At 49.6% G+C, this 140602-nt stretch overlaps 6 protein-coding genes across 6 annotated transcripts in view; 4 read left to right on the top strand and 2 right to left on the bottom strand.

Annotated features, from left to right (window-relative positions):
• The window catches only part of LASP1 (LIM and SH3 protein 1), a gene marked incomplete at both ends in the record, with an annotated part of 41172 nt that extends 20498 nt beyond the window's left edge, over positions 1-20674 (bottom strand). The window contains 3 exons of the mRNA XM_080713308.1: positions 4126-4210; positions 13984-14078; positions 20606-20674. Coding sequence (XP_080569434.1) covers positions 4126-4210; positions 13984-14078; positions 20606-20674 — 249 coding nt within the window. The remainder of the gene's footprint in view (positions 1-4125; positions 4211-13983; positions 14079-20605) is intronic.
• An 11109-nt stretch (positions 20675-31783) lies between these two features.
• RPL23 (ribosomal protein L23) lies at positions 31784-35813 on the top strand. Its single transcript, XM_080712327.1, has 5 exons — positions 31784-31800; positions 32398-32481; positions 32779-32907; positions 35468-35581; positions 35694-35813. Exons 1-5 carry the CDS (start codon positions 31788-31790, stop codon positions 35774-35776), a joined length of 423 nt encoding a protein of 140 aa, XP_080568453.1. The 5' UTR covers positions 31784-31787; the 3' UTR covers positions 35777-35813.
• A 2559-nt stretch (positions 35814-38372) lies between these two features.
• On the top strand, positions 38373-42749 carry SPMAP1 (sperm microtubule associated protein 1; the record flags this gene model as incomplete). The annotated part of the gene is made up of 3 exons (XM_080712222.1): positions 38373-38579; positions 41631-41730; positions 42592-42749. 3 exons carry the CDS (start codon positions 38373-38375, stop codon positions 42747-42749), a joined length of 465 nt encoding a protein of 154 aa, XP_080568348.1.
• An 8878-nt stretch (positions 42750-51627) lies between these two features.
• CWC25 (CWC25 spliceosome associated protein homolog) lies at positions 51628-76967 on the top strand (the record flags this gene model as incomplete). Its single annotated transcript, XM_080713534.1, has 10 exons — positions 51628-51645; positions 54562-54734; positions 66440-66676; positions 68028-68097; positions 69301-69428; positions 70668-70731; positions 71332-71543; positions 71846-71944; positions 73871-74032; positions 76853-76967. 10 exons carry the CDS (start codon positions 51628-51630, stop codon positions 76965-76967), a joined length of 1278 nt encoding a protein of 425 aa, XP_080569660.1.
• A 3036-nt stretch (positions 76968-80003) lies between these two features.
• Positions 80004-112100, top strand: PIP4K2B (phosphatidylinositol-5-phosphate 4-kinase type 2 beta; the record flags this gene model as incomplete). The annotated part of the gene is made up of 10 exons (XM_080712154.1): positions 80004-80162; positions 98715-98812; positions 100563-100659; positions 104869-105021; positions 106095-106241; positions 107554-107592; positions 108253-108366; positions 110537-110795; positions 111147-111250; positions 112020-112100. The coding sequence occupies 10 exons, from the start codon at positions 80004-80006 to the stop codon at positions 112098-112100; spliced, it is 1251 nt and encodes a 416-aa protein (XP_080568280.1).
• Positions 112101-116953: 4853 nt separating this feature from the next.
• Positions 116954-127820, bottom strand: PSMB3 (proteasome 20S subunit beta 3; the record flags this gene model as incomplete). Its single annotated transcript, XM_080713414.1, has 6 exons — positions 127760-127820; positions 127277-127461; positions 125236-125343; positions 120025-120202; positions 118857-118951; positions 116954-117002 (listed from the first exon to the last, which is right to left on the bottom strand). The coding sequence occupies exons 1-6, from the start codon at positions 127760-127762 to the stop codon at positions 116954-116956; spliced, it is 618 nt and encodes a 205-aa protein (XP_080569540.1). The 5' UTR covers positions 127763-127820.
• Positions 127821-140602: the final 12782 nt, after the last annotated feature.

Here is a 140602-nt window from a genome sequence, read left to right as displayed (position 1 = left end):
CTTTATTTGAAACAGGGTCTCACTAAATTGTAGAGGGCCTCAGTAAGTGGCTGAACCTGCGATCCTCCCGTTTCAGCCTCCTAAGTACTGGGATTTCAAGTGTGTGCCACCGTGCCTGGCTCACTCACCCCAGCAAGAAGCAGGCACAGATAAGCATTTGTGGAACGAATGATGAATGACTCAGACACAGGCACGTCAGCCCCAAACAAACAAAGCAACATCATTTGGCAAATAACTGCTTTAAACACCCGACATAAAGAAGATCGTGACTTAAAAACAAAACACATGAACCAAAAAACCCATTGAGCCAGGCGTGGTGGCACACGCCTGTAATCCTAGTACTCAGAAGGCCGAGACAACAGGATCACAGGTTCTCAGCCAGCCTCAGCTACTTAGTGAGGCCCTCCACAACCTCCCTGTTTCAAGAATAAAACTAAAGTAGAACTGGGTTGTAGCTCAGAGGTAGAATGCCTCTGGGTTCCATCCCCAGACCCGCAAAAAAAAAAAAAAAAAGAATAAAAATAGGGCTGGGGTGTAGCTCAGAGGTCCCTTGGGGTTCAATCCCCAACACTGAAAAAAAAAAAAAAGGGACATTTGTCCAGTGTTGATTCTATGCTAGGAATACACTTATATCCTTATAGCCACCTTCAGAGATAGGTAACTCCTGGTTCCCAGTTCCCAGTCATTAAATAGCTTGTCCAAGGCCACAACAGGAACGGTGGCAGATCTGGACAGTGTTGCAGGGGGAGCGCCACCTTCCAGATGCACTGCCTGCCTGCCTGCCGCACTGGTCACAGGACCCAAGATGGGAGAGAGAACCTCCCCCAGGACACAGTGCAGGGCTCTAAGGCTCTCACCCCACACTGCCCGCCCCGAAGTGGCCTTTCCCACAGCTCCATGAAGCTGGCAATGAAGGCAAAAATAAAGATAGACGTGCCTGGAGCTTCTTCCAGGGCTCTGGCCACGCGGTGCCTCCCCCCAACCCCACCCGGAGTGTCCAGAGAGCCAGAGGCGGCTGGGACCACTACCTGCTCCACAGGACCACACAGGGCCATTTCTGGGCAGCTCTGATTATCACCCCTGTCGGGAGGCTACAAGTATCTCAAACACCCAAAGTGCCACTTTGGAGACCAATATAGACACAGGAAAACAAAGAGAAGTTGAAATAGCATGGGCAGCTTCCCAGTGACAGAGGGCTGAGACACACCAAGGCTGGCCCAGGAAGGGACCTTGGAAAGAGGCGGCTGACACCCTGGCGTGGAGGGGGCAGGGCAGGCAGAGGCTCCGACTTCCCTTCAGCAGGCCACAAGCCGCTCCAGCCTGCCCGCCCCCGCAGCAGCCACAGGAACCAGAACCTGCCACCACCCCCAGGCGGCTGGCCCAGCCCTTCCAAGCCTCAGAACTCCAGGACCAACCCCCAGCTTCTAGGCAAATGGGTTTCTGTCCCCATTTCATCAAGGAGAGGCAGAAAAAATTCCATGTGAGTAAAAAAAATAAAATAAAAAGGCTCCACTCTGACCTGCATCTCCCCTCTGACCTGATCTTAGCCTCAGGCCCCAGAAGAACCACCAGGGGGTCAAATACAGATTCCTGGGCCCACGAGCAGTGCCAACCAAAGCCCTCTGGTCCGGGCCCAGGAATCTGCATTTCAACAAGCCCATAATATTTGCTGGGGACCAGTGCTTCCTGCAGGCTGAGCATCACAGCAGTCGGCCCTGCAGGGCCATTAGAATCAGAGCACCCTGGTCTGGGGGCCACATCAGCTGGGCTGGGAATCTGCCTGGCTCAGGGCCCCGAGCGAGGGGCGTGGCGTCTACAGACCTTGTTGTCTCTACCTGTGCTCTGGGGCTAAGGGTCCCTTCTTCATCAGGAGCCCATGAAGCGTAAATGAGATCAACAAGCATACAAGCACGGCCTGGCCCTCAGTGTCAGTGCCGACCGACGAGAGAGTGACTCATTCTCCTGCTGGAGAACCCAAGAGGTGAGGGCCAGGCCAGGCCCAGGAGCAGAGGTGGGGTGGCAGAGCCTCTGGATCCGTCAGCGGAGTGAGGCAGGGGAGCTTCCTCCTGCAGACCCCGCCCTGCAGATCAGGGAGCTTCCTCCTGCAGACCCCGCCCTGCAGATCAGCTTCCAGGGGCCAAAGGAGCTGCAGCCTAGCTTTTGTGGGACTGACAAAGGCTGTGGGTTTAAGTTTCTCCTCCTGAGAGTGAGAAGAGAGAGAGAGAGAAAGAGAGAGAGCGCAAGCACTTCCTTTGCTCCTGCCCACGCACATAGGCTCCCTCCAGGCCCCTCTCTCTAACACCCTCCACCTCCAGTCCCAGTGGCCTTCCACTGGATGGGGAGTGTGGGGCCTGGCGGCGGCGTGGCAAGCAGCAGATGTCTCTGCCCCTTCTCACTGCCCACTGGACCATCCTGCCCTCCTAGGCTCCTTGGCAACTGCGGTGAAGCTGGGGTGGCAGATGTGAGCTGGTGCTGAGGTAGGTACACACCAGCTACCCCCAAGTGTATGAGCCCCAGGCCACACCAGGGGTCAAGGACCAAGCCCAAGTCCTGGAACCTTATTTACTGTGTATCCACAAGCCCCTCAGCCTTGGTTTCCCCTCTGTGACATGGCGCCAACCCCCCCCCACACACACACACACAACAGGGATAAGAGAGATAAAGCAACCCAAAGCACTCTCTAGGCTGCAAAAGTCCTCAGCTGCTCAGGGTGCCTACGATTAAGGCGGCGACTTCTCCTTACTGAAGGGATGGAAAACTGGACAGCCGACCTCTGCGTCAGCCCCACCTGCACTCAAAGCCACGGTGTCTACTTCCTCTCCTGCACGGCAGGCACTCCTCCAGCTGCAGCCAGCTGTGGTGAGGATTAAATGAGCAGCTACTTGCCGATCTTAACAAGTCCCTGAGTGTCTAAGTCTCAGTGCCTCAGTCTTACAATGGGAAAAACAGCCTCTTCCTCATAGAGTTGCAGAGAAGACTGTCTGAGAGCGGATGAGGTTACACAAAACCAAGTAGGTTACACAAAAATCTGACAGCAGGCATAGTGTGGTGGCTACTCAGGAAGCTGAGACAGGAGATCTCAAGTTCAAGGTCAGCCTAGGCAACTTAGACTTCCACTCAATATAAAATAAATGAGCTGGGCATGGTGGGTCAAGCTTGTGATCCCAGTACTTGGGAGGCCGAGACAGGAGGATCATGGGTTCGTGGCCAGCCTCAGCTACTTAGTGAGGCCCTCCACAACTTAGTGAAACCGTGTTTGAAAATAAGGAATAAAACAGGGCTGAGGCTGGAGCTCAGGGGTAAAACGCCTCGGGTTTCAATCCCCAGTACCAAAAAAATAAAATAAAATAAAAGACTGGGGATGTAGCTCAGTGGCGGAGCATTTTGCCCTGGCTCTGGGTTCAACTCAATACTGCCCTGCTCTGGAGGAACCAGGGAGGGGCCCGCTCTGTGACCAGGTGGGAGTTCCCTGGGCACGGTGCCCACTTGGTAACCCCTCACCAAGTGTAGTCTCACTTAATCCTTTAATCCTTGCCCTGCCCACCACCGGCCAGGTTTGTCCCAGGCAGGGCTCACTGTTCAGGTCTCGGAGCTCCAGCCCCCCTCCCCCGGCCTATTGCCCAAAGTCCCCAGAGTCCCCTAAAGACAAAGTTCTCCCTGGGCCAGGAACCATCTCTTTCCCTAATGCAGGGGCTAGTGCCTCTCCTCACCTGGGGCACTCAGGAAAAAGGCAGGCCTACGGAGACAGAGGAGGAAGGCCCTTCACACCCTCCCTCTGAGAGCTGGAAAAGTGGACCGCGTAACCGCAGATTGGCATGGGCCTGGAGAGGTGGGTTCCAATGGAAAGATGGAGGGGACCAGGGGAAGCAGCCTCTGAGGGGCCCCAGAGCAGGTTTGAACAGGTACCCACCCACATCTCTCCAGCCCACTCTGGGAGGCAGGTGCCATGGTCTCCCCGCTGCTCTGCTAAAGCCAGGAAGGATGAAGTAGCCAGGGCCAGGTGGGGGTGGGGAGACGGGACTGGCCCCTGGGATCGCAGCACCTTGGCCATGCTGAGTCACACACGGGAAGGAACCCTTGCCACAGCCGGGGGTTACGACAGCCCCAACAACGCCGCCCCCTCACCTGACTCTGGAGCTCGCTCTGTTGCTTGAGGCGGAGGTTTTCCGGGGTGTCGGCCACCATGGTGAAGGACTGCTTGGGGTAGTGTCTGCAAGACAGCAAGAACAGAGTGGGCATCACTTGGGGAAGGGCAGGAACCGCTGGCTTCTCAGAGTGGCAGCTGCCACGCAGCCGTGGGCAGCCCCTGCCCAGCCCCAGCGGCAGGGCCTGAGGGTGGGTGTGAGCTGGCTGGCCGAACTGGAAGTCACAGGCCTACGTGGCCAGCAGGCCAGAGAAGGCAGCCAGAGGCGGCCAAGGGGACACTCGGAGGGTTTCAGATTACTCTTTGGGGATAATCCCCAAAATTATCCTTGCATTGGGCTAAGCGAGAAACCCCAGGATTTGCAGATTGACTTCCAGGGAGGAGTGCTTGCTCCCCCCTTCCCCCTGTCCACAGTCCCCAGGCTGCCACCCTGCCCCACCCAGTGCTACTGATGCTCGATTTGACCCTCCCTTGGAGTCTCCCACAGACAGGTAAAGGGGACTGGGCCACCCAGCATAACTTAGCCAGATTGGAAAGAAAACGGGCATGGGTCCAGGACTGAGACCAATGAATACCATGATGAAAAGGAAAAGGGACGCAGGTATGGAAGGGGCAGCAGATGTCCAAAGCGTGCTGCAGCTGGGCATGCTGGAGCACACCTGTAGTCCCAATACTTAGGAGGCTGAGACAGGAGGGTTGCAGGTTCAGCCTCAGCTACTTAGACCCTCCACAACTAAGTGAGACCCTGTTTCAAAAATAATAAAATAGGGCTGGGGTAATAGCTCAAAGGTAGCCCACCCTTGGGTTTAACCCCCAGTACCACATACACAAAAAAAGCAGTGATAGCCGGGTGGTGCGCGCTTGTAATCCCAGCATTCGGGGAGGCCGAGACAGGAGGTTCACGGTTCAAGGACAGCCTCAGCTACTTAGTGAGGCCCTTTGCAACTCAGTGAGACCCTGTTTCAAAATAAAGAATAAAAAATAGGGCTGACTCAGAGGTAGAATGCCCCTGGGTTCCACCCCCAGTACCACCAAAAAAAAAAAAAAAAAAGCAGTGTTGGGTGGGGCCGACAAAACCCAGCCTAATTAGAGGGCAGGTAAAAAACTAACTCAGGGTAGAAAGGAAGTCACCTTCAGGCGACAGGAGCAGCAGCTGGTGCTGCTCTGAGCTGAGGGCTCACTGTCTCAGTTCTTCAAAGGTTCACCACCACCCTCCTTCATGGCATATGACAGGCACCTATTTGACAGGCAGGAGAGCTGAGTCCAGAGAGGCTCAACCATGTGGCCAAGGCAGAGACAGGAGGTGGAGGGTCTGGACTCACACTCGGACCATCTGTTCAGAGCCCAGCACGTAGAACTCCACTGTCCTATCTCCAGACATGGAACAGATCAGGGTCCTGGTCCCCAGAAAGAGCTGGCAGGGGGTGGGGCAGCCCAGAGCCCAGCCTCCGGGCCTCCAGGCCTACCCCCTCATTTCCCAGAGGAGGCGACAGCAAGTGGCGCCAGGCCCTTCTCGCCGAGCAGTCTGCAGGGCTGACTTATTATTAATCACACTGCGGAGCTGTCTCCTCTCCACTCCTTCTCCAGAAGGGGAGGGAATTTTTGGGCTCTTGTTCATTGATTCATCCCAAGCTCCCAGAACAGTGGTTGGAACTCAGTAAATACTTGTTAAATAAACAAATGTCACACCAGGCGCTGAAGCTGGGCCAGGACCAGAACTTGTGTCTCCTACATGCCCCCGGTTCACCAAAAGGTCCCCCAGCAAACCAGCCACCGGAGAGGCAGCCCTGAGTCACAGTGGTTTGTGCCCGCGTGCACACTGGGAGGTGAAGCGGTTGGAGGTCCCCACTACTTAAGGAACTAGTGCAAAGCTTCTCCAAGCAGGAGCCCAAGGCCTGGCCATTTTGGGCTCTGGATGACCACACCCAGCACAGCTGTGGCCACTGCGACTCACGGGCGGCTCCAGGTAAGGAAGAGAAGCAGAGGCCTGCTGGGACATCCTTCCAGACACAGCCCACCTGGGCTGGCTGACAGGCCCAAGAGCTGGCCATGAGCTGCACCTGCCCGTCTCTCACCAAACCCAGTCGGCCACAGCCCCTGTAAACATGTGACGTCCCTCTAGGCCACCAGTGCCCAGGGCAGGACCTGGAGTAAAGAACTCAACCGAGGAGGCAGGACTAGAAAGGACACAGCGCTGGGCTCCCGTCCGGCCCCTGCCCCTGCCCCTCCCTGGCTAGTCTCGCTGCCCTGGACTCGGGCGATCCTTAACTGTGTCCCTCCTGGGTCATAGCCGCCCAGTCGGCCAGCTCAAACTCCCCCACAAAGGGAGGGGAGCAGGAAGAGAAAAGCAAACACAGGTGCCTGCAGCTGGCAAGAGAAATGGCCAGTGGGTGAACGCAGAGCTAGGGCGGGTCCAACCTCCAGGCCTGGCCCAGCTCCAGGCGGCCAGGGCCACCCACAGCTCAGGAGCCCATTCCAAATTCCTGAGTGTTTCCAGGGCAGAGGAGGATCAAGTGGGAGTCTGCTCCTAGGACGAAGGCAAGGAACAGAAGGGATGGAAGTAATATCTCTAGCAGAACTGGCTGGCCCCGGTCCTAGGAGGGAGGCTCAGATATAGCCCTCCCTACAAACTGGGGCTATCGTGAGGTAAGGGCCGTGGTGAGGAGCACAGCTCTCTATAAGTAGAGCTGCACCAGCAGGAATGGGCGATACAGGAGGAGACCCCCAGGCAGCTCTGGCCCAGCTCAGGGAGGGTCAAATCGAGCATCAGTAGCACTGGGTGGGGCAGGGTGGCAGCCTGGGGACTGTGGACCGGGGGAAGGGGGGAGCAAGCACTCCTCCCTGGAAGTCAATCTGCAAACCCTGGGGTTTCTCGCTTAGCCCAATGCACAGGGTTAAAGCAGGCCAGCTCCAGGGGCACGAGGAGCCAGACACACGCATCTGGCACATCCCGCCCCAATTCCGCAGCTCCTGTGCAGCACATCTGCCTCCCATGCAATGAACATACAAATGTGCCTGCTGTGGCGATGGCGTTGCCTGGACACCAAGGCCAGCGGGTCCACGCGCAGCAGCAGCGTTACCAGCCACATTGGCACACCTGCTCCACCCATACCGTGCCCCCCAACCCCAGGGAAGGCATAGGAGCCCCTCCCACATGCACGCTGCAACTGCCTGGGGTGGGTGCTGAAGCCTCTCTTTGGAGCCACCATTAGCCCAGATCCCTCCCACCCATGCCAGAATACTAATCCCATCAAAAAAGCCAGAGGCTGAACCAGCCTAGGTATTGATTTAATTTGGTGAAGGTGGGGAAGGATTTTAATCCTACATCAGATTAACTAGATTACAGAGGAGCTCCACAGCCCCCAACCTCCTGAGGCTGCCCCCTCCCACCCATCCCAGGCCAGAGGAAGGTGCAGGCGCTCAGGGAGGGCTCCGTGTCCCCTCCTCCCGCACGCTGGCTCCTCTCCATAGCCCCCAGCCCTAGTGAGACAACCCAGCCTTCCCCTTCCCCTGCTCACTGCGCTTCAGGTTTCCATGGCAACCCCATCCTCAGCTCCAGGCGGGAGAGCAGAGAGAAAGAGAGGGAGGGAGGGAGGTCTACGGAATATGGGGACAGCACGGGTGACCTCAACCAAGGAGAAGCCCAGGAGGGCAAAACCAGGAGACTGTGTGTGCAGGATCCCTGTAGACAATTGGGGTGAGGAAGACAGGTTCCCCCCCTTGTTTCTAGAAGAGAGGGCTGAAGAATGCTAGTGCCCCTCCCCCCACCGACCTGCCCGGCTTTGAAGAGGGTTCCAACTGATCTGACCTCCTTCCAGAATCAACTGCTGGGAATTCTACCTGTTCCGCCCTCTGTGTTCTCAGGCTGAAGCTAATGTCACCCATCACCCCCAGACCCCAGTCAGGAGGGGTGGGCGTGTGTGTGTGTGTGTGTGTGTGTGTGTGTGTGTGCGCGCGCATACCACCATATGTACTGAGGCAGAGGGGAACACCCACCCAGCTGGAAACGCAGCCCACACAGAGCCGGGATAGTGAAGAACAGGGGCCCTGGTAAGGGGACCTAGCATACAGCCGCCCTATGACCCTTCCTGGGTCGCCTGTGGGCGGAGGGCTTCTGGATCATTCCTGTGCCGACGCCTCTCCATGCTCCTCCTGCTGTCAGTGGCTCTTGGGGAGACTGCAAGGATAGAAAACCTGAGGAAGAGACCCAGTCCACAAGGACTAAGCCAGGAGAAGCCTCTGCTGGCCAGCAGAAAGGAGGATGGAGCAGCCTTGCCCTCAGAATCCAGGCACACAGAGCGGTCTCTGTAGGCCATGTCTGTGTTCTTTAGCAAAGCTTGCCATAGGCGTCTCAAGCTAGAAAAGGCCGGTGTTATCCTGTCTGTCTTACAGACGGAGAAACTGAGGCTCGGCATCAAGGACAGAGATCTTGTCCAGTGCACTGGCCCCAGAGCCACCCAGCCAGCTGGCCGCAGCCGTCCTGCCCAACAGCTGCCCAGAGCTCCGGGGAAACACACAGCAGGGAAGGTGCACCATCAAGGGCTTCCTCCTTCAACTTGACTGTAGGAAAGACTCTCTGGGGTCCCAGCCACCCGTCTCCAGGAGCTGCCTGTTCCTCAGAGCTTTCCAAAGGCAGGCGTTTCCACTGGGTACGCCTGTAATCCCAGCAATTTGAGAGGCTGAGGCAAGAGGATTCCAAGTTCAAGACCGGCCTGGGCAACCTGCTGAGACCCTATCTCAAAATAAAATAAGGTTTTAAAAGGGCTGGCGGTAGAGCTTGGTGGTAGAGCATTTGCTTGGCAGACTCGGACAGGGGCCTCTGTGAGCAGCAGAGGTGGCCTTTGTCCCAGGGCAGGGGTCATCCCTGAGGACCTCTGGGTCGCCCTCCTGCTCCTAAGGGTGTGAGGTCCGGGAGGATGCTGAGAAGCTGCAAGGTTCAGAGGCCCCCAGGAGACAGACACAGCTAGCGGGCCGCAGCTCACTCCAAAGGCTGAACAAGGAGACAGCAGAGATCCTGGAAGCCCAGAGAATCTCACCCCTTCCAGGCTCAGACCCCTTCAAAGCCCGCAGCTTGTGTTCACAGAGGAACAAAGATGCATCAACAAAAAAAAGCAACTAGGAGCTTTGGGTTTTACCAAAAGAGGGGGAAAAAACCACCAGCTGACATCCTGCCTCTGGTTAGAGCTGCCGATTCCAAAAGCCCCTGCTGGGAACACCGCCCACTGGCAGGCAGGAGGCTCCTCTAGTCCACTTTCTCACCAGTCCCCCAGGCCCAAGGGGCTGAAGCGGTGGGGACAAGAATAAACAAGGCCTCCTTGTTTAACCAGTAAGAAAAAAGGAGCAGTCAAAAAGAGCAGGGGTAGACTGCAGGAAGAACTGACCCGCCCCAGGGATGGCAGGCAAGACCAAAAAGAAGAACACAAGGCCTGCCCGGTCCCTACTGGCAATACTTAAAGAGAAATGATTCTGCCAAGTTAAGTAAGCCTTGGGAAGGCTGGGCCTCAGCTTTCTCATCTGTAAAGTGGGGATGTCAGGAGGCAGAGTGTACCCCCGAGGTTTCTTGAAGCCCTGACATTTCTTGAGTGTAGGGGTTTGGGAGTGAGAGAGGGGGACTTGCCTTCCCCACCCCAACATACAACACACAGGCCCCTCCCACTCCAGTGGGTCCCTAGGCTCCCTAAGACACCTCACACAATTTTCCCTGGAAGAAACAAGAGAATTTTGGGGAGGCAGGAAAGCCCCAGGCCTGGATTTTCCCCACCACTGCTCCACCCCTTAAATACAACTGGGATTAGGCAGTGACACAGACCCAACCCCACTCCCATCAAAAGCCTGGGGAAGGGGCTCCCCAGAAGCAGAGACATCGCCCCCTCCTCAGCCCTTTACCCCACAGCTCAAACTGAAGGATGAACCCCAGATGTCTACAGTCAGTACAACTGAGCCCCCCACCTTCACTTTCCCTCCCCAGCCATGCACAGCCCTCACCTGACACCCCCAAGGCCAGCCAACAACCCAGCCTCCCATCTGCAGCCCCCAGGGAGCTTGGAGCAGGCAGTCTTACTCCATCCCCACCCCCAGCCTGGTCCAGGACCATTTGCATGGAGACAAAGAAGCAGGTTTGTATGGAGCCAGGGCATTGGAAAATCTAGTTTACAAAACAAATAATAGAGGGCATAAATATTTCTCTAACCAAAAGAGTAGGCTCACCCCACCCACCTAGAAGCTTCAAGAAAGAATTCTATTAGCGGTTCTTGGGCTATTGTACAAAGAATATGGCCTCTACGTTGCCACAGTGATGCCAGCAAGGTGAGAAATAAATGTGGCCCACCCAGCATGCCTTTCTGGGGGCACCGCAGGCACGTGAGTAGCTCTGGCCGACTTCCACACCCCTGCCTCACCCCGAGCGTGTCTGACGCAAGCACAGAAACAGAAGCAGCCCTCTGCTCTGGAGTCCGGAACTTTGACCTCAGTCTCCAGAAGCCCCATGGCAGGGTAGACAGGAAAGACGGGCGCTTTCTTCTCTCTTGATCCCCACCCCCACCCACAGCCTTACAAGATCCTAGCTGCCCGCAGATTGACCAGGGCCAGGCAGCACACCAGCACACTCACAGGGTGGGCCCAGCCTATGGTCCACAGGTCCACAAAGGGTAGCCAGAACAGGACCCAGAAACCCCATTGGGCTCAGAACTTGGAATGTCACTGAAAGAAGGAACCAGAGGCAGGCAGAGAACAGGAGGGAATGTCGGCAAACGCTTGGCACGGTGCCTGGCACACGGCAGGGGCTCTTTTTGGTCTAGGGTCTAGCATCCCTGGGAAGGAATTTTTAACGACAGGGAAACCCAGGCTCCAACAGGTACAGAGGATCCTCATTCCGGATGGACAGCCCCACCCCCACCCCGCCTCACTGGCCCAGACTAGCTGCCGGGCAAGGTGCTACTACAGCTGGAGGGAAGCAGAGCTGGGTCCCAGTTCCACCAGATTTCCCCCCTCATCCCGGGTCCCTCCTAGCCAACACCTGGCTGTGCCAGAGGTCAAAGCTCCACTGGGTCTGGCTGAAGCTAGAGAGAAAAGGAGCGGGGTCAACATGCCTCCTGGGCTGGATGCCAGTGGACGGAACTTCTGCCTAACAGTTTGGAAACAGTTTCAGGAAGGAAGGCTTCATTCCCTGCCTCTCCCAGCCCCAGGAATTCCCCATCCCCACTTGCTGCTCGTCTCCCCAGAAGACCGGGAGAAAAGAAAGCTGGATCTTTAGCATGAGGTTGAGAACATAAAGACAAATCTGTTTTCTCCCAACTTCTGGCGCTCACTGAGCCCCAGGCTGCTGGAGCCTTAGGAAAATCATAAAGCACAGGACCCGCCACTCCCTGGGCTCAGTCCAACTTCTGCTGGGAGAATGGAGGTCCCCAAGATGCCTTTAAAGGAGGCTCAAAGTCCAGCAGCCAAGGGGTTAAGGGCCCAGCTTTTCTGAACCTCACCCCACTCCCCCAAAGGAGGGAGGAAGTGGCAGAGAATCAGGGCTTGTGTGAGCCCTTAAGAATGTCAGGAATGTCCCATTTCCCTTGGGGCTGGGAGGGGTGGGTGGGGGTGAGGGGAGCAATGGAAGTCTCTAGAAGAGAGGGGCAGCAGGAGGAGCCCAGTGCAGGGACAGCCCAGAGGTGGCCCTTCCTTTACCCCCCACAACCTGCCCAGTTCCCCTGTCCTTCAGAAAGGTGTACCTTCAGTGGCCTCTTGGACTTGAGATTTTACCAGATATTGGTTTTCCCAGCACCTGGCACAGGTTGGCAGAGAGGAGTAGACAAGCAATAAATGATGAGTGTCCACGCCCCCAAAGAGACCGGCAATGGCCTCAGGAGGGGCCTGGGAGTGTGCTCTGAAGGAGCAGGAGGAGCCGGGGCTAAGTGCCCCACTTCTTTTAGGAGTCCTAAGTTTCCCTTCTCATCCTCAGCGAACTTTGGCTGCAAAGAGCCTCCTGAGTGAGAACTAGAAACCGGGAGTCTCATGCTCCCACGCCTTAAGCATGTCATGAATTATATGTGTTTCTTTTTCCTGTTTAAAAAAAAATCTGGACTGAAATCAGATCCTAAATTTATCTGCACACAGATCTTGCCACCTACTTGAGAGTGACTAGACCTTCCGAAGCTCCCACGCGCCAGGGACTGACATTGAGCTTACACTTGACACTCAGGAGGTCACCTTGACAATGGAGGGCTGCAGCTCGCTCAAACTGTGTGAGATGGAATTGATACCCCGGCTCCCTTAGTGGGGGACAACCAACTCTCAACTCCTGGCAGGCCAGGCTGCAAGACTCCCCACACAAGGAACAGGGACCATGCTAAATACAGAAAAAGGCAGTGTCCATAGGCAACCTCACTAGGCTGGGAAGAGACCTGCCACCCTCTTCTTGCTGCTTCCACTTCTCAAGAAATGAAAACCAGAGAGCCCGGTGTCATAGTGCATACACGCTTGTAAGCCCAGTACTTGGGAGGCTTAGAGAGGAGGATCGCAGGTTCATGGCCAGCCTCAGCAAATTAGTGAGGCTCTCAGCAACTCAGCGAGACCCTGTTTCCAAAGCAAAATAAGGCTGGGGGTATATCTCGGAGGTAGAGGGCCCCTGGGTTGCATCCCCAGTAACACACACACACACACACACACACACACACACACACACGGAAGAAATGAAAACCAGAAGGACTGATGCAGCCAGGGTCCTGAGAATCTTTTAGAAGGGAATCAGGTAAAAGGCGCCCCCAAAGCCTAGTAAGTACCCAGGTGAAAAAAAGAGCCTGTCAATTGCTCAGCTGCTCCAGGGCAGGTTGCTTATTTCTGAAACATCTCTGAATCCCTTTTTATTTTTATTATTATTATTATTATTATATATATTTTTTTTGGTGTGGTACTGGGGGTGAAACCAAGGGGGCCCTCTACCTCTGGGCTCTACTCCCAGACCTATTTTATATTTTATTTGGAAACAGGGTCTAAGTTGCTGAGAGCCTCACTAAGTAGCTGAGGCTGGTATTGAACCTGTGCAATCCAAAGCCTCCCAAGCACGGCAATTACAAGGGTGCGCCACCAAGCCTGGCTCTGAATCTCTTTTTAAAACAAACAAACAAAAAAAGCCAGGCGTGGTGGTGTATAATTTTAATCCCACTACCTGAGAGGCTGAGACAGGAGGATCCTGGTTCATGGTCAGTAAAAATAAGAACCGGGTATGGTGGGACACACTTGTAATTTTAGTACTTGGGAGGCTGACACAGGAGGATTGTGGTTCTCGGACAGCCTCAGCTACTACTTAGTGAGGCCCTTTGCAACTCAGTGAGACCCTGTTTCAAAATAAAGAATAAAAAATTGGGCTGGGAGTGTAGCTCAGAGGTAGAATGCCCCTGGGTTCAATCCACAGTACCACAAACCCCAGCACCACAAATAAATAAATAATCTACTTATTTAGAGGTGAGGTCTTCCTATGCTGTCCAGGCTGGCCTTGAACTCCGGGCTTAAACAATCCTCACACCCCAGCCTCCCAGGTGGCTGGGACAGGATCAGCTAGACCCCTCTCTTACAACAGGGTACAAGGGCAGGCCTGCTTTGCCGCCCAGAGACTGGGTTTGAACTAACCTCTCCCCAGCTGTGCAATCTGCAGGAAGTCCCTTCCCCTCCCCAATGCTCAGTCTTCTCAGCTGCAAAATGGGGATAGTAAGAACCCTGGCACTACCCAGCTGCCATGAGGACACGACCTGATTACCATGCATGAGGCATGGTACGCAGGTGCTGGCAAGGCCGCCTGTGGCTGTCAGAAGGGAATGGAGCGAGGTGCCCGCCCGGCCCGGCCCCGCAGCACTCACGCATTGCAGTAGGGCTTCTTCTCATAGCCCTTGTAGTTCTTCATGTTCAGGGTCATCTTGCAGGTCTCGCAATGGAAGCATGCTTTATGCCAGAACTGGGGGTAGAGGCAGAGGAAGGACATCTATCAGACACCAGGACTTCAGGCAGGGGCACATGGGGGAGCTCCACCCGGGGGAATATTCTAGGCCCATAGCTGTGGGGAAACCATGGTGTCACCACTGGTGAGCAGGGGGCATCTCAGGTCACAGCTCTGGCGGCTGATGACGCTCCCCGCCCTCACCAGACAGCCAGCTGCTGATTGATTCCTCAGGAAGTAGAAGGGCAAGCCCACGATAAAGACAGCAGCCCCAAGACCACTCCTCCTCCAGCTCAGAGCTGGATGCCTCATTGCTTATGCAAAGCCTCATTGCTTATGCAAAGCGGTACTCAGGTTGCTAAGTAGCTGAGCTACACAGGAAGGGGCAGCTCCTCCAGCCTCAGCGCCTGGAGTGGAGGAAGGACCAACCCCAGCACGCGGGACCAGAACCCAGGTTCTCCTGGCTCCCACGCACACACACGTGGCCCCCCAATTCCCTGGTGCACCCCATTTTCTGCCGAACTCCCATCAGAAAGGTGAGGTGAGAGCCCCAGGCTCTAGGCACCCCACCCATGCTCTACCTAAGCCCCTCATGCCTCTGCCACCCAGCTGGATAATGGGTCGGGAGAGTACCCAGGAGCTGGCCTCCCACTGAGGTAGCAGAGCTTTGCTTCAAAGGCTTGGAGGTGCTCACCTCAGAGTAGACATCAAAGCTCCACCCGCTAGCTATATGACCTTGGGTCCTCAGAGCCCATTTCCATTTCTATGGAATGCATATATCTAGCCCAAGGAGGAGGGAAGAGGATTAATGAGAAATCACCAGTAACGCCCTCAGCACCACCTCCCTGGACTCAAAGTTAGGCGCTGGGCAGGGCACAGTAGGGATGAACCTCTCTGAACAAGTGTGTGTATGTGTGGCCTTCGCTCCAAGCTCCAGTATGAGCTGCAGTATGCGTGTGCAAATGAGGGACAGGTAAGGAAGGCTCCAGCAAAGCCCAGGGGCCTGGAACTCAGCCACGAGGACCGATCTAGGGAAGTTGATGGAAGGAGAATCCAATACAACCCATTCCTGACAAATGTTGATGCACATGGCATGGAAGTTCACCAAAAGATGAAGTAGCCCGAGATGAGGGAAGCCCCAGGATCAGCACTGATCCAGAATCCAAGCTGCCTGGGCGCCCAGCTGTCAAAAGAGACACTCCAGACCCTCAAAGGAGAAGCCCTCAGGCCAGGGAGCCTGGGAGACTTTCTAAGGTAAACCAACTACAGCCAAGGAATCTCCCCAGGCAAGGCTTTCCAAAGAGTGTTTCCTAAACTCAGACAGAGGTGGGGCTTCCCAGCCACCTGGAGGAGGGAGTGGAAGAAACTGAGAAGCTGGGATTCAACCGCCAGAGACCCCTAGGGGTAATTCAGGGTGAATCAACCTCTAATGGGATACTTTCCAGATCAAAGAGACCAAAGAGAAATCTAATGGTGGAGTATTAAGTAAAGTGATAGGAGAGACCTCTCTGGGAATCTGGCCAGCTTGGGTCTGCTGGTCAGAGCCAGGCCCCAACCCCAGAGCCCCAGCCCCCACTCCCTCCTCCAGCCACTTCCAGCTTCTAAGGGCATACCACCCCAGCACACACAACCCTCCAGAAAGCCAAAACAGGGTGGTCCCTGCCTCCACAGGCCCCCAAAGTGACAGCCCCGCTCCCTCCCCTGTAATGGGAGGAGTTGGCAGAGTGCCCTGTACTGTCACCACCCAGTCTGCTGGCCTCTGCCTGCTGCCGCACATGCCCCTGCCCGGGCCCCCTCCTCCCCCACCCCCGCGGGGGCCTGCCAGGAAAAACATTCTCGGGAATCCAGACCATGACCCACTTTCGCACACATCCACACACGCAGGGATACGCACTGTCCTAGGCTGGGGGCCTCCAAGGTGGCCTGCTCGCAGGCACAGGGCAAGAGACAGACACCCCTACCCTAGCAAAGAGCCAAGCCCTGAAGAGAGGAGAGCACAATATATATTAGCCAGGCTGGGGGTGCAAGCTCAATACCTGATCTAGAGGTTCCACAAGACCCTCTAGGAGACAAGGGGATGGACCTTGTTCCCACCAGGAGGTCTCCCCCCCCCCATGGATCCCTTGATCCCAGCTAGATACAACAAAATCTGGGGCAACAGAGGGGATCACCTGTCCCTTTAATGGGAACTCAGGAGGGGAGTGATGGAGTCAAGAATGGACTGAGTATCTGCAGGGCACTCACTGAACTCAGTGTTCACATCTGTAAAATGGAGCTAAACCAACTCCCGGGGGCCCTGTAGAGGGCTGAGGGAAGAAATGCAACTGAGGAGGCCTGGCGCCCCTAACGCTGCCTGCCGCGCCCCTCGCTCCCCGGGAAAAGGCTCAGAAAACTCAGGAGTCTTCTTTGAGGAGGCAGGAAATGGCCAGTCACTCAATAACCCCTGTGAGCCAGCCAGGGCGGAGCACCAGGACCCCAAGATGAAAGAAACCCTGTCCTGCCTCCAATCCGTCCAGCCCCACAGTATCCCCGTCTGCCTCCTTGCCACCTCCCAGGTGCCCTGGCCCAGAGCTCCCCTTGTTCTGAGCCTAGGAAGGACTTGATGGAAGCACCCAGGAACCCGGGGAGCAAAGTTCACTTCAAGGCATGCAACTCTGCTCCTGTCCGATGTCCCTAAAGTCCAAGGCACCCTAGTCTCAAAAACCAGACAGCCCCGGGCCAGAGCTCTGGGGCCAGGGAGAAGCCTCTGGGCCAGATCCCAGGTTCCGGCTGTACAGAAAGGCAAGCAGGGGTTGGGGAGTGTGGGAGCCCTGCCCGGAGCCCCTCACCTGGAAGAGGTTTGAGGCAGTACCTGTGCCGGGGCCCTGGAGGGGCGTGTGTGGAGCTTCAGGTCACTGCACCGGCAGCCCGGAACCTTGCTCTTTGTACAGGAGCCACTCCTGGAGTGGAATGACTCAGGATTGGAGTATGAGACCTTCCCTTCCCTTCCTGCTGCCCAGGGTTACAGTTTTTCCCTCCACCAGGGGCAACTCCAGCCCCACCCTGGCCAGGTCACCAGCCTGGCTCAACAGGCCACCTGAGCTGACGCCTTAAAGGCTCAGATCTCCGCTGCACCTCTACAAATTCCAGGTCTTTATTATTATTCCTACTGCCTCAGTCCCTCCACTGGCATCCATCCCACAAGCCCCCAGGCCCAGAGCATTCCTCCAGACTGGAAGAGGGGGAGATCGCCTTTTAATGCCAATGCGATAGTGTAAGTAAAAGTACTTTTTTCCAAACACACTGGCAGAAAAGCTAAGCAGAAGAAACTTCGGGTGTGAATTCTAGCTCTGGTTAAAAGAGGGGGAGGGGTGATCCAGGCGTGGTGGCGCACACTTATAATCCCAGCATTTGGGAGGCTGAGACCGAAGGATCACGGTTCGTGGACAGCCTCAGCTGCTTAGTATGGCCCTCCGCAACTTAGTGAGACCCTGTTTCAAAATAAAGAATAAAAAAATAGGGCAGGGGTTGTAGTTCGGAGGTCGAATGCCCCTGGGTTCCATCCCCAGACCCGCCAAAAAAAAAAAAGAGGATGAACCACATCACCTCTCTGTGGCTCCATTGATGGCGTTAATTTACAGGAGGGGCAGTGGCTGCTTTGTGAGCTGCTGTGTGGACTGAGCCCAGTACACTGCAGGAAGCAGTGGCCATTATGAATGAAGATCACAGGTGATCCTGGGGTATTCTAGGCTTCAGCGAGGGAGCCACCAGGCTGTTGTCCCTTTGGGGTGGGGGGAAAGGGGCACTCAGACAACCAGAGATAGGGAGGCCACCCTAAGGGGGCATTCCACAGGACCTGGCAGAAAACCAACCCACTACCCTTCCTGAGTATCTCCACCTGGTTTCAGGAGCTGGGGGAGCCAGCCAGGGGAGAGAGACATGGCAAGACTACTCACAATGCAGGCCCCACATACAAAGTAGGTGTTTAATAAATATTTGCTGAATGAATGAGCAAATGAGGTCATTGTTTCTCCCCCAGATCTAATCCTAGGAATCCTTCGGGGAAACAAATCTCGACCTCCTTCCTCAAACACGGTCATCAGCAATACGCATTCATCCAGCGTGCAGAGCACACCAGGTACCGCGTGTTGGGGGCAGGGCAGCCTTCAGAGGTGACAAGGCCTTTACCCACCTGTGCCTTTGAGAGATAAGGCTGGGGAGGAGAAAAACTTAACACAAGGATAGCTTGTGCTCTGGCCACGTTGCGGGCCATGTGCCATAGGGGACTGTCATGAACCAGGCCAGCCTGTCGACTCTCCCTTACTGGAGATGGGAAGCCTTGGGAAGTTGGTTAGCAACCATGCCTTTGGGACTGGAAGTGCCACACTCCCAGGTGTAGGCTCAGCATCCTCCAGGCACCAGCTCTCCATTCTCCAAATCCTTACTGCCTGGAGGAAGAGGAGAATAGGCCTGATACCTGGATATCCCAGTCCTCGGGCTGGGGCAGGCAGAGAGAAAGAGAACCAGGTCTTTCCAGGGCCACTTCCTGTAGGAAGAGTTCTAAAAACAGGGAGGAACCACCTACTCCTGCTTCCCAGGGCAAGCCCCTCCTCAATGTCCTCTTGCAGCTAGGGCACAAGAACTGGAGAGGGCACCTTGCAAGATCCCTGCCCCCTCCCTCTGACACACAGCTCCTTAGGTCTTCATAAGGTAAGTGGGGGTGGGGCTGCACAGAAAGGTCCAGAGGGCCCAGCCTAGGCCACGCCCCCTTCCAGACACTGGCCTGAACTGCCCACCTCCAGGGCAATGACGTCATCACACCCATCCATCCAACGTAGGGGGAATGCCAAGGCCCAGGGGGAATGCCAATGCCCGGAGCTGCACGGGGGCAGACCTGGAACTAGCACCAAGCCTGGGCTAGCACTCCACCCCCCTATATTGCCTCCACCTCAGTCAGTAAAAGTGTGAGCTACCTCGTTCCAATTTATCACTGTGGACAAGAAGGGGAGCCCAGAGCACTGCAGGTGCAGGGCCCTAAACTCCCACCACCAGGGAGGGCAAAGGCTCAAAGGGTCAAGGAGTCATTTCTCCATTTAGTAGCTCCAAGCTCCATGGCCAGGCCTCCAGAAGCCAGCACCCTCTCTCCTGCCCCACAATATGGTCTTCCTTCTGGCCAGTCTAGCCTGGGAGGGTTGGTGAAATAGCAGCAAACCCCTAAGTCCCCTTCCTGCAAGAGCAAGTTCAAACCCCACCTCCTCACCCTGGCTCAGGCCCAAAGGACACTGGGGAATTGCCAATCCCAAGAGGGGGAACAAAGTGTCCAATGAACTGTCCTTTCCCAAAGGACACCCGCACCCCTCTTTCATGCTCTCCCACCCCACTCCTGCCAGTTAAGACATAAGGGACGGACACTAGAACCTGGAGCCAGCTTGGGGTGGTGGCTGAAAGCACAGTAAGAAGGGAGTCAAAACAGACACCTCCCCTCCAGACAGGGAGGGGATGCAGGTTTGCCTGTGGGTCTTAGAGCTTACAAGAGCACGGGATCCTACCCCAAATCCTGCTGGAAATACCCCTTTACTCTGCGCTCCCCTCCAAAAGTATAATGGCAACCAGATGAACACGTCCAGCATAAGCGGGGTGGGGGGGAGAGGGCACGCCTAAGGGCCCTAGGGAACAGAGAATTTCCAGAAGGCCACTCTCCCCTCTCCCCCAAACCTCCCGCTTTCTACGGCTTCACCAGAACTCAGCCAACCCCACCCTCCATGGGAGAAACCTGCTTTGAAAAGTTAGCTCTTTGTTCTACAAGCCGGTCTTCAGGCCGAGCACAAATTTCAGGGGATCTCAGCGAAGCGTTCCCCACCCACCCTATCCCAGCACCCCACCCCGCCCGGCTCGGGCTGGGCTGCCCGGTACCGGGAGTTGGCTGGTAATTTGTGGTGGGGGTGGGGAAACTATGGAGGTGATCTGCGGGTCCCTTGACCACCAAACCACCAAGGGGGCCGCAGGTCGTTCAGAAAGAGGGTCTCGCGGGGGGGCTCGGTCCTCACCCGAAGCCCCCTCCACCAGACACGACCCTCACCGCGCGATCGCCCGCGCCGGGGCTCGAGGGCAGGAGCCGGGCCCCGGGCCGGCGGCGGGTTTCGCTGGCCCGGCCGCCGCCCCGCCCCCGCGCCCCCTCCCCCGCGCCCCGCGCTTCCGCCTACTTGGCGCTGGGCGCCGCGGGGAGAGGGAGCGGCCGGCTCCGCACTCCCCGGGCCCCGGGGGGCGGGACTGCACCCCAGCCTTGCTCCCAGGCTCCGCGGGGCCTGGCTTCCCTGCCCCCTCGCGCCCCCAGCCCGGGCACGGAGCCCACCCTTCTCCCGCGGCGGCTGCCACCTCGCCCTGGGTCTTCGGTCTCGGGTCTGGGGTCTGGGGGCCGCCCCTGTCCGCGATACCGCCCGCCCCGCTTCCCTTCTCCCGGGATCGCAGCTTAGGGCGGCGTAGGACCCAGCCCCTCTCCCTCCCCCAGCTCGCAGCGGGGCCCGGGGGTCGCCCAGACGCGCCTCCCGCTCGGTCCCGGAACTCACCTTGTCCAGACAGTTCACCTTCTCCGTGGGGTACACGATCTTGCCGCACCGGGCGCAGTTGGGGTTCATGGCTCCGGGGGAGCTGGGCGGGCCCCGAGCTCGCGCGTCCTCACCCCGGCGGGCTGGCGGGAGGCGGCTGCACGGCGCAGACGGCGGCGGCGGGAGCTGGGAACTGGCCTCCGCCTCCGCCCTCCTTCCCCTAATAAACACAGCGGGGAGGAGGGGCTGCACCGGGGCGGGGACGCGCCTCGGGCGCGCGGAGGTGCGCGCCCCCGACGTGGGGCTGCGCGGGGCGGTCCCGGGCGCGCAGCGGGCTGGGGGACTGCGGCCCCGCGCCCCGGTCCCCGCGGGCCCCCGGCCCGCCGCGCAGCTGGGGCGCCCAGGTTCTGGGGAGCGGGCAGGCCCTCCTCGGCCGTCGAGGTCGGGTTGGAGCCCTCCGGAACGCCCAAGCCGATCACCAGATTCGGGGACTTTCTTTCCTAGGGGTTGGTACCCGGGCGAGCCTGCAGACCCAACGGGAACCCCTCTGTGCCCACCCCCAGTTAGCTCCCTTCCCGCCTACATCCTTTCCAGCATTTGTTGGGCGGAATCTGTCTCTTCCCGCTGGACTCGGCGCCTGGAGCCCCTGGCTGGTTTCTCCTCCCGCTTCTGCGGTAAAGCTTTCCCCAGGTCCCTAGAATCCGGGCACCTTCTGCTTTCAGCTTGACCTCTTTCCGCCTTCATCTTTTCTCGTTATCCTAGCACCCTACTTCCCTAGCAGCTGCAACAGTGTCTTAAGCACCCAAAAGAGCCACCTCCGAGCACGGCACCGGTGCGGGGGTATAGCTCAGTGGTAGAGCATTTGACTGCAGATCAAGAGGTCCCTGGTTCAAATCCGGGTGCCCCCTCGGTGACTTTTCCTCTGCTCCGTAACTAGAGCGATCCATTTTTCATTCGTTGATTCTTATATCTTAATGTTTGGTCGTAGGTTAAAACAAAAGAGAAAATAAAAAGGCTCTTTCTTCCTCCTTTTCCAACTTTAGCAGAAAGCTTTCGGTTTTGCTTTGTGTCCAGCGGACGGAAGAGGGATGGGCACGTGCTCAATCAGGTACAAAAGACGCGCACCCCCAGTACTAACGCAGGAACCGATTTCTGCTGCCGGCGCCGCCAGCGTCAGGTGTGTCAGACAGTTCAAGATGCCGGGTGCAGAGGACAGGATGACTCCCCCAGGTTGGCGTTTGTTTCCGACACCAGGAGGGATGAGTCAAGAGGCGGAAGCCAACACACAGAGCCCTTGGAGGTCTTTGTCATTTTCCCTTTTTATTTATTTATTTTTGTTGTTGTTCAACTTTATTACAAGTGACATGACTTGCTGTGTTCACCTTCCCAGTTGCTCAGGAGTAGAAAGAGTAAAAGCCCTTGGAGAACGTTAAAGCGGGCAATGCACACCTAGCAGCTTGTTTTGTGTGTGTGTGTGTGTGTGTGTGTGTGTGTGTGTGTGTTACTGCGGGTGGAACCCAGAGGCTTTCACCTCCGGGCTATACTCCCAGACCTATTTGTTTTTTATATATTTTATTTTGGAAACAGGGTCTCACTAAATTGCTGAAAGCCTCACTAGGTAGCTGAGGCTGGCTTCGAACCCGTGCGATTCTCCTGTTTCAGCCTCCCAAGCGCGGGGATTACAAGCGTGCGCCACCACGCCCTGCAGCAGCTTGTTTTAATGTACAAAAATAAAGTTCTGTCCCGTTGCAAACCGCTGTAAATGAAAGAAGTGGTTTGCAAGTTTGAGCATGGCACCAGAATTACCCGGAGGACTCGTTAAAACGCTCTCAGACCTGGGCGTGGCGGCACGTGCCTGAAATATCCGTGGTGGGAGGCTGAAACCAGGGGATGGCAGGCTGGAGACCTGTCTCAGCAATTTAGCGAGACCCTGTTTCAACACACAAAACTTTAAGAAGGCTGGGAGTGTGGCCAGGAGGTAGAATACCCCTGGGTTATATCCTCAGTACAAAAAAAAAAATTGTAGGCCTTGAGTGGGGCCCTTCCCTGGAATTAGATTTTTTAACAATTCCCCAGGATATGCTGGTGCCGCTGATTCTGAGACAGACCACGCTCTGGAGAACCACTGGACTGACACTACGAGGCCACGAAGTTTCAGATTCTAAAGATGGGGGCTGATATCTGCTGGCTGCAAGGCTGGCAGTATCACTCTTTGGTTGGAGGAATCTGATAAGGAGGGAAAAGCAAGGGCGTCCCCCTCCACTAGGTTTTGCCCATAAAAAGGAAAAATAAAGGAGACAGGCAGAAGCATGCTGCCTGGGTCAGGGGGCAGCTGTGATATTTTAAACCCGGCATCTGGTTGTGTCATCCCTGGGGACCCCAAGGGAATACTTGGGCACATTTTTCCCGTGGTTCCCATTACAGTGAATGATTAGACTAGACAGATAGAGCTGAGAAGCCTAGGCTGCAGAAATAGCAAACCAATGTTTCTTCCCTTTCCTGGACACCAGCCTTGAATAACCTTGTGCGTTATCAGACCAAAGCCTTGCCTGTGTTCCTATAACCTATCCTATATCTATAGGGTGTGTGTGTGTGTGTGTGTGTGTGTGTGTGTGTGTGTGTGTGTCTGAGAACTGAACCCAGGGGCTTCTACTTCCAAGCTACATCCCCAGCCTATTTTTCAGTTTTTTATTTGTTTGTTTGTTTTGTTTGTGGTACTGGGGATTGTACCAGGGCATTCTATTTCCAAGCTACACCTCCAGCTCTTTTTTTTTTTTTTTTTTTTTTTTTTTTTATCCAGGGACATTCTAACTTCGAGCTATACCTCCAGCCCTATGTTTTATTCTTTATTCTGAAACAGGGTGTCACTAAGTCACAGAGGGCCTCACTAGGTAGCTGAGGCTGTCCGCAAACCACAACCCTCCTGTCTCAGCCTCCCAAATGCTGGGGTAACAAGTGTTCTCCACCACACCTGGCTTTTTTAAATTTTTTGCACTGGGGATTGAACCCAGATGCATTTTACCTCCAAGTTATACCCCAATCCTGATTTAATTCTTACATGAATTGCTGAGACTGGCTTCAAACCTGTGATCCTCTGTCTCAGCCTCTTTGACATGCCTTTAAAAAAAAAAAAAAAAAAAAAAAACCCTAACAAAAGTATTATAAAACTGGGTGTGATGGCGCAATCCCAGTACTTGGGAGGCTGAGACAAGAAAATTGCAGCTTCAAGGCCGGCCTCAGCAACTTAGTGCAACCGTTTCCAAATTAAAAATAAAATAGATCCGGGGGTGTAGCCCAGAGGTAAAAGGCCTCTGAGTTCCATCCCAAGTACCACCACAAAAAAAAAAAAAAAAAAGTGTAATTAACCAGTGAGTTCAATTTATCTATGAAGAATACAGGGGAATTTTGCCCCATAATCGGAGTATAGTGCTATAATGTTCAAACCCACTGCTTTGTTGCTGCTCTTATTTAGGTAACTGGAACACTCCAATGGGGAAAACCAGGAAGGTGGAAGAGACAGGACATCTTCCAAGAGTTTAGAGCTTGAAATCACTGACTGACTTTAGGTTATTCTGAGTTATCCCATGAAAAACGTAAAGGTCAAGTGAGGGGGCACCCGGATTTGAACCGGGGACCTCTTGATCTGCAGTCAAATGCTCTACCACTGAGCTATACCCCCTCTGCTGGTAGAAGGCTGGTAAATTCATTATACATTGAATTGCAAAGGTTTTGTTGAATCTTGCTTATCTATTTAAAATTAACTTCTGGCTTCTCCAAAAGGGATATAAACACCAATTAAAAACTCAAAAAGAGCCGGGTCGGGCGTGGTGGCACACACTTGTAATCCCTGCGCTTGGGAGGCGGAGACAGGAGGATCGCGCAGGTTCAAAACCAGCCGCTTCAGGTTTAGGAGACCCTGTTTCCAAAAAATAAAATAGGTCTGGGAGTGTAGCCCAGAGGTAGAAGGGCTTCCAGGAACCCCAGTACCACCAAAAAAAAAAAAAAAAAAAAAAAAAAAAAAAAAAAAAACTAAAAAAGATACTTCCAAGGCCGGGTGTGGTGGCCCACGCTTGTAATCCCCTTGCTTGGGAGGCAGAGACAGGAAGCAGAGACAGGAGGATCGCGCAGGTTCAAAGCCAGCCTCTCTGGCTTAAGAGACCCTGTTTCCAAATAAAAATATAAAATAAATGGGTCTGGGAGTGTAGCCCGGAGGTAGAAAGGTTTCCAGGAACCCCAGTACCACCAAAAAAAAAAAAAAAAGAGAGAGAGAGAGAGAGAGAAGAGACTTCCACTGAGAGGCCTTCCTACTATACAATCTAATGGCTCCCCTTTTTTTATTGGGCAGAACAGAATTTCAATAGAAAGATGCAAAGGTTGACTTTACAACCTGGAAACAGACAAAGTAAATGCACAAGCAAATAAACAAGGAAATAACCCAGAAGTGATCTAGGAAATCATAAAAAAAAAAAAAAAAAAACAAGCCGGGCGTGGTGGCACATGCTTGTAATCTCAGTACTTGGGAGGCTGAGACTGGAGGATCACAGTTAATCCCAGTATTTGGGAAGCTGAAACAGAAAGATGGTGATTCGCAGATAGCCTCAACGAGTCCTTCTGAAACTTAGTGAGACCATGATTCAAAATAAAGAATAAAGCCGAGCATGGTGACACAGGCTTGTAATCCCAGCATTTGGGAGGCTGAGACAGGAAGATCGCAGTTCTCAGACAGCCTCAGCTACTACTTGGTGAGGCCCTTTGCACCTTAGTGAGACACTGTCTCAAAATCAAGAATAAAATATAGGGCTGGGGGCATAGCTCAGAGGTAGAATGCCCCTGGGTTCCATCCTCAGTACCACACACACACACAAAAAAAAAAAAAATAATAATAATAATAAAAATTGGGCTGGGAGTGTAGCTTGAATGCCCCTGAGTTCCATCCTCAGTACTGCAAAAAATAAAATAAAGTGACAGAATAAATTAGTGAGGGCCACAACAACTTAATGAGACCTTATTTCAAAACAAAAGAATAAAATAGGCCAGGTATGGTGGCACTTGATTTTCAGTTGTACTTATAGAATAAAAAATAGGGCTGGAGGTATGGTTTAGAAGTAGAATGACCCTGGGTTCAATCCCCAGTGCCACCAAAAAAAAAAAAAAAAAAAAAAAAAGTTATATATAAATTATAAAAATATAAAATATATAATAGGGGCAACTGGGAGGCTATTTCAACTTGAACAGTTGTAAAAGACCTTTTCTTTTTCTTTTCTTTTTTTTTTTTTCTTTTCAGTACTGGGGGTGGATCCTGGAGTATTCTACCTCTAAGCTATACCCCAGCCCTATTTTTTAATTCTTTATTTTTTGAAATACGGTCTCACTGACTTGTAAGGGAGGCTGAGGCTGTTCTTAAACCTAAGATCCTCCTTTCTCAGCCTCCCAAGTACTGGGATTACAGGCATGGGCCATAGCGCCCAGCTCCTTAAAAAGACCAAATCAGCTACTAAAAAGGCTCAGAATTAGGGTCAAGGGTAAAAATCATTCCCTGGCATGCTTAATTCCCTGAGTTCAAGCCTTTGAATCCCCCCCCCAAAAAAAGAAAAGGTCTTCTATGGCCCAGGGTTATGGCACACACTTATAGTACCAGCATTTGGGAGGCTAAAACAGGAGGGTCTTGGTTCCTGGCCAGCCTCAGCTACTTAATGAGGCCCTTTGCAACTCAGTGAGACCCTGTTTCAAAATAAAGAATAAAAAATAGGGAGTGTAGCTCAGAGGTAGTATAAAAAAATAGGGAGTTTAGCTCAGAGGTAGAATGCCCCTGGGTTCCATCCCCAGGACCCAAATAAATAAATAAATAAATAAATAAATAAATAAATAAATAAATAAAATAAAAAATAGGGCTGGGGCCGGGTGTGGTGGTGCACACTTGTAATCCCAGCATTCAGGAGGTTAAGACTGTAGGATCGCAGTTCTTAGACAGCCTCAGCTACTTAGTGAGGCCCTTTGTAACTCAGTGAGACCCTGTTTCAAATAAAGAATCGCCGGGGGTGGTGCTAGGGGTTGAATCTCCTCCTCCTTTTTTTTTGTGGTGCTAGGGGTTGAACCCAGGAGCATTTTTCCTCTGGGCTTACCCCCCACCCCAGCCCTGTTTTAGTTTTTATTTAGAAACAGAGTCTCACTAAATTGTGGAAGGCCTCACAAAATTCCTGAGGCTGGCTGTGAATCTGTGATTCCCCCGTCTCGGCCTCACAAATACTGGGGTTACAGGTGTGTGTCTCCCTGCCGGGCTCTGCCTCTTCCCTCTCTGGTCCTGTGGAATTACTTCAGGCTCACCAGGGTACACCAGGATAATCTCCCTGATGGAGGATAGAAGAAATAAGTAGGTAGAAAGGAGACAGACAGGGAGGAAAAGTAAAATGTAACTTTAATATAAGAACCTGGAGCTGAAATGCTTTAGCCTCTAATCCACAAACCAGTTCTCCTTCCCAGGCCCGACTCTCCCAAACTCCTGGGAAACCTGTAGATCCCAGAGTTAACTAAAAGAAACTATAATTGCCCTGTGCTCTGATAACAAGACAGATACGATATTTCAAGAAAACTGTAATTTAGAATACTCTAGCTTATCTGTCAGTCAGCTATGTCATGGTTTCTGGGCTGTTATGGTTTGGGAAACTGTCCCTGGGGACCTTTGTGAGGCTCCCCAAGACTATTCCCATAAAACCGCAGGTTCTTGTCCTGAGCTCAGGATAGATATGCAATAGCCCGGACACCTGCTGAAGATTTAAAGGAGTTTATTAAAAAGAAATACAGCCGGGCGTGGTGGCGCACGCTTGTAATCCCAGCCCTTCGAAGGCTGAGACAGGAGGATCACGCAAGTCCGAAGCCAGCCTCAGCTACTGAGTGAGGCTCTCAGCAACTTAGTGAGACCCTGTTTTCAAATAAAATATAAAGTGGGAAGCCGGGCATGGTGGCACGCTTGTAATCCCCACGCTTGGGAGGCTAAGACAGGAGGATTGCACAGGTTCGAAGCCAGCCTCAGCTACTTAGTGAGGCTTTCAGCAACTTAGTGAGACCCTGTTTCCAAAAAAAAATATATATATAAAGGTCTGGGAGTATAGCCCGGAGGTAGAAAGCCTCTGGGTTCCACCCCCCAGTACCACCAATAAATAAATAAATTAAAAAAATATAAAATAGGTCTGGGAGTGTAGCCCAGAGGTAGAAAGCCCCTGGGCTCCACCTCCAGTACCAAAAAAAAAAAAAAAGATAGAAATACAGAAGATAGTTACAAACTCATGTTATGCAGGTGTAACATGAGGGGGTGCTTCAAATGAAATCACCAAAGATTTCTGGGTAGAGAGTATTTTATAGTCAGTCCTCAACCAGACCCATCCCCTCTAAGGTCCGTTCTTTTGATGTGGGGGGGATTCCTTCTTGCCAGTCTGTCCTGTTTTTAGTACTGACCCACCAAATGTGTTTTGTTTTGTTTTGTTTTGTTTTGTTGGTGGTACTGGGTTCCTGGAACCCTTCTCCAGGCTACACTCCCAGACCTATTTTTTTATATATTTTTTATTTGGAAACAGGGTCTTCGAACCTGCGCGATCCTCCTGTCTCCGCCTTCTACGTGTGAGGATTACAAGCGTGCACCACCACGCCTGGTCCAAATGTGTTACTTGGTCATCAGATTCTGGTCGTACTTGAAGGCTTCAGGTATCCTCCCATGATTATAAAAGTCTGGGATCTCCTGGTTTATGGCATCCTTCCACTTCCTTGGAAAATCTTATCTTTATAATGGAAAAGACCCTGAAACTATCTCTGTTCTCTTACTAATTTCCCTTGGTCTCTGGAATCCTGCAGCTTCTTTTTCTGAAGCTCCTTGGCTTCTTTACTACCAAAGATATATTTGAAAAATTGAGCTGGGTGTGGTGGTGCACGCTTGTAATCGTGCTTGGGAGGCTGAGACACGTGGATCGCACAGGTTTGAAGCCAGCCTCAGCTACTTAGTGAGGCTCTCAGCAATTTAGTGAGACCCTGTTTCCAAATAAAATATAAAATAGGTCTGGGAGTGTAGCCTGGAGGTAGAAAGCCTCTGGGTTCCATCCCCAGTACCACCAAAAAAACATAACTACTAACTATCTATTCTTTTTTTTTTTTTTTTTTTTTTGGACCAACGGATTGCAGCGGCGGATGCCTGTAATTCCAGCACTGAGATGTTAAGACAGGAGGATTGTAATTTTCAGCCCAGCCTCAGCAATAAAAAACAAAGGGGGGGGGGGCTTGCAAATGCTTTAATCCCCAATGCCACAAAATTAATCAATTAGTTAGCTAACTAATTAATTTCAAAACCATTGGCTCAAGTAAAGAGGTGCCTTAGAAGAAAAAATTCTGGGTTTATGAGATGGCCCAGGGAAGAGATGACATTTGATCAGTGTTTGTTTTGTTTTGTTTTGTTACCACTGAGCTACACTATTTTATTATGCTTTTTGGTACTGGGGATTAAACCCAGGGGCATTCTACCTTCCATTTCCTTTCTTACTTGGAGAGTCTCCCTAGGTTGCAGAGAGTCTCACTACTTGCTGAGGCTGTCCTCAAACCTATGATCCTCTTGTCTCAGCCTCCCAGCTATAGGGATTACAGGCATGCACTGCCATGCCCAGCCAGAGCTGTACCATTCTGTGTGTGTGTGTGTGTGTGTGTGTGTGTGTGTGTGTGTGTGTGTGTGTGTTCTAGGAATTGAGCTCAGGGGGATTATACCTCCAAGATACACCTCCATCTCTATTATTTTTTTAGTTAGTCTACACCCCAGTCCGATTTTATTTTTTATTTGGTAACAGGGTCTCACTAGATTGCGGAAAGCCTCGCTAAATTGCTAAGGCTGGCTTTGAACCTGCAATCCTCCTGTCTCAGCCTCCCAAGTACTGGGATTCAGCCTCCCAAGCACTGGGATTAGGAGCATGAGCCACCAGGCTAGGCTTACTTTTACTTTGAAACAGGGTCTCACTAAGTTGCTGAGAGCCTCTCTAAATTATTAAGGCTGGTCTTGAACCTGTGAGCCTCCTGTCTTTTGTTTTTGTACTAGGGATTGAACCCAGAGGCATTCTACCTGTGCACTATACCCCAGCTGAATTTTTTTTTTTTTTTTTTTTTTTTTTTTGGTGGTGGTACTGAGGTTCCTGGAAGCCCTTCTACCTCCGGGATACACTCCCAGACCTATTTTTACATTTTTATTTGGAAACAGGGTCTCTTAAGCCAGCAAGGCTGGCTTCGAACCTGCGCGATCCTCTTGTCTCCGCCTCCCAAGCGCGGGGATTACAAGAGTGTGCCACCACGCCCAGCTCTTTATTCTTATTTTGAAACAGGGTCTATGTTGGTGAGAGCCTTGCTAAATTTCCAAGGCTGGTGTTGAACCTGTAATTCTCCTGTCTCAGCCTTCCAAGTACTGGGATTACCTATGCGTGCCACCATGCCTGGCTGTGAGCAGCATTTTGAAGATCATATAGTAGATGAAGCAGGAGAGAGTGTACTTATATGAGGTGTGAAACTGAAGGGTACCTCCAGAAATCCTAAGCAGGTTGATGTCACCTGAGTACAAATTATGAGAGGCAAGGTGGCAAACCTTGGGAGGAGGTACACCATTTTGGAAAGAGATTGCAAAGCTGTACTAAGGGGCTTGGAGTTTATTCTACATGAACTAGAGGGCCAGCACTGGGTTTTCAGCAATGAGTGGTTATGATGGACCATTTAGAGGCTGTTGCAATCGCTCTGAACCAAGGGTAGACCTTTGGGGGACCTGAGAGAAAAGTTTAGGAATTAAAAGTCAACAGAGTTTTAACTAGATCTGGGAGACTGGTAAAATAATTGTGCTCCTGTTTTCTGTTTGACAAACTGGTTGTAGTAACAACCAAAACAACAACCACCATCAACAAAAACCTGTTCTTAAAAGAGAAAGGGCCCAGTGTGGTGGCGCACGCCTATAATCCCGGTACTTAGGAGACTGAGACGGGAAGATATCGCAGGTTCAAGGAAAACCTCAGCAATTTAGTCCGACTTTCAGCAATTTAGGGAGACCCTGTTTCTAAATAAAAAATAGAAATGAAGCCGGGCATGGTGGCGCACGCTTGTTATCCCAGCAATCGGGAGGCTGAGACCGGAGGATCGCGGTTCGCGGTCAGCTTCAGCTACTACTTAATGAGGCCCTTTGCAATTTAGTGAGACCCTGTTTCAAAATAAAGTATAAAAAATAGGGCAGGGGGTATAGCATGGAGGTCGAATGCCCCTGGGTTTCATCCCCAGACCCGCAAAAAATAAATAAAGAAAGAAAGAAAAGAAAAATGGCTGGGGTGAGTCGGACATGGTGGTGCACGCTTGTAATTCCAGTACTTGGGAGGCTGAGACAGGAGGATCGCAGGTTCGCTGTCAGCCTCAGCTACTTAGGAAGCCCTCTGCAATTTAGAGAGACCCTTTTTCAAAATAAAAAAATAAAATATAGGGCTAGGAGTATAGCTCGGAGGTAGAATGCCCCTGGGATTAATCTCCAGTAACGAAAAAAAAAAAAAAAAAAAAAAGGCTGGGGCGTAGGTGGGAGGTGGAATGCCCCTGGATTCAATCCCCGGTAACAATATAAGATTAAAAAAAAAAAAAAGAGGAAGTGGGGCTGAAAGTATAGCTCAGTGGTAGATTGCTTTCCAAAGCTCAGCGCTCAATCTTAGCATAACACACAACACACCACACACACACACACACACACACACACACACACACACACACACACACACACACACGACTATCCCTCGTCTTCGGTTGAAACCACCGAGCTCCCAGATCGCTCTTCCTCCACCTCTAAGCCCTCTTGGGGATCCCTCCATGACACAAATTGTTTTATTTCTGGATCCTACTGTCCAGAGAAGTGCTTGACGTATACTACGTGCCCAAATGGGCTTGTCCAGTAAGTAAACAATTCAACGCGTCTATCCGCAGAGACTTTCGAAGTCGTAGAGAACAGCCCAGGTCTCACTCGCTTCCGCAAACCTCAACACCTCCAGGACCTCTTCGAGCCAGCGCTCCAGCGTCCGGCTCTTTTTACGTAATAAGGCGGCGCCCTGGGAGAAGGGGCGGGGCTCAGTCTAGGTCACGTGGCAGACCTGGGCGGGACATCAGGTTCATATCCCAGCGTTCCTTGCGTTTACTTCCTTTCTGTCTCTTTCCGGCCTTCAAGATGTCGAAGCGAGGTGAGGTTTTGGAGAACTAGAAGGTCTTCCTCCATCCTCCGCCATCCTCCGCGCGGCGGCGGCCGGCCTCTCTGGGAGCGGCGGCCATGGGCATCTGGGGCGCTGTGCTCTCCTCTGGGCCAGAGAGGGAGAGTAGGGGCGCCGCGAGAGCACTGTAATGGCCCTGAAAGTGGCGGGATGGGGCTGTGGAGCGTTGAGCTGGCAGGGTCAGGACTTGATTCTAGACCCCAAGCCGCTGGGGTCGCTCCGGCCACGCTGCTGCAGCAGTAGGATGACATTTGGCCTGCCTTCGACCCGTTTGGGGTGTCCTGTGAGGTCTCCCGCCTCGCCGGAGGAACTGCATGTTGCAAAATGTGGAGCGAGGATTGAGTCGTCCAGGTCCCTTAATTTCGACATAAGGATGGTAAAGTAGGAGTCGGCTGTACTCCGGAGAGTCGGGTGGGACACAGGGAGGGCTTAGGTGCAATCCTAGAGAAAGCTATTCTGTCTGCAGTCCTCCAAAGAAATTGCGATGGGTTCATTGCTTGAAAATGTGCCAGAAACTTCGAATCAAATTTAGACAGTGACCGCTATCCTGTTAACCTTTCTACCCCACAGGACGTGGTGGGTCCTCCGGTGCGAAGTTCCGGATTTCCCTGGGTCTTCCTGTAGGAGCCGTCATCAACTGCGCTGACAACACAGGTGAGGCCTTTGGCTGCACCCTGCTGTATCCCCTCTTTTATCTCCCACCCACCCCCCTTTTAAAAGCACTCAGTGGGCCTCTTACTAATGACCCATTGAGTCGTCAAGAAGGGGCAGAGAAAAGCACCGCTTTTGGGTGAAGTGGCAGCGTGTTGTGTTGTTTAGCTTCAATCGGTGGTGTGACAAGGTGCTTCCGGTACCTTGGAAATTGGGCAGCGGAGGGAGAGGTTTGGGAAGTGTTACTGTTGGAAGTGCCTAATGGGTGCTCAAAAATTTCTTGTTTATATCCTTTTATAGGAGCCAAAAATCTGTATATCATCTCTGTGAAGGGGATCAAGGGGCGGCTGAACAGACTTCCTGCTGCTGGTGTGGGTGACATGGTGATGGCCACAGTCAAGAAAGGCAAACCAGAGCTCAGAAAGAAGGGTGAGATGCTGGCCCGGTGGCCCACACCTGTAATCTTTTTACTTGGGAAACTGATAGGACCCTGTCTCAAAAAGTGTTTGGGGTAGAATGCTCCCAGAGTACCAAAAGTCAAAAGATGGATGGTAGAGGCTCTTGTTTATTCTTGGGATACAGAACATTAGTTTTGTAGTCCTGCAGTCTTAGGAGCATGTCATTTGCTTATTTATATTTTCACATATGAGCTAAGGGTGTGGCATATTTTACCTTCAACTTCCCAAGATGAGTTCATTGTAGGCTGCCTGTGTAGTTCGGTAAGTAAAAGTCTTGTTAGTGGTTGGCTTTTTTCTGGCTATAAATACTAGGCAAATGTATATACTCAGCTTAGACCTAGAACAGGTGAGATTCCAGCTTTAAGACTTAGGTCACCACATGCAACTTTTTCTGGAGTCACTGCTTTGAAGGGGAATGAGACGGTACTCTTTCTCATGTGGTTGTGGGTGCAGGTGTTAAGCTGAGCATCTGGCCCATAAATAACACTTGGTAAGCACAGAGTGGCAGGTACAATTCTTCAGGGGGTGTGATAAGGCATGATTTTGTAGGTGGCACGTATTAACGGAAGGTCTGATGTAAAAGGTTGCCGTGGTTCTGTATAGTGGACACTAAACCAGGCGGTTCAGGACTTGGTCGTGAGCTCCTACCTGCCCAAAGTATTCCCAGCAGATGTTTGAATTAACGGGGCAGGCGGCAGCACTTCGCGCTTAGGCTGCCTGGCAGCAAGAGTTCAGACATGCAGTGCACCTGGAGTTTTCAGCTTGTGTGCCACCTTAAGTCTTCCTCTGTTCCCGAATGTCATGCTCTTCCTAAGGCCTAGCCCTCCTTTGGCATATTTTATTTGGAAACAGGGTCTCACTAAGTTGCTAGCCATGAGCCTGCAGTCCTGTATTAGCCTCCCAAATACAGGGATGTATACCAGTTTTTGTTTCCCTTTATACACTTTATATGTATCGTGGGGGGGAGGACTCGGGCATTTGACCTCTAAGCTACACCCCCCTGCCTTATTTTTTATTCTTTATTTTGAAACAGGGTCTCACTAAGTAGCTGAGGCTGTCTCCGAACCAGGATCCTCCAGTCTCAGCCTCCCAAATGCTGGGTTTAACAGCATGTGCCGTCATGCCCTTTAATACCACTTGAGGGCATAGTAACACTAAGATTGTGATTTACGTGTTAATCAATGTGTTGGAACAAAAATGCATTTGCAAGACAAGGGCTTTTTTTTCCTTTTTTGTGTGTACTGGGGATGGGCATTCTACCTCTGAGCTACACCCCTAGCCACATTTTTATATTCTTTATTTTGAAACAGGATTTTATATTCTTTATTTTGAAACAGGCAAAGGGCCTCACTTAGTAGCTGAGGCTGTCCGCAAACTCAGATCCTCCTGTCTCAGCCTCCAAAATGCTGGGATTACAAGCGTGTGCTACCACGCGTAGCTTTGCTAGGGCTTTTAAAAACACTTTTCAAGCTGAGTGTGGTGGTTTATAATTCCAATACAGCAAAAAAAAAAAAAGCTCTTCTGAGAACGCTTCTAGGTCTGTTAGGTGTCCTGGGGAGGTGTCAGAGAAGAGCAGAGTACACCACTATTTCCATGTGACTTAGCCACAGAATGTACTGTTGGTCTCAGTCACTGGTGGGACAGACCAGAGAAACATGTTGTAGTTTAATAAAATGTGTGATTTTCCAGTTCCATTATGTCTTTGATTATTCTTTATGTTGTAGTAGGGTCTTGCTAAGTTGGAAAAAATTTGAAATCTGGGCATGGTGGTGCATGCCTGTAATTCCAGTACTTGGAAAGCTGAGACAGGATCACAGGTTCAAGGCTAGCCTTTAGTAATGTAACAAGACCCTGTTTCAAAAAGGGTCGCACATGGTATCCCACCTGTAATTCCAGTGACTGGGCTGGGCAAGGATCTACTTTGTGGTCAGCCTGAGCAAGTTAGTGAGACCCTATCTCAGTGTAGCTCATAGTACAGTGATTGCCTGGCATGTGTTTGGTCCTAGTGAACATTCAGTCCCTAGTTCCGCAAATAAATATACCCTACGGTTGAAACATTGGGCATAAGGTAGAGTGGACAGTCAAGGTCTCAGGCATACTTTTTTATTACATTCAAGGATTGTATACATCCACATTACCGTTTACAGATTTTTCTTCCTTGAAATGTTAGCATATAAATGGGTTAATGTTTATAAAACCTGATGCATTGTAAATATATCTGATTCCCTCAAATTCTTGGAAGCGTTCATATTTAGGTCGAGGTATAAATACTTTGGGTTTTTTGATAAATAGTGGTTAAATGACTGAGGGTTAATAGGTTATCTCTCAATTATATTTGGGAGAATTCAAATACTGGAATTGCAATAGTCCCTACCTTTTGAAGTGAAGAAATGCAGAGGGGATGGATATTTGCACTGCCTCTCAGTGCAAACATCAGTGTACTGGATATGCCTTCTGTCCAGGGTGTGAACTGTTTTTATGGGGCACTGGGGCGTAACAGGCTAGTGACTGCTGCCCTTTTTCCTCACTAGTACATCCAGCAGTTGTAATTCGACAACGAAAGTCATACCGGAGAAAAGATGGCGTGTTCCTTTACTTTGAGGACAATGCAGGAGTCATAGTAAACAATAAAGGCGAGATGAAAGGTAAGCAGGCCCCATCATTCCTTGGGTACCAAAGGTTGGGTGGTTTCACTCTGGTGTAGGGGTGCAGGCCAGGAACCCGTTATCTCACCTGCCGCTTTTCTCCTTTATCCAGGTTCTGCTATAACAGGCCCAGTTGCCAAGGAGTGTGCAGACTTGTGGCCCAGGATTGCGTCCAATGCGGGTAGCATTGCATGAGTCTCCAGTATATGTGTAAAAATAAAACTAATACCCACTAAAGAGTGTGTGCAAAAACTTGCCTTTCTGTCCATTGCTTGCTTGACACTTTTTGTGTGTGAGTACTGGGAATGGAACCCAGGGGCATTCCACCACCGAGCTACACCCCCTGCCCTAGTTTTTATTTATTTTGAAGCCGGGTCTCAACTTAGTTGCAGAGGGCCTCACTAAGTATCTGAGGCTGTCTGCGAACCGTGATCCTCCGGTCTCAGCCTCCCGAATGCTGGGATTACAAGCATACGCCGCCATGCCTGGCTACCTAGCTCTATTTTTTACTTTGTTTTTGTGGACTATTTTTTATATTTTATTTGGAAACAGGGTCTCACTAAGTTGCTGAGTGTCTCAGCTACTATTTAGGCCCTTTGCAATTCAGTGAGACCCTGTTTCAAATAAAGAATAAAAAATAGGGCTGGGAGTGTAGCTTGGAGGTAGAGTGCCTCTGGGTTCCATCCCTAGTACTGCAAAAAATAGGCAATGCCTAGCCTATTTTTTATTTGAAAACAGTGTCTCACTCACTAAATTACTGAAAACCTTGGATGCATTTCCTAGGCTACCTTTGAATGTGGGATTTTTCTATCTCGGCCTTCCAATTACTGGGATGTGGCTTAGTTTTGTTTTTTTTTTTTTTGTTGTTGTTTTTTTTTTTTTTTTTTTGGTACTAGGGGTGGAACCCAGAGGCTTTCTACCTCCAGGCTATACTCCCAGACTTTTTTTATATTTTATTTGGAAACAGGGTCTCACTAAGTTGCTGAAAGCCTCACTAAGTAGCTGAGGCTGGCTTCAAACCTGTGCGATCCTCCTGTCTCAGCCTCCCAAGCACAAGGATTACAAGTGGGCGTCACCACGCCCGGCTTTTGTTAATTTTTTGTTTGTTTTGGGTCTTTGCGGGTCTGGGAACCCAGGAGTATTGAACCTCTGAGCCATAACCACTGCTTTATTTATTTATTTATTTGCAGTACTGGGTATGGAACCCAGGGGCATTCTACCTCCGAGCTACACTCCCACCCCTAATTTTTATTCTTTATTTTGAAACGGCCTCACTAAGTAGCTGAGGCTGTCCGCAAACCACAATCCTCCAGTCTCAGCCTCCCGAATGCTGGGATTAGAAGTGTGCACCACCATGCCTGGCTTTTATTTTTTTGCAGGTCTGGTGATGGAACCCAGGGGCATTCGATACCCCAGCTATACCCCCTGTCCTATTTTTTTATTCTTTATCTTGAAACAGGGTCTCATTAATTTCATGAATGCCTCACCAATAGCTGAGGCTGTCTGCAAACCGCGATCCTCCAGTCTCAGCCTCCTGAATGCTGGGATTATAATCACGCCAGGCTAGTCTTTTTATTTTGAAATGGTCTCACTGAGTTTTGAAGGGCCTTCCTAAGTAGCTGAAGGTTGTCCGCAAACGAAACCTAGATCCTCTGTTCTCTGCCTCCGGAATGCTGGGATTACAATCAGTCGTAGGCCACCACACCTGACTTTTATTTTTATTATTTTTTTTGCGGGTATGGAACCCAGAGGCATTCTACCTCCGGCAACACCTCAGCCCTGTTTTTTTTTTCTTTATCTTGAAACAGGGTCTCACTGAGTTGCAAAGGGCTCACTAAAGTAGTAAGGCTGGCTCCGAACCTGCCCAATCCTCTCAGCCTCCCAGATGCTGGGATTACAAGTGTGTGCCACCACTTTTGGCTTCCCCAGTTCTATTTGTGGGGGGGGGGCACTGGGGGTGGAACCCAGGAGCATTCTACCTCCCAGCTCTACCCCTAGCCCTATTTTTTTTTTTTTTTTTTTTTTGAAACTGTCTCACTGAGTTGCAAAGCACCTCACTAAGTAGCTGAGGCTGTCTGCAAACCTGTGATCCTCCTGTATCAGCCTCCTAAATGCTGGAATTACAAATGTTCCACCATGCCTGGGTTATTTTTAATTTAATTTTGTTTTCAGTGCTAGGGATGAACCCCTGGGGCATTCTACCTCTGAGCTACACCCCAAACCTATTTTATTTTTATTTAGAAACAGGGTCTCACTAATTTGCGGAGGGCTTCACAGGTTGCTGAGGCTGGCTGTGTTAGTCTCCCAAGTACTGGGATTACATGTGCGCCATCTTGCCAGGCCTTTTATCCTTTGAGAAGGGTATCACTAAGTTGGGGAGGGCCTTACTAGTAGCTGAGGCTGGCTGCAAACCTGCAATCCTCCTGTCTCAGCCTCACAAGTTTTTGCTATCAAACCGAGGTACAAGCATTTCAAAGGAAATAAACTGGCCAATTATGGGATACGTTTGGGGAGCAGAGAACACCCACCCTACCCTTAAAGGAAAACTTGGCTAGCTGGGCTCCTGTGCACTGCCCACCCGTTTTCCCCCCTTCAGTCTTTTGCAGAATCTGGCTCCTCAAGCCAAGCGGCCACCCGACCCTCTGGGCCCTAGGGACCCACCCTGCCAACGCAGAACGCAGGGGACAATAGGGTTTGTGACACAGGGGTCCACGTCACCAGGCGCAGGTGCTTCCCCATCTGAGGCCCTCAGCTTCTGCCAGAAAGATCCCAGGAGGCTGCGGAGGTGGCGATGGCTCACTTCCACGAGTGTCCTCTGCGACTGGAGAAGGGCTTTATTTTGGATGGGGTGGCCGTGAGCACGATCGCCCGCGCCTACGGCAGCACGAGGCCCAAGCTGTGGTCAGCGATTCCGCCCTACAATGCTCAGCAGGACTGCCACGCCCGCCGCTACTTCCAGAGCCACGTGGTCCCGCCCGTGCTGCGGAAAACCGATCAGGTTCGTGAGCCCGGACCCTGTGTCTGCCCCGCCTGGGGAGGCTGCCCGCTGGCCGCCCGCTTCCACTCCGCACCTCCCCAAATCCCCGCGTCCGTCCGTCGGTCTCAGCTCCCTGGCTTCCCCGGCTCCCCCAGCCCCATCCTGCGGTTGCATTAGTGAAGGAAACCCCGCAGCAGGAGACCGACCTGCGCTCAAGATCTCCACCCCCAGCCCGAGCTCAAGGGCGCTCTTCCCGAAGCTTCGTGGTCCCTTGTGACGCCACAGGCCCTCCTTTAGGGTGGCGATCTCTGTGAGCTAGACAAAGGGCGCCTTGGCGTCACAGTCGCAGGGAACAGGGGAGCTTAGGAGACCTCAGTGTGCAAGGGAAGGGACAGCCCCCTCGGCAAATCACTGAACCGTGCAGCCATTCATTCATTCATTCATTCATTCACTGTACTGAGGATTGAGCCCCTGGACATTCCACTGCTGAGCTACACCCTTAGCCCTATTTTTATGTTTGTTTTTTTGTTTGTTTATTTATTTTGGTGGTACTGGGGATGGAACCCAGGGGCCCTCTACCTCTGGGCTACACTCCCAGACCTATTTTATATTTTATTTGGAGACAGGGTCTCTTAAACCAGCCTCATCTGGCTTCGAACCTGCGAGATCCTCCTGTCTCCGCTTCCCAAGCCCGGGCATTACAAGCGTGGGCCACCCAGCTTTTATGTTTATTTTGAAAACAAGGTCCCACTAGGTTGATGAGAGTCTCATTACTTGCTGAGGCTGTCCTCAAATCTGCAATCCTCCTGCCTCAGTCTCCTGAGTATTGGTATTACAGGGTACAACAACAGGCCGGGCTCTTAATTAAAAAACAAAAACAAAAAAATTTTTTTTTCAGTACTGGAGATGGAGCCCAGGGACATTTTACCTCCGAACTACACCCCCAGTGCTATTTTTATTCTTTTTTTTTCTTTTTTTGGGGGGGTCTGGGGATGGAACCCAGGAGCATTCGACCTCCAAGCTATACCCCCTGCCCTATTTTTTATTCTTTATTTTGAAACAGGGTCTCACTGAGTTAAAAAGGGCCTCACTAAGTAGCTGAGGCTGGCTGGGAACCCTGATCCTCCTGTCTCGGCCTCTCAAATGTTGGGATTACAAGCATGTGCCACCATGCCTGGCTCTATTTTTTATTCTTTATTTTGAAACAGGGTCTCACTAAATTGTGAAAGGCCTCATTAAATAGCTGAGGCTGGCTGAGAATCTGCAATCTTCCCGTCTCAGCCGCCCAAGGACTGAGATTACAAACATGAGTCCATACCCAGCTCCATCTATTTACTTATTTATTTATTATTTTCTTATTTATTTTTGTAGAACTGGGGGTTGAACCCATAGACATTCTACCTCTGAGCTACATCCTGAGACTTATTATTATTATTATTATTATTATTATTACTATTTTTTAAACAGTGTCTCACTAAGTAGGAGGGCCTCACTAAGTAGCTGAGGCTGGCCAAGAACCCAAGATTCTCCTGTCTCAGCCTCCCAAGTAACTAAGATTACAAGTGTGTGCCACCACACCCAGCTTATTTTTATTTTGAAAGAGGGTCTTACTAAGTTGTGGAGGACTCTAAATTGCTGAGGCTGGCTGGCAACCTGCAAACTTCTCTTGTCTCTGCATCCCAGGAACTGGGACTACCAGCTGTGTGCCACCATGCCTACTTTTTCAACCCTTTTTTATTTTATTTTGAGATGGGGGTCTTGCTAAGTTACCCAGGCTGGCCTTGACTTTTCTTTTGTGGTACTGGGGTTTGAGCCCAGGCATTCTACTTTCAAGCTATACCACCAGCCCTATTTTAGTTTTTATTTTGAAACGGGGTTAAGCAGGGTGTGGTGGGACATATCTATAATCCAGCACTTGGGAGGTTGAGTAAGGAGGGTCACAGATTCAAGACCAGCCTTAGCAACTCCGTGAGGTTCTCAGAAAGCTGGTAAGACCCTGTTTCAAAACAAAACAAGGAGCCGGGCGTGGTGGCACACACTTGTAATCCCCGTGCTTGGGAGGCTGAGACAGGAGGATCACATAGGTTCGAAGCCAGCCTCAGCTACTTAGTGAGGCTCTCAGCAACTTAGTGAGACTCTGTTTCCAAATAAAGTATAAAATAGGTCTGGGAGTATAGCTTGGAGGTAGAAAGCCTCTGGGTTCCACCCCATTACCACACACACACAAAAAAAAAAAAAAAACAAAAAAAAAAACAAGGTGGCATAACTCAGAGGTAGAAAGTCCTGGGTTCCATCCCAAGCACCCAAACAAAACAGGGTCTTACTAAGTTGCAGAGGGCTCCACTACCTTACTAAGGCTGGTCTTGAACCTGAGAGCCTCCTGTCTCAGCCTCCCAAATATTGGGATTACAAATATGTGCCACCATACCTGGCTTGGCCTCAAATTTTGTATCCTCCTGAGACCTCCTGAGTAGCTGGGATTACAGGCCTGCAGCACCACAGAAAGTTGGCAGACCCTTTATCTGAACTAAATCACTTAAATCTCATAGTGATCCTCCTTTTACTGATGAAAAAACAGAGGGGCTGAAAAGCTGTGTGATTGTCCCAGGGTCACACAGTTTGCAGAGCTGGCGTTGAAATCTAGTACTTTGGCAATGGACACTGAGCCTTAACTACCAAGCTACATGGCTTCTTGCTCAATAAATAAATATATGTATTTGGCGGGGGAGGTGGTTCTGGAGATGGAATCCAGGGGATTTTCTACCTCCGGGCTACACTCCCAGACCTATTTTATATTTTATTTGGAAACAAGGTCTCACTAAGTTTCTGAGATCCTCACTAAGTAGCTGAGGCTGGCTTCGAACCTGCACGATCCTCCTGTCTCAGCCTCCCAAGCGCGGGGATTACAAGCATGCGCCACCACGCTCGGCTCATTACGTATATTTAATTTGTCTCCAGTTACCTTTGGCTCTAAGCACTTTCCTCTTCCTGCGACAAGCCCCAGGGAGTTTGTGCTGTGCATCGCCAAACCGTCTAGGTGACTGGCTTCTGTATTTTCTTCCTCCTTTTCAGGATCACGGTGGTACAGGACGGGATGGCTGGATAGTAGATTATTTTCACATTTTTGGGCAAGGACAGAGATACCTCAACAGGAGAAACTGGGCTGGAGCAGGCAAGTGCCACATGGGCCCAGTGAAGAAGGGTAGTGTTCACCCCACAATTGAGAGAGAGAGAGAGACTGGGCTGCAGAGGCCTGTTAGGGGGAATAGACACAGGGACTGCATCCTCCCGGCCTTTGTTCTCATAAGTGAGGAACTGGTGCCAACATTGTGTTCCTGATATTCAGGACCTTTTACCCTTACTGAGCCTCACGTTACCACTGGAAAATGTGTGTAGCATGAAAGTGACTTGCTGAGAAGGGCTGAACTGGGATTGGAATTCCTCTCTGTCCACTCTAAAGCCCGTGTCCCCCACACTGCTCCCAGAGCAGCCTGGGTCTTGCTCATCTTCCAGGCTCAACTAAGCAAGAACAGAAAAGGGAGGGTTGAGGGTTGTTGCTGGCAGGGTGCCCTCCTCCCGCCCCGACTGCCCTCCTTTGGGCCATATACTAGTCACATGATCCTTTGCGTCATTTGGCCACATGGATCTCATCCCTATTCTCCAGATGAGTCAGGGGCAGGGTAAGAATTTCTCAGGTCTCCTGCAAGCCAAACCCAGAAGTTTCTGGTCCCTCCTGTCCCAGCACGTCATCCTCCTGCAGCTATTCGGGGGGTGGGGTTTGAGTTCTAGGAGGCCCTGTCGCTTGGACTTCACCTGCCGTTGGCTTTTCCGGGGCCAGGGACCCTGGAGGACAAGGGTTAGCCGTGGGCGTGTGGGCGTCACTGTGTCTAAGTGGGAGCCCATACCAGGACCACCGAGGGTCAGCCATGGGCGTATGGGCATCACTGCATCTAAGTGGGGGCCCATACCAGCCTACGGCAGTAAGAAAAGCGAGGGCGCCTCGTGCGGGCTCAGCCTCCGTCCCTGCCCCAAGGGCACTCCCTCCAGCAGGTGACGGGGCATGACTACTACAACGCCAATCCGAAGCTGGCCAGCGGGTTCAACGGGCGGTTTGGCTACCGCCGGAACACCCCGGCCCTCCGCCACTACCCATCCGTGTTTGGAGAGGTGACCCAGTTCCCTATCTTCTGACAGTGTCTTTTCCCTTTACAACCCTTGGCCTGAATTTTTAAGACAAATGTTCAGGTGAACTCACAAATCCACTTTCTATTAAACAGAGTTTTGTGTCTCCAGGTGTGCTGTATCTTTCCTGAGGTGGAGGAGGGGCTCCCTGGTTTCTGCACCCTCAGGGTCTTCACCTCCCCAGGAGGCCGGGAGAACAAGGGCTTTCAGACCTACACCCTGGCCAGCCTCAGCCACCAGAGGCCTCAGCTCTCTTCTGCTGTGATAAGAAGGAAAATACCTCAGAGCTATACTCCCAGCCCTATTTTTTATTCTTTATTTTGAAACAGGGTCTCACTGAGTTGCAGAGGGCCTCACTAAGTAGTAGCTGAGGCTGTCCATGAACCACGATCCTCCTGTCTCAGCCTCTCAAATGCTGGGATTACAAGCGTGCGCCACACACCTGGCTTATTGGCTTTTTATTTTTGCGGTGCCAGGGATTAAACCCCAGGCACTGGAACATACTAGGCTAGCACTCTATCACTGAGCTACATGGTCAGCTCTAAGAACCTCACTTTTCACCCTCAGCAAAGCACTATCCCAGGAATCACCAGGGCCACAGAGTCTGTCCACTGTGTCAAGAACAGAGCAAGGCCGGGCACTATGGTGCCCACCCGTAGTTCTGTAATTGTGGTGACTCTGGAGGCCACGGCAGAAGGATCGAAAGCTTAGGGAAGCTACTTAGGCCCTTTGCAGCTCAGTGAGACCCTGTTTGAAAATAAAGAATAAAAAAAAATAGGTCTGGGGGTGTCACTCGGTGGTAGAATGCCCCTGGGTTCCATCCCCAGTACCACAAAAAAAAAAAAAAGAAAAAGAAAAAGAAAGAATAAAAAAATAGGACTGAGGATGTAGGTTGAAGGTAGAATGGTCCTGGATTCAGTCCTCAGTAACACACCACACACACACACACACACACACACACACACACACACACACACACACGAGTTTAAAAAAAAATAAAAAGGGCTAGGATAAACATTCAGAAGACTGAGACAGGAGGGTTGCAGTCTGCAGAGAGCCTCAGCTACTTAATGAGGCCCTTTGCACCTCAGTGAGACCCCCTTTCAAAATTAAAAATAGGACTAGAGGTGTCACTCAAAGGTAGAATGCCCCCGGGTTCCATCCCCAGTAACACACACACACACACTCAGGGCTGGGATATAGTTCAGTGTACAGTGCACTGAGGAAGGAAATTCTGACACATGGTATGACTTGAAGAAATTAATGCTACATGAAATAGGCCAGAGCTGGACGTGGTGGCTCAAGCCTGTAATCCCAGTACTTGGGAGGCCAAGGAAGGAGGATTACAGGTTTGAAGACAACCTCAGTAAGTAGTGACACTCTCGTCAACTTAGCAAGACTCTGTTTCAAAAAAAATTTAATTTATTTTATTTTATTTTTATTTTTTTGGTGGTACTGGGGTTCCTGGAAGCCCGTCTATCTCCGGACTACACTCCCAGACCTATTTTATTTTTGGAAACAGGGTCTCCTAAGCCAGCACGGCTGACTTCGCGATCCTCCTGTCTCTGCCTCCCAAGCGCGGGGATTACAAGCGTGCGCCACCACGCCCGGCCAATTTTTTTTATTTTAATAAAATAAAATTTTATTTTTTACTTGGTGGTGTTATCTGTAATCCCAGTATTTGGGAGGCTGAGATGGGAGGATCACAGGTTCAGGATCAGCTTCAGCAATTTAAGCAAGATGCTCATGCGCCGGGCGTGGTGGCACACGCTGGTAATCCCCGCACTTGGGAGGCAGAGACAGGAGGATCGCGCAGGTTCGAAGCCAGCCGCGCTGGTTAAGAGACCCTGTTTCCAAATTAAAATATAAAAATAGGTCTGGGAGTGTAGCCCAGAGGTAGAAGGGTTTCCAGGAACCCCAGTACCACCAAAAAAAAAAAAAAAAAAAAAAAGATGCTCAGCAACCTAGCAAAACTCTGTTTCTAAACAAAGCAAAAAGGGGTGGGAATGTGGCTCAAGGGTAGAAGGACCCTGTGTTCAATCCCCAGTACACAAGAAAAAGGAGAAATCTCTAGAAAAATAGGTACATGCCAGAGATGGTGGCCCATGCTTGTAATCCCAGTAAGAGGCTAAGACAGAAAGATGGAAGATCAAGATCGTAGGTTTGCAGCCAGCCTTAGCTGCAATCCCAGCCTTCTGGAGGCTGAGACCAGAGGATTGTGGTCTGTGGACAGCCTCAGCTACTTAAGCCCTCTGCAACTCAGTGAGACCCGGTTTCAAAATAAAGAATAAAAAATAGGGCAGGGGGTGTAGTTCGGAGGTTGAATGCCCCTGGGTTCTATCCCCAGACCTGCAAAAAAAAAAAAAAAAAAAAAAACAGGGCTGGAGGTGGTAGAATGCCCCTGGAATCAACCCCCAGTGCCACAAAAGTTAATAATAAACCAAGCTGGGCATGATGGCTCACACTTGTAATCCCAGCATTTGAGAGGCTGAGACCGGAGGATCCCGGTTCGTGGACAGCCTCAGCTACTTAGTGAGGCCCTTTGCAACGCAGTGAGACCCTGTTTCAAAATAAAGAATAAAAACTAGGGCAGAGGGTGTAGCTTGGAGGTCAAATGCCTCTGAGTTCCATCCCCAGACTCGCAAAAAATAAAAGAAACCTGGGTTCAATCCCTGATACCAAAAAAGTGAAGGAAGGAAGGAAGGAAAAGAAAGAGTGAGCCAGCCAGGTATGGTGTCACAAGTTCAACAACCTCAGCAAGTAGTAAGACTCTTATCAACCTAGTGAGATTCTGTTTCAAAATAAAAATAAAATTGGGCTGGGGGTATAGCTTAGAGATAGAATGCTCCTGAGTTCAATCACCAGTATCACAAAAAATTTTTGGCCAGGTGTGGTGATACGCACCTGTGATCCTAGTACTTGAGAGGTTGAGACAGGAGGGGGATCTCAGGTTTGAGAACAGTCTCAGCAATTTAGTGAGGTTCTCAGCAACCTAGAGTGCTACCGCATCCTTTGCAGATCTTGAGAAAGCTCGATCAGGGGATCTGCAACGGCGTAGATCCCCCATAAAGAATGTCTAACATTCCTTTCTTCAAAAATTATTTAGTATGTATAATTAAAATTTATTTACAAACATTATAACTAAAACTGATAGGCAGTGGCTTATAAAAGACTCAGACAACAAAGATTTTTTCCCAAAAATAAAATTATTGTGCCAAACAATAAATTCAAACTGACCTTAATTAAAGCCACTATATAAAATTTAGTTTGAGTCAGCCTTAAAAAATAAAACAAAACATACTATGATTATTTAAATGTCTGACACCCTTGCCCTAAACTTTATAAAAAATAATAACTTTTACTGTCCTTGACAATCCTGCTTACATGGCTATGCCCTTGTTTTTCTGCCAAAAAAATAAAATATAAAAATTATAACATCCTAAATAAAATAAAAAAGATTAAAAAAATTAATCTCATATGACATTCTTCTCTCATCAGTCTCAGTTTCCCCCTCATCAACACACAAACCCCGACTCTACTAAAACTAAACCCCAACACTAGTGAGACTCTGTTTCCAAGTAAGAAATAAAATCAATTTGGGGATATAACTCAGAGGTGGAATGTCAAAGGGTTCAATTCCCAGTATCACACAGACACACAGACACACAATTTTTTTTGGAACAGGGTCAAAGTTACCATGTTCTGGATTCCAAACTGATACTCCTGTCTCAGCCTCCCAAGCACTGGGATTACAGGTTTGTGCCTTGGTTTGAGGGTGTGTGTGTGTATGTGTTACTGGAGGTTGAACCTAGGGGCGTTCCACCTCAGCCATATATATATATATATATATATATATATATATATATATATATATATATATATATTTGAAAGAGGATCTCACTAAATTTCAGAAGGCCTCACTAAATTGCTGAGGCTGGTGGTGAACTTGTGATCCTCCTGATTCAGCCTCACAGGTACTAGGATTAGAAGTGTGCACCAAGCCGGGCATGATGGCACACACTTGTAATCCCAGCATTTGGGAGGCTAAAACAGAAGGATCGCAGTTGGCGGCCAGCCTCAGCTTAGTGAAGCCCTTGCAACTCAGATCCTGTTTCAACATAAAAAATAAGAAATAGGGCTTGGGAGTGTCACTTGGAGGTAGAATGCCCCTGGGTTCCATCCCCAGTACTGGAAAAAAAAAAAAAAAGTGTGCACCATTTTGCAACAGGATCTTACTAAGTTGCAGAGGGCCTGGCTAAATTGCTGAGGCTGGGCTCAAAATCTTCAGTCCTCCTGTCTCATATTCACAAATACTGGGATTACAGGTTTTGCCACCCGTACTAAAGACCTTCTCTTAATGGTCCCTTGGGATGTGGAAGTAACAAATATTTCACCATGACAATCAATTGAAAATTCCTTGCCATTTTCTAATGGTACTGTAGCTGGCACATTTGTGAAAGAAAAGGCTAGAGGACAAAGGGGGCACCTGGATTTGAACCAGGGACCTCTTGATCTGCAGTCAAATGCTCTATCCCTGAGCTATACCCACACCCTACTTGGACTACTTTCCTTGTCCACTTATGGTGACTCAGTACAAATAAGGGTCCACCCACACTAGAGCTCTGGCAAGCTTTCTGTTCAGAAACCAACCTCACCTTCATTTGCATCCATCTTCAGCCTGGGCTTTTCTCCCAGACACCAGTAAACTGGCTGGGGAGCTTTAAAAGTCACATCCTAAAAACTGGTTGGAGAGGAAACTCACCTAGCCTGAGCAGAGCATCACGTCAGAATCCTTGGGCTGAAAAGCTCCCTAGAATGTCACTTTGTTCACTCCCTGCCTCGTGATCAATTAAGGGTGGAAAGAAGATTTTTTTTGGGGTAATTGGGTAGAACACAGGGGTATTCTACCTCTGAGTCACACCCCCAGCCCTATTTTTATTCGTGTGTGTGTGTGTGTGTGTGTGTGTGTGTGTGTGTTGCTGGGGATGGAACCCAGGGGCTTTCTACCTCCATGCTAAACTCCCAGACCTATTTTGTATTTTATTTGGAAACAAGGTCTCATTAAGTAGCTGAGGCTGGCTTCGAACCTGTGTGATCCTCCTGTCTCAGCCTCCCAAGTACTGGGATTACAAGTGTGCACCACCATGCCTGACTTATTTATTTATATTTATTTATTCATTTATTGTAGTACTGGAGATAGAACCCAGGACATTCCACCTCTAAGCTATGCCCCCAGGCAGATTTTTTATTCTTTATTTTGAAACAGGTTCTCACTGAGTTTCAAAGGGCCTCACTAAGTAGCATCGGCTGTCCGTGAACTGTAATCCTCCTGTCTCAGCCTCCCAAATGCTGGGATTACAAGAGTGTGCCACCACACCCAGCTTTTTAAAAATTCTTTACTTTGAAACAGGGTCTCACTATATTATTGAGGCTGTTCTCAAACCTGTGATCCTAGTGTCTCAGCCTTGGCTACTTGCCCTCCTTTGTGGTAGTGGAAATTGAACCCAGGAGCATTCATCCACTGAGATATGCCTCTATGCCTTTTATTTTTTAGTACTGGGGATTGAACCCAGGAATGTTCTACATCTGAGCTATACCCATAGCTCTACTTTATTATTTATTTTTTTGGTGGTACTGGGGGTGGAACCCAGAGGCTTTCAACTTCCGGGCTATACTCCCAGACCCATTTTATATTTTATTTGGAAACAGGGTCTCACTAAGCTGCTGAGGCTGGCTTTGAACCTGCGCGATCCTCCTGTCTCAGCCTCCAAAGCGCGGGGATTACAAGCGTGCACCACCACGCCCGGCTTGGTACTGAGGATTGACCCTAGAAACATTCTACAAGATACACCCCTAACCCATGTTATTTATTTATTTATGTTTGCAGTACTGGGGATGGAACCCAGGGTTATTCTACCTCCGAGTAACACCCCCAGCCCTATTTTTTATTCTTTTATTTTGAAACAGGGTCTCACTGAGTTACAAAGGGCCTCACTAAGTTGCTGAGGCTGGCTGTGAACAGTGATCCTCCTGTCTCAACTTCCCAAGTACTGAAATTATTTGGGAACACGTGCCACCACACCTGAACTTTTATTTTTATTTTATGTGTGTGGTACTGGAGACTCTGAGCTACACCACCAGCTCTATTTTATCTTTATTTTGAAATAGGGTCGCCAGGCATGGTGGTGCACACTTGCAATCCTAGCATTTGGGAGGCTGAGACAGGACGATCGCGGTTCTGTGAACAGCCTCAGCTACTTAGTGAGGCCCTTTGCAACTCAGTGAGACCCTGTTTCAAAGTGAAAAATAAAAAATAGGGCTGGGGGTGTAGCTCTGAGGTAGAATGACCCTGGGTTCCATCCCCAGTACTGCTAAATAAATAAATAAATAAATAGGGCTGGGGGTGTAGCTCAGAGGTAGAGTGCCCCTGGTACAGATAAACAAACACACAAATAGGGTCTCACTAAGTAGCTGAGGCTGGCCAGAAACCTGTAATCCTTTGTCTCAGCCTCCTAAGTGCTGGGATTACAAGCATGTGCCACCATGCCCAGTTTATATTTATTTGTTTATTTTTTGCAGTAAAGAGAATGGAACCCAGGCGCACTGTACTTCCAAGCTACATCCCCAGTTCTATTATTTTAGTCCTTTTATTTATTTATTTATTTGGGTACTAGAGATGGAATCTAGGGGCATTCTACCTCCTAAGGACACCCCCAGCTCTATTTTTTATTTTTTATTTTGAGACAGAGTCTCACTTAGTTGCAAAGGGCCTCACTAAAGTAGCTGAGGCTGTTTTCCAACCAAGATCCTCCTGTCTCAGCCTCCTGAATGTTGAGATTACAAGCATGGGCCACCATGCCCAGCGCATGCTCGCGCCCTCCTCTCTCTCTCTCTCTCTCTCTCTCTCTCTCTCTCTCTCTCTCTCTCTCTCTCTCTCTCTCTCTCTCTCACACACACACACACACACACACACACACACACTTTTTTTTTTTTAGGGGCATTCTACCTCTGAGCTACACCCCAGCCCTATTTTTATTCTTTATTTTGAAACAGGTTCTCATTAAGTTGTGGAGGGCCTCACTAAGTAGCTGAGGCTGGCTATGAACCTGGGATCCTCCTGTCTCAGCCTCCCAAGTGCTGGGATTACAAACGTGCACCACCACACCGGGCTTATTTTTGTTTTGAAATAGGGTCTCACTAGGTTGCTGAGTTTCACAAGTTTACCATGGCTTTTCTCAAATCTGTGATCTGTCTCCGCCTCCCAAGTACTGGGATTACAGGTGGAGCTGCCATGCCCGGTTTATTTTCTATTTTGAGACAGGATCTCACTAAATTGCCCAGGCTGGCCTGGAATCTGCAGTCCTCTGTGCCAGCCTCCCAAGTAGCTAGGATTACAGGCCCAACTTAATTACAGCTTTATTTTTTATATTTATTTATTTATTTATTTGGTGGTACTGTGGTTCCTGGAAGACCGTCTACCTCCGGGCTACACTCCCAGACCTATTTTTATAGGTTTTATTTGGAAACCGGGTCTCTTAAACCAGCGCAGCTGGCTTCGAACCTGCGCGATCCTCCTGTCTCCGCCTCCCAAGCGTGGGGATTACAAGCGTGGGCCATCACGCCCGGTGTATTTTTTATTTTTTGTGCTGCTGGCGATTGAACTCAAGGGCATTCTATCTCTGAGCTAGCCCCAGCCCAGTTTTTTTTTTTTTTTAAATTTGAAAAAGGGTATCACTAAGTTGCAGAGAGCCTAACTAAGTGGTTGAGGCTGGCACACTAAGTAGCTGAGGCTGGCCAAGAACCGGATTATTGGCTCTCAGCCTCCTAAGTACAGGGTTTACAAGCATGTACCACCACTCTCAGCTAATAACAGCTTTATTGATACCATTTACATTTCATGAAATTTACCCATCAAAAGTGTAGAATTCCAGCTGGGCAGAAAAGTCATATTTTTCTTCTTGTTCTTAGCTTGTTTTGGGGGTTTACTTTTATTTTTTGTCTTTTTGGAATTGGAGATCAAACTCAGGGTGGTTAATCTGCAATGCAAGCACGTTGCCACTTATCTACCTCTCAGTCTTGTAAAGGGCCCTTGCAATTCAGCCAGGTGTGGTGGCACTGCTTGTAAGCCCAGTACTTGAGGGGATGAGACAGGAAGATGCAAGCTAGAAGACTGGCTCAGAAGGTAGCGAGAATTTGTTTCAAAATAAAGCCGGGCGTGGTGGCGCACTTGGCAGATTATAAAGGGTTGGAGCTGTGAAGCTGATGGACACCAGGTTGATGGTTACCATGGTAACAAGCCGCGCCCGAGGGTAACTCAACAGCCGCGCGTGTGTGGGTTGGTAGGGGGTACTGGGGATCGCACCCATGGGTAGTCTACCTCTGAGCTACACTCCCAGCCCTATTTTATTTTTTCTTTGGAAACAGGGTATCGCTATGTGGGCTGCTGAGGGTCTGGCTAAATCGCTGAGGCTGGCTCTATCCACCTGCGAGCCTCCTTTCTCAGCCTCCCAAGTCCTGGGATCACAGGCCTGCGCCCAGCGAGCTGCGGCGTTTTATCTGACGGTTCCGGACCTCAGGCGACCCGGCGACCGAGGCGGCCAACAGGACACCGCCGAGGGCGTGACAGCGGATCCCTAAACTTGGAGAAAACCACCAGCAACGCCTCCGTCACGCAGTGCGACAGCGGAGTCAAACGTCATCGCTCGGCGACGCGGACGCGCCAGTGTTACGCTGCTCCCGGAAGTGCTCTCCAGTACGGGCTGTGGAAAGTGGCAGCAGGTTCGGGGACCAGGTCCCGCCGGGCTGTCCCTGATCTCTTTCTCTGCGTTTCCTCTCGATCTCCCCTGAGTCTTCCAGATTCGCGCAGTGAGGAGGCGTCTCCACCATCATGGGGGGAGGAGACCTGGTAAGTGGAGGAGGCCTGGGCGGGGAGAGCCGAGGCCGGGGGCCGACTGGCGCTGGGGAGGGAAATGGGCTTCAGGTGGGGGCGGTAGAAAGGCGGGTAACCATGGTAACTCGGGCTGGCTTTTGGGCCGGAAGGGGGTAGCCCCGGAGAGGGGACGAAACCTTAGGACCACGCAGGGATGGGGCTGAGACTGCGAAGGTGCGGAGGTGTGTTGTGAACCGTGGCCGGTGGTGATTGTGGGCGCCTTGACGCGGCCCTCCACCTGGACATTCTGGCGTGACTAGGGATGGCGATGGTTGGAACCACGTCAAGGAAGGAGGCTGATATTGAGAAATGTCACACAGGCTTTGTTTTGTTTGTGTGTCTTGGGACACAGCTCACTTTCTTAGGAGTTCAGAGACCTGGGTTATAGTGTAGTGTGTGTGTGTGTGTGTGTGTGTGTGTGTGTGTGTGTGTTTGCGGGTCTGGGGATGGAACCCAGAGGCATTTGACCTCCGAGCTACACCCCCTGCCCTATTTCTTATTCTTTATTTTGAAGCAGGGTCTCACTGAGTTGCGAAGGGCCTCACTAAATAGCTGAGGCTGTCGGCGAACCGCGATCTTCCGGTCTCAGCCTCCCAAATGCTGGGATTACAAGCGTGCGCCACCACGCCCCGCTGTGTGTGTGTGTGTGTGTGGGGGGCACTGGTTATTGAACCCAGGGCTATTCTACCCCCGAGCTACACCCCCAGCCCTATTATTTATTTATTTATTTTTGCGGTACTGGGGATGGAACCCAGGGGCATTCTACCTCTGAGCTACACCCCCAGCCCTATTTTTTATTCTTTTATTTTTAAACAGGGTCTCATTGAGTTACAAAGGGCCTCACTAAGTTGCTGAGGCTGGCTGCAAATCACGATCCTCCTGTCTATGCCTTCCAAATGCTGGGATTACAAGGGTGTACCACCATGCTCGGCTCTATTTTTTATTCCTTATTTTGAAACAGTTTTACTGAGTGGCAAAGGGCCTCACTAAGTAGCTGAGGCTGTCCTTGAACCATGATCCCCCTGTCTGGGCCTCTCAAATGCTGGGATTATGAGCGTGTGCCGCCATGCCAGTGAAACAGGGTCTCACTAAATTACGGAGGGCCTTACTAAATTTACTAAATAGCTGAGGCTGGCTGTGAACCTGTGATCCTCTTGTCTTAGCCTTCCATGTACTGGGATTACAAGCTTGTGCCACCACACCTAGCTTATTTTTATTTTCAAACAGGGTCTAGCTAGATTGATTACTACTTGCAGAGTGAGTAACCTCACTACTTGCTGGGGCTGTCCTCAAACCTGCTATCCTCCTATTTTAGCCTGGCATTTTTTTTTTTTTTTAGGTCTGGGGATGGGACCCAGGGGCATTCGACCTCCAAGCTACACCTCCTGCCCTATTTTTTATTCTTTATTTTGAAGCAGGGTCTCACTAAGTTGCAGAGGGCCTAACTAAGTAGTAGCTGAGGCTGTCAGTGAACTGTGATCCTCTGGTCTCAGCCTCCTGAAAGCTGGGATTACAAATAGTGAGACGTTGTTTCCTAATAAGAACTGAAACTGGGCCTAGGGTGTAGCTTGGAGGTAGAAAGTCTCTGGGTTTAATCCCCAGTACCAAGTGTGCACCACCATGCCCAGCTAACCATGCCTTTTGAAGGGGCAATTAAATTAAATTAATTAATGTTTTTTTGCAGGACTGGGGATTAAACCCAGGGGCATTCTACCTCTGAGCTCCACCCCCAGCCCTATTTTTTCTGTTTTTTTTTTATTTTGAAACAGGGTGTCACTGAGCTGTAAAGGGCCTCACTAAGTAGCTGAGGCTGTCCTCAAACTGTGATCCTATTGTCTCAGCCTTCCAAATGCTGGGATTACAAGTGTGCGCCCCCACAGCCGGCTCTAAGGGAGCTATTTTAATACATACGTGAAGATGTATATCTTCAGGTCCTTATCGACTCTCTGCATTCTGATTTGTCATTACAGAGCTTTTGTCAGTATTTAGACCACTTTTATAAGTTCAATGGCTTAGAAGTTGGCCGTGGTAAGCTGGGCAAATAGTGAGACTCTCATCAACCTAGCAACACCCTGTTTCAAAATAAAAATATAATAGTGCTGGGGGTGTAGCTTGGAGGTAGAATGACCCTGGGTTCAATCCTTATAACAATAACAACAAAATGAAAACAAAAGAAAAAATAAGAAGGGTGGGGGTATCTCAGCGGTAGAATGCCTCTGGGTTCAATCTCCACTATTACAAAAACCAAAATGAAACAAAACAAGAATTGTCCTTAAACCAGGCATGGGGGCCCGTGCTTGTAATTGCAGTACTTGGGAGGCTGAGACAGGTTTGAAGCCAGCCTCAGCAACTTCGTGAGTTGCTGTTTCAAAATAAAAAACTAGGGGGGTAGTTCAGGGTCAGAATGTACCTGGTTCAATTCTCCACACACACCCCCATACACACCTCAAGAAAAGGAAGGTTGTATTCATAAGAATTTGCTTCATGCCAGTGAGTTCTGTTGCCTTTCAAAATAAATATGTTTCTCCTTCCCTGCCCCATTCCTCCTGGCTTGTTATCACCAACTCCCACTTGAGGCCACTGAACGCACAAGGTGTGTTCGAAGTGGTCTGCTCCATCCTTTACTTGAACACCTCTCCCCCATGTGTGAGAGATTATAGGATGCAAGCCTTGTCATTATTAAAGGCACCTCTCTCCTCCCCTGCCCTTTTTGGTACTGGAGATGGAGCCCAGGACCTCACACATGCTAGGTAAGTGTTCTGCCCAGCTGACTTTTATCTTGCTCTTCCCTGCCTGCCTTGGCATGCTCTGGCTAGCGGAGGGGCGAGCGAGGCCGGGCCGGTTAAGTTCATCACCCGCTGAATGGCTTTCCCCCTCTCCCATTCACCACAGAACCTGAAGAAGAGCTGGCACCCGCAGACCCTCCGCAATGTGGAGAAAGTGTGGAAGGCTGAGCAGAAGCATGAGGCAGAGCGGAAGAAGATTGAGGAGCTGCAGCGGGAGCTGCGAGAGGAGAGGGCCCGGGAAGAGATGCAGCGCTATGCAGAGGATGTCGGGGCTGTCAAGTATGAGAGGGCTGCGGGGCCTGGGGTGCAGGGACTTGGCAGCTGGCTGCAGGTGCCTCATCCAGCTGTGGCACCATAGTTAGGTGGGAAAGGGCCGGGGTTCTGGAGTCAGGCTGCCCTGGGTTCTAAGATCAGCTTTGCATGTAGCAGTGTGGAACTCTGGGAGCCTCGGTGACCTCGGTAGAACCAGCTGAGTCAGACTACACAAGTCCCTAAGGTTCGTGGAGGATCACATAACTCATAAATAACTTAGTGTAGCCACGCTCCTGGTGCACGGTTGGGGAGGGTTTTCTCGGCCTGCCTTTCCCTGTATGTTGAGGCCTCAGAACTCCTTTGATTACGTATGGCACGCTTGTTTTACTGGGGCAGAGCGGCCCCATGGGAGGAAGCGGATGTGTGTCTGACAGTGAAAGCGCTGTGATTGTGGACAGCCCCACTGGGTGTTAGTTTCTGCTTGTATAATATAGAATAGGCGTAGCAGATAAATACTTATCCTACTCATCTCATAAAAGGAAATGGGAATAATTTTTTCTTTTTTCTTTTTGGTACTGGGGATTGGAACCAGGGACACTCTACCACTGAGCTACACCTTCAGCCCTATTTTATTTATTTATTTTTGTAGGTCTGGGGATGGAACCCAGGGGCATTCTACCTCCGAGCGACACCCTCAGCCCTATTTTTTATTTCTTTATTTTGAAACAGAGTCTCACTGAGTTGCGGAGGGCCTCACTAAGTAGCTGAGTCTGTCCGCAAACCGCGATCCTCCCGTCTCAGCCTCCCAAATGCTGAGATTACAAGCATGTGCCGCCATGCCTGGCCTCAGCCTATTTTTTATTTTGAAATAAGGTCTTACTAAGTTGCGGAGGGCCTCACTAAGTAGCTGAGGCTGGCTGTGATCCACGATCATTGTGTCTCAGCCTCCCAAGTACTGGGATTACAAGTGTACACCACCATGCCTGGCTCTTTGTAAGTGTGTTTTGAGAAAATAAAAAGCATAGAATTTTCCTGGATTCAATCCCCAGTACCGAAGCCAGGCGTGGTGGCACACACTTGTAATCCCAGCATTCGGGAGGCTGAGACTGGAGGATCGCGGTTCGCGGACAGCCTAAGCTACTTAGTGAGGCTCTGAAACTTAGTGAGACCCTGTTTCAAGTAAAGAACAGTAGGACAGGGGATGTAGTTTGGAGGTCAAATGCCTCTGGGTTTCATCCCCAGACCGGCCAAAAAAAAAAAAAAAAAAAAAAAATCCCCAGTACCATAACACCCCCACCCCCACCAAAATAAATAAATAAATAGCATAAAATGTGCAGTATATTCCTAATGTCAGAGTGACATAAAAACTACAACTAGACTAAAACTGAGTAATTCCTACTGTCATTCCTCGTGTTCCTGTCCTCGAGGCAGAGGCTTCAGGGTGGTGTGCGGCTCACTCCCTCACCTCCCCGTTGGATATGTGGGCTTTTACTTATTTCACGACTAGAGGATTTGTGACATTCATAGTTGTGTGTGCGTGAGGATTTTGGAACTAAAGTAGGAGAACAATCACATTTTTTTAGGAAAATGAATTGGAGAAAAGGCCATTCTGACTTTTTGTGTTGTATGTGTGGTACTAGCAATTGAACTCAGGGACATTCTACCTCCAAGCTATACCCCAGCCCTATTTTTATTTTTATTTATTTTTTTAGTATTGGAGATTGAGTCCATAGGCATTCTACCTCTAAGTTATACCTCCAGCCTAGTTTTATTTCTTATTTGGAAACAGGGTCTCATTGAGTTATGGAGGGCCTCACTAAGTTGCTGAGGTTAACTTCAAATCTGTGATCCTCCTGTCTCAGCTTCCCAAGTACTAGGATTATAGACATTGTGCCACCAAAAACATTGGTCTTTTTATTTATTTGTTTAATTAATTATTTATTTATTTATTTATTTTATTTTTTGCAGGACTAGGGATGGAACCCAGGGGCATTCTACCTCTGAGCTACACCCCAGACCTATTTTTTATTATTTATTTATTTACTTATTTACTTATTTATTTATTGGTGGTACTGGGGATGGAACCCAGAGGCTTTCTACCTTTGGGGTATACTCCCAGACCTATTTTATACTTTATTTGGAAACAGTCTCACTAAGTTGCTGAGAGCCTCACTAAGTAGCCGAGGTTGGCTTCAAACCTGCGTGATCCTCCTGTCTGAGCCTCCTGAATGCTGGGATTACAAGTGTGCACCATGCCCGGCCTCCAGCCCTATTTTTTTTTTTTTTTGCGGGTTTAGGGATGGAACCCAGGGGCATTCGACCTCCGAGCTACACCCCCTTTCCTATTTCTTACTCTTTATTTTGAAACGAGGTCTCACTGAGTTGCAGAGGGCCTCACTAAGTAGCTGAGGCTGGCCACGAACCACAATTCTCTGGTCTCAGCCTCCCGAATGCTGGGATTACAAGTGTGCGTCACCACGCCCGGCTATTTATTTATTTTTAATAAGTTTTTATTGGTGCATTGTAGTAGCCCCTTTATTTAGATTGAATACTCATTATGAGAATTTTGTTTCCTTCTTCTGAAAAGTACTTTTTTTGTGTGGCACTGGGGATGGAACCCAGGGACATTCTTCCTCCAAGCTATACTCCCAGTCCCCCCCCTTTTTTTTTTTTTTTTTGATACTGGGGATGAAATTCAGGGGGATTCTAACTCTGAACTGAAGCCCCAGCCCATTTATTGTTCTTTATTTTGGAATAGAGTCTCACTGAGTTGCCAAGGGCCTCACTAAGTAGTAGCTGTCCATGAACCGCCATTCTCCTGTTTCAGCCTCCCAAATGGTGGGATTACAAATGTGTACCACCCATGCCTGGCTTCAGCCGTTTTTTTTTCTTTTTTCTTTGAGGGTTTGGGGATGGAATCCAGAGGTATTCGACCTCCGACCTATACCCCCTGCCCTATATTTTATTCTTTATTTTGAAACCAGGTCTCACTGAGTTGCAGAGGGCCTCACTAAGTATCTGAGGCTGTCCACAAACCGTGATCCTCCGGTCTCAGCCTCCCGAATGCTGGCATTACAAGCATGCACCACCACACCCGGCTTCAGCCCTATTTTTTATTCTGTATTTTTTTTTTTTTTTTTTTGGTGGTACTGGGTTTCCTGGAAGCCCTTCTACCTCCGGGCTACACTCCCACGGGCTACACTCCCAGACCTAGTTTTTAACTTTATGTGGAAACAGGGTCTCTTAAACCAGCGAGGCTGGCTCCGAACCAGCGCGATCCTCCTGTCTCTGCCTCCCAAGCGCGGGGATTACAAGCGTGTGCCACCACGCCCGGCTTATTCTGTATTTTGAAACAGGGTCTCTCTGAGTTACAAAGGACCTCACTAAGTAGTCGAGGCTGGCCTCAAACCTCAATCCTCCTGTCTCAGCCTCCCAAAGGCTGGGATTACAAGCATGCACCACCATACCCAGCTTCCCCATCTATTTTTTATTCTTTAAACTTTTTACTTTTTAAAATTTATTTTTATTTTTATTTTGGTGGTACTTGGGGTGGAACCCAGGGGCTTTTCTACCTCCGGGCTATATTCCCAGAACTATTTTATATTTTATTTGGAAACAGGGTCTCACTAAATTGTTGAGAACCTCACTAAGTAGCTGAACCTGGCTTTGAACCTGTGTGATCCTCCTGTCAGCCTCCCAAGTGCTGGGATTACAAGCGTGCACCACCATGCCTGGCTTTTATTCTTTTTTTTTTGTTTTTGTTTTTGTTTGTGGTACTGGGGCTGGAAATCAGGGGCATACTACCTCCGAGCTACACCCCAGCCCTAATTTTTATTCTTTTTTTTTTTTTTTTTTTGTGGCACTGGGGGTGGAACCCAGGGGCTTTCTACCTCCAGGCTATACTCCTAGACTTATTTTATACTTTCTTTGGAAACATGGTCTCACTAAGTTGCTGAGAGCCTCACTCAGTAGCTGAGGCTGGCTTTGAACCTGTGCGATCTTCCTGTCTCAGCCTCCCAAGCACTGGGATTACAAGCCTGTGCCACTACGCTCGGTTTATTCTTTATTTTGAAATAGGGTCTCATTGAGTTGCAAAGTAGTAGCTTAGGCTGTCTGTGAACTGCGATCCTCCTGTTTCAGCCTCCCAAATGCTGGGATTACTAGCGTGCGCCACCACACCTTGCTCCAGGGTTTTATTCTTTAATTTTTTTTTTTTTTTTTTTTGTGGTACTGGGGTTCCTGGAAGCCCTTCTACTTCCGGGCTACACTCCCAGACCTATTTTATATTTTTGAAACAGGGTCTCTTATGCCAGCGTGGCTGGCTTCGAACCTGCGCGATCCTCCTGTTTCCGCCTCCCAAGCGCGGGGATTACAAGCGTGCGTCACCACGCCCGGCTTTATTCTTTAATTTGAAAGAGGGTCTCACTAAGGTGCAGAAGGCCTCACTAAGTAGCTGAGGCTGTCTGTGAACCTGCGATCTTCTTGTCTCAGCCTCTCAAATACTAGGATTACAAATGTGCACCACCACGCCCGGCTAAAAATTATTTTGAAAGCTGGGTGTGGTGGCGCACGCTTGTAATCCTAGCATTTGGGAGGCTGAACCAGCCTCAGGTACTTAGTGAGGCCCTCTGCAACTTAGTGAGACCCTGTTTCTAAATAAAGAATAAAAAATAGGGCTGGGGGTGTAGCTTGAAGTTAGAATGCCCCTGAGTTCCATCCCCAGTACCACAAAAATAAATGAATAAATAAATAAATAGAAAGAAAGAATGATGAATGGATAAAAAAAAATAGGACTGGTTATAGTTCAGAGGTAGAATGCCCCTGGGTTCAGTTCCCAGTCCTGCAAGACAAGCTGAAAAACAAAAGTCAGCATGTGGGTACCCCCCCCCTTTGCTCTTTACTGCGGTTATATTTAGATAATCTGCTTATCCATCTGGCTGGTTTGTATAGTTCTTTGTGAAGTGTCATACTGTTAATTTATTCCATAAATCACCTTAACTATTTAATGACTCACTTACCGGGTTAAGGTAATCTTTCCTGTTTATGTACTGTATCTCAGAACAAAGAAAACCTCTAATACACATTGTAGGTTTCCAAATCACTCTCTCTTTTCTTTTCTTTTTTTTTTTTTTTTTGGTACTGAGGATGTAACCCAGAAGCATTCTACCTCCTAGCGACACCTCCAACCCTATTTTTTATTTTTTATTTTTTGAAACAGGGTCTCACTAAGTTGCTGAGAGCCTCACTAAGTAGCTGAGTCTGGCTTTGAACCTGCACGATCCTCCTGTCTCAGCCTCCCAAATGCTGGGATTACAAGCGTGCGCCACCACGCCTGGCTTCCAAATCACTCTCTGCAATAGTGTTTCTTTAGTATTTACTGATAATACTAGAAAATTAAATTCCAAGACAGTGTTCTATACTGTGTTTTCCAACCCTTACACTGGGGACTTAGAAGATTAAATAAATAAAGATGGGGCCAGGCCCACCCAGGCTGATTCCCTGGAGTACCAAGGTATTGTATGAAGGAAGGAAGGGCATCTTTGTTTTTTTTTTTTTTTTTGGTTATACTGGGGGTGGAACCCAGAGGCTTTCTACCTCCAGGCTATACTCCCAGACCTATTTTATATTTTATTTGGAAACAGGGTCTTACTAAGTTGCTGAGAGCCTCACTAAGTAGCTGAGGCTGGCTTCGAACCTGTGCGATCCTCCTGTTTCAGCCTCCCAAGAGCTGGGATTACAAGCGAGAGCCACCACACCTGGCGGCATATATGTATTCTAAAAGTCGGCCACTCTGGTATGGTGGTGTATGCCTGTGTTCCTAGTACTTGGGAAACTGAGACAGGAGGAAGGAAGGTTGAAGGCTAGCCTCAGCAACTTAGCATGGCCCTTCGTAACTGAGACCGTGTTTCAAAATTAAAATAAAATAAAAATAGGGCTGGAGGTATAGCTCAGAGGTACAATGCCCCTGCGTTCAATCCTCAATACAAATAAATAAATAAATAAATAAATAATTAAATATGAATGCCGGGCATGGTGGCGCACACCTGTAATCCCAGCATTTGGGAGGCTGAGACAGGAGGATCGTGGTTCACGGACAGCCTCAGCTACTACTTAGTGAGGCCCTCTGCAACTCAGTGAGACCCTGTTTCAAAATAAAGAATAAAAAATAGACCAGGGGATGTACCTCAGAGGTCGAATGCCCCTGGGTTCCATACCCAGAACTGAAAAAAAGAAATAAATGAATAAAATAAAAAATTCAGAGCAAGCCAGGAGTAGTGGTATGTGTCTATGATACCAGAATTTGGGAGGCTGAGACCAGAGGACCTACACTAGTGCATGGTAACTTATAAGAAGACCTTGTTTCAAAATAAAAAGGGCTGAGAGTATCGCTCAGAGGCAAAGTGGCCCTCGATTCAATCCCTAGTGCCACACACACAAGAAAGAAACCGAAAACCTCAGAATAATCACGAGAGACAGTAGTTACTGGCTGCATTTTCCATATGAGTAAATAGGGGTGCCAGAAGTAACTTGCCCAGAGTTGCCCAGCTGGTTAGCGGTGGAACCAGAAACCATGTTCTGTGGCCCTGGGGTCCCAGCTCTCCGACCCGTCTGGTAGAGGGCCTGAGTACCACTGAGGCAAGCTGATCCACTGACACTGGGTAGAGTCATGAAATGACTGCTCTATAGAGATATTGGCCTGAACCTTTCACAGCCTTTCTGCTGTGTGTGGCTCGGTGCCTTTCCCAGAGGCCTTTGCTCCCTCGCCCGCAGCCTCCTGGTCCTGCCTGTTCCTCTAGCCACTTCCTTTCCTCCATGCCCAGCTGCCTTCCTGAGAGCCGCCCAGCTCCCCTACGCCCCTGAGCTCCTTCAGCCCGTAGCGCAGTGTCTGCTTCATGCCGCTGGCTTTCACGTTTATCCCACACAGACCGTGTCTCCTATACTCAGCCATCGAGCGGGCCTTTCTGCTTGGTGTCCCCGAGGCTGCAGGATCACCCCGGCACACTGGCGTGAGCCCCGCTGGGTGCCTCGCTGGCCTGCGTGCCTCATGCAGCTCATCCTCTTGGCCCTGCTCACCTGTCTGACACATAGGAAGTATGCTGAGGAAATGTTGACAAATGAATAAATGAATCTTGACCCCCTACTTCCCATCCCTGTTAGTGTCAGGCACCCAGGGGCACGGTGTTCCCAGTCATCTTTGACGTATTTTTATTTTTACTTTTATGTTTACTTATTTATTTTTTTGTTTTTGGTAGAGAGGGTTGAACTCAGAGGCATTCTACCTCTAAGCTACAACTCTAGCCTGATTTTTTTTTTTTAAATGTGGTAATAGGGATGGAACCCAGGGGCATTCTACCTCCAAATTACACCCCTAGGCCTGTTTTTTTTTTTTTTTTTTTTTTTTTGTGTGTGTGTGTGTGTGGTACTGGGGGTGGAACCCAAGAGCTTTCTATCTCCGGGCTATACTCTTGGATCTATTTTATATTTTATTTGGAAATAGAGTCTCACTAACTTGCTGAGAGCCTCACTAAGTAGTTGAGGCTGGCTTCGAACCTGAGCAATCCTCCTGTCTCAGCCTCCAAGCACTGGGATTATAAGCGTGTGCTACCATGCCCAGCGAACACTATTTTTTATTCTTTTGTTTTGTTCTTGTGGTACTGGGGATGGAACCCAGGGGCTTTTCTACCTCTAGGCTATACTCCCAGACCTATTTTTATACTTTATTTGAAAACAGGATTTCACTAAGTTGCTGAGGTGGCTTCAAACCTGTGCGATCCTCCTGTCTCAGCCTCCCAAGTGCTGGGATTACCACCACACCCGGTTTTTATTCTTTATTTTGAAACAGGGTCTCACTGAGTTGCAAAGGGCCTCCCTAAGTAGCTGAGGCTGTCCTCGAAGTGTGATCCTCTTGTCTCAGCTTCCCCAATGCTGGGATTACAATTGTGCATGGGCTTCTTTATTCTTTCTTTTTTTCTTTCTTTATTTTTTGGTGGTACTGGGGATGGAACCCAGAGGCTTTCTAACTCCGGGCTACACTCCCAGACCTATTTTATGTTTTATTTGGAAACAGGGTCTCACAAAGTTGCTGAGAGCCTCACTAAGTAGCTAAGGCTGGCTTTGAACCTGTGTAATCCTTCTGTCTCAGCCTCCCAAGCACGGGGATCACAAATGTGCACCACCATGCCTGGCGTTTTATTCTTTATTTTGAAACAAGATGTCAGTAGGTTGCTGAGGGCCTTACAAAGTTGCTGAGGCTGTCCGCAAACCTGCAATCCTCCTGTTTCAGCTTCCCAAGTACTGGGACTACAGATGTGTGCCACCATACCTGGCACAAGGTGTTTTTTTTTTTAAACTGTCTATTTACTTCCTCAGACATTTTTTTTTTTTTTTTTGAGATAGGGTCCTGCTAAATTGCCAAGGCTGGCCTTGAATTTGCAGTCTCTCAGAGTCTCAAGTAGCTGGAATTATAAGCAAGAGCCACCATGCTCAGTACCACATGTGGCTTTAAAAACAGATAATAGCCGGGCATAGTGGCACATGCTTATAATTCTAGGCTGAGACAGAGGCTCACAGTTTTGCAGCCAGCCTCAGCTACTTATTGAGACCCTGTTTCAAAATAAGGAATAAAAATAGGGCTGGGGGTGTAGCTCAGAGGTAGAAGGCTCCAGATTGAATCCCCAGTACCACAAAACAACAACAACAACAAAACAGATTATAGCCAGATATAGTTCCAGTAATTACATCTGTGCCTGTAATTCCAGTACATGCAAGGCTGAGACAGAAGGATTTCATGTTTGAGGGTAGCCTCAGCAAGTAGTGAGACTCATCAATTTAGTAAGACCATGTTTCAAAGTAAAAGAAATGAGTAATTTGGTGGTAGAATTCTCATTCCCTGGGTTCAATCCTTAATACCATGCACACACACAATAAAGAAGCCAAGTGTGATGGGGCACACCTATAGTCCCAGTATTTAAGAGGCTGAAACAGGCGGAGTGCAGGTGTGAGGCCAGCGTAAACTTCGCAAGACCCTAGAATAGGGCTAGGGTTGTAGCTTAGAGGTAGAATGCCTCTTAATTTAAACCCTAGAACCACACAAAAAGAAAAGATATATAGTACCCCTAAATTCAGTCCCCAGTATCACACAAAAATAAATAAAATAAAAACAGACAATAACTTGATCTCCCCAAACCTTATCATTGAGCTATATTTGACTGTATTCAAAGTCTTGAGAACAAGGCCTTATTGATACTATTGATAATCTCCAAAATGCAGGGATGATAATTGAGTTAAAGGCAACTGAGGGTGTCTTCAGCCAACTGAGGACCATTGGGAAGCTGTGCAGAGGCAGGTCTTCTCAACAAGACACCAGCTCTTTCAGTTAAACCTAGGAAAGGCCACCTCTCAGGGCTGACACTAGCCACAGCCCCTGGCCCATCTCTAACTGCAGCCAGGCTCCTGCTGATATACTACTTGTTATGTAGAGTCTAAGCCTCCCGGCTGCAGAGCGGCCTCCTCATGGGCCTGATTTTAATTGCTATCAACTTCCCTCCTGGTCTGTGGTTTACTTTCACTGGAGAAGTAGGAAAACCTTTGATCTTTGAAAGACACCACCACTTATAGTACCCATCTTACAGGCCCCCACAGTCTTCCACAGTCCCCCAGGCACAGTTCTCTCAGGCACTCCACAATCCTAACTCCAAGATGTGAACGGTGTCGGGCAGCTGCATGGAGCCTGACCCAGCCGCCACAGTCAATTCAATTACAAACTGTAATGTTTCTCTAATGGATCCTTTAACAGGCAAAAAGAAGAAGAAGGAGGGGGTAAAACACAAAGACCAAAAACCAAAGTGTCGTGACCCTCCAGTTTTGTTTTTAAATTATTCTTATTAAAATGTTTGTGGAAGGCCGGGTGTGATGGTGCGTGTTTGTAATCCCCGCACTTGGGAGGCTGAGACAGGAGGACTGCACAGGTTTGAAGCCAGCCTCAGCTACTTAGTGAGGCTCTCAGCAACTTAGTGAGACTCTGTTTCCAAATAAAAATATAAAATAGGTCTGGGAGTATAGCCTGGAGGTAGAAAGCCTCTGGGTTCCAGCCCTAGTGCCACCAAAAAAAAAAAAAAAAAAAGTTTGTAGAAGCTGGGCATGGTGGCACACACTTGTAATCCCAGTATTCAGAAGGCAGAGACTAGAGGATCAGAGGATCATAGTTCGTACACAGCCTTAGCTACTTAGTGAGGTCCTTTGCAACTCAGTGAGACCCTGTTTCAAAAAAATTTTTAAAGCCCAGGCGTGGTAGTGCACACTTATAATCTCAGCATTTGGGAGGCTGAGATAGGAAGATCCTGGTTTGCAGCCAGCCTCAGCATACTACTTAGGCCCTCTGCAATTCACTGAGACCCTGTTTCAAAATAAATAATTAAAAATAGGGCTAGGGGTGTAGCTTGGAGGTAGAATGCCCCTGGGTTCTATCTCTAGTACCAAAAAAAAAAAAAAAATTAAAAAATAAAATAAAATAAATAAAAGACTAAAAATAGGGCAGGTGTGTAGAATGCCCTTAGGTTCTATCCCTGGTACTGCAAAAAAAAAAAAAAAAAAAAAAAAGTTTGTGGGGAGCCAAGCATGGTGGTGCACTCTTGTAATCCTAGTACTTGGGAGGCTGAGACCTGAGGATCGCAGGTCATGGACAGCTTCAGCTACTTAGTGAGGTCCTCTGCAACTTATTGAGACCCTGTTTCAAAATAAAGAATAAAAAAATCGGGCTGGGGGTGTAGCTCAGGGTATAATGCCTCTGGATTCAATAATCCCACTACTTAGGAAGCCAAGACAGCAGGATCATGATTCAAGGCTAGCCTTAGCGACTTAGTGACACCCTCAGCAACTTTGCAAGACTCTGTTTCAAAAACAAAACCTAAAAAGGGCAGAGGGTGTAGCTGAGAGGTAGAATATTCTTGGGTTCAATCCCTAGTACTCCCCTAAAAAAAAAAGTCAGGCATGGTGGTGCACACTTGTAATCCTAGTACTTGCAGTGACTGAAAAAAGAGGATCATAAGTTCAAGGCCAGCCTCAGCTACTTAGACCCTCTGCAACTTAGACCCTGTTTCAAAATAAAGAATAAAAAATAGAGCCGGGGATGTAGCTCAGAGGTAGAATATTCGCCCCTGGGTTCAACCCCTACTTCTGAAAAAAAAAAAAAAAAAAGAAAGAAAGAAAGAAAAAAGACCCTATTTCAAATTAACTAAGAAGGGCTGGGGTGTCAGTGACAGGCAGACGTCTCTGGGTTGAGTTTTCAGTACTTCCCCAAAGTCCTAAGCTCCATGAGGGCACACATGTTTCTCATGCCTGCCACATGGGAGTGAATGTGAGGTGCCCCTGGGCCTACAGCATCAGTCCTGTCTGATCAAGTTTTATGGGTGGGTTTGCAGGAGTCTGCATTTTCTTTGATTGTATTTATTATATTTTTGATTGTTTTATATATGTGTGTGTGTGTGTGTGTGTGTGTGTGTGTGTGTGGTACTGGGGGTGATACCCAGGGGCTTTCTACCTCTGGGCTATACTCCCAGACCTATTTTATACTTTATTTGGAAACAGGGTCTCACAAAGTTGCTGAGAGCCTCACTAAGTAGCTGAGGCTGGCTTTGAACCTGCGATCCTCCTGTCTCAGCCTCCCAAGCGCTGGGATTACAAGTGTGCGCCACCACGTCCGGCTTGTATAATTTTTCTTTTTTTTTAACTAGGAAAAAAGAAGAAAAGTTGGACTGGATGTACCAGGGCCCTGGTGGGATGGTGAACCGTGATGAGTACCTGCTGGGGCGTCCGATTGACAAGTACGTTTTCGAGAAGATGGATGAGAAGGAGGCAGGCTGTTCTTCTGAGACTGGACTCCTCCCAGGCTCTCTCTTTGCTCCATCTGGTGCTAGCTCCCTTCTTGACATGGCCAGCAAAATCCGGGAGGACCCACTCTTTATCATCAGGTACTGTTTTTTTTTTTGGTTTTTTTTTTTTTTGGTACTGGGGGTGGAACCCAAGGTAGAAAGCCCAGAGGTAGGGCTTTCTACCTCTGGGCTATACTCCCAGACCTATTTCCTATTTTATCTGGAAACAGGGTCTCACTAAGTTGCTGAGAGTAGCTGAGGCTGGCTTCGAACCTGTGTGATCCTCCTGTCTCAGCCTCCCAAGTGCTGGAATTATGAGCATGCGCCACCCCGCCCAACAGTACAGAGATTTTCAAAGTCAAAAATAAAGGGGCTAGGGGTATAGCTTGGAGGTAGTATGCCCCTGGCTTTAATCCCTGGTAACTAATACACACACACACACACACACACACACACACACACACACATGCATATACACACACTTTGGAGTGGAGGAGCTGGGCGTGGTGGCTCACGCTTGTTATCCCAGTACTTGGGAAGCAGGCACAGGAAGATTGGAGGTTCATGGCCAGCCTCAGCAATTTAGCAAGATACTCAGCAATCTAGCAGACCCTGTTTCAAAAAAAGAATAAAAAATAGTGCTGGAGGTGAAGCTGGAAGGTAGAATGCCCCTGGTTCAATCCCTAGTACAGCCAAAAAACAAAAACAAAGAATAAAATAGGAAGCCAGGTGTGGTGGCACACGCTTGTAATCCCAGCATTCGGGAGGCTGAGACCGGAGGATCGCGGTTCACAGCCAGCCTCAGCTACTTAGTGAGGCCCTCTGCAACTCAGTGAGACCCTGTTTAAAAAATAAAGAAGAAAAAATAGGGTAGTGGGTGTTGCTTGGAGGTTGAATGCCCCTAGGTTCCATCCCCAGACCCGCAAAAATAAAATAAAATAAAAATAAAATATGGCTGGAGGTGTAGCTCAGAGGTAAAACGCCCCTGAGTTCAATCCCCAGTACTGCAAAAAATAAAAATAAATAAATAAAGGCCGGGCGTGGTGGTGCACACTTATAATCCCCGTGCTTGGGAGGCGGAGACAGGAGGATCACACAGGTTCAAAGCCAGCCTCACTGGCTCAAGAAACTCTGTTTCCAAATAAAAATATAAAAGTAGGTCTGGGAGTTTAGCCTGGAGGTAGAAGGGTTTCCAGGAACCCCAGTACCACCAAAAAATAAATAAGTAAGTAAGTAAATAAATAAATAAAAATAAAAATAAATTTAAAAAAGAATAAAAAATAGAGCTGAGGCTGTAGCTCAGAGGTAGAATGCTGCTGGGTTCAATCCCCAATACTGCAAAAATATCCAACAACAACAACAACAACAACAACAACAATAATTTGGAGAGGAAAATGGTTTAATCCTTTTCCAACATAAATAGTAGATTTTTATAATTTCTCCTATTTAGGAAGAAAGAGGAGGAGAAAAAAAGAGAAGTACTGAACAATCCTGTGAAAATGAAGAAAATCAAAGAATTGGTAAGTTGTAAATCAAATAAGTAGAAAAGGTTTATTTATTTAGCTACTTGATATTAGATATTCTCTGTTTTGTTGTTGTTGTTTGTTTTGTTTTGTTTTGTTTTGTTTTGTGGTACTGGGGATGGAACCTAGGGGCATTCTACCTCTGAGCTACACTCCAGTCCTATTTTTTATTCTTTACTTTTTTTTTTTTTTTTTTTTTTTGAGGGTCTGGGGATGGAACCCAAAGGTATTCTACCTCCGAGCTACATCACCTGCCCTATTTTTTTATTCTTTATTTTGAAACAGGGTTTCACTGAGTTGCAGAGGGCCTCACTAAGTAGCTGAGGCTGTCTACAAACTGTGATCCTCCTGTTTCAGCCTCCTGAATGCTGGGATTACAAGCGTATGTGCCACCATGCCAGGCTTGAAGTGTTCATTTAATAAGTTTAATTAAACTTGATTTCCTCTTTTGTCTTCTGTTTGGAAAAATGCCAAGTGTTTTCATGTTTTCTGGAAAAGATGGGTCTTGGCTATTCCTGTAGAAAGCAAGATCACGCAGTGTGTTCAGGAGGCCAGAGTGTGTCATTGGTTGTATAAAGCTTCCAGGATCCACTTATCATTCACATGACATGCTATGTGATTGCTCTTGGATTAGTTGGTAAGGAAAATTAAAGACTGACCTTGCAGTCTTCCTTCCTTCCTTCCTTTGTATTTTTTCTTTCTTTCTTTTCTCTTCTTTCTTGCGGTACTAGAGATTGAACTCAAGGGCATTCTACTTCTGAGCTGCACCCCCAGCCCTATTTTTTATTCTTTATTTTGAAACAGGGTCTCACTGAGTAGTCGAGGCTGGCCGTGAACCTGCTGCGATCTTCCTGTCTCAGCCTCCCAAGTACTGGAATTACAAGTGTGTGCTACCATGCTGGGTGCAGTCCTTAATTTCTTTCAGTGGAATTGGAATTCTTTTGAATAAATGAAGGGAAACGCCTAGGCAGTGATTCTGGGGTCTGTTTAAAACACACTGATTCCTAGCCTGCCTACCAGAGGCTGTGTTTGGGAGTGTAGATGCATTTGTGTATAACCGGGTTTGTTGACAGGGAACTTCTGATGATGTCCTGGACCCCTGTCAAGGCATGAGTCTGACAGTTTGTGCGTGGTCCAGTCCCCTCAGGGGACTGACAGGGCCTCAATTACCTTGTCTGATTATGTTCTGGCATTTCCTAGTTGCAAATGAGTCTGGAAAAAAAGGAGAAGAAAAAAAAGAAGGAGAAGAAAAAGAAGCACAAGAAACACAAGCACCGAGGCTCAAGTAGCGACCGCTCCAGCAGCGAGGATGAGCACAGCCGGGGGAGGTGACTCACGTGCCCATTCATTCCTTCTTGCCATGGGAGGAACTGGGCGAGTGCCCTATCCTGGGAACTCCCAGCCACTGGGGTTTCCACAGGGAGCACTCACAAGTGGGCCTGTGCCTCGGAGCTTGTCCTCTAGCCCTAGAATTCCTGGGAGATGCTAGCTGTGGGTGGGCCCTTGGAGTGCTACTGGAGGGAGATCCTTAAGAGAGCTGACTTTAGCCTCACTGATCTTAGGCTAGACCTCCTGGTGTGACTTTTTTTTTGTTTTGTTTTTGGCAGTACTGGGGATTGAGCCCTGAGTTACACCCCCAGCCCCATGTTTTATTCTTTATTTTTGAAACAGGGTCTCACTAAGTTGTGGAGGGTCTCACTGAGTAGCTGAGGCTAGCCACGAGCCTGTGATGCTCCTGTCTCAGTCTCCCAAGTACTGGGATTACAAGGATGCACCACCATTCCTGGCTAAGTGTGACTCTTTTATCTCAACTTGAGTCCTCAGAACTGATAGGGTTTGTTGCTGTGATGGTGGTACTGGGGATTAAACCCAGGGGCATTCTACCTCTGAGCTACACTTCCAGCCCCATTTTTTTTTTTTTTTTATTATTCTTTATTTTGAAACAGGGTCTCACAAGTTGCCGAGGGCCTTACTAAGTAGCTGAGGCTGACTGCAAATCTGCGATCCTCCTGTCTCAGCCTCCCACGTACTGGGATTACAAGCGTGTACCACCATACCTGGCTATACCTCCAACCCTTTTTATTTTAAATTTTGAAACGGGGTCTCGCCAAGTTACTGTGAACTGCCTTGAACCCGTGGTTCTCCTGTTTCAGCCTCCCAGGTACTGGGATTACAGGCACCTGGCTGCTCTGGGTTTTATGAAGGCTTTTTTGTAATGGATTAGTGAGCCTGTGTGGGCCCATTCTGTGTCTTTCCATCTCCCCTATGGGAGTAGTCGGCTCTGTTGCTGCTGCTGACTCACGATTTGTCCCTAGAATAGCAACATGAGGTGAGAGGAGAATGTGTTCGGGCTGAGAAGCTCGGCCCACAGCTTTTCACAGGAAAAACTTGACTATGCTGATGCATTTTCCAGCAAACACAGTCCAAACAGACAACACTGCCACGTAATGGCTGGGAGGTGGGAGGGTCAACTGGAAGCAGGTGCGTGTTTCCATGTGAGCTGTTTAAACTGACCAAGATGCATTTTTCTTTTTCACTGAGTGTGTATGTGTGTTTTAATTTCTTAGATCTCAAAAGAAGACAACAAATTCCTTTCCTGTTTTGTCCAAAGTCCCTGGCTATGGCTTACAGGTAAGGATGTAGGTTCCTCAAAAGGAGTGACATGGGAGTGGAAGATGCCACCTTGACAACTGCAGATAGAAGGGAGTTAGGCAGAGAAGGCTGGGGCCGGGGCTGCCACTTCTGCACCCTGAGCCTCTTACCATGGCCCAGGGTTCTCTGAGCAGAGGAGAAATCACTACTGGAGCACTTAACCATTCTGCCCATCCCTCTGCAGATAATTTATGTAAACTGAATACTTTCTTTTTCTTTGGTACTTGGGATAGAACCCAGGGACATTCTTCCTCTGAGCTACCTCAGCCCTATTTTATTTTTATCTGGAAAAAGGGTCTCACTAGGTTAAGAAGTCTTAACTACTAGCCAAGGCTGTCTTTGAACCTGCGATCCTCCTGTCTCAGCCTCCCAAGTACTGATGGGATTACATGCTTTTGCCACCATGCCCAGCTCTTTAAGGGGATTCTGAAGATTATTTTCCTATGTGTGTACACTCATCTGTAGTCTCTGTTGGCTCCTTACTTTCGTTTGATCTTTTCCTGTTTCACTCGATTTCCTCTTGAATGACTGAACTTTCCCATGAATAGTTTCTCTTCTCTTCCTTTTTTCATGATACAGATCAGGGACTCTGACCGCAACCAGGCACTGCAGGGTCCTCTGATGGCCAGACAAAAGGGAGTGTATGGGGTGAAGAACCGGTCCAGGTCCAGAAGCTCCTCCCCGTCCCCCTCCAGACACGCCAGCAAGAGGAGCAGCAGAGAAGCTGGCTCTCGGGACAGGAGGTCTCGATCCCTTGGCAGGAGGTCGCGGTCCCCAAGGCCCAGAAGACTGTGAGTGTGGGGATTCACTGGGGAATAACCTGTGACTGAGGCCTGGTCACAGCAGGGGCTTGCTTCCAGTGACTCCCATCCACTGACTTTCCCAAATATCGTTGCTTCACTGTTTCCTTTACATCATATTTTTCTTAAACTGCCATGTAAAGCTTGATCCCTCGAACCATGTATTCATAGGAATATATGCCCTCTCTTCTCTTCCATTTATAATTTTTGGATGAGATGGCTCTTCTCCCATCATTTGAGGGATATGTTATTAACTCTGTTGAAAAGGCTCTTCCTCTCTGTGTCCATTACAGGCATAACTCTAAGGTTAACAGGAGGGAGAGGGGCGAGTCCAAGAGCCCATCTCCTAAAAGAGAGGTCTACCAGAGGAGGCATGCTCCTGGATACACGAGGTGAGCTGGGAGCAGAGGAGGTGGAAGTTCAGCACCTACAGGCCCTAATAGAGGAGTGGCTTCTACCAGGAAAGTAGACGATCTGTTTGACCTCTGCCAAACTGTTATACATCTGCTCAATGTTTTTTGTATGTGTGGTACTGGGGCTGGAACCCTGAAATCCTTTTCCATTGAGCTACATCCCAAGCCCTTATTTTATTTTATTTTATTTTGCGGTACTGGGGATAGAACCCAGGGGCATTCTCCCTCTGAGCTACACCCAGCCCTTTATTTTGAAACAGGGTCTCAGAGTTGCAAAGGGCCTTACTTAGTAGCTGAGGCTGTCTGAGAACCAAGATCCTTTTGTTTCAGCTTCCCAAATGCTGGGATTACAGGCGTGTGCCGCCATGCTTGGCAGGCTTCTGGCATTTTGGTTTAATACTAAAGTGACATACTCTGGACACATCCACGACTTGTTTTTTTTTGTTTTTTTTTTTTTTTTTGCAGTACTGGGTAGGAACCCAGGGGCATTGTACCTCCAAGCTACGCCCCCAGCCCTAATTTTATTTTTTATTTTTTGAAACAGAGTCTCACTGAGTTGCAAAGAGCCTCCCTAAGTAGCTGAGGCTGTCCTTGAACCACAATCCTCTGGTCACAGCCTCCTGAATGCTGGGATTATAAGTGTGTACCACCATGCCCAGACCTATTTTCTTTTCTTTTTTTTTTTTGGTGGTAATGAGGATGGAATCCAGGGCCATTCTACCTCTGAGCTACACCCCCTGCCCTATTTTTTATTCTTTATTTTTTTGAAACAGAGTCTCACTAAGTTGCAAAGGACTTCACTAAGTAGCTGAGGCTGTCTGTAAACCATGATTCTCTAGTCTCAGCCTCCTGAATGCTGGGATTACAAGTGTGTGCCACCATGCCCGGCTTCCTACTTTTTTTTTTTTTTTTTAAGATTTAAAGAAGTTTATTAGAAAGATAGAAATACAGAAAATAGAAATACAGCCCCATCCCAAAATGGCATGGGGGGGTGACTCAAAATGAATACACCCGGCTCCCTACTTTTTAATTCTTTATTTTGAAACAGGGTCTCACTGAGTTGCAAAGGGCCTCACTAAGAAGTAGCTGAGGCTGTCCACAAACCATGATCCTCCTGTCTCAGCCTCCCAAATGGTGAGATTACAAGCATATTCCACCACACCCGGCCCTGTTTATAAATTAAAAAAAAAAAAAGCCGGGCATGGTAGTGCATGCTTGTAATCGCAGCATTTGGGAGGTTGAGACAGGAGGGTCGTGGTTCATGGACAGCCTCAGCTATTTATTTATTTATTTATTTATTTATTTATTTATTTATTTATTTATTTTGGTGGTACTGGGGTTCCTGGAAGCCCTTCTACCTCCGGGACACACTTCCACGGGCTACACTCCCAGACCTATTTTTTTAACCTTTTCATTTGGAAACAGGGTCTCTTAAGCCAGTGAGGCTGGCTTCGAACCTGCGCGATCCTCCTGTCTCTGCCTCCCAAGCGCGGGGATTACAAGCGTGTGCCACCACGCCCAACCAGCCTCAGCTATTTAGTGATGCCCTTTGCAACTCAGTGAAACCCTGTTTCAAAAGAATAAGAAATAGGCAGGAGGTGTAGCTCTGAGGTAGAATACCCCTCGGTGCTATACCCAGTACTGTAAAAAAAAAAAAAAAAAAGGGCTGGGATGTAGTGCAGTGGTAGAGCACCCCTGAGTTCATTCTCCAGTCCATGCCCCCAACACACACACATGATCTTATAAGGAAGGAAACTCAGGCTGGGTGGCCCTGGGCTGGGCATTTCCTGGGGGCAGGCCATGGGCCAGAGAGCCCTGGTCTTGCCTGACTTCTGTTTCTTTGTGCTGCTTTCTTTTTTACTAGTAGAAAGGTCGAACTGATAGGATGGTTTTTGTGTTCAACAGAAAACTGTCAGCAGAAGAACTAGAACAAAAACGGCAGGAGATGATGGAAAACGCCAAGTGGCGGGAGGAGGAGAGGCTGAACATCCTCAAGAGGCACGCAAGGGAGGACGAACGGGAGCAGAGGCTGGAGAAGCTGGACTCCCGGGACGGGAAATTCATCCAGTGAGTGCATCTTCCTCCTGCCTAGGCTCCGCAGGCATGGTCTCTATGCGGTGGTCTGTTTTCTGCATCTAAGCAGGAAGAACTGGGAGCTCAGCTTTGAGACTTTCTTTTTTGTTTGTGTGGTACATGGGATTGAAGCCAGTGGCATTCTACCTCCAAAATACACCTCAAGCTCTATTTTTTTATGTGTGTGTATGGTACTGGGGGTGGAACCTAGGGGCTTTTCTATCTCTGGGCTATACTCCTAGACCTATTTTATACTTTATTTGGAAACAGGGTCTCATTAAGTTGCTGAGAGCCCCACTAAGTAGCTGAGGCTGGCTTCGAACCTGTGTGATCCTCCTGTTTCAGCCTCCCAAGTGCTGGGATTATAAATGTGTGCCACCACGTCCAGCCCAGCTCTATTTTTTTATTCTTTATTTTGAAACAGGGTCTCACTGAGTTGCAAAGGGCCTCACTAAGTAGTAGCTGAGACTGTGAACTATGATCCTCCTGTCTCAGCCTCCCAAATGCTGGGATTACAAGCATGTGCCACCACCCCTGGCTCACGGCCCTATTTTTTCTTTCCTTCCTTCCTTCCTTCCTTCCTTCCATCTTTCCTTTCTCTTTCTTTCTTTCTTTCCTTCCTTCTTTCTTTCTTTCTTTGTACTAGAGGTAGAACCCAGAGGTTTTCTACCTCGGGGCTATACTCCCAGACCTATTTTATATTTTATTTGGAAACAGGGTCTCGCTAAGTTGCTGAGAGCCTCACCTAGTAGCTGAGGCTGGCTTCGAACCTGTGCAATCCTCCTGTCTCAGCCTCCCAAGCGCAGGGATTACAAGTGTGCGTCACCACGCCCAGTTTATTCTTTATTTTGAAACAAGGCCTCATTAAGTTGTAGAAAGCCAGCCAGGTGTGGTGGTACAATTTAGTAATCCCAGTACTTGGGAGGCTGAGACAGGAGGATTGCAGGTTCACGGTCAGTCTCAGCTACTTAGTGAGACCCTGTTTCACAATAAAGAATATAAATAGGGCTGGGGGTGTAGCTCAGAGGTAGAATGCCCCTGGGTTTAATCCCCAGTACCACAAAAGGGATTTTTTTGTGTGAGGCAGATAGCCTCACAAGTTACTGTGATTGGCCACAAACTTGTGATCCTGCCATTTCAGCCTCCCAAGTAGTAAGATTATAAGCATGCGCCACCATGCCCGGCTGAGACCACCTTTCTAACTGCTCCCAGAATCTGACCAGGAAGTGGGGAGGTCTTCTGATTTGAAAAAGGAAGAAACAAATGGCATTTTTTTTTCTTTTTTTCTTTTTTGGCAGTAGTGGGGGTAGAACCCAGGGACATTCAACCTCCAAGCTACATCCCAGTCCTATTTTTTATTTATTTTGAAACAGGGTCTCACTGAGTTGCAGAGGGCCTCACTAAATAGCTGAGGCTGTCCGCGAACTGTGATCCTCCTGTCTCAGCCTCCCGAATGCTGGGATTATAAGCATTCACTACCACACTCGGCTCAAATTGGTATATTTTCTTAATCACTAAAATTTCTTGGCCTTCCTTTTAAATAAGAATTAATGAGCTGGGTGTGGTGGCACATGCTTGTAATCCCAGCATTTGGGAAGCTTGAGACAGGAGGATCATTGTTCAAGGACAGCCTTAGCTACTTAGTGAGCCTTTTGCAACTCAGTGAGACCCTATTTCTTTCTTTCTTTTTTTTTTTTTGTGTGGTACTGGGGTTCCTGGAAGCCCTTCTACTTCCGGGCTACACTCCCAGACCTATTTTATATTTTTACCTGGAAACAGGGTCTCTTAAGCCAGTGCAGCTGGCTTCGATCCTGCGCGATCCTCCTTTCTCCACCTCCCAAACACAGGGATTACAAGCGTGCGCCACCACGCCTGGCAGTGAGACCCTATTTCAAAAAATAAAGAATAAAGCCAGGCGTGGTGGCGCACGCTTGTAATCCCAGCATTCGAGAGGGTGAGACAGGAGGATTGCAGTTCGCGGACAGTCTTAGCTACTTAGTGAGGCCCTCTGCAACCTAGTGAGACCCTGTTTAAAAAGAAACAATAAAAAATAAGGCTGGGGTATAGTTCAGAGGTAGAATGCCCCTGGGTTCCATCTCCAGTACTACCAAAAAAAAAAAAAAAAAAAAAAAAAGAGCTGGGGTGTAGTTCAGAGGTAGAATGCCCCTGGGTTCAACCACTAGTACCAGGAAAAAAAAAAAAAAAAAAAAAAGGAAAAAAAAGAAAGAAAAAAGAATTAATGGTTCAAGACTTTTTCCAATGAGATTTTGACTTACTTTCCAAAACAGATGAATTTTTCTTTAATGGATTTTTTTTCTTTTTTCTTTTTGCCGGTCTGGGGATGGAACCCAGGGGCATTTGACCTCCGAGCTATACCCCCTGCCCTATTTTTTATTCTTTATTTTGAAACCGGGTCTCACTGAGTTGCAGAGGGCCTCACTAAGTAGCTGAGGCTGTCCACGAACTGTGATCCTCCGGTCTCAGCCTCCCCAAAATTTTGTTCTTTATTTTTAAAAGGGTTTTACTAAGTTGCAGAGGGCCTCACTAAGTAGCTGAGGCTGTCCACAAACCGTGATCCTCCAGTCTCAGCCTCCCGAATGCTGGGATTAAAAGCGTGCGCCAGCACGCCCGGCTCTTAATGGGTATTTAAAAAATTTGGTTCCTGATGGAGTCACTTGAAAATGGTCTCTGTGAGCTTAAGAGAGCTTGTGTTTCTGAAGCTGCTTTATGACTAGCAACCTGTTTGTTCTGATTTTTCCGGAGTCGACCAGTTAACAAATGTTTTGTATTTCCATTCCCTTCTTCTCTTCGTAGCCGTATGAAGCTAGAAAGCGCATCTACTTCTTCCCTGGAGGATCGGGTAAAGCGAAATATCCACTCTCTGCAGAGAACCTCATTTGCTCTGGAGAAAAACTTTATGAAAAGATGAAAAGTATCTCCCTTACTTGTTTTCCTGAATTTTCCAGGGAGGCTGCCAACCCCTTAAAAATTCTCTTTATAAGAGCTCAAATGACTTCTTCCACAGATGTCAAACCAGCACTGTTCAAAGTGACCCTTGTCCATTGATTCCTGAAACATCTTACTTCCTTTGAGAACCAGTATGACCTGATTATGGGACCCTGAGTTACTTTCACTGGGTGTAGATTGGGTTTTGCTTGGGTTTTGGTGGCAGGTGCTGGACCGTGCCCGCGTGAGTGCTTATCCTGCTGGGGAGGCCACTCCCTGGGCTTGTGATGCACACCACACCTTTCCTCTCTCATCTGTGTGAACAGACCTATCAAAAACCTCTCTCTAGAGCCACCCAGTTAGATATACTTATTGGGATAAATGAACATTTACATGATTTAGTAAATAGTGTGACAGAATGATGTCAGGTTAGGGCAGAGCTAAGAGAATGACAAAGAAGCTGGAAGAGAAAACCATAAAAAGCCCTAAATTAATTGTTAAGTATTTGGTATTTGAATTGTAAAAGTATAATGCATATATGTACAAATGTATGATTCTTTTAACATGCTTTAAAAAGTTTAGCTTTGTGAGAATACTCTTGTTTGGTAAGTGACTTTATTATGTATAGAACACCTGCATTGAACCTTGTTACATAGCACAGTAAGGCAGGTCAGCTCAGTTTTCTCTGAGTTGGGCAGGTTTATGAAGAGATGGGTTTACTAATAGAATCTAGGGTAACCATCCTTTTCCACTGCTTAGTGTCCAGTATATGGGCAGCTGTGTAGTCAAGTGGTTTTAGGAAGCCCAGCGTGGTGGGGCACATATATAATCCCAGTACTTGGGAGGCTGTGACAAGAGGGCCCAGGTTTGAAGCCAGCCTCAGCAACTTAGTAACACCTTCTTCATCTTAGACCCTGTTACCAAATTAAAAGAAGAAAAAAGGCTGGAGGTGTAGCTCAGAGGTAGAATGACTCTGGGTTCAATCCCCAGCTCCACAAAAAAGAAAAAAAAAAAAAAAAGATTTTAGGAGTCAGGACCACGTTGCTAATATGCTGTGCTCTCTGACTCCTAAAAGAAAGTAAAATGGAAGCTGTTTACTTCAGAGCTTCTTTTTTTCATCATGTGTTATTTTTTACTACAATTCAAGATTTTCAGGAGTTGCTATTTTTTAGATATTAAAAACAGAAAACAAGCAGGGCGTGGTGGTGCGTGTTTGTAATCCCAGCACTTGGGAGGCTGAGACAGGAGGATCGCACAGGTTTGAAGCCAGCCTCGGCTACTTAGTGAGGCTCTCAGCAACTTAGTGAGACCCTGTTTCCAAATAAAGTATAAAATAGGTCTGGGAATATAGCCCGGAGGTAGGAAAGCCCCTGGGTTCCACCCCCAGTACCACAAAAAAAGAAAAAAAAAAAAAAGAAAAAAAAGAAAAAACAGAAAACAAGCTGGATGTGGTGGTGCAGACTTGTAATCCCAGCTTTTGGGAGGCTGAGACAGGAGGATCCCGGTTCAAGGACAGCCTCAGCTACTACCTAGTGAGGCCCTTTGCAACTCAGTGAGACCCTGTTTCAAAATAAAGAATAAAAGCCAGGCGTGGTGACACATGCTTGTAATCCCAGCACTTGGGAGGCTGAGACAGGAGGATTGCACAGGTTGGAAGCCAGCCTCGGCTACTTAGTGAGACCCTGTTTCCAAATAAAATATAAATAGATCTGGGAGTATAGCCCAGAGGTAGAAAGCCTCTGGGTTCCACCCCTAGTACCACCAAAAAAAAAAAAAAAGAATAAAAATTAGGGCTGGGGGTGTGGTTTGCAGGCAGGTGCTCTTGCGTTTCATCCCCAGTACCACAAAATAAAACCAGAAAACAATAAACTGAAGGGCCCCTCCCCTGTCTTCACTACCCTTCCTGTCTGTTCTTTCACCAGAAGACCTTATTTAACCAGGGAATTCCTAGACACTGGACCCACACATTAGCTGGGCCATTTCCGTGTTCCACTAGTTACTATTTTTGAGCACTTATGATGCCAATTACTGTAATGCTTAAAACCCAGATTTTGCCCAGAGAGAATGTAACACGCTATTGCTATTCATTTAGTCACCTCATCCTGCTTCCCTATGCTCTGATTATGGTTTTATTACTTGGTAATAAAGGTTACATCTATTTTTGTAACTGTAGAGTGACCTCGTGTGGAGTACTTAGTTTTCTTATTCCTGTACAGAATATATTGACCCATGATTTGTGTCGAATATAAGATCCTTCGTTTGAGAGGAATTATATAACAAAGCGTGGGCAGTTTACTCAGATTTCTTGAAGCCAGAGGATGAGACTATTATTAGGATAGGTGTCTGAAGGTGCTGGGTCTCTAAACCCGGCCCGCGGGCGGGCGCAGACCGGGCGGCAGGTGGGTGGGCGCGGGGTCCATTCATAAAGCCGGGGCTCGCGGCCATCCCCTCTCATTGGCCCTGGGGGAGGGGGCGTGGCCGCGGGTGGAGCGCCCTCGGCCCGGGGAGTGGTAAGGTCCACGCTCGGGTGGAGCGAGGGGGCGTTCCTCGGCTTCCAGGCTGGACTTCCTTTCCCCGGCGGCGTCCCTCCTCCCTCCCCCGCCCGGTGGGGATGGTACGTCCCACCCTCCGCGCCCGCCCCCTCCCGGAGCGCCGGCGCCGCCGCCATCTTGGTACCTCGGCTGGAGGGAAAGAGCTAAGCCGGGGCTTTGGGGGCCGAGGCAGGAGCCCCTCCCGCGGCACACGGACGCCTGCCCGGGGCCCCGAGGCGCGCGGAGGCCGGCGGCCGGCTCCGTCGGGCCCGGGGAGGAGGGCGGGCGGGCGGGGCGCCGCTGCCTCCCCGGGACGGGCGGGCCACCGCGGGCGGGCGGGCCGGGGCGGGCCGGGGCGGGGCGGCGGACGGAACCACCGGCGGGGGCGGCCGGGGCGGGCGCGACCATGGCGCGCTGAGGCGGGGGGAGCGTCGGGAGGCCTGGGGCCGTGGCTGTGCGCTGTCTCCGCCGCCGCCGCCGCCCCGGGCATGTCGTCCAACTGCACCAGCACCACGGCGGTGGCGGTGGCGCCGCTCAGCGCCAGCAAGACCAAGACCAAAAAGAAGCATTTCGTGTGCCAGAAAGTGAAGCTATTCCGGGCCAGCGAGCCGATCCTCAGCGTCCTGATGTGGGGGGTGAACCACACGGTAACCAGCTCCCCCGCGGCCCGCGCCCCTCGCCCGCCCGGCGCCCCCCGGCGCGCCCGCCGCCCCCTTCCCCCCGCCGCTCAGCCTCCCCGCGGCCCGCGCCCGCCTCGGGCCACCCCGGGGCGCACGGCAGGCCTGGGTGCCGCGGAACCGCCTTCGCCCCCAGCCCCTCTCACCTCGCCCCGTTTGATGCATGTGTACCCCCTTGCCCCTGGTAGCCGGCTGCCGCATCACTGACGGGGCAAGTGGCACCGGCCTGCCCAAATAATCCTCTCTTTGTGGTCGTTTGGTTGATGTGGCTGCTCAAAGTTTCCCGTTCTCCAGGCCTCTTTACCCTGACTATGGAAATCTCGCAGGGTTTCTTTTTTTCTTTTTGAATAAGATGTATCAACTGGAGAAACACCGGTTTCTTGAACCACGGACACTTTACTAGGGTCCCCGTGGGTGAGGGAGAAGAGTGAATGTAACCATCTGAGAGGAGCAGGGGTCTGATGATAAGGTCTATTCATAGTAGACATAATGTGTCTTCCATATTTTCCTATCGTGTTCTTGTCAAAGACGTTGACTTCTATTGTATGGTTCTCAAAAAAGTGCTGTGGTAATTTGTCTTAGATGAAGGGTCCTTTGGATCCTGGGTGCTTTGTCCAGCAGTGTCTTGCCAGGAAGTGGGATCTGGGCACGGTGTTGGAGCTGGGTGACTTTGATTGTGTGCTGTTTGTTTAGGGTCCCCTTTTTCTAGCCACTTGTCCCTTGCTTTCTGACCATTTATTTGTGAGTATCCTGAGAATGAAGGGAGGAGGTATAAGGACCCGGAGCTCCAACTTTGCCAACTTGAAGTTTGGAATGAGGAAAATAAAGCTTTGGGTTTCCTGTGAATTTCAGTTCTTCAGGCTCCTTGGCTTTTCTGAACCGCTTAGATTGCCCAAATGACGACCAAGAAGCCCACGACTTCACTTTGCTTTGATAGGGAAGCTGGAGATTGATGGATCCTAGTCCGAGTCAGGGTTTTCCATCTCTGTATCTGGTAGAGAAAAGTGCATGCATATGGGAGGTCTTTGTTGGCTTCTTGGTCTTGGGCAGGTTACTGCTCTCAGTGTCCTTACTGGAATTAAGGAGGGGCCTGACAGGATGTGGAAGTACACTGGTATAGTGTTGAGACCTCCAGGAGCCGCTTTAGATGAGCTGAGTTTGTTCCTTCAGCCTCCAGGGTCATCTGACAACATTTGGAGGGAAACTGGGTCATCAAAATGTAAACCCTCTGTCTCTCTCTGGAAGTCAATCCTTGATTTTGTTGTGCATCCTGGTAAAAGCTTGAGAGACAGGAATAGCTGGAGGGAACTTCAGATCCCTTATTCCACCTGCAGAAGGGAGGTCAGGGGGTGAGAGCAGCTTGCCTACAGTTACAGGGAGAGATGGAGCTCACAGTCCAGCGCCCTGGGGCTGTGTTGGCCAGGGGTGTTGCTTGAGTGGCAGGTCTTGTTTTCTCTGCCTCCGGTTCCTTTTCCTCCCTTCTGGGGAGAGGTAGGAGCTATAGTTTGCTAGGAAACCTGAAGATCTGCCCTGAGGTATGCATGCCAGTTCCTGGGAGTGTGGAGCCTCTGAGCATGAGTGAGGACCTGGGGGAGGTGGATGTGCAGATCACCACTGCCCTACATAGGTGAGCTTTGGAGACCAGTTAGTCCGGTGTTTTATTGTTACATCCTGACCTATAGGAAGTTCAAGTAGTTCAGTATCATCTGGGAAATGGAAACCGATGTCTAGAAGAAGAGCTTACAATTTTGCAGGTCTCTAGGGGATCCACATTCTCTTGGTAGATTGCTAGCCTTTCTTGGAGGTTCCTTTTTGCCAACTAAGGTTTTCCTTTTTTTTTCTTTTCTTTCTTTCTTTTTTTTTCAGTACTGGGAATGGAACCCAGGGGCATTCTACCTTCAAGCTATACCCCCAGCCCTATATTTTATTCTTTTTTTTTTACAGGTCTGGGAATGGAACTCAGGGGTATTCAACCTCCAAGCTACACCCCCTGCCCTATTTTTTATTCTTTATTTTGAAACAGAGTCTCACTGAGTTGCAAAGGGCCTCACTGTCTATGAACTGCAATACTCCTGCCTCCAGAATGTTGGGATTACAAGCGTGTACCACTACGCCTAGCCCAACTAAGGTTTTAGATATCACCATTTCTCTTTTCTTTTCTTTTTTCCCTGTGGTACTGGGGATTGAACCCAGAGCATTCTACCACTGGTCTACCCCTTTAACCCTTTTTACAATATTAAAAAAAATTTTTTTTTTTCGGGTGTGGGGATGGAACCCAGGGACATTCGACCTTTGAGCTATACCCCCTGCCCTATTTTTCTTTTTTTCTTTTTTTTTTTTTTTTTGATGGTACGGGGGGTGGAACCCAGAGGCTTTCTATCTCCGGGCTATACTCCCAGACCTTTTTTTTAATATTTTATTTGGGAACAGGGTCTCACTAAGTTGCTGAAAGCCTCACTAAGTAGCTGAGGCTGGCTTCGAACCCGTGTGATCCTCCAGTCTCAGTCTCCCAAGCGTGGGGATTACAGGCGTGCGCCACCATGCCTGGCTTCCTATTTTTCATTCTTTATTTTGAGACAGGGTCTCACTGCATTGCAGAGGGCCTCACTAAGTAGCTGAGGCTGTCCACGAACCACAATCCTCCGGTCTCAGCCTCCCGAATGCTGGGATTACAGGGTGAGCCACCACGCCCAGCACCTTTTTTAAATTTTGAAACAGGGTCTCACTAAGTTATTGTGCATCAGCCTTGAACCTGCAATTTCAACCTCCCAAGTGCTGTTTCAATCTCTCGAGTACTGGCGTTCCAGGTGTGTGGTGTTGTACCTAGCTCACGTCATTTCTGTGATTCTTTAGTTTCTCCCCATTCAGGCATCCAGACACGCAACTCTATAGTGTATCAGACATGAAAATGGGATGTACTGTGAATCGAACCCAGGGGCATTCTACTTTTGAGCGATAGGCTTGGACTTTATTTATTTATTAAAAAATGGAGTCTTGCTAAGTTGTTGATGATGCATCAAACCTGAGATGTTCCAGCCTCCCAAGTACTGGCATGTGCCACTGTAGCTGGCTTGGATATGTCTTTTTTTTTTTTTTTTTTTTTTTGCGGGTCTGGGGATGGAACTCAGGGGCATTTGACTTCCGAGCTACACCCCCTGTCCTATTTTATATTATTTTGAAACAGGGTCTAAGTTGCAGAGAGCCTCACTGAGTAGCTGAGGCTGCCTGTGAATCACGATCCTTTGGTCTCAGCCTCCCGAATGCTGGAATTACAAGCGTACACCACCACACCTGGCTTGGATATGTCTTTTGTGTGTGTGTGTGGTAGTGGGGATTGGACTTGGGGGATTTTTACCTCTGAGTTATACTCCCAGCCCCCTTTTTTTTATTATTGTTTTGATATAGGGTCTCACTAAGTTGTGGAGAGCTTCACTAAATATCTGAGACTTGCCATGAACCTGCAATCCTCCTGTCTCAGCTTCTCAAGTACTGGGATTATAGGCATGCGCCACCATGCCCAGCTTTTTTTGTGTATGTGTGTGTGGTACTGGGGGTGGAACCCAGGGGCTTTCTACCTCCAGGCTATACTCCCAGACCTTTTTTATATTTTATTTGGAAACAGGGTCTCACTAAGTTGCTGAGAGCCTCGCTAAGTAGCTGAGGCTGGCTTCAAACCCATGCAGTCTTCCTGTCTCAGCCTCCCAAGCGCTGGAATTACAAGCATGGACCACCAAGCCCGGCTTATGCCCAGCTTTTGGCTATGTCTTTTTATTTTATTATTATTTTTTTTAACGGTACTGAGGATGGAACCCAGGGGCATTCTACCTCTGATTTTATTCTTTATTTTGAAACAGGGTCTCAGTGATTTGCAAAGGGCCTTACTAAGTAATCGAGACTGTCCGCGAACTGTGATCCTCCTGTCTCAGCCTCCCAAATGCTGGGATTACAAGCGTGCGCCACCACACCCGGCTTGGAATATGTCTTTATAGCAAAGCCATTTACTCTGTCTGAGGACATTTGTTTACTTCTAGTGGGAGAAGAGAGGCCTTTGAACTCAGTGTTGTTACAGGAGCATCTCTTATTCACAAGGGATTCCGCCCCTGGACTTGGTGAAGGAAGAGTGTAGGAAACCAGGAGAAAAATCAGATGTTTAAGTTGTCAGGGAAGAACTAGTAAAGAGATAAACTTAGTGTTTTAGTATATGCAATAACAGTTCAGAGGGTCTGGTGTTAGGGAAGAGATGCCCTTGGAAGGAGTATGAAAACCAGAGAGGCTAACTGGCCTGATACCCATTGGTCATTTTAGGACGAGGTGTGTGTGCAGCCTAACCAAGTGATCAGAGGAGTGGGAGCGCTTGATGGGAGGTAACTCTACACTTGCTCTGTTGAGAAACTGCTACATTGTTACACATTTCTACCAGCTGCATATGAGGGTTCTAATTTCTCCACACCCTTGTCAGCATTTACTTGTTTATGTTTTTATTTTATTTTATTTTATTATGCAGTACTGGGGATTGAACCCAGGGGCATTCTACTTCAACCTAAACCTCCAGCCTTATTTTTTATTTTGAAACAAGGTCTTACTAAGTTGCTGAGGGCCTCACTAAGTAGCTGAGGCTGTCCCTGAACCGAGATCCTCCTGTCTCAGCCTCCCAAATGCTGGGATTACAAGTGTGCGCCACCATGCCCAGTTTATTTTTTATTTTGAAGCAAGGTCTTTCCAAGTTGCCCAAGCTGGCTTCAAATTTAAGATCTTCATGTTTCAGCCTCCCAAGTAGGATATAGTTTTAAATTTTCATTTCCTTGATAACCAATGATATTAGACATCTTATCATGTGCGTCTTGGCCTTTGTATGTTTTCTTTGGAGAATGTCTATTAAATCCTTAGCCCCCCCCCCACACACACACACCTTTGCAGTACTTGGGGTTAGATCCAAGGACACTTTACCTCTGAGCTATAACCCCAGTAGTGTGTGTGTGTGTGTGTGTGTGTGTGTGTGTGTGTGTGTGTGTGTTTTGCTGGTGATTGAACCCAGGGGCATTCTATTTCTTAGCTACACCCCCAGCCCAATTTTTTAATTCTTTTTTTTGAAACAAGGTCTCTTTAAGTTGCAGAGGGCCTCACTAAGTAGCTGAGCCTGGCCATGAACCTGATCCTCCTGTTCTGTTTTAGCCTCCCAAGAACTGGGATTACAAACACACGCCACCATGCCCAGCCCCCCCAGTCCTGTTTTATTTTTAATTTTGGAACAGGGTCTTACTAAGTTGCTGAGGGCATTAAGTTGCTAAGACAGGCCTCAAACTTGTGATCTTCCTGTTTTAGCCTCAAAGTATTGGGATTTTAGGTGTAGCTGAGGCTGTCTGTGAACCACGATCCTTCTGTCTCAGCCTCCCAAATGCTAGGATTACAAGTGTGCGCCACCAGACCAGGCTCAGTTGCCCATTTTTAAATTGAGTTGTCATTTCTCTGGAGTTGTGAGAGTTCTTTGTGGCCAGGTGTGGTGGTGGCACACACCTGTAATCCCAGTACTTGGGAGTCTAAGACAGGAGGATTGCAGGTTCAAGGCCAGCCTTAGGAACTAGGGAGACTCTGTTTCAAAACAAAAACATAAAAAGGACTGGTGGTGTAGCTTAGCAGAGGTAGAATGCCTCTGGGTTCAATCCCTAGTAACACACACAGAGTTCTTTGTATATTTTAGCTACAAATCAGAGCAAGGTATGTTGAATCCCCAGTTTCCCCCTCAAAATAAATCTCTATCAGACATATGATTTGCACACATTTGATCACATTCATTGATCTGTCTTTTCATTTTTTATGATATCCTTTGAAGTTTTGTGCTTTAATTTGGATAAAGTTTAAATTATCTGTTTTTCTCTTGTTGCGTGTGCTTTTAGTATCAGATCTTGAGCTTTGTGTAATAGCCTAAGTTGTGAAGATTTATTCCTGTATTTTCTTCTAAAAGGTCTATTGTTTTTAAGCGGGGTATAGTGGTGACTGCCTGAGAAAAAGTATGACAGAAAAAGAAAGAAAAAATGTAAGAAAAGCGTGAAAAAGTAAGAAAAAGTATGACAGAAAAAGTAAACAGAGAAAAAGTATGGACAGATGGAGATGGGTGCAGAGGAGGAACTGAGCTGAGCCAGGAGGAGTGGTGCACGCTTGGGATCCCAGACTTTGAGGAGGGAGAACGCCACCGGGCTCAATCCCCAGCACCAAAAAACCAAAACCAAACAAAACCAAAAAACTTTATGTCCATTGATTAACTCCCAGCCCCTGGAAAACATAATTCCACTCTTTGTTTCTATAAATTTGTCTATTTTAGATATCTCATGGCAGGCGTGGTGATATGCACCTGTAATCTCAGTACTTGGGAGGCTGAGACGGGAGGATTGTAGGTTCGAGGACGGCTCTGCAAGTAGTGAGACTCTCATCAACTTAGCAAGACCCTGTTTAAAAATAAAGTAGTTCGAAGCCAGCCGCGCGCGCTGGCTTAGGAGACCCTGTTTCCAAATTTAAAAAAAAAAAAAATGTAAAAATAGGTTTGGGAGTGTAGCCCAGAGGTAGAAGGGCTTCCAGGAACCTCAGTACCACCAAAAAATAAAAGTAAAAATAAAGTAGTCCAGGCGTGGTGGTGCATGGTTGTAATCCCAGCATTTGGGAGGCTCAGACAGGAGGACTGTGCAAGTTCAAAGCCAGCCTTAACTACTTAGTGAGGATCTTTGCAACTCAGTAGGACCTTGTTTAAAAAAAAGAGAGAGAATAAAAAAATGGGTGTGGGGGTGTTGCTTGGATGGAGATAGAATGCCACTGGGTTCCATCCCCAGTACCAATAAATAAATAAATAAGTAGGGCTGGGGGTATAAAAAAGTAAAAGTCAGGCATGATGGCGCATGCTTGTAATCCCAGCATTTGGGAGGCTGAGACAGGAGGATCGTGGTTCACAGACAGCCTCAGCTACTTAGGCCCTTTACAACCCAGTGAGACCCTGTTTCAAAATAAAGACTCAGAAATAGGGCTGGGGATGTAGCTTGAGGTAGAATGCCCCTGGGTTCCATCCCCAGTGCTGCAAAAAAAAAAAAAATAATAATAATAATAATAAAAATAAAAAAAAGAACAGATACCTATTGAGGGAGTCATGCAGCGGGTTTCCTTCTGCGCTTGCTTACCTCACTTAGCACATGTCCTCAAAGTTCATTCCTTTTCTTGTGTATTGCACAGTTTTCTCTTTTAAGGCTAAACAGAATTTCATTGTGTATATTTCCTTTATCCAGTCACCCATAGATTTAGGTTGTTCCATAGCTTGGTTCTTGTGAATGGTGCCGAAGTACCTACAGCTTTAGTTCTTTTATCTATGTCTGTATCTGTTTTGAATTCATTCTTGTGTAGAATTGTTTGTTTGTTTCTTTTTTTGTTGTTTTGGTACTGGGGGTTGAACCCAGGGGCATTCTAGTTCAAAGCTACATCCCAGCCCTTTTTTATCTTTAATTTTTATTATTTATTTATTTTTTGGTGGTATGGGGGTGGAACCCAGAGGCTTTCTACCTCTGGGCCATACTCCCAGACCTAGTTTATATTTTATTTGGAAACAGGGTCTCACTGAGTTGCTGAGAGCCTCACTCAGTAGCTGAGGCTGGCTTTGAACCTGTTGCATCCTCCTGTCTCAGGCTCCCAAGCACGGGGATTATAAGCGTGAACCACCACACCTGGCTTATTTATTTTGAAACAGGGTCTCACTAAGTTGGAGAGACCTCCCTAAATTGCTGAGACTGGCTGCAAACCTGCAATCCTCCTGTCTCAGCCTCCCAAGTACTGGGATTATAGGCACGAGCCACCACGCTCAGTTTGCTTTGAAAATCTTTAGTAAATATTTCCAGTCTGGTATGGCCTTTGAATGAATTTGCCCTTCAGCAGACTTTTCCACCCCACCAAGAACAGTGCGACTCAAACAGGAGGGGAAGAAAAACCAGGATATAAAAAAGGAGGAATAAAGCCGGGCGTGGTGGCGCACGCTTGTAATCCCCGCGCTTGGGAGGCTGAGACAGGAGGATCGCACAGGTTCGAAGCCAGCTGCAGCTACTTAGTGAGGCTCTCAGCAACTTAGTGAGACCCTGTTTCCAAAAAAAAAAAAAAAAAAAAAAAGGTCTGGGAGTATAGCCCGGAGGTAGAAAGCTTCTCGTGGTGGTGCACGCTTGTAATCCCCACACTTGGGAGGCGGAGATAGGAGGATCACGCAGATTCGGAGCCAGCCGCGCGCGCTGGCTTAGGAGACCCTGTTTCCAAATAAAAAAATGTAAAAATAGGTCTGGGAGTGTAGCCCGGAGGTAGAAGGGCTTCCAGGAACCCCAGTACCACCAAAAAAAAAAAAAAAAAAAGAAAGAAAGAAAGCTTCTGGGTTCCACCCCCAATACCACCAAAAAAAAAAAAAAAAAAAGGAGGAATAAACAGAGGGGTGGATTTATTGGCTTCCGTGGCTGTCTGTTTTTTCTTTTCTCTCTGGAGTTGCAGGTCTTGCTGGGACCTCCTTGGTCCTAGGAGTGTGTGTGCCGGCACACTGGTGGTAGGTAACATTAGCCAGCGGTGGCCAGCCATTGCTAAGCTGCTGTCAGAGCTCCGGACCTGTCAGGAAGCCTGCAAGGTTGGCCCACACCTCCTGGGTAACAGTTTCTATGAAGGTCACACAGGGAAGCAGGTGCTTCTGGAATCAGAAGTTCACCTCGTTAGAACTAGTGACTTGTGTTTATCTCCAGTAGATTGGGCATAGCGTGAATGCTCTGCTCCTAAGCTGTTTCTTACTCAGCTTGTGTAGCCTCCTCATTAATGATGTTGAAGGCTCATGGTGTTGATCATGTGGATAATCCAAGAACCACTTACGTGACATGAGGTACAACAGGTTTACCTTCCTCAAAAGAGTTTGCATTCTACCATGCAGCGAAAAGGGACTGGCCCAGGAATGTGCAGACGTGTAGCAAAATCATGTCTTCCAAACATGTCGCTTTAGGCATGACCTTTCTTGTTTCAGAACTTTGTGTGTGTGTGTGTGTGGGGGGGGTTCTGGGGTTCCTGGAAGCCCTTCTAACTTAGGGCTATACTCCCAGACCTATTTTTATATTATTTTTTTATTTGGAGACAGGGCCTCTTAAGCCAGCATGGCTGGCTTCAAACCTGCGGGATCCTCCTGTCTCCACCTCCCAGGCGCGGGGATTACAAGCGTGCGCCACCACGCCCGGCTTGTTCTGTCTACCAAATAAAGATTATTCTTCTCTCCCTGGCATTTGAGAGTCTGGTCATAGCCTCGGCCAACGTGACCTCCTTTCACACCCTCTAGACATGAGCCCGTGGCCTGGTCACAGTACTTGCTATCTTTTTTCTGTGTATCCTAGTGCTCACCGCCCTTCAGCTCCTCCCTCCCTCCTTTCCTCTGTTCATCCTTTTGCTCAACATTTAAGAAATAGATGCTATGTGCCAGTCATTGTGCTAAGGACATAAAAATGCATGAGATAGACCTTCTAGGGCTCAGCCTAGTGGGGAATTCAACATGTAAACAGGCAAGTGAATGTGATACTAGAATGTCAAGATGCACAGAGGAATGAGCGGTTAATTGAACCCGGGACAGCTGGGACCTCTCAGGACCATTGTTTAGCCAGATCTTAGATGATTCTCTTGCCTTTTATCCGTTTAAAGTATTGGGGATGGAACCCAGGGGCATTCTACCTCTGAGCTACACTCCTGGCTCTATTTTTATTATTCTTTACTTTGAAACAGGGTCTCACTGAGTTGCAAAGGGCCTCACTAAATAACTGAGGCTGTCCCTGAACCGCAATCTTCCTGATTCTCCGGCCTCAGCCTCCCAAATGCAGGGATTGCAGGGCTGCGCCACCACGCCCAGCTTAGCCCTTTATGCTTTTGATTCTCATTGCCACAGTCTTCTCATCAGGTCTGTTGTAATGGTGCTGTAAGTGGTTTTGCTGCTTGTTTTCCTTTTCCAGGTCTTACATGATTTTCATCACAGAATTATTTTTCTGTATCTCCATCTTGTGAATCCCCATACTTGGAATCCCAGTACTGGGAAACTGAGACAGGAGGATTGCAGGTTTGGGGCTAGCCTCAGCAACCTCGTGAGACTCTCCGCAACTTAGTGAGACCCCGTTTTCAAAATATAGAATAAAAAATCGGGCTGGAGGGGTATGGCTCAGAGGTAGAATGCCCCTGGGTTCCATCCCAGTACTGAAAAAGAAAAAACAAAACAGAGCTTCCCTTTGTTGCATAGTCGAGTACAAATCTCTCAGGTAGTAGACAAGCCTAGGTTCAAACCTCCTGTATCAGCCCCTCCCAAGTATTGGGATTACAGGTGTGTGCCACCAAGTCTGGCTGAACCTGTGTGTGTATGTGAGTGTGTGTGTGGACACACTCACATACACAGTGCTAGGGATTGAACCTAGAAGCATTCTGCCTCTGAGCTACACTCCCAAGCCTATTTTATTCTTTATTTGGAAACAGGGTCTAAGTTGCTGAGGCTGTCTTTGAACCTGGGATCCTCCTGTATCAGCCTCCCAAGTACTGGGATTATAAGTGTGTACCTCGACACCTGGTGTGGCTTAACCTTATTTTCAGAATCAGATTAGTGATACTTTTTGGAGGTGATTGCTGGGAATTGAACCCAGGGGCATTTTACCTCCTAGTTACACCCTCTTTTTTGGTACTGAGGAATGAACCCAAAGGCATTTTACCTTTGAACTATACCCCAAGCCCTTTCTATTATTTTTATTTTTATTTTTGGTACTGGGTTCCTGGAAGCCCTCTAGCTCCGGGCTACACTCCCAGACCTATTTTTACATTTTTATTTGGAAACAGGGTCTCCTAAGCCCGCGCGCGCGGCTGGCTTCCCGATCCTCCTGTCTCTGCCTCCCAAGTGCGGGGATTACAAGCGTGCGCCACCATGCCCAGCCTCTATTATTTTTATTTTGAAACAGTGTCTCACTAAATTGCTGAGGTTGGTCTCCAACCTGCAAGCCTCTTTTCTCAGCCTCCCAAGTACAGGGAGGATTACAGGCCTACTGTGCCTGGCGCCACCATGCCTAGCAAATTAGTGATACTTCATGTGAACTATCACATGTTAAAAATTGTAGCATTTGCCTGGTGTGGTGGTGCATGCTTGTAATCCCCGCGCTTGGGAAGCGGAGGTTCATAGTCAGCCTGGCTGGCTTAATAGACCCTGTTTCCAAATAAATAAAAAATATAAAAATAGGTCTGGGGGAGCCGGGCGTGGTGGCTCATGCTTGTAATCCCAGCATTCGGGAGGCTGAGACCGGAGGATCGCGGTTCGCGGACAGCCTCAGCTACGTAGTGAGGCCCTCTGCAACTCAGTGAGACCCGGTTTCAAAATAAAGAATAAAAAATAGGGCAGGGGGTGTAGCTCAGAGGTAGAATGCCCCTGAGTTCCATCCCCAGACCCGCAAAAAAAAAAAAAAAAAAAAGGTCTGGGAGTGTAGCCCAGAGGTAGAAGGGCTTCCAGGAACCCCAGTACTACCAAAAAGAGAGAGAGAGAGAGAGAGAGAGAGAGAGAGAGAGAGAGAGAGAGAGAAAGGAAGGAAGAAAGAAAGAAAGAAAAGGAAAAGAAAAGAAAAGAAATTGTAGCATTAGCTGGGCATGGTAGCACATACCTGTAATCCTAGTACTTGGGAGGCTGAGACAGGAGAATGTCAGATTTGTGGACAGCCTAAGCAAGAAGTGAGATTCCATTAACCCAGGAAGATCCTGTTTCAAAATAAAAATAAAATAGGGCTGGAGGTGTGATTCTACAGTAGAATTCCCCTGGATTCAATCCCCAGGACCAAAAAGAGAGGAAGAGAGAAAGAAAGAAAGAAAGAAAGAAAGAAAGAAAGAAAGAAAGAAAGAAAGAAAGAAAGAAAGAAAGAAAGAAAATAGCATAAGCCAAGCACAGTGATGCACACCTATAATCCTAGTACTTGAGAGACTGAGACAGGAGGATCACAGGTTCAAGACCAGCCTTAGCAACTTAGTGAGGCCCTCAGTAACTTAGTGAACTCCTGTTTTAAAATAAATAAACATAAGACTGGAGGTATAGCTCAGAGGTAGAATACCCCTGGGTTCAGTCCCCAGTATCATCCCCCATACACGCACATACACACAGTATTGGAATGTAGCTCAGAGGTAGAATACCCCAGTAACAAAATGCTGGTATAGAGCTAAGAGGTAGAATGCTTTTGGGTTCAATCCCTAGCACCACACACAAAGAATGAATAAATAAAAAGAACAGTGTAATAATATATACGCTTGGTATATAATGGTAGGAAGCCTCAGTGTCCTCTGGAAAGCATTGGTCAGTAAAAGCAGCAGGTTCTTTTTGTTCCTTGTATTGAACCCAGAGACCCTCTACCACTGAGCTGTGCCCTCAGCACTTATGGGGGTAGGGATTCAACCCGGGGCATTCCACCTCCAGCTGTGACCCCAGCCCTATTTTATTTTTTGAAACATTGTCTCACCAGGAGCACTGTAGTTTAGAGGACAGCATTAGGAAGTAGTGACCCTCATCAGCCTAGTGAGACGCTGTGGTTTTTTTTGTGTGTGTGTGGTACTGGGGATTGAACCCAGGGGCATTAGTGAGGCCCTTTGCAACTCAGTGAGACCCTGTTTCAAAATCAAGAATAAAAATAGGGCTTGGGGTGCAACTCTTAGGTAGAAATGTCTCTGGGTTCCATTTCTTTTCTCTCTTTTTTTTTTTTTTTTTTTTTGGTGGTACTAGGGTAGAACCCAGAGGCTTTCTACCTCCGGGCTATACTCCCAGACCTTTTTTTTTTTTTTTTTGTGGTACTGGGGTTCCTAGAAGCCCTTCTACCTTCGGGCTACACTCCCAGACCTACTTTTACATTTTTTATTTGGAAATGGTCTCCTAAGCCAGCGTGGCTGCTGGCTTCGAAACCTGAGCGATCCTCCTGTCTCTGCCTCCCAAGCGCGGGGATTACAAACGTGCGCCCCGGCTCCCAGACCTTTTTTTTTAAATATATTTTATTTGGAAACAGGGTCTCGCTATGTTGCCAAAAACCTCACTAAGTAGCCGAGGCTGGCTTCGAACCCATGCGATCCTCCTGTCTCAGCCTCCCAAGTGCGGGGATTACAAGTGTCGCCACCACGCCCGGCTTCTGGGTTCCATTTCTAGTACTGCAAATAAATAAATAAATAAATAAATAAATAAATAAATAAATAAATAAATAAATACAAAAGAAAGGGGAAAAAAAGAAAAGAAAGAATAAAAAATCAGCCAGGCATGGTGGTGCATACTTGTAATCCCAGTACTTGGGAGGCTGAGACAGGAGGATCCGGATTTGCGGCCAGCCTCAGCTACTTAATGAGGGCCTCCACAAACTTAGTGAGACCCTGTTTCACAATAAAGAATAAAAAAATTGGGCTGAGGGTATAGTTCAAAGGTAAAATACCCCAGCAGTTATTTATTAATACTTGTGGGTTGGGTGTGGTGGCGCATGCTTATAATCCCAGTACTTGGGAGGCTGAGACAGGAGGATTGTAGGTTCAAAGCCAGCCTTGGCAATTTAGCGAACCTCTCAGCAACTGAGTGAGACCCTATTTCTAAATAAGAAATAAAATTGGGCTGGGGTGTAGTTTGGAGGTAGAATGCCTCCAGGCTCAATCCCCAGAACCAATATATATATTTGTAGCCTTCTAAACAGTTCCTCTGTCTTTCCTGTGTCCTGTGTTGGCCTCTCCAGTCTTACTGCTGTGTTACCTGTGCTGCTGCCCTCTGTGCCCCTGGGTACTCACCGCTTCTAAAACAGGCACTGTGGTTTGTAACTCGGGCTTGTTTCTGACTGTTCTCACAACCTGGGATTCCATTCCTATCTTCTTTTTTTTTTTTTTTTTTAAACTACCATCTAAAAGCCATGTATGATGGCACATGTTTGTAATCCCAGTACTTGGAAGGCTAAGAAAGGAAGATCATCAGTTTGAAGACAGCCACAGCAAGTAGTGAGAAAATTATCAATGTAGGGAGACCATGTTTCCAAATAAAAACAAAATAGGGTTCGGATGTAGAATGTCCCTGGGTTCAATCCTCATTGCCAATAAATAAATATTTTTAAAAAGTGCTGAGGGTGTAGCTTGGAGGTAGAATGCATCTGGGTTCAATCCCCAGTTCAAAAAACAAAAAACAAAAAAAGCCCCTACCATCTAAAACCTTCCTCATATGCCTTTCTCCATAGTTTCCTTTAGCAACCAACTCTCAACTCTCATTCACAACCTGGGCAGATCAATTTTTTCCCCCTTGTACATCTTTCTTTCTTTCTTTCTTTCTTTCTTTCTTTCTTTCTTTCTTTCTTTCTTTTTTTGTGGTACTGCAGATGGAACCCAGGGGCATTCTTACTTCTGAGCACACCCCCAGTCCTATTTTTTATTCTTTATTTTGAAACAGGGTCTCACTGAGCTGCAAAGGGCCTCACTAAGTAGCTGAGGCTGTCCGCGAACCACAATCCTCCTGTCTCAGCCTCCTGAATGCTGGGGTTATGAGCGTGCGCCACCACACCCGGCTTTCCCTTGTACATTTCATTCTTCCCTTATTTTTCTCACAGTGCTGGGCATCAAACCTAGGGCTTCTTGCATAGTGGGCAAGCACTCTCCCATGGAGCTGCACCCTATCCTGAATCAGCCATTTCTCTGTTTTCCATCTCCTCTTACCATAAGGCAGGTGTAGCACTCCTCGGTCACACTGTGTTAGTTACATGTGTCTGTCTTCCTAGTCCGTGGGAGACCACATCTTGTTTTTGTATTCTCAGCCTCTGGCACAGTATTGATATGTAGTCAATTAATTGAATAGTAGTTTGGCAGAGTCTAAGCCAAATCGGGAAAGATGTTGAATGCCAGGATAAGGAGTACAAACTTTACCCTGAGGTTGATGAGAAGCCATGGTAGGTTTCCAGCAGGTGGTAACACGATCTTGTAGATTCTTCTAGTGTCGGCTGCTCTTGGCAATACCAGGAGTTGCCCTATTTCTAGCCTGATGTGTAAGGGCTGGGAGTCTGAGCCCTGCCCACAGTAGCCGCCTCCTCTGACCTCTGGTGGTCTTGGTGTCTGTCCACGTGCTCTTACTGCATGGTGTACTTTGAGTATGTCTGTGTCGTGGGTTTGGCTCATCTCCCTGTTTCTTCTTGTTTCTTTAGGATGCACAACATGTATCTCCCTCATCCCCTTCCTCCTACGCACATACCTGCCATAGAAAAGTGTATGGCAACTTTTTAAATAAGTACTGATCACTTGAAATTGAATTGAACTCTCTGGAGATAGAAAATTTAGTACAACTAAAATAAAGTATAATTTCCAGAGTGAATCACCTACATGCGATCCATTGGAAACAAGTGGTGAGAGTTTGTCTAGTTGACATATATTAATTGCTTACCAATAGATTATTCAAATTGAAAATCTGTTATTGGGTGGTATAATCAAGAATAAAGATGAGCTGAGTATGGTGCCACAGGCCTGTAATTCTAGAATTTGAGAGGCTAAGGCCACCACGCCTAGCTAAAAAAAAAATTTTTTTTGTAGTACTTTTTTTGTGGTACTGAGAATTGAACCTAGGGGCATTCTACCCCTGAGCTATACCACTAGGCCAATTTTATTACTTATTTATTTATTTAGGTGCCAAGTATTGAACCCCAGGGACTTTTACTGGTATGGAGCTCAATGACTTTGTACTTCCAAGCCACACCCCGAGCCCTATGTTTTATTCTTTCTTTATTTTTTTTGGTGGTAGTGGGGATGGAACCCTTCTGCCTCTGGGCTACACTCCCAGACCTATTTTATATTTTATTTTGAAACAGTCTCTTAAGCCAGGGAGGCTGACTTCGAACCTGTGCCATCCTCCTGTCTCCTCCGCCTCCCAAACCCTGGGATTACAAGCGTGCGCCACCACACCCAGCAGACATTTTACCTCTTACTACACCCCCAGGCCTGATTAATTTTTATTCTGAAATAAGGTCTCACTAGGTTGATCAGAGTCTCACTACTTGCCAAGGTTGTCCTCAAACCTGTGGTCCTCCTTTCTCAGCCTCCCAAATACTGGGATTACAGGCATGTGTCACCAGGCCCAGATTCAAAATAATTTCTGTGTGTATGGGGGAGTACTGAAGATTGAACCTACCTCTGAGCTACACCTTCAGTATCTCACTTAGTTACCGAGGGCCTCTCAAAGTTGCTGAGCCTAGCCACGAACCCACAATCTTCCTGGGGGTGTAGCTCACAGGTAGAACGTCCCTGGTTTCGATCCCCAGTACCGGTGTAGAGACTCAACAAACTGCTGACAAAGACTGACTGGCACCGAGTCTCTGCCTTACTGTCAGCCACACTCCTACCGACCACATCTTTTTTTTTTTTTTTTTTTTTGCGGGTCTGGGGATGGAACCCAGGGGCATTCTACCTCTGAGCTACACCCCCTACCCTATATTTTTTATTCTTTATTTTGAAACAGGGTCTCACTGAGTTACGGGGGGCCTCACTAAGTAGCTGAGGCTGTGAACCGCGATCTTCCGGTCTCAGCCCCCCCCCACCCCATGCTGGGATTACAAGTGTGCGTCACCACGCCCGCCCGGCTCACTGCCTCTTCTAATGCAGGCGCCCCCACTTTCCTCAGCACCTCCCTGAGTAGTGCACTGGGCTTTTCACCAACTCTGAGGAGGAGCGGCTCCCTGCCCAGTTACTGCATTAACGTGAACTTCCTCTAGTCTCTGCTGTTTCTAAATTTTAAAAGTTTAGAATATAAAAGGGGCAGCAAATTAAATGCCATTTCCCCCATTTATGCTCCTGAAGGAATCCTAATGACTGTAGGTTATCTTCTCTGCCACATGGGGCCTCATTGAGATAATAGGATTTGCAAGAAAAGTATCTGGGAGACACTAGGCTGTTGTCCCCTGCACCCCAGATCCATTAAGTCAGGACTCAGGTTTCCCTTGTAAATCCTGAATGCATTAGTGGCAGCTGGGTTGAGGGTCAAATGTCAGATACTCTGCTGTGATGGGAGAGGACATCTGTGGCTCATTAGACCACTAATTGGCTTAATGGGTTGGGGAAGGGCAGGAACTACCTTCTTAGCTCTGCACCAATGGGGAAATGGCTCCTCATCCAGTAGCCTGCTCCCTTAAGGGGGATGAAAGATGCTGAGAAGGTTTGTCCCCAGTAGGGGCAGGGCATCCTGCTTCATCTCCAGTTCAGCATAAGCAGGTAATGGCCTGGGGAGCTGGCCCTGTCTTCAACAGGAGAGGCAGTGAACCAGTTGTCACTCCTGCTCATACTAAGTCTAGCTCTTCACTCTAGAGGCACGAGTTGTTCTCAAAGACCCACTCGCCTCTTTTCCTGCCACAGTTTTGTGTGTGTGAGAGAGAAAGGGGTGGGGGGATAAGAGAATGAATAGGGATAGGACCCAGGGGCATTCTGCCTCTGAGTTATACCCCCAGCTGTTTGTTTACTTTTTTTGTGGGTCTGGGGATGGAACCCAGGGGCATTCGACCTCCGAGTTACACCCCCTGCCCTATTTTTTATTCTTTATTTTGAAACAGGGTCTCACTAAGTTGCAAAGGGCCTCACTAAGTAGCTGAGGCTGTCCACGAACTGCGATCCTCCGGTCTCAGCCTCCCGAATGCTGGCCACCCCGCCTGGCTTCTGTTTATTTTTTAGTTTGGGTCTTTCTAAGTCACCATTCACTGGCCTTGAACCTGCAATCCTTTCTCAGCCTCCCAAATACTGATTACAGGCATGTCCCACCAACACCTGGCTGAAATCATCAATTAGTATGAACATATTCAAAGGCTTTAAATATGTCTAGGTTGGGGAACATTTATTCGTTGATCCATTTATTTTTACACTTAACAAATATTTATTGAGTACCTGCTATGTTCAAGTTGTGCAAAGAACCACAGAGCCCCCAAAGATCAGTTAGATGGTCTTTGCTTAGAAAAATCAGCAAAAAGCTAGGTGTGGGGGCACATTTCTGTAATCCCAGTACTTTGGAGACTGAGACAAGATTGTAGGTTTCAGATCAACATCAGCAACTCAGACCCATAGAATTTAGTGAAACCGTTTCAAAATGAGAAATAAAGAGCCAGGGGTGTAGCTTAGAGATAGAACGTCCCTAGGTTCGATCCTCAGTACCAAAAAAAAGAAAAAAGGAAGATCAGTAACAGTGTGGCCAGCTGACCTTGAGCAGGCCTGTGAAATTTATAAGTATTAACTACAATATGCAGGAGGCTGTGAGATGGCCAAAGAAGGGTACAAATGATGTTTTAGAATTCCAAGCAGGGAATTCTGGGATCTTCATGGAATCATAGAAAACTTCGTGTAGGAGGTCCCTTTTGAGCTGTACTCAATTGGGTAGGGAGAATTTTAACAGGTAGATATGAAGTTGAGAACTTAAAGAGAAAAGCAGAAGTAGACTAGAAGGGATCTTTGCGTGGATGGTCTCTAAGCAGGTTGCCTGGTGGAGAATCTCACCCTCTTTTTGCTTCACAGATCAATGAGCTGAGCAATGTCCCTGTTCCTGTCATGCTAATGCCCGATGACTTCAAAGCCTATAGCAAGATCAAGGTGGACAATCATCTCTTCAATAAGTAAGTCGTCGACTGAAGGGGCTCGGGATTTGGGGCAGCCTACCCTTCAAGTCTCTGCCGAGCCCGCACCTGGCAGGGTGTAATAGTGACCTGGCTCACACTGGCTGAGAAGGTGCATTCTTCATGTGCCTCTCCTTTGGCATTCTGTGGTCGTCGCGCTCCGCCAGCTCCCTCCGGTGTCATTGGGCTGTGGCGGGGTCTCCTGAGGGCCAGCTCTGGAGAGGTGAGCTGCTCGGGAGCATCCGTGTCCGGTGTGTCTGGTGTGTCTGGGGCAGTGAGCTTCAGGCAGGGCCCTGGCCCGGGACGTGCCCTCTGCTGGTGAGCGAGCAGCCGCTGAGCACGCGCTGGCTGCAGGGCGCTAACATGACTCTTCCCATTTTTGTTCCTGTGGCTCCAACCAGTGTCTGAAGGTTGTCTGAGACCTTGCTGGAAGCCCTCCAGCAGCAGCTCCCTGCGCAGCGCGAGCCTCCTGGAGCCCTTTTGAGGCCTCGTGTTTACCCTGCCACGGCTGCCTCAGGGACCTTTTGCTGCTCACTCTGCTCCCCTCCACATGTCTCTGCTGGTTCCTCTCCACCGTCTTGCAGCCTCCACCACCCCACCTGCTGGGCTGCCATGCACCCTTCCCTGACTGTGAGCCCAAGAAATGCTTGATTTCAGAACATCCTTTAGTGGCCCCTCTCTGCCATACTTAGTAGTAACGCCTTGTTCTTGAAGCCGTCTGTCTCCATCACTGCTGCCTGCTACGTGGTCACCTGAGGAAGGAGGCGCAGCCCTTTCTCAGGCAGGAAAGGAGGTCGTTTTGTTTAGAGGCCGGTACTCAGGGTGGCACTGCACATCTGCCCTTCAGAGTCCAGTCCTCTGGTGAGCGGGCCTTCACACCATGGCCTACAGTAGAGAACCAGTCTCCTACTTTCTTCTATCCTTTTGTCCTTTTAACAGCTGTTTATTAGACAACAATGCTGTTTACTAGAAGAAAGTAAAAAAAGGCAGACTAGGCTCTTCATGAGAAGCCATTCTTTTTTTTTTTTTTTTTTTGGTGGTACTGGGGTTCCTGGAAGCCCTTCTACCTCTGGGCTACACTCCCAGACCTATTTTTACATTTTTATTTGGAAACAGGGTCTCCTAAGCCAGCGCGCGCGACTGCCTTCGAACCTGCGCGATCCTCCTGTCTCTGCCTCCCAAGTGCGGGGATTACAAGTGTGCGCCACCACGCCCGGCTGCCATTCTTTTTTTTTGGGGGGGGTACTGGGGATTGAACCCAGAGGCATTCTACCTCTGAGCTACACCTTCAGCCACCCACACTTTTTTATTGTAGTACTGAAGATTGAACCCAGGGGCATATTACCTCTGAGCTACACCCCCAGCTCAATTTTATTCTTTATTTCGAAACAGGGTCTCACTAAGCTGTGGAGGGTCTCACTAAGTAGCTGAGGCTGGCCGTGAACCCTGATCCTCCTGTCTCAGCCTCCTAAGTACTGGAATTACAAGTGTGCGCCACCATGCCAGGCCCCCACCCTTTTTTTGAAATAGGGTCTTACTAGGTTGATGAGAGTCTCTACTTGCTGAGGCTGTCCTTGGACCTCCAGTCCTCCTGTCCTAGCTTTCCAAGTACTAGGACTCCGGGTGTGCGCCACCTGCCAGGCTCTTTGAGGGGCTCCGCTGTCAGAATCAGGCTCTTTGTGGGGCTCCGATGTCAGGTTGATGCTGAGTAAGGAACAGCTCACAAAGCCGTGTCTCCACTTTTCCCTAGGGAGAACCTCCCCAGCCGCTTTAAGTTTAAGGAGTACTGTCCCATGGTGTTCCGAAATCTCCGCGAGAGGTTTGCAATTGATGATCAGGATTACCAGGTACTTGGTCTTGGTGAAACCAGAGGGCTTGGGAGTGGACTGGGGTCAGGAAGCCACAGGACAAGTAGAGGGGAAGTGTCGGGTGTCCTTGCTGTGCATTTCCCTGTCTGTCTCTCCAGCAGGCAGTCTCTCCCCAGGACTGTGGGCTCTTATCTGGGCGAGGGCCTTAGCTGAGCTTCCAAGGTACCTCGTGGGCTCAGGCTCCCGTCCCCGTCCTGTCCCCGGGCGGGGGAGCGGCGGGAGGGAGAGGAAGGCGTGCCAGCCAGTTCATTTCAGTCTGACATTCCCAGTCTAGGCTGAAGAACCCTCTCCTTCGTAGTTTGACTAAGAGAGAGAGAGAATTGTTGCCAGCGAGAGATGAGGCCTCTTAAAGCAGATAAGACAGATTAGAAAAGGAAGACTTCAAGGGTAGTGTGACCTCTTGGCAGGTATGCGTGTCATCTCCTAAATGCGTCTCCTCTCCTGGTGGTGGGAGTGGGGGAGGCATAACAGGGCAGCGGCCTCCTTCAGCGGTGGAGCCGCAGTAGAGCCACTGGCTGCCTGGGGTGGTCCGCCCAACTCAGGACGTGGGAGTCTGACACCCAGTCCATGGCTCTGTCCCTTCTCCACCTTGGACCTTCTACCCTGACAGCCTAGTGGTGAAGGTAGGGGGTGGTGGTTCTGTTGACCTTATAGCAATAAGAAAGTAGCTGAGGTGGGTGTGGTGGCGCACGTTTGAAATCCCAGCATTTGGGAGGCTGAGACTGGAGGATCACGGTTCGTGAACAGCCTCAGCTACTTAGTGAGGCCCTTCGCAACTCAGTGAGACCCTGTTTCAGAAATAAAAAAGACTAAAAAATAGGGCTGGGGGGTGTAGCTCAGAGGTACAGTGTCCTTGGGTTCCATCCCCAGTACCACACACACAAAAATAGCTAATTTTCAGTCATCTGGGGAAAAGGGGAGTGTACAACACAGTGAAACCCAAAATGGATGCCCAAATTCTTTTTTTTTTGCGGGTCTGTGGATGGAACCCAGGTTCATTCGATCTCCGAGCTACAGCCCCTGCTCTTTTTTTTTTTTTTTTTTTTCCTTTATTTTGAAACCAGGTCTCACTGAGTTGCAGAGGGCCTCACTAAGTACCTGAGGCTGTCCTTGAACCTGTGATCCTCTAGTCTCAGCCTCCCAAGCAATAGGATTACAGGCGTGCACCACCACGCTTGGCTTTTGTTTATTTTTGGGGGGGTACTGGGGGTGGAATCCAGAGGCTCTCTACCTCCAAACTATACCTCAAACCTATTTTTATATTTTATTTGGAAACAGAGTCTCACTAAGTTGCAGAGGGCCTAAGTAGGCAAGGCTGTCCACAAACCTGGATTCTCCAGTCTCAGCCTCCCAAGTACTGGGTTACAAGCATGCCCCCCACACCTGACTATCTACATTTGCCTCTGATCGCCTCATGGGCATATGGCTGTGCTACAGATTGAAATGAGGGTAGAGGGGCTCCATTCTGGGAGGGGCTCTGCTCAGAGCCACCAGTGACTTAGAGTCAGAAGAGGCCCCCCTGAAGCGAGGCAGGCAGAGCTGTTCCTCCCCCTGGACTCACAGCTGAAGGTCTTCCTGGTAGAGGCCCAGGTGGGCAGAGAGGCCATTCATGTAGCCTGCTCAGCATTTCTGGGCATCCCATTTGTGTGGGGGTGTTCCTTTAATGTTAGCACCTTGCCAGAGACTACCCAGAGCTCCTCCAGACTCAGTTCCCCCATGGCAGTGGTGCTGTCCCCTCATGAGTTTTGTGAGTGGCAGTAGGTGACAGTGAAGAGGAGAATCCTCAATAAAAGGTAGGGGAATGAGCCAGGCGTGGTGGTACATGCCCCTAATTCCAGGACTTGGGAGGCTGAGGTAGGAGGATCTCAGGTTTGAGGATAGCCTCAGCAATGTAGTGAGGCTCTCAGCAACCTAGTGAGATTCTATTTTAAAATAAACAATAAAACAGGGATGGTGGTATAGCTCAGAGAATGCCACTGGGTTCAACCCCTAGTACCACAAAAATAAAATAAATAAAAGATGCAGGGAAAAGGTACTTCTGAGAGCAGATCCCCAGGACATAGTGTGTTCTTGGGAATAGGGCAGCTGGGATCTTCCCATGCTCTGCTTCCCAAAGTTATGCTCAGTGAACACCTGCTGCTCAGCTCTTACCTTCTCCCACCCTCCCTTGGGCTTCTGTTTCCTGATCCATTGGGAGCAGGGCCTGGAGAATGAGCAGAGACTGAGCCAGAAAGACTCCAGGGGCTCCAGCCCAGCACAGAGGCTGTGCTCAGCAGATGAGGATCCGCCTCCTGCTTTGAGACGGGCTTTCTAGCATCAGGAGAACACAGGCAAACCAGCACGCTGTGTCCATTGCCTCTGTACTCTAGGCCTCCTGCATTTTTCCTAAGTTTAGTCCTTGTCACCCAAGAGATTGGGAAATCCGCTTGGTCAGTCTCTGTGTTTTCCAGATGAGAAAACTTTGGGTGGAGAAATTAGACAGCTCACACAAGGTCACATGGCTTGGGGGGGTCAGGATTAGAGCCTGGCCCCTCATATCTGAAGTGGTTCTAGTTAGTAGGGTAGCTACTAACTATCCTATCCTAGCATGGGAGAAGGGGCAGGTGATAAGAAACAACTCCGGTCACTGTAGAGAAAGATTTTAGGAAGGGATGTGAACACACCAAGAGAAAAGGGGTATGAGGTGCCACCTGGGATTCCGAGTCCTCTGCCATAGTGCTGCTGACCTTTGAGTAATCCGACCATCAGAGAAGACTCAGCTCAGCAGTCTGAGCCCGAGTGCCGCTCTGGACTACAGCAGTAGTGTGTTTGCCTTGCATGTGAAAGGCCCTGGATTCGTCCCCAGACCACAAAATTAGAAAAAGGACCCAGAGCCAGGCGTGGTGGCACATGCTTGTAATCCCCGCGCTTGGGAGGCGGAGACAGGAGGATCCTGCAGGTTCGAAGCCAGCCGCTCGCGCTGGCTTAGGAGACCCTGTTTCCAAAATGAAAATGTAAAAATAGGTCTGGGAGGGAAAAGGGCTTCCAGGAACCCCAGTACCACCAAAAAAAAAAAAAAAAAAAAAGAAAAAAAGAAAGAAAAAGAAAAAGGACCTGGGAGTGGTGATATATGCTGTAATCTTAATACTTAAGAGGCTGAGACAGGAGGATCACAGGTTCGCACCCAGCCTCAGCTACTTAGGCCCTCTGCAGCTGTTTTAAAATAAAGAATAAGCCAGGTGTAGGGGCGCACGCTTATAATCCCAGAGCTTGGGAGGCTGAGACAGGAGGATTGCACAGGTTCAGAGCCAGCCTCAGCTACTTAGTGAGGCTCTCAGCAACTTAGTGACCCTGTTTCCACATAAAATATAAAATAGGTCTGAGAGTATAGCCCAGAAGTAGAAAAGCCCCTGGGTTTCACTCCCAGTACCACAAAAAATAAATAAAATAAATAAAGAAATAAAGAATAAAAGCTGGGCGTGATGGTGCACGCTTGTAATCCCAGCGCTTGGGAGGCTGAGACAGGATGACTGCACAGGTTCGAAGCCAGCCTCAGCTACTTAGTGAGGCTCTCAGCAACTTAGTGAGACCCTGTTTCCAAATAAAGTATAAAATAGGTCTGGGAGTATAGCCTGGAGGTAGAAAAGCCCCTGGGTTCTATCCCCAGTACCACACACACACACATAAACACACACTAAATAAATAAATAAGAATAAAGAGCCAGACGTGGTGGCACATGCTTGTAATCCCAGTATTTGGGAGGCTGAGACAGGAGGTTCCGGTTCAGAGGATTGCACAGGTTCGAAGCTAGCCTCAGTTACTTAGGCTCTCAGCAACTTAGTGAGACCCTGTTTCCAAATAAAACATAAAATAGGTCTGAGAGTATAGCCAAGAGGTAGAAAAGTTCCTGGGTTCCACCCTCAGTACCACCAAAAAAAAAAAAGAAAGAAAAATAGGGCTGAGGGTATAGCTCACAGGTAGAATGCCCCTGGGTTCCATCCCCAGTACTAAAAGAAAGGGAGGGAGGGAGAGAGGGAAAGAGGAAGGGAGGAAGGGAGTGAGGGAGGGAGGAAAGAAAATAAGGCTGGGGGTGTAGTTTGTTGGTAGAATGCCCCTGGGTTCAATCTCCAGTACTGCAAAAAAAAGAAATTAGAAAAAGGAATACATGTGCCCCCTCCCCAAACCAGCTGCTTTGTCTTGGTCCCTCAGAACTCAGTGACACGCAGTGCCCCCATCAACAGCGACAGCCAGGGCCGGTGTGGGACACGTTTCCTTACCACGTATGATCGGCGCTTTGTCATCAAGACGGTGTCAAGTGAGGATGTGGCTGAGATGCACAACATCTTAAAGAAATATCACCAGGTATGGTGAGTCCCAGGCTTGGGTAGCAGAGGCTGGGCTGGAGGAGGGAGAACAGAGTGCTGGTGGGGCTTCTTAGGGAGGGCTGGGCCTTCTGGTAGTGAGTGGCGGGTGCCTCCTGATAACCAGGCAGAGGCCTCTCCTCCTGTCATTGTTTCTGCGAGGCAAAATGTCTACTTTAAATATGAGAAGGCATATCACTGACTCAGCCCCAGTTGAACAGCTGTTTGTTGTATGAGTTGGGAAGTTTTGGAACTCTGGCACCTGCCTCACTTCTGAGAGGTCCCGCTGGGGTGGCAGGGTTGCTTCCTTTTCCGTTCCAGTTCTCCACTCATCTGGAGGAAAGCAGGGCCTGCCGTGGCAACATCTGGTGCCTGTGCTAAGGTTCCCGGGGCTTCTGTCCAGTTCATCAAAGGAGTGGCAGAGGGAGCTTCCAGTCTCTGTTTGCAGCAGAAAGCCTGGGGCGCGGCAGGGAGAGCTTTGGCATGGAGCCATTCCATTTGTCCAGATGGCTGGACCCCTCCCCTTCCTCTCCAGCCCTCTCTGCCCTTTGGCTTTCCTATATCAGCTGGCAGAGGCCATGCAAGGCCTGGGATCCCGTTGCAAACACAGTCTTAGGTGGACTCCCAGGGGCTCGTGCTGCCCTCTCAGCCGTCCTCACTGCCATCATCTGGGCGGGGTGCCTGTCAGTTGTGTAAGTTCGAGGAACCCCGATACTCTACTGAGCTCGCTTTGTTTTTTTCTTTTCTTTTTTCTTTGTGTGTGGTACTGGGGTTTCTGGAAACCCTTCTACCTCAGGGCTACACTCCCAGACCTATTTTATACATTTTATTTGGAAGCAGGGTCTCTTAAACCAGCGCGGCTTGCTTCTAACCTGCGCGATCCTCCTGTCTCTGCCTCCCAAGCGCGGGGATTACAAGCGTGCGCCACCACGCCCGGCTGCAGATCTCACTTTGAAAGCCGCTGCTCCGGGGGTGGCTCCCAGGGAGCTGAGAGTGTCTTAGATTGGGCGAGCCCGTCGGTCCTGGGCACCTTCAGTTCCTTAGCCTTCCCTCTCCTCTTGGGTCCCATTTTAGTTCATAGTAGAGTGTCACGGCAACACGCTTTTGCCTCAGTTCCTGGGTATGTACCGACTGACTGTGGACGGCGTGGAAACCTACATGGTGGTCACCAGGAATGTGTTCAGCCATCGGCTCACTGTACACCGCAAGTATGACCTCAAGGTAAAGGGCTCTGTGTTTCCCCTGCTGTGCTGTCTGGGGCTGAGGGGCTGCGACCGCAATGTCTGCATGCTGGGAAGCTGGAGCACATGCGTTGGGAAGGACAGGTGACTCAGAGTCAGCATACCTGATTCTTGGGGACAAAAGCTCGGCTGGAGTCCAGGAGGCAGTGACAAGAGGTTATTTTGGGGCCTGAATGTTCCTTACCAGTGTAACAAACACAGGATAGCGGGATGGGGTTCGGCGTCCTGCACGTCCTCTGGCCTCTGTCAGGGCCCTGTGGGGGGGCAGCAAAGTGCATTTCTTTTTATTGTGTGTGTGGTGCTGGGGGTTGAACCCAGGGGCATTCTACCTCCAAACTACACCCCTGCCCTAGTTTTTATTCTTTATTTTTTATTTTATTTTATTTTATTTTTTGGTGGTACTGGGGTTCCTGGAAGCCCTTCTACCTCGGGGCTACACTCTCAGACCTATTTTATATTTTTATTTGGAAACGGTCTCCTAAGCCTGTGCGCACGGCTGGCTTTGAACCTGTGCAATCCTCCTGTCTCCGCCTCCCAAGCACGGGGATTACAAGCGTGTGCCACCACGCCCGGCTTATTCTTTATTTTAAAACAAGATCTCACTAAGTTGCAGGAGGCCTCACTAAGTAGCTGAGGCTGGCCGCAAACCTGTGATCCTCATGTCTCAACCTCCCAAGTACTGGGATTACAAGCATGCGCCACCACGCCTGGCTACAAGTGTATTTCTGGACTTGGAGAAATCTGCACTTGGGCTGTGGAGCAGGGTGCCCCGTGCTTCTTGGCTGGGCTTCCTGACTTTGGTCACCTACCCTGGTGCAGCCACACTGGTTTCCTTTGCATCCCTGCAGGGCCTGTGCTCCTTCCCCGCCTCATGGCTTCTACCTACGTCTGAGCTCAGCTTCCAGGAAGCTGGCCCTGCCACTGCCTGTCCCTGGCCCAGCCCTTCCCTGTGATCTCTGCTCTCAGAGCGTTGGGCTCTCCTCCCCACAGCACTGTAATGAAGGAATGCATGCATCGCCTGACACCTGCTCAGTGTCTGTCCCCTGTTAGAAAGGACATTCTGAGAGGCCAGGGACTGGGTGTCTCGGTACAGTTCTGTCTGCTGAGCACCTGCCGCGTGTCTGTACTTAGAGCTCGGTAGGCGGGCCACGGCAGAGTACGCGGACAGCTGCTGCCTGCTGCCCCGGCACGTACACAGCCTGTTTCCATTCACCTGCCTGCTCTCCCAAATGTTGTCTGCTCAAAGGAGTTTTCCTCAGCTGAACTTCTCTTGATGGCTCTTGTCCTTTTAGGGTTCTACGGTTGCCAGAGAAGCAAGCGATAAGGAGAAGGTATGCCGGCGCTGAGCAAGCGTGTAAGGGTCGCTTGGAATCAGAAACACCTACGGTTGGCCATCTTGCCCCCCACAGTCCCTCACCCGGCTCCCAGACATGCAGCCCCTGCGTCGCTAAGCACTTGCCCATCCTCAGCTTAGCCTAGATCACGAGCCTTTTTTTTTTGGTGGTACTGGGAATTGAACCCAGGGGCATTCTACCTCTGAACTACACCCCCAGCCCAACTTTTTATTTTTTATTTTTGAAACAGGGTCTCACTAAGTTGCAAAGGGCCCCACTAAGTAGCTGAGACTGGTCCGGATCTTCCTGTCTCAGCCTCCCAAGTACTGGAATTACAAGTGTGCGCCACCACGCCCGGCTCTAGACTTCTTTTGTTTGCTCTTGCTGTGTTCTTGGGATGGAGACAGTTTCCTAGTCATAAACCAACTCACATCATCTAATGGCAAAGTCCAGGCTCAGTAGAAAAGGATCCTTTGGTCATCCTCCTGTCTGACACACACCATGTGTTTGCCATCCCTGCTGGTCCACAACCTGGGCCTGCACCTCCTGTGCTGGCTGAGCTCACAGCTTTTCCCTGCGCTGCTCCTGCCCAACAGCTCATGCTCCCGGGGCAGGCGCGGTGCCTCCCAGCCTAACACTGCTCTCTCGCTTTCCCAGGCCAAGGACTTGCCCACGTTCAAAGACAATGACTTCCTCAACGAAGGGCAGAAGCTGCACGTGGGAGAGGAGAGTAAAAAGAACTTCCTGGAGAAGCTGAAGCGGGATGTTGAGGTACTAACCCTCGGAGTCCCCTCACCGCTGGAAGAATGGGATTTAAGTGAAAGAAGGGCGGTGATGTGGGCAGCGCGTGTGTTACATCTGAAGCTCGTGCAGTGCACGTCCCATGAAGTGCACGTCCCATGCATGCACATCCCATGCAGCGCACTATGCTCTTGAGTGCTTCTCCGCGTCCCTTCACTAGTCCATTCCCATACCTTCTGGGGGGGCCCCACGGGCGGGGCATCGTGAGGCCTGTCACATCGGCACACTGAGCGTCACGCTCGGGTGGGCTCAGTCTTGCGGCCGTGGTGAGTGATGCTGCTGGGAGCACAGGTGTTGAAACTTTGCTAGGAAGCTTTTCTCTTGTGTGTGTCTGTGTGCGGTACTGGGGATGGAACCCAGGGGCATTCTACCTCCGAGCTACACCCCAGCCCTATTTTTTATTCTTTATTTTGAAACAGGGTCTCACTGAGTTGCAAAGGGCCTCACTAAGTAGTAGCTGAGCTGTCTGTGAACTATGATCCTCCTGTCTCAGGCTCCCAAATGCTGGATTATAAGCGTGCGCCCCCACGCTCGGCTCTGGTAGGACGCTTTTCCGTTTTCGTTCCTTCGTTCTGTCTTTCATGCTCTGATATTCAGTTGTCCTGAATTTCTCCTTTTGAAGGTGCCACTTTCCTTTACCAGAGAGAATTTGCTCATTTCCCAGCCTCAGGGCTTCTGTGGTTCTGGGTGTGTTTGGGACTGTGCATAGCGCCGCTCTGGTTCTGTGACGACATGCCTGCTAGCCCTCTAGCCCAGTGGTTGGTCTGCCAGTCTCTTGGTGTTGCGGCTCTGTGACTATGGCCAGGTGTCTGGCTTGGGGCCACTGGTGACTCGACTCTTATTCTTGGCTAATTTGAAATGCCAGCTGGCCAGCTCCTTCCTGCATCATCCCCACACTGCGTTCTTCCCGAGCCATGAAATCCTAAGTGAGAAGACTGCATAGCACTCGTTATCAAGGGGGCCACAGTGCATGTGGAGGGGCCAGCGTCCTCCCCTGCTCTGCACAGCCTCACGAAACCTTAGGGGAAGGTAGGAAGGTAAGAATGGTGGTTGGAGCCAGGCGTGGTGGTATGTCCCAGTACTTGGAAGGCTGAGACAGGAGGATCACAGCATGGAGGCTCTTAGCAACCTAGGGAAACTCTATTTCCAAATAAAAAATAAAACAGGACAGGAGGTATAGCCTGGAGATAAATTGCCCTTGGGTTCACTCTACACTTACACACACACACACACACACACACACACACACACACACACACAGTCCTAGGCCCAGCCACTACCTTGGCTTTAGCAGTCAGCACTGGTTGAGAGCTGTTTAGAGACACCACTGTGCTGCGTCTTCTCTCCAGCCTCTTCCATTGAGCCCTAGTTTTCCCTGTGACTCACTGTAACCTCAGTTGGTCCCAAACCATCCTGCGCTGCTGCTTCAGTTTCCAGCCTCCGCGCCTTCCCGCGGGGGGCTCTTGCACCTTCTTGGCTCCCACAGCTTCTCACCCCTGTCCAGTGACCACCTCCCAGTTGGACATGCACTCACTGGGGTAGAGCCAATATCTTACTGTCTGTTTTTCAGAACCATGTGTAGAATCAAGTTGGAAGGAACCCTTTTAGCATGGTGACATATTCCTTTAATTCTGGCACTTGGGAGGCTGAGACAGGAGGATTGCAGGTTAGAAGCCAGCCTCAGCAACTTAGTGAGATCCTTTATCAAAACAGAAAATAAAATAGGGTTGGGAGAGTAGCTTAGAGGTAGAATGTTCCTGGATTCAATCTCCAGTCCCCCAAAATAATAATAAAGCCGGGCATGGTGGCGCACGCTTGTAATCCCAGCGTTTGGGAGGCTGAGATGAGAGGATTGAGGTTCTCAGCCAGCCTCAGCTACTTAGTGAGGCCCTTTGCAACTCAGTGAGACTGTTTCAAATATAGAATTAAAAAAAAAAAATAGGGCTGGGGTGTAGCTCAGATGTAAAATGCTCCTGGGTTCCATCCCCAGTACCACAAAAATAAATAAATAAAAATAATAAAATTAAAAATAATAATCCCAGGTACCAAGAGGAGAATAAAGAGACTCATTTTCGCCTCTCCAGATGCCACTAGATGCCCTAACTTCTTCCTTCCATCTTTCCATCCCTCGCCTCCCTAGTTCCTGGCTCAGCTGAAGATTATGGACTACAGCCTGCTGGTGGGTATCCATGATGTGGACCGGGCCGAGCAGGAGGAGATGGAGGTGGAGGAGCGGGCGGAGGAGGAGGAGTGCGAGAACGACGGGGTGGGCGGCAGCCTGCTGTGCTCCTACGGAACGCCGCCCGACAGCCCTGGCAACCTCCTCAGCTTCCCCCGGTTCTTCGGTCCTGGGGAATTCGATCCCTCTGTTGACGTCTATGCCATGAAAAGCCATGAAAGTAAGTACGAGCCTTTGCTGCCTGTGCACAGGGGCCCTCGCCTCCGCAGGGCGTGGGGGGTACCTGGGCCGTCTGCACCTCCACCATTGGTGGCTAGCTCTGCCCAGTCTGCCTTCTGGGTCCTGCGCGGGGTCACTCCCAAGAGCCGAGGCCTGGGGTTCCGCTGTCAGGCACCCTGGGTGGCTTGGGCACAGCTCTGCCCACATGCATACTGTCCCGTCAGTGTGATCAAAGATGAGGATGCCAGGGCTTCCGAGGAGCCCTCGGTCTCAGCTCAATGTGATGGGGAGGGATGAAACTCATGAAAGAGTACCAGCAGCTCTTCTCTCTGCCACCTCGCCCTCCTTTCAGGTGCCCCCAAGAAGGAGGTCTATTTCATGGCCATCATCGATATCCTCACGCCATATGATGCTAAGAAGAAAGCTGCACATGCTGCTAAAACAGTGAAACATGGGGTAAGTTCTGTCCCCAGGGCTAGCCTTCGGAGCACCCCCAGGGCAAGGCTTGGGCCTGCCTGCCTCGCGTTCCCTGCCAGCTACCTCGCTCTCTGTCTCTGCCAGTCTGGGCGGCACGCACAGCTTGCTTATCCCCCAGGCCCAGTTCACTGGCCTCGGGCCGCCTGCTCCTTTCCCCTGGGGCTGCTGGGCATGTTGTGCATCTTGTTGAGTGGCCAGGAATAACTTTGTTTACAGCCCACGCTGTTCCCCAAGGCCTGTTTCCCCACAGGCTCGAAGCTGCTGTTCTCCACACAGGGTCTACCTGAGACAGAGATCAGGACCTCGCCCCCCTTGCTTCAGTGCAGACCTGGGCATTTAAATCAGAGGAGGGGCCAGAACAGTTTTTTTTTTTGTTTTTTTTTTTTTTTTTGCGGTACTGGGGATGCGATCCAAGGGCATTCCATCTCCAAACTACACTCCCAGCCCTATTTTTTTATTCTTTATTTTGAAACAGGGTCTCTCTGAGTTGCAAAGGGTCTCACTAGAGGCTATCCGCGAACCGTGATCCTCCTCTCAGCCTCTCAAATGCTGGGATTACAAGCGTGCGCCACCACGCCCGGCTTCCAGAACAGTTCTGACACATGTAAAACGCATCTTAAGGTGGCCTGCCCAGTGGGGGGAGTGTTCATCTCTGATGCTGAGTCGGGAGCTCCTGAAGGACCCACGGTCTTCCAGGTGCAGCCTCCAGGTCAGAACAGACTGACCTGAATCGGCCTCTGTGTTACAGGCAGGGGCCGAGATCTCGACTGTGAACCCCGAGCAGTACTCCAAACGCTTCAACGAGTTCATGTCCAACATCCTGACGTAGTTATCTTCTACCTTCAGCCGGAGCCAGAGTGGGTCGGGATCGGGAGAGGATGTCTATGGACTACGAGTGAGGGTGGGAGCAGTGAGGGGTGGGAAGGTTTCAAGAAGACTGCACCCTGTGCCACTGAGGCAGCCCTGGCTGGGAGGAGGGCTGCCGCACGCACATGCGCACAGGCTGCCACTCACCTGTGTACCCTGAGATTTTTGTCTCCTGTTTGATCCAGGTTAAAAAGGTACCTTGGTTTAAGATACCTGGGGGCTAGGTGACTGTGTGAGTTTATTTGGGTTTTATTCCTGAAATTTCATTGCTCCAGGTTGCTATTTATAATGATGTACGTCATCATCCTGGCCACCCCTCCCAGCCCTGCCCAGCTCTCAGTTCCCTTCGGTTAAAGAGGCGCCCAGAGGCCCTGCCCAGGGTCTCACTCAGAGCACAGCTCTGATGCCAGCAAGGAGAAGAGCCAGGCACTACAGGCCTGCGCGTTGGCTCTCATCTGGATTAATTTAATAGAGTATTCTGCATAATGTCCTCCACCTTCCCACCTTGGATTCAAGTGAAACGTTGCATTTTTACTCCTCCATCCTCTTCTGCAATGCCGTGTTCCCAAGGGAGCACTACAAACTGACACCCGACATCATGGATCAGTCAGAGACCTCAGGGGAGCCGGTCCATCCTCATGGGATCATAAGGGACGAGGGAACTGCCTGGCTCTCAGGAACCCGTGCTCATCACCCAAGCCTCGGGCTTCAGGTGTCCTTGGAGTTCAGATGTCTTCACTACCAGGCCTGCCTCCCACTGGCTCAAGAGGAACTAGAAAGCACCTTTGGATACATCAGGACTCTTGTGTTTAAGTGGTGTTTTCCGTTTGAGAAAACCCCAGAAACATGCGTATCAAATGAGGTCTTGTGAGCGCCATGGTTTCCTTCCTTCTGACCCCCAGTGCCCTCCGTGTCGGTGGCCGGCTTGTTGCCAGGGCCTGAGCTCTGAGCGCCTGGGTGCTCTTTGCAGACTCCTCTTCCAGCCCCAGGCCCACCATGGTGGTACTGGGCTCCTGGGCCCGTGGCTTCTCACTTGGACAGTTACAGTGAGCAAGGCGTCCTCACTGTCGCATGGATCCAAGCCTGATGCTTTTGTGTTGCTTGAGGATGTGACGGGAAATCCAATTTGCAAGCCAAGGCTTGGGTTTGGCCCAGCCGCGGGGCTGTTCCTTCTTGTCCCTCTAGATTTGTGGCAGAAGTACGGCCATAGGCTTCCTTGGAAGGAGTGGCACCCTTCAGGACTACAGCGCCCTCGGAGCCTGCCGCCGGCGCTCAGAAGCGAGCCACACGTGCCCCGACCATCCCATCGGAGCCTGGTCTGCTAAGCGGGAAGTGGCCTGGTTGCTCTACGTGGGGGAGGCACATTCCTACATCTTCCCACCCCTCACTGGGGATTTGGGATGGCAGATGGTAAAACTTGTAGATAAACCCAAAGATGTGAAAATTTGGTTTGTGGAACCATTTTGAATGAATACATGGTTTCCTGTGGCTCCTTCCCAAAACTTACCAAGTTTAGCACCTGGAGCAGGAATCGGTGCTCAGTGGCTTCCTCACAGCATTTAGGTCAGAAAGGAGCAGAGGCATCCTTGGACTTCACTGGACTGCCCAGTTGGGTGGGAGCCCTTCCTGGAGAGGCAGATGGGGGCCAGACCACTGGCCCCGTCCAGGAAGGGCACAGGAACTCTGAGCGGCAGCAGGACCACTGAGTGGCCCGGGAAGCACTTGGAACCGTGTGGGTCATGGACAGAACAGTTTTGACTTAGGAAAGGGATTATGTAGGAAAAATGTTTGGACTTGATTTCCCCACCTCATAATCAAGAGTGAAATTTTGGATCTGCTCCCAGTCAGGCCCAGCACCTCCAAAGCTTGGAAGGCTGAGCCCCGGCAGCCTCCACAGCCTGGCCCTGCAGCTCCTCTGCACCCGGTCTGCTGATCATGTTGCCATAATGTGTATGAAGTGTCATGCAATCTTATCGGTTAAAGCAACTACCAGGTATCTAACTTGTTTAACATTGCGTTTTCGTGGTTTTTCTTTTTTAATATATATATGTATATATTATATATATATATATATTGTTTACATTTCAAGAGTAGCATTCTGTTTCAAATGCTCTTTTTGTTTTTCTGACAGTATTGTTGATTGGGTCAAAACATTTGAGCTGTGGTTTGGTGGGTTTTAGATTTTTTTTAAAGGTCATTCTCTGTGCTATCTTCAAAACCTTGGGTTTGGCCCTCTAATTCCTTTGACATTCAGATGTTTAAAAGCTATTTATCTTGGTTTATACAAGTTTTCTTTCTCTTCTTTTTGTAATGATAAAGATGTTCTATTTGGCTTGCAGTCCGAAAGCAAACTGACACCGCCACCCCAGTTTATCTGCTCTTCTTTTCTAAGTCCCACGATTCTCTTTCTGGGCAGCAGAAGGCATCTGAGCCGAAGTGACTGCCCCACCTTACTCCATCCCCCACCCAGGGCCGTGAAGAACAGCTGGACAGTCTAATAGCGTCCGACAACAGTTTTGGGTCTCCCAAGAACAAAGGCATTAGGAACAGGGACATGGCCGATTGGGTGAGGCCTGGGTTGGGTAAGGGTAGGATTTCTCTCCCGTTCTTTCATTTAGCCACTTATGGGGTCACATCCAGTCACAACTTCTCTTGTCCCATCCCTTTCTTTCCCGAAAGTCTACAGCTGAGAAACCGTCACCTCTCAGCCGAAGTGAAGGGTGTTCAGAAGACTCCACTGGCAGACCACTAGATGACAGCCTGGTCCCGGGCTCCTGTTCGTTAACCACTGGGTCTCTGTCCCCCAGCACACACTCCTTCCCTGGGCCGGTGGCTTAGGGGTACAGGGCAGCCGGGAAGCAGTGCTCAATCTCTCCTTATCTAGCTCAGGGGTTACTGGTCTGTGGCTGGCGCCATGAGTGGCCTCCATGGCTGTTCTCAGTGGCACAGTAAGTTCCCACTTACAGGCAGCTCTTCTTCCTTCCCCTCTTCCTCCTTTACTCTCTCCTCCCCGTGCTTCAGGCCTGAGCACATCCCCCAGTAGTACTCAGGGCAGGAGACTAGACTCCGGCCCTGGAGCCTTCCCCTCTTCACAGGCCTGCCCTGGGGAGGTGGACCAAAGACCCAGGACTTTCTTAGTATCCACCCCGCCCCCACCCCCATTTGTCTTCACGTCAGGAAAGAAGTGTCAGCACTCTCCAGCATTTGAGTGCTCGAGTGCTGGGGCAGGAGGGACCGTGTTAAACCCTCACAGCTCAGGCCTTAGACCTGTGGCTCCTCCAAGCCTAGAAACTTCCTCTCTGTGACAGCGGTGTAGAGGGGGTCCTCAAAGGGCAGCACACTCGGACGTTACCCAACCCTGCCAGCCATCTGCAGGGCAGTGCAGGGCCCTGGCCCTCCGAGGTGTACACTTGTGAAGAGTGCTCCAGAAGGGGAAGGGGACTCATTGGCCCCCATAGTTCTGCTGAGATCCCAACAAGGAGGCTGAGGAAACTTCTAGAAGAGCCCTGCCCCTGTTCACAGCCACTCTGTCTGTGAGGAGGGGGGAGCCCGCAGCCTTTAAAGAGAGGCCCAGCGCTGCTCAGCACACATAGCGTCAGGTCAAATCATTGTAAGCAAAAACAAAAAAAAAAAATGTGAATGAAGTTTGGAGTCACTTTTGGGGGAAGCAGGATACACTACCACCCACCACATGTGTGACTTCTCAATTTCCCACTGCAAGTACCATTTTTTAAATAGGAATTTTCAACCCCCTGTGCTTGTCTCATGTCTACTCGAAATGGTTCGAGAACCTGTTACTGTTTTAAAATGCATGCATGTTAAGATGAATCTCCAACCGAGAAAAAAATAAAACCCGAGCTTTGTGTACACCTGGTGTGTGGGTCCTTTGAAATGCTGCGCTTTTTTTTTTATTTTTATTTTTGCAGGTCTGGGGATAGAACCCAGGGGCATTCTTTTTTTTTATTTTTATTTTTATTTTTTGCAGTACTGGGGATGGAACCCAGGGGCATTCTACCTCCAAGTTACACCCCCTGCCCTAGTTTTATTCTTTATTTTGAAACAGGGCCTCACTAAGTAGCTGAGGCTGTCTTTGAACTGCGATCCTCCTGTCTCAGCCTCCCAAATACTGGGAATATTATAAGCGTGTGCCACCGTGCCTGACTTGATTTTATTTTTTGTTTGCAAACAAAGTCTCACTAAATTGTAGAAGCCCTCACTAAGTTGCTGACACTGGCCATGAACCTGTGATCCTCCTGTCTCAGCTCCCAAGTATGGGGATTACAGGTGTGTGCCACCATGCCCAGCCCATTTTACTTATTTATTTGGAAACAGGGTCTCACCAGTTTGCTGAGAGCCTAAGTTGCCGAGGCTGGCTTCAAACCTGATGACTGATTCTTCTGATTCAGCCTCCCAAGTACTGCGATAACAGGTGTGTACTACCACACCCGGCTAACTACCCTTCATCTCTGAATAATATTAACTGCCTTGGCTCATCACTCTGCATAGGACCTAGCACAGAGCAGGCATTTGACAGTGACTTACAGGTTACCCCACTGGTGTATCAGTGGAGTAGAATTAAAGTCAAGAAGGAATGAGTAGGATGACACTCGGCAGCCTGTGCGGCACACGCAAGGCCCAGGGTCCCAACCCCAGCACCACAAAAGAAAGAGACCTGCAGGCTGAGCTAAACCTCCAGTAGCTTGTGCACTACCTAGGTGGGGACAAACAGCTGTGGGAAAGCACCAAAGACAAGCAGGAAATGAAAGAAAGGTTATTTTATTTAAAAAAAAAAAAAAAAAAAGACCTGGAACAGGGTCAGTCCATCCGCGCCTTCAGTGTCCTGGTGGTGATCTTGTCCTTCTCACTGCAGAGGGAGGGAATGACAAAACCCATGTCCACCCGCCTCGCCTCCGCCTGACTCCCTCTCCAGCCTCAGCACAGGAAATGAACGCCACCCGTTGCCCAGAGGGGCTGGTCAGCATGCGTCTGCTGTGGCAAGTGGAGAGCCAGGGGAATCTGCAGGGGATGCACGGGGAAGGTGAATCAGGACTGGACTGAGATGCCCTCCATGAGGGAAAGGAGACCCTCGGCCGGTCACGGTGGTGGACACCTGAGATCCCAGCTATGTGGAAGGCTGAGGCAAGAGGATCAAATTCGAGGTCACCCTGAACAACTTGGACCCTAAGTTTTTGTGGTCCTGGGAATTGAACCCAGGAGAGTATTCTGTCACTGAGCTACCTCCAGCCCGATTTTGTTTAATTTTGAAACAGGGTCTCGCTAAGTTAAAGTGTGATGATTTCAAACCTGCGATCTTTCTGTCTCAGCCTCCCAAGTACTGGGACTGCAGGCATGCACGACTAGTAAACTTCAGAGTCAAAAGTTTTTTTTTTTTTAAATGGGGCTAGCCGGGCGTGGTGGCACACGCTTGTAATCCCAGCGCTTGGGAGGCTGAGACAGGAGGATCGCACCGGTCCAGAGCCAGCCTCAGCTACTCAGTGAGGCTCTCAGCAACTTAGTGAGACCTTGTTTCCAAATAAAGTATAAAATAGGTCTGGGATTGTAGCCTGTAGGTAGAAAAGCCCCTGGGTTCCACCCCCAGTACCACAAAAAAAGGGGGGGCTAATGATGTGGCTTAGGGATAGAGCACTTACCTAGCAAGCATGAGACACTGGGTCCAAAAACAAAAGGCACCCCTAGGCCCAGGGAACAAAGGTTTAGGAAGGAGGTCTCTCAAACACCAGAAGAACCTCGGGGTGGTCAACTCTCGTTTTTGTATTTTGGTGGTTTTTTTTTCTTCCTTCGGAACTAGGGATCGAACCCAGGGGCATTCTACCTCTGAGCTACACCCCCAGCCCTATTCTTTTTAAATTTATTTTGAAACAGGGTCTAAATTACAGAAAGCCTCACTAAGCAGCTGAGGCTGGTTGCAAAACTGCAATCCTCCTGTCTCAGCCTCCCAGGTACCACCACACCCAGCTGAATTCTGTGTTTTTATGGTAAAGAAGCAGATGCTGACTCTGCAGTGTGGGAAAGTAGTTGGAAGGGTACTATGTACTCCAGTCAGGCTTCCAGTGATAGCCTCAAAGAGGGGGAAATGGAGGTGGTATTTAGGGAGCTGGCTAGGGGCTGGGAAACGGTTTCCCAGATGGGTAGAGGTCAAGAGAAAGAAGAGGAAGCCACCCAGAGTTTTAAAACTAGTAGCTACGGGGTGGCTCCTCTCCATATAAATCCCCGAGACTCAGGGCACTGTAAGCAGAGGAAAGAAATGTCTGAAGCCGGGCGTGGTGGCACAAGTTTGTAATCCCAGCATTAGGGAGGCTGAGACCAGAGGATCACAGTTCACGGACAGCCTCAGCTACTTAGTGAGGCTCTCTGCAACTCAGTGAGACCTGGTTTCAAAATAAAGAATAAAAAATAGGGCAGGAGGTGTAGCTCGGAGGTCAAATGCCCCTGGGTTCCATTCCCAGAACCCCCCCCCACACACACACACACAAAAAAAAACGTCTGCTGTGAGCAAGGGAGACACTGAGGTCACAGAACACCTCCTGGCAGAAGCCAGGGCAGGCTGGGGACCAGCAGCCACCAACAGGGAAGCTGGACACCGCCACCACAAATGTCTTCCTCACTCACACCTGGCCTGCGGCTGGGAAGGTGGAGGGGCATACCGATGGAGGCAGGGGCCTGCAAAGCGTCTAGACCCCTGCCAGCTCATACTCACATGATGTGGACAATGACCCCCATGCCTGACACCGCGTCCCTGTCCACCGCATTCAGCATGGCTTGGGAGATGGTTTCAAACAGGTGTTCTGGATCCTGCCAACAGAGCAGGACCTTATCAGCCCCTGACTTGCTCAGGCTCCTTAACTCTCGTGTTCTGGGCTCCCAGCCCCCAGGTATGCCTGAAGTCAGGGGTGGTTCCCTGGATGTGGGAAGCTCAGGACTATGTAGGACTATGTAGACTTCAAACCCGTTGACCAGTAGTGTGACCCTGAGCAAGTGCTCCGGCCCTTCCCTGAGCCTCAGTTCTTCTGGTAAGAATCTCTTATTGGCTTCATTGTACTTCCTCAGCTGCCGGAGGGACTCTCCTCCTGGAGGTCCCAGATACCTCACACTTACCCTGCCCAGCCACGAAGCCCACCCGACCTGCCCTGCCAGGCTGTGGGACATCAGCCACCCTCGGCACCGCCACCTCCTCCACCATGCTTGGAACCAAGTCCCTTTGGCTCTGGCTGTCTCTGGTCCCCACTGCCATTGTCTGCTCAGGGCCTCAGTGCTTCCTGCAGGTGACAACGGTCTGTCACAAAGGAAAGCACTTAAACTCCTTGGCATGGCGTCCAAGGCCCTCCAAGTCTCACCCACAGCCTGCCCACTCAGCCACTCTGCCTCTTCTGCCACTCAACACCCTGCCCTGCCCGGCCTCTGCACAGCTCCAGCCACCAGCCCTTCTTCCCTTCCTCCTCCTCTCAGCACACTGTATAGTAACAGGTGTCTTTTGGGGTTTTCCAGGGTGCTAGGATTGAATGCCGGGGCATTCTACCTCTGAGCTCCACCCTCAACTCTGCTCCCATGCTTTCTTCAGCGTCTCAGGTAGGTTCTTAGTGTCCCTGTCACAGCAGAGGAGCTGGGATGCCGACTGTGTCACAACTAAGCAGTACTGGCTCCAGGCCGACACTGGCTGCATCACATTAACACTCTGCTCCTCAAGCCTAGCGTGAGGCTACGGTAGGCAAAGATGGGGCTCCTGGCGGGAGCTGCCCTCCTCAGGGGCCGGTGGATCCTGGAAACCTTCTCAAGGAGCAGCGGCCGCAGGCTGCTCTCCTACCGCACCATTCTCCCCATTACCGGCCACATGCATTCTGCGAACGCTGCTCCCCACACCAGCTCACCATGTTGGGCTCCCAGAGGGACTCGCACATTCCGTACATCTGTTCAGCGCAGGTACCACTGACCACAAAGTCGTCGGTCACCATGGGGCAGCCGATGAGGTCGAGAGAGCAGATGAAGGGCTTGAAGGTCTTCGGGTCCAACCCAGCAATGACGGGCTCTGTGTAGTAGGGCCCAAACCTGTGAGCAGAGGAGCCAGAGCTCAAGAGTACCGCCACGTGCAGGCCCTGGCCCAGGCCAAGAGGAAAACGGAGGGCCATTTGGGAAGATGGTTTCCCTGTGGTCAGCTCTATTTAACCCTCTCCTGGCACTGACAATGTTCTAAGATGCTTTCATCTTCTTTTGTTTTTTGTTTTTATAGTACTGGGGATTGAACCCAGCAGTATTCTACCACTAAGCTAGATCCCAGCTCCTGTAATTTCATATAACATGTTTATGTTTTATATATATATACACATACATATACATATATATATGTGTGTGATTTGGTGGTATTATACCCCAGACCCCCCTTTTATTGCAGTACTGGGGATGGAACCCAGGGGCATGCTACCTCTGATCTACACCCCCAGCCCTAGTTTTTAATCTTTAATTTGAAACAGGGTCTCACTGAGTTGTAAAGGGCCTACTGAGGCTGTCTGCGAACAGTGCTCCTCCTGTCTCAGGCTCCCAAATGCTGGGATTACAAGCCTATACCATCATGCCCAGCTACCCTCAGCCCTTGAAATTGTTTTATGTTTTTTGTTTTTGTTTTTTTTTTGCGGGTCCGGGGATGGAACCCAGGGGCATTCAACCCCCAAGCTACACCCCACCCCCTGCCCTATTTTTAATTCTTTATTTTGAAACCGGATCTCACTGAGTTGCAGAGAGCCTCACTAAGTAGCTGAGGCTGTCCGCAAACCGCGATCCTCCAGTCTCAGCCTTCCGAATGCTGGGATTACAAGCGTGCGCCACCACGCCCGGCTAAAAATAATTTTTGTTCTGAAATAGGGTCTTGCTTAGTTGCTAAGACTTTAGAAGGTCTTGCTAAGTTATTAAAGATAGTCTCATACCTGCAATCCTCCTGTATCAGCCTCCCATGTACTGGGATTACAAGCGTGTACCACCACATCCAGCTTTTATTCTGAGACAAGACATGCCTATGTTGCAGAGGCTGGCCTTGAACTTTCCTTTGGTGGTACTGGGGTTCCTGGAAGCCCTTCTACCTCCGGGGTACACTCCCACGGGCTACACTCCCAGACCTATTTTTTTTTTAACTTTTTTATGTGGAAACAGGGTCTCTTAAACCAGCGAGGCTGGCTCCGAACCCCCGCGATCCTGCGATCCTCCAGTCTCCACCTCCCGAGTGCGGGGATTACAAGGGGATTACAAGCGTGCGCCACCACACCCGGCGCTAGCCTTGAACTTTCAATCCTTCTGCCTCAGATTCCCAAGTTGCTGGGATTGTGCGCATGTACCTCCATGACCGGCAATGATAAAAACTGTGTGTGTGTGTGTGTGTATGGGTCTGGGGATGGAACCCAGGGGCATTTGACCTCCAAGCTACACCCCCTGCTCTATTTTGTATTCTTTCTTTCTTTCTTTCTTTCTTTCTTTCTTTCTTTATTTATTTATTTATTTATTTATTTGGTGGTACTGGGGATGGAACCCTTCTACCTCCGGGCTACACACCCAGACCTATTTTTATACTTTTTATTTGGAAATAGGGTCTCTTAATCCAGAGAGGCTGACTTTGAACCTGTGCGATCCTCCTGTCTCTGCCTCCCAAGCGCGGGGGGATTACAAGCGTGCGCAACCACGCCCGGCTGTATTCTTTATTTTGAAACAGGGTGTCACCAAGTTGCAGAGGACCTCGCTAAGTAGCTGAGGCTGGCCGCGAACCACAATCCTCTGGTTTCAGCCTCCCAAATGTGTGCCACCACACCCTGCTTACAAGAACTTTTAATTTGAGCTAAAGGAAATTTTTACAATTTTTCTCTAAAATTACTTCAAAATAGAAGATTTTAAGCTAGGCATGGTAGTACATGCCAGTAATTCTAGTATTTGGAGGTTGACACAGGAGGATCACAGATTCAAAGACAGTTAAAAGCAAGTAGTAAAATTCTCAGCACGTTGTGAAACTCTCATCAACCTAGCAAGACCCTGTTTCAAAATAAAAGTAATATAAGGTTGGGGGTGTAGTTCAGAGGTAGAATGCCCTGGGTTCAATCCCCAGCACCACAAACAAAGGTGTTTTTTTTTTTTTTTAAATAAAAGGAGCCCAAGCCAGGCATGGTGATGCATGCCTATAGTCCCAGTACTTAAGAGGCTGAGACAAGGATTGCAGGTTTGAAGACAGCCTCGACAAGTAGTGAGACTCATCAACCCAGTGAGAACCTATATCAAAAATAAAAGTAAGTAGCTGGGTGTGGTGGCACATGCTTGTAATCCTAGCATTTGGGAGGCTGAGACCTAGAGGATCGTGGTTTGCAGGCAGCCTCACGGTTCGCGGGCAGCCTCAGCTACTTAGGCCCTCTGCAACTCAGTGAGACCTGGTTTCAAAATAAAGAATAAAAAATAGGGCAGGGGGTGTAGCTCGGAGGTCAAATGCCCCTGGGTTCCATCCCCAGACCCACAAAAATAAATAAATAAATAAATAAATAAATAAATAAATAAATATAAAAATAAGTCTGGCAGGGCATGGTTGCGCACGCTTGTAATCCCAGCATTTGGGATGCAGACAGCCTCAGCTACTTAGGCCTTTTGCAACTCAGTGAGACCCTGTTTCAAAAAAAAAATTTTTTTTTAATAGGTCTGGGAGTATTGCTCAGAGGTAGAATGCCTCTGGGTTCCACCTCCAGTACCTCAAAAAAAAAAAAAAAAAGAAAAAAAAAAAGTAAATAAAATATAAAAAAAGCTGAGCGTGGTGGTGCACACTTGAGGGTGGTGACACACGCTTGTAATCCCAGCATTTGGGAGGCTAAGACTGGAGGATCGTGGTTTGCAGAAAGCCTCAGCTACTTAGTGAGGCCCTCTGAAACTTAGTGATACCCTGTCTCAAAGAATAAAAAATAGGGCAGGGGGTGTAGCTTGGAGGTCAAATGCCTCTGGGTTCCATCCCTAGACCTGCAAAATAAATAAATAAATAAATAAATAAATAAATAAATAAAACCGGCATAGTGCCGCACACCTGTAATTCCAGTATTTGGGAAGCTGAGACAGGAGGATGATAGGTTCACAATCAGCCTCAGCAACTTACCAAATAAAATAGGGATGGGGTGTAGCTCGAATGTAGAATGCCCCTGGGTTCATTCCAGTACCCAAGCAAATTAGAGAAAAAAAAAAAAAAAACAGGTGCGGTGGTAAACACTTTTAATCCTAGTACTTAAGAGGTTGAGATAGGAGGATCACAGATTTGAAGCCAGCCTCAGTAGCTTAGCAGGCTCTCAGCAACTTAGTGAGACCCTGTTTCCAAATAGAATATAAAACAGGTCTGGACATATAGCTCAGAGGTAGAAGGCCCCTGGGTTCCAACCCAGGCACCACCAAAAAAATAAATAAATAAATGGGCAAGATGGAAGTGGTGGTGCAAACCTGTAATCCCAGTACTTGAGAAGCTGAGACAGGAAGATTGAAGGTTCAAGGCCAGCCTCAGCAACAGGGTAAGACTCTCAGCAATCTATCAAGACCTTGACTACAAAGCCAGGTGGGCATGGTGGCACACGCTTGTGCATTCGGGAGGGAGGCTGAGACTGGAGGATTGCGGTTTGTGGACAGGCTCGGATAATTAGTGAAGCCCTCTACAACTCAGTGAGACACGGTTTCAAAATAAAGAATAAAAAATAGGGCAGGGGGTGTAGCTTGGAGATCGAATGCCCCTGGGTTCCATCCCCAAACCCTCAAAAAAGAAAAAAAAAAAAAAAAGCCAGGCTAGAGAATGTTGCTAAGAGGCAGAATGCCCCACAGTCTCAAAACAAGAAAAAAAAAAAAAAAAAAAAAAAGAACCCAGCTTATATCCCTGTTTTGCCCAGAGTAGATGGATAAAGCACCTAAAGCCTCCTTTAAATTCTTTCAGTTCCACCTACCTCCTGCTGCACTGAATTCTAGCAAAAACACCCATTAGACACAGTGTTACACACCTGTGACCCCAGAGGCAGGAGCACCCCAAATTCAAAGCCAACCTGAGCAACTTAGCAAGACTCTATCTCAAAATAAAAAAGGGCTGGGGTGTAGATTGGAGGTAGAACACCCCTGGGTTCAATCCCTAGGACCGCAAAAACCAGAACAATAAAAAACAGCCCCTAACATAGCAACCCCGAGGTTCAGTGCCAAGCCAGAGACTAGTGCTGCAGAAAAGCTCTAGAATTAGCCTGGCTCTTGGCTGGGAGACCCTAGAACATTCTTTGGTAGTTTATTTATTTTGCGGGTCTGGGGATGGAACCCAGGGACATTCAACCTTTGAGCTACACCCCTGCCCTGTTTTTTATTCTTTATTTTGAAACCGGGTCTCACTGAGTTGCAGAGGGCCCCACTAAGTAGCTGAGGCTGTCCGCGAACTGCGATCCTCCGGTCTCGGCCTCCTGAATGCTGGCCTGGCTTTCTTTGGTAGTTTAGAATCAAGTTCTTGTTGCTGGGCGTGGTGGCGCACGCTTGTAATCCCTGAGCTTGGGAGGCAGGGACAGGAGGATCGCGCTGGTTCGGAGCCAGCCTAGCTGGCTTAAGAGACCCTGTTTCCACATAAAAAAAGTTAAAAAATAGGTCTGGGAGTGTAGTCCGTGGGAGCATATCCCAGGGGTAGAAGGGCTTCCAGGAACCCCAATACCACCAAAAAAAAAAAAAAAAAAAAAAAAAAAAAGAAGTTCTTCCTTTCCTATTTAGTTGTCAGACTCAGAGAAAACAGGGCCATAAAATAAGGATACTGTCCTACAAATAAAAAATGGGAGGACAAGGAGGAATGCCCCTCCCAGGCCCCTCAACACTGTGTGCCTACTTGGTCAGTCAAGGTTGTTTTGTGTGGTGTGTGTGTGTGTGTGTGTGTGTGTGTGTGTGTGTGAGGGGCACTGGGGATTGAACCCAGAGGCACTCTACCTTTGAGCTACACACCCAGTCCTATTTTACTTTAAAACAGGAGGGCCTCAGAGGGTTGCTGAGGCTGGTCTTGAACCTGTGATCTTCCTGTTTCCCACCTTCAATCAAGGTTTGTGCACTCCCTGAGTGCTGGCTGCATCACTTACCGTTTCTCATACAAGAGGTTGGCCACCATGCTCATGAGGGTATAGGGCTTGATTTGTCGGCCTTCCTTCAATTCATACAGGTTTAGCCGGAACTTGAGGCGCTGGGCACTGTGGTAGGGGAGAAGCAGGTTATTGCTGGGCGGCTCCTGCAGTCCTCCCTCCTGGAGGCCAAGAGGAAGTCAAGGAGATGTGCAACCTCTGACCTTGCTCGGGAAGGCTGCAAAATCTTATGTGTATTAGTGATCAATAGCTCCCGTGCGGAAGGACGGCCACACCTGGCCCAGGGCTGTCTGGGGACCCCAGGATGGACCCCTCCACTCAGCCAAGCAGTGAGCCCCAGGACACAAGGACACAAGAACACAGAGCCACGGAGGCAGCTTTAGCTTCATCCTACAGGTGAGGAAAGCGAGGCAAGTCACTGCTGCCCACAAAGCAAGTAATGTTGGCAAGAAAGCCTCAGGAGGAAAGGGAGGGAGGGTGGAGGAGGAAGGTGCCGGAAGCCTCCGTGCCTAAGTCGTTTTCTGACTTAGGGAGGACAGGAAAAAAGCACGAGCTAGGTTAGAGCTCAGCCAGTTCTATGTTCTTGAGTCATGCAAAGCTTTAAGGGAAATGAGAGAACACTTTGTGACGTACGTCTACCCCATCAGTGAAGGATACAGGACTAAACCTGAGGCTACCTGCTTCCTGAAGCCCCTCCCACCGGTGAGCACAGGTCCACTGAATCCTGTTTTTCCTCTCTTCTCTTGACTTCTTTCTCACCCCGCTAAAATTCGGGTTCAGCTTTTGAACTGTAGCTTATTCTCTCCCCTCTACATACTGTCTCACTATAATATGTACCCACATATTAAATATATCGTCCGTGCCTCTCCACTCCTCAGATGTTCTTTCTTTCTTTCTTTCTTTTTCTTTTTTTTTTTTGGCGGTACTGGGGATTGAACCATGGGGCATGCTACCTCTGAGATACACCCTCAGGCCTCTTTTATTTTTTATTTTATTATTTTTGAAACAGGGTCTCCCTGCGTTGCAAGGACCTCTCTAAGTAGCTGAGGCTGCCCACGAACTGCGATCCTCCTGTCTCAGCCTCCCAAATGCTGGGATGACAAGCGTGAGCCACCACGCCTGGCTTTATTTTTTATTTTAAAACAAGGTCTCAGCCAGGCATGATGGCACACACCTGTAATCCCAGTTCTTAGAAGGCTGAAGGAGGAAGATCACGAGTTAGAGGAGAGCCTCGGCAAATAGTGAAACCAATGGGTCAGTCAGTCTCAGTCACTTAGCAAGACCCTGTTTCAAAATAACCCTCCCAGGTGGACCATCACAACAGCTACTTGGTCCATCTCCCAGACGCTCCCATCTCTCAAATCTCAGCACCACTGTCAACTAGTTAACACGCACCAATTTATCACGGGTTGGTTTTACTTCGGGATGCACGCCTTGTATGCCAAGGGGACCTGAAGTTTTTTTGATTCGGGTTTTTTTTTTGTGTGTGTGTGTGTGTGTGGTACTGGGGGTTGAACCCAGGCTATACTCCCAGACCTTTTTTACCTTTTATTTGGAAACAGGGTCTCACTAAGTTGCTGAGAGCCTCACTAAGTAGCTGAGGCTGGCTTTGAACCTGTGCGATCCTCCTGTCTCCCAAGCGCTGGGATTACAAGCCTGCACCACCACACCTGGCCTTGAAGTTTTTAGAGACTAAGCAGAGACTAAGAGACCTGCACTAGGATGTTGGCTGACACCCATTAACTTGCATTTTGGACAAGACACTCTGAGAGCCTCAGTGTCTTCAACTGCAAAATGGGACAACAAACCTGATAATTTCAGAGGATTAAATGAGTTTCTGCACACGAGGTGCTATCCAAAGCCCGGCAAACGGTAAATACTGGTAAAAGTTTGTTAGGTCACATCTCTGTTATCGTGGCGTCCAGCAAAGGTTCAGCCTCACTGGCGGTCTGCTAGATGACCAACACCCTAGCCACTCAAGATACCAGGCAAGGGTGGTCCAAGAAGAGGCCTGGGAGTGGGCGGGGCCCCCGGCACTTACACTGTCTGGACGTCGGTGGCGAGCCCGGCCAGGCCGATATACAGCCGGTCACCCATTGGGAAGATCTTCTGGAAGTCCGTAGTCACCATCTGGGCCTGGATCCCGAAACGCCTGTCGGCAGCGATGGCCACACAGTTCTTCCCCTTCATGGCCATGACGGCCCCTCCATTATAGGACATAATAGACTGGGGCAGACAAAGCAAAGGGGTTCAGCGCCAAGGGGCCCAAAGCTGTCATAGCTCCAGGCCCAGCTCCCGATTCGGAGGCTCTAGCGCGCCCAGCCCTCCACTCTGGAGGCCTGGACTCCCCGGACGCCAGCCCTGAGAAGCCCTCACCCTCGATCCTCCCCGCGGCCGCGCCTTCGTGCTTGAAGCCGCTTCCCTCCATCGACCACCATGCCCTCTGACCACCTAGCCTGGCGGTTCCCGCTTCCCATTTCTCAACGCCCTGCCCTGTGCTACTTTTCCTTGCCCCCCATCTCACCATGATTGCGGCTAACGAGGACCCCCGATCGCCGCAGCAATTCCAGTACACCGGTGGTGGCTTTCCTTGCGCCGAGCACAGGTCGCTTCCTCCGCATTGGTTGACAGACCGAGTTGGCTGTTCACTTGAGCTTTTCATTGGCCGCGCTTCCCGTCAGTCATCAGCACGGGATAGTTTGGTTGAGAAACCAAAACGGAGGCGGGGAAAGCGGAAAGTGAAAAGTCACTGCGAGCGCGGAAGAGCCCCGTGTCCGGTGCATGCCGGGATCTCGGCGGACCCGGGCTCGGGCGCCGCGCCAGGGGGCGGGGCGCAGGCGCACGTGGGCTGGGGAAGCGGGGCCTGGGGTCGCTGTGCCCCAAAGAGCCGCCGCGGCTGAAGGAGTGGGACGTGTTACGTGCCGTAGGTTACTTCATCTACTTATTCCAGAAAGCCTTACAAGCTACTGTGTCCCAAGGCACTTTGCGAGACCCCCTTAAATGCAAACCGAAAGATGCGATGAGAGTAGGGTGGGCGTCGCGGATGTTCGTGCCTGCAAGGGCTCAGCGGCAAGGGGAGCTTGGGAGCCATTGGGACCCCCGCAGGCGGCTTCAAGTAGTCAGTCCCTAAAAAGACGTGTGAATGCCACCCGGAGCCAGCCAGCTCCCACCTCTCGCAGTGGCGACGGAGAAGAGACGACCACGCCTCGCGTCTTCCCCTCCCGAAGCCCGCCTGCCGCCTTCTCTGCCCGGAGCACTCGTTTTCTCTTTGGGTCTGGTTTCTTTCGCCGGCGTCGGAGCTCTCGTTTCCGATGCTACGCCATCTCAGGTTCCTTCCCATTGACTCGGCTCTCTGCCACCCCAGCAGTCACCGCGGTCTCTGTGGCGCAATCGGTTAGCGCGTTCGGCTGTTAACCGAAAGGTTGGTGGTTCGAGCCCACCCAGGGACGGTATGGTTCCTTTTGAAACCCTCCTCCCCCGGGAGGGTGTTTTTTGATAATCGTGCAAAAACTGCTCTATTGAAATGATACCGACAACGCATCTCTGTGTGTGTGTGTGTGTCTGTAAAACTGGTAACTGGACTGGAGCATTCTACGCCTTAGCTATGCCCTGGGGCCCTATATTTGTTTGTACTGGGAATTGAACCCAGAGGCATTCTACCTCTGAGCTACACTCCTAACCCTATTTTAGTTTTTATTTTGAAACAGGGTCTCAGTAAATTTCGGAGGCTAGCCGCAAACCTGTGATCCTCCTGCCATGGCCCACTAGGCAACACTTTTTCTACAACAAATCAGAGGGTCATTGTGGTTGTAAATTTGTTGCAACAGAATAACCTCTTCCAAATATCTCACCACTGCCTCCCACCTCTCAGTTCCCAAGCTGGATTGCAGGAAAGCCAAAGACCAAGTTTTTGCCTTTTTTTTTTTTTTTTTGCAGTACTGAGGATTGAATTCAGGGGCATTCTACCTCCAATCTACAACCCCAGCCCCATTTTTTATTCTTTGATTTGAAACAGGATCTCACTAAGTTGCAGAGGGCCTCACTAATTAGTTGAGGCTATCCGCAAACCTGTGATCCTCCTGTCTCAGCCTCCTAAGTACTGGGATTACAAGCCGGCACCGCAAGGCCCTGCTTGCAGATTTATTCTTAATCCCTCAGAAAAATTATTTGTGAAAAGCATTACACAGTAAGACAAAAACAATGGTCTTTAGCTGGGAGAGAAAGAGAATTAGGGAGGAAGGTGGTGAGGACATCATCATGATTCAGAGAGAGGCATAGGTGGGGTGAGTGGGGGAGACCCCAAGAAAATGGAGAGGGAAAAGAAAAGCACCAAGAAAAACAAGCCAGGCATACTGGTACCCAGCCTATAATCCAAGTACTTGAGGCTGAGACAGGAGGGTTGCAGGTTTGAGGTTAGCCTTGGCAATTTATTTATTTATTATTTTTAGTGCTGGGAATGGAACCCAGAGGCCTTCTACCTCTGGGCTATACTCCCAGACCTATTTTATATTTTATTTGGAAACAGGGCCTCACTAAGTTGCTGAGAGCCTCACTAAGTAGCTGAGGCTGGCTTTGAACCTGTGCGATCCTCCCAAGTGCAGGAATTACAAGCATGCACCACCACGCCTGGCCTCCCAGACCTATTTTATACTTTATTTGGAAACAGTCTCACTAAGCTGCTGAGAGCCTTAGTAGCTGAGGCTGGCTTCGAACCTGTGTGATCCTCCTATCTCAGCCTCCCGAGAGCTGGGATTACATGCGTGTGCCAACACAGCGGGGCTGTAGCCTTGGCAATTTAGAGAGACCCTCACTCAGCAACTTAGTGAAACTGTTTCAAAGTTAAGAAAAATATAAAAAGGTCTGGGAATATAGCTCAGAAGTAACATGCCCCTGGGTTATCCCCAGTACTAATAAATGAAAAAATAAAAATAAGGAAAACAACAAGAGTGGGAGGGAATATGGGGAAATAGAGGTGGAGTCTGACCAAGGTGGCTGAGGAGAAAGGTGCACAGGACACAGGTAAACATACTTATGGGAGCATTGGAGGAGGCGCTCTTCCTATCATGGCACATTGGTTTGTTTTGTGGTACTAGGGAGGGAACCCAGGGGCACTCTCCCCCTGAGCTACACCCCCAGCCTGGCTACCCTGTCACCACTGTTAAAGCGATCTAATCCTTGCACTAGCTCTTCCTAGGTGCTGGAAAGAACTGCTTGGGTCTCCTAGGTTCCAGCCCTCTGGGAGCCTAGTGTGTGGCTGACCAGGACTCCTGATGAGCGGTCGTCAGCTACAGCACTGGGTGGGAGCCCAGAGCACGGGACTCTTCCCTCAGTCTCCTGGGACACTCCAGTGCCCACTGGCCTTTAGCAGGCACTCACACGGGATGGGGACCGACCTGGAAGGGCACCTGGTGCGGTCGGTGGGCTTGCCCTCCCTGGCTGTGCGCGCCCTCGGTGCCAAAGCCTGGCTCATCTGCCAGTCCTGGTGCAGCATTTGACACTGGCACACGGCAGGTGCTTCCGTCAGATTAACAGATTTAGAAAACCAGAGCGCTTCAGATGTGGCCGCGCACAGGTTCTTCTGATAAGCCAGAAGGGCTGAGGGTGTGGGGCCGGTCTCCCGGGAGGGAAAAGATTACACCGGAGTTTTCATGGGTGGTGCGGCCTTCAGCTGCTCCTGCCTTTGAGCCGGTAGCTCCTGAAAGGCGCTTGATAATTGTCTGAGGAATAAGTGAGCAGATCCCCCTGCGCACACACTCCACGGGGGCAACCCCCCAGGATTAAAGGGCGGCCGTGGGGACCCAGAGGGATGGCTGTTACTCCCCCGGGGCGGCCCCTGGGTGCCCGAGTGGATCGGGCCGGGGCAGTCTCTGCGAAGCCCCTGCGTTTCTCTAGCTCGGGGTCGTCAACCCCAGGCGCGGCGGCCGGGGCTGCGGAGTCCTCGCCGGACGGAGCCGCGGTCGCCCCGCGAAGGGCCGCGAGCAGGTGGCCGGCCCCCGCGCCTCGCCCGCCCGTGCTGGGCGGCAGTCGCTCCCGGCCTCTCTCCGGCCGCTGGGGCTGCAGGTTAAATAAAGCTGGGGTCACTTGGCGGCCAGCGTCCGGGACCAGCGTCGGGGCTGCCCCGGCTTCCAGCAAAGAGGGGAGGGGCAGGCGGCCGCTCGGGGGCTCCGCGACCCCCCGTCAGGGCGCCGAGTGACTCTCGGCCGATAATGGAGCTCTTTGGAGGGACCGGCATGGTGGCCATCCTAGGAAATCGGGAACGAGGAATAGGCGAATCGAGCCGTCGCCGTCTCGCAGAACCGACTCGCTGCTCAGGGCTCGGCCGAGCCCCCTCCCCCGGGCGCCCCGCCCCCGCCCGACGCCAGCCCCCCCCCCGGGCGCCGCGGCCGGTGCGCCGGTCGGGGGCCGCGGGCCGGGCGGCGGGGACGACCCGCGGCCTCTCACGGTTGCGGGAACCGTGTGGGGAACCGGAGTCCTCCGCCCCCGCCCGAGCGCCCCGCCCGCTCCGTCTCCCCCTCCCCCTCCTTCCCAGCCCGGGAGGGGACCCAGGGTCGGGGAGGGGGCGCGCGGGCCGGGGGGCGGGGGTCGCGGGGCAGAGGGTCCCCCGGCCCGGGAGGGGCGGCCTGGGGAGGGGGGTAGGGGCCCGCCCCGCCCGCCCCGAGGTGGGGGGCCCGACAGCGCCCGCAGAGGCCGCGCCAGCCTCTCGGCTCCTCTTCCCCTCCCCGCAAACACCCTGAAGGAATGAGGTCACGTGGGTGAGTGGTGGGCGGGACCTGCTCTTGTCTGGAGGAAAAAAGCCATTTTGTCTCCCCCCGCTCGGCCCCCGCCCCCCGCCCCCTCCCCTCCCCGCGCTCCCTCCCACCCCAGCCGCTCTCACCAACTCCTTTCTTACGGTAGATCGCTCCCCTCCCGCCGCCCGCCGGAGCGCCGCCGCCGCCCCTCCCCTCCCTCCCTCCCTCCCTCCCATCCCCCTCCCCGGGCCCGCGGACCCCCGAGCAGGTAAGGGACGCCGCCCGCCGCCCCCCGCCCCTGCCCGCCCGAGCCGCCGCGGACCGGCTGGGGCGACCCTTCCCCGCGCCCGCGGAGGGAGCCCCGAGCCGCCCCGCCAGACCCCGTCCGCGCTCGCCCCGTCCGCCTTTCTTTCTCCCTTTTTTTTCTCTGTCCCTTTTTCGCTTTCCTCCTTTCCAAGATGGCCGAAGTGGAGTCCCCCTCTTAAGGATTCGGCGTCTCCCTCGACCACCACCTCTTTGTGCGGCCGACCCTTGGTAGATCCTGCTCCCGAGGTAGCGAAGGGGGAGGGTCCGGGCAGCCATGAGGGCTCTGGGGTGCGCGCTGGGGTGGATTCGGCCCTCCTGGTCGCCCACGAGCGCGAGCATTTCCTGGCTTGAGCCAAAGCACCGCTTTCGGTCTGGGCAGGGGTCGCGTCTCCCGGGGGCGCTGGGGCGACGTGGACGCGCGAGGACTTGAGGCCCGAGCCAGGACTTGGCTCTCTGGTTGCAGCGAGGCCGGGGAGGGCGCCCTTCCCTCCGGTGCCCGACCGCCCGGGCCCTCCTCCCGGTCCCTTTCCCGGTCCCCTGCCCCGCCCCCTCCCTGATCCCCGCCGCCGAGCTCTTTCCCCTGCACCCCTCTGGGGCCCCGCCGAAAGTTTGGCTCTGGGGAAGGAGGGAGTGGCCACCGGGTCACGGGGGTCCCGGATCCTTTGACCCGGGCTCCTGGGGACGCACAGAATGGAGAGGGGCGATTTATCTTGGTATTTCCCTTGCCAGCAGGAGGACACTAGGGGTGTGACCTACTGGCTCCTCTTTCACTGGGGAACGCGCCGTCCCTCCCTCCCCAGGTCTCCCGGCGCAGGGACCCTGAGCCCCAGACACCTCTGCCCCTCCTGCCTGGGGCAGCTCAAGCTTGCCCTTTCAATTCTACCCAGAACTGCGCCCATTGGTGTGGGGGAGGCACTTTAGAAGGTGGTGAATTTGCCCATAAATATTGTGGAAGTGTTACCCTGTGCTTTCCCGGGGTCTTTGTCTCTCAGACCACCCCCCTCCCAGCCTGCCTCAGTCTCTCCTGGGCTCCCCTCGCTGGGGGAGGGGCATCTCCTGGTTGTCTCCCCCTGTCCTGGTGCCTCCTGCTCTGGACCTCTTGCAGTGTGTGCTGTTCCCGAAACTCTGATTCCTCTCCTCCCGCCCCCTCCTCCCTGCTCGGCTCCGAAGAAGGTGGTGTTACTTGGAGAAGGAGCATAAAGCCAGCTCTGTTGCCGCATTTTGGTGGGGAGGTTTTCCCAGGGGCGCCCTGGTTTGATGTTGACCGGTGAGGCCTTAGCACTGTGTCTGAAATGAGGCAGGAAACAGACCCCCAGGATCCAGACCATGTATAGCCTGTAGGGTTCAAGTTGAAGTCTTGGGAGGTGGACAGGACGGGGGACTGGGCTACCCCTGTCTTCCCCTGAGATCCGGGTTGATAGCTGTTGCCATAGGAACCGAGAGAGCCTGAACAGGAAGAGGTTAGTCTTCTTGCAGGTCAGATGCCCACAGCATCCTCCAGCCCCTGGCCCCAGCATTAGGAGCTATACTGCCTTTGTTGCTGGAAGGCTTATGTTATCATTTGCCCTCGGAGGACAGGGGTTGTACAGAAGGTTAGTGTGTCTGCAGCTCTGGTTTCAGGAGGGATGTCAGGGCAGTGGGCTTTTGGACGGCCTGGGTTTGGTGAGAATGCCTTGTGGGCCTGGCTGTATGTGTGGTGGGGTGTGTCTGCCCTAGTGTCTGTCTGGCATGTCTGTGTGTGTGGTTTGAAGTCTATCTAGCCCTGTGTTTGTGTGAAAGATGGAGGGGGTGTGTCTGGCCCCGTGTGAGTGTGTGTGTCTGACAATGTGTTGCTCTTCTGTGTATTTTGGGTTTTTGTCTTTGATCTTAGGGACCTGTGAGTTGGGGAGGGAGGGTAGAGTAAGCCCAGCTTCAGGAAGCTGGGGGCCTTTTTCTAAGGTTGGGGGGGGGCTTAAGGGAGCATGTGTCAAGGATTAGGAAAACAAGAAATTCAGCTTCCCAAGGAAAACCCCATTGCCCCAGACACAGGTACATGGGGTTTGGGCCCATGAAGCTGGGAGAGGTGTGGAGTCTGAGGACTCAGGATCTGAGTTTTGATGCTGTACAGTGGCTTCCATGGAGTCTGGCTTGCTTGCTGTTTGCTTTTTTGGGTTGCTTTTTTTTTTTTTTGTGTGTGTGTGTGTGTGTGTGTGTGTGTGTGTGTGTGTGTGTGGTACTAGGGATGGAACCCAGGAGCATTCTACCTCTAGATGATACACTCCCAATCCTATTTTATTTTGTTTTTATTTGGAAAAAGGATCTAAACTGCTAAGGCTGGCTTCAAACCTGGGAGATCCTCCTATCTCAGCATCCCAAGTGCTGGAATTTTAAGTGTGTGCCACCACGCCCAGCTCAGAGTCTTGGTTTCTCATCTCTTTCATGGAAGCAGTGTAGGTGATTACTCTGTGGCCTATTTCTCCTTTGAGGCAAGGATGTATGCTGGTGGACACATTGTGTCTAGTTTTGACACACACACCCCCAGGCCTGCTGAGTAGTCTGGACCCTCCAGGTAACTCCTACCCGCCCAAATGCCTGGATGGAGTTAGGCAGGCTTATTCTACTGAAGGAGCTGGGAGCCCCACCTGGCTGCCTGTATGTAAAGAACACTGGAACAGGAGCAGGCAGATTCTTGTCCCAGGATTGCCACCTCTTTATTGTGTGACCTTAGATGAGTCACTTCTCTTTGAGTTTCTTCAAAGAGAAGAAAGCATCTTAGAAGACAAAGTGCAGCTGGGCATGGTGGCGCACACCTGTAATCCCAGCATTTGGGAAGCTGAGATAGGAGAATCACAGGTCCGAGGCCAGCTTATCAACTTACCAAGACCCTGTTTCAAAATAAAAAAGTGAATCTGGGCGTGGTGGCGCACACTTGTAATCCCCACACTTGGAAAGCGAAGATAGGAGAATTGCGCAGGTTCGAAGCCAGCTGCACTGGTTTAAAAGACCCTGTTCCAAATTTTTTAAAAGTATAAAATAGGTCTGGGAGTGTAGCCCAGAGGTAGAAGGGTTTCCAGGAACCCCAATACCACCAAAAAGTAAAAATAAAAGTGAAAAGGACTGAAAATGTAGCTTAGAGATTTTTTGTTTTTTGGTGGTACTGGGAATGGAACCCAGAGGCCTTCTACCTCTGGGCTATACTCCCAGACCTATTTTATATTTTATTTGGAAACAGGGTCTCACTAAGTTGCTGAGAGCCTCACTAAGTAGCTGAGGCTGGCTTTGAACCTGCGTGATCCTCCTGTCTCAGCCTCCCAAGCGCGGAGACTACAAGCGTGTGCCACTACACCAGGCAAGACAAGATACTTTCTAAGACCCCTTCCACCTCTGTTAGTCTAGACATCTAGATGTAACCTTGAGTGGACTTCCCTAGGCCCAAAGACTTTCTAGCCAGCAAGTCGGGCTGATTCCATTTGCTGGAGAGGCAGGACCAAGTGCTGAAGCTGGTGTCCGAGGAGCGACAGGAACCTCTGGGTTATCAGAGGCCATTTCTTCTGCAGGGGAAAATGAACCAACAGGGTGGGCCAGCTTCCACAGAGACTGGTTAAAATGCATGTGGCAGGAGTCTCTAGTTTTGAGTTTGAGGATGGTAAAGACACACGGCCATGCTTGACCTGCAAGGGTTTGGGGATTGGGGCCCAAGTGCCAGTCAAGCTCATTTCCTACTTGGAGTCTTGGAGACCAGGGCTGGGGCTACCCAAGGAGCACACCCTTGCAAAGACAGTGGGATTAGGGGTAGAAGGGCTGTTGAGGGGAGACGCGTGCAGGCCCCTGGAGGGATAGCGTGTGACAGCTGCCCCCATCTCTGCTTCCTAGTAACCTCTGGCCCCCTCTTTTGTGTCTTGGTACCTGCCTCTCCCATTCTTTCCCCTTTGGGATCTTCCCCTCTGCCCTACATGGTGATAGCCGGACATCACCCCTCCGGCCTCCCTCTCCTGCCCACAGCTCACCAGCCAGTTGTATCTGGGTAAGAACTGTATGTGGGGAATGTGGAACCCATCTTGGGGTAGGGGAGGTGGGAGGGATGCTCTGGGGAAACCCAGCTCCTGTTTACAGTTGCTCTTGGCACCTGCTGGCAGGGCCCTACAGGTAACCATGGCAACCAGGTGAGGAGCCAATCAGTGCTTCTCCCCACCCCCAGCCCTAAAGGTGGCGTTCTGAGGCCCTGGGGATGGGGAAGCAGGGAGGCTCTTTGCTTAAAGGGGAACAGAAGGAGTGTCCCATGCAATAAGCTTGCAGCTCTTTACTTTTCCTTAAGTCCAGAAAGAGACTCAGGAGATAGCCTGGGTCAGAATTCTCACACATGGAGGAAAGGAGAGGGTAAGTGGTGTGGCCATTTGTCGTGTGGGGCTTCTATGTGTGCTGAAGAGCACATGTCTGTTTTGAAAACACAGCGAGTGCGTGGATGAGGTGGCTGAAGAAGTGTGGAAAAGCCTCCGTGTCTGCGTGGACGGGTACACGTGTGAGACAGAGAGGGATTTGCCTCCAGCAGCCCAACTCCCAACACAGTCTGACCCTAGCCGGTTTTGTTTCTGGCTGTGCACGCACACATCTACAGACACATCTGGACAGTCACTTGGGACAAGCCGCCACACGAGGTGCTTTCGGAGGCCCAGACGGCACGTACACATACGGTAGATATTACACACGCTCAAAGAGACAGCCACTTGGAGTTTGTTCTCTCCTCTGGATGGTTGTAATAATATTTGGGCATCTTGCCAGGGACAGGATTACCATGGAAACAACCAAACAGTGGAGTAGCCAGCAGCCTCCTGCGTAATTGTGAAGGGGACCCACGCAGGGAAGGCAGGCGGAGGCTGCCCTGTGTTGGGTGGAAGCCCGCTTGCTTCTCCAGGCCGGGTCTCCAGGCCTTGGGGTCTCTGGGGCTGGCTCCATCTCTTCTGCCCCGCACCGTGGTGTCTCTCCTGCATGTGGCCTTTGTGTGTCTCTTCTCTTTTAAGCTCTGGCCAGGTGCCCTGAGCCTCCATTGGCTATTTGGGTCCTGGCCAGACTCATCCTGGGGTCTCTATAGAAACTGCTGATCCCGGCTGTGAATTTCTTGTCCTAGAAAACCCAATGTGGTGGCTTTAGAAATCTTTTTTGGAAAAGAGAGAAGGGTGTGCACATGTTGTAAAGGAGCTATTGGGGCTGGGCCACCTTCCCGAGCCCCACCCCTGGGCTTTTACTCTGGGAAAGAAGAGGGAGGGAGGGAGGGAAGGAGGCAGGCCCAGTCCTTCTAGGTGCAGGTTTGATTTCTGTACCAAGGAGGAGGTACTGCAGCGAATCCAGAGCTGGCCAAGGGCTGGCCCCGGGGCCCTGCTAGGGCCTGGCCGTGTGCCTGGGGGGAGCTGGGGACAGAGAACTTTGTGCCCAGCTTTGGTGGCATCTAGGAGAGCCTGTGGTCTCTTGTTGGACAGCCTATGGACCGCGAGAGAGCTGTCACCATGGTGGGAGATGGTCGGAAAATGGCAGTGCCCATGTGAGGGAATTGCTGTGTGTGCATGGTGGGGCAGTCCTGGAGTTCATGTGCCTGTGTACAGTGGGCTGTGGTAGGCACTGTAGGAGGGATTATCAGAATAGGGGTGGTCGTAGTCTTTATGTTTTTGTCGTGCTGGAGATGGAACCCAGGGGCGTTCTATCTCTGAGCTATACCTCCAGTCCTATTTTTGTGTGTGTATGTGTGGAACTGGGGATGGAACCCAGAGGCTTTCCAAATCCGAGCTATACTCCCAGACCTATTTTATATTTTATTTGGAAACAGGGTCTCACTAAGTTGCTGAGAGCCTCACTAAGTAGCTGAGACTGTCTGCAAACCTCTGCGATCCTCGTGTCTCAGTCTCCCAAGCGCTGATCACAGTTTGCAGATAGCCTTGGCTACTTAGGCCCTTTGCAATTCATTGAGACCCTTTTTCAAAAAAATAAAGAATAAAAATAGGGCTGGGGGTGTAGGTCGGAGGTAGAATGCCCCTGGTTTCCATTCCCAGTACCGCAAAAAAAAAAAAAAAGTAAATAAATTTAAAGCCGGGTGTAGTGACGCACGCTGGTAATCCCAGCATTTGAGAAGCTGAGACTGGAGGGTCACGGTTTACAGCCAGCTTCAGCTACCTAGTGAGATCCTGTTTCAAATAAGTAATTTAAAAATAAAGTAGGGCTGAGAGCCTGGCACACACTTGTAATCCCAGTATTTGGGAGGCTGAGACAGGAGGATTATGGGTTCGTGGACAGCCTCAGCTACTTAGTGAGGCTGTCTGCAACTTAGACCTTGTTTCAAAATAAGAAATAGGGATGGGGGGTATAGCTCAGAGGTAGAATGCCCCTGGGTTCCATCCCCAGTACCATTTTAAAAAGTAGCCTGGGGGTGCAGCTCAGAGGTAGTATGTCCCTGGGTTCCATCCCCAGTACCATTTTAAAAAAAAAGTAGCCTGGGGGTGCAGCTCAGAGGTAGTATGCCCCTGGGTTCCATCTCTAGTACCACAAAAATAAAATAAAATAAACTAGGGCTGGGGGAGGGTACCACAGAGATAGAATGTCCCTAGTTTCAATTCTCGGCACCCCCCCACACATAATAATAATAATAATAATAATAATAATAATAATAATAATAATAAAGTAATAATAATTAATAAATAGCAGGGTTGGGGACATATGCCTGTAATTTCAGTGCTTGAGTGCTGAGACAAGAGGATCTTGGTTGTGGACAGCCTCCACTACTTAGACCTTTTTCAAAATAAAGAATAAAAAATATGGCTGGGTGTGTAGCTCTGATGTAGAATGCCCCTGGGTTCCATTCCCAGTACCTCAAAAGAAAAAAAAAAAAATGTAAGAAGGGCAAAGGACGTAGCTTAAAGGTTCAATGCCCTTGGGGCCAATACCAAAATAACAATAAACAAAGATTAAAATCCTGCTCTCTTCCATTGTCTTGCCTCCTCATATCCTCACATCTAGAAAATTGTGGAGGTTTTTTTTTTTTTGTACTAAAAATTGAAAGCAGGGAGTAGGGGCATTCTGCCTCTACACTATGTCTTCACCCATTTTTATTTATTTATTTTTTTTTTTGTGGGTCTGGGGATGAGGCATTTGACCTCTGAGCTATACCCCCTGCCCTATTTTTTATTCTTTATTTTGAAACCGGGTCTCGCTGAGTTGTGGAGGGCCTCACTAAGTAGCTGAGGCTGTCTGCGAACCGCGATCCCCCCGTCTCAGCCTCCCGAATGCTGGGATTATAAGCGTGCGACACCATGCTCGGTACCCCCCCCATTTATTTATTTATTTATTTATTTATTTATTTATTTATTTATTTATTTGGTGGTGCTGGGGGTGGAACCCAAAGGCTTCCTACCTCCAGGCTACTCTCCTAGCCCTATTTTATATTTTATTTGGAAACAGGGTCTCACTCAGTAGCTGAGGCTGGCTCTGAACCTGTGCGATCCTCCTGTCTCAGCCTCCTGAGCGCTGGGATTACAAGCGTGCGCCACCATGCCCCGCATTAATTATTTATTTTTGCAGTACTAGGGATTGTAGGTATATTCTACCTCCAAGCTACACCCCCAGCTCACTTTAAAAAATTTTTTTTATTGGTGCATTGTAGTCCGATATCTTAATGGAGTACAAGATGGTAGAGGCGTACGTGCACATATCATTTACCCTGACCCTATTTTTAACATTTATCTATTTATTTATTTTTGTGGCACTGGGGATGGAACCCAGGGGCATTCTACCTCCGAGCTACACTCCCAGCCCTATTTTTTATTCTTTTTTTTTCTTTCTTTCTTTCTTTTGGTGGTCCTGGGGATGGAACCCAGGGGCCTTCTACCTCCAGGCTACACTCCCAGACCCATTTTATATTTTATTTGGAAACAGGGTCTCTTAAACCAGCTGAGGCTGGCTTTGAACTTACGAGATCCTCCTGTCTCAGCCTCCCAAGCTTGGGGGATTACAAGCATGCTCCACCACACCAGGCTTTTTTATTCTTTATTTTGAAACAGAGTCTTACTGCATTGCAAAGGGCCTCACTAAGTAACTGACGCTGTCTGCAAATCTTGATCTTTCTGTCTCAGCCTCCCAAATGCTGGGATTACAAGCATGCACCACCATGCCTTGCTTTATTCTTTATTTTGAAACAGAGTCTCACTGACTGCAAAGGGTCTCATTAAGTAGCAGAGGCTGTCTTCTAACTGCAGTCCTCCTGTCAGCCTCCCAAATGCTGGGATTACAAGCATGCGCCACCACACCTGGCTTATTTTTTTATTTTGAAGCTGGGTCTCACTAAGTTGTGGAGGGCCTCACTAAGTAACTGA

This window comes from Muscardinus avellanarius, assembly GCF_963383645.1.
Source record: "Muscardinus avellanarius genome assembly, chromosome: 16".
NCBI lineage: Eukaryota > Metazoa > Chordata > Mammalia > Rodentia > Gliridae > Muscardinus > Muscardinus avellanarius.
This window is presented reverse-complemented; position numbering and strand designations above follow the sequence as displayed.

Bases quoted from the DNA above. Each gene is read 5' to 3' on its own strand.
- RPL23 (XM_080712327.1), top strand. The intron at 32,482-32,778 runs GTGAGGCCTTTG...ATCCTTTTATAG, and splicing joins CAACTGCGCTGACAACACAG to GAGCCAAAAATCTGTATATC. The intron at 35,582-35,693 runs GTAAGCAGGCCC...TCCTTTATCCAG, and splicing joins CAATAAAGGCGAGATGAAAG to GTTCTGCTATAACAGGCCCA.